Genomic DNA, 134355 nt, shown 5'->3' with positions numbered 1-134355 from the left:
TGTGTGTGTATAAGAACAATTAAAGAAAAACAGACCACGAATTTGAAGGAGGGCAAGGTGGGAGAGATCCATGGGAAACGTTAGGAGGGAGGAAAGGAAAAGAGGGAAATGATTTTTAATTTTAAAAAAAAAAGACAACATTGGCCAACTCATACATTACCCTAGACATCCTTGATTTGTTTCTTATATCTTGAAGCAAGCATCTTCATCAAGATTTCTGTTTACTGAGAGAATTTCATTCTTTTAATCGGAACCCTCCATCTATGTGAAGGTGTGGAACCACGTTGACATACCCATTTTGCATATGACATCAGTCCCAGCCAGGCGGTGGTGGCGCATGCCTTTAATCCCAGCACTCGGGAGGCAGAGGCAGGCGGATCTCTGTGAGTTTGAGGACAGCCTGGTCTACAAGAGCTACTTTCCGGACAGGCTCCAAAGCTACAGAGAAGCCCTGTCCCCACCAAAAAAATAAAAAAGACACATCAGTTTTAGGGAAGGTACTCAAGGCAGCTTATGGAGTTAGTTATTATGGAGTACAAACAGATTTGAAACAATTAGTTTCTTCTGTCCTGTTTACTCTATGTAATCAAAACTTAAGTAAAATTATTCGAAGATATAATTTCCTGCAGGAAATACTTGACATTTATTTTTATGAGTGATAGCAATTTGACAGACACAGATGGCTGACTAGAAAATTTACTACAAACGAAATTGAATTCATTCACTATAAACCAGATTGCATAACGCTATTCAAAGTGTTACATGTCACTTGGAAATAAAACTAATTACTTTTTATAAATTAGTCTTCTGGCCTATTTCTTTAGAATCGAGATTAAACAAAGATATTTGTTCTGAGTTAGATATATCTGAGCTTGAAACTTGTCTATCTGGGCTTTGGTACATACTTTGATAACACTTTTAAATCCAACTGCATTTTAAAATAAGGTTATAAACTTTAAGAACAATTATTTTAGAGGAACATGCATTACCATCATGCCAGACTCAGTGTTTGAATGCACACTCCCTGACATGTCTAGTTATTTAAAGGATTTTTCATATTACCTAATATTTTCATTTCTGTAGCACTTCCATTTTACCCCTGTGAAGGTAAAGATAAAAATTTCTTTCAGATCATTATAAAGTGTCTTTGTTGGGTGCATAGCATGCTGAGAGTCGGCTGTGGTCTGGTCAAACGGGCTTTGGGATGACTACAGTGCAGTCAGTGGTCCAGAGGCTGCACAAGTGTGGCCAGAATTCCAGGGCACATCAGTGGAAAGGGAGATGGCCCGGGAGGTGTCGGTGTGGTTGTTGGGTTTAGCAGCCAGCAGAGGCAAGGGCAGAGCCCATTCTTCAAGGGGCAGTGCATGGCTAACTGCCAAGCTGAAGCTGATTTGGGAAGGAGAAGGCTCAAGTGGATCCAAATGGCGAGAGGATGGGCAGAGAGGTGTCTGCTCATGGAGCAGAAGACACTGAGCATCTGGGAACTTAGCTAAGTCCCAAACCCTTATGTTTTCCTCATAATTTGGGATTGCCCTCTGTATGGTATGAATATGTTTTACTACCATTGGTTATTAAAGAAACTGTTTCATCCAATTGCTTAGTAGAGTAAAGCCAGGTGGGAAATCTGAACAGAGATGTAGAAAGAAAATAGGCAGAGTCAGGGAGACACCATGTAGTTGCTGAAGGAAAAAAGCTGCCAGCCACCAACCTCCAGCAGCCAGCCAGAACCTTACCGGCAAGCACAGCCTTATGGCGATACACAGTATAATAGAAATGGGTTAATTTAAGATGTAAGAGTTAGCTAGAAAAATATGCCTAAGCTATTGGACAGACAGTGCAGTAATTAATATAGTTTCTGTGTTATTATTCAGGTCTGGGTGGCTGAGAAATGAATGAAGAGTCTTTGCCTATACCCATCTAGTAGGAAGAACAGCAACCAGAATGCACCTAGGAGAGTATTTATGGGTGCACATCCAGAGATTTAGGGTAATGAGCTAGAAAAATAGGCAATCAAAATGAACTAAGGCTGACATTCAGTCTCCTTTTCCCATGACCTTTCACCAACTTAGCCCAGGTACCTTCATATTTTTCCTTCATGATATAAAGATTTTGCTATTTATTGCAATGATTAGCTAAAATGTCCTGGGCTTGTCTACCCATATGCAGCCTGTTCTCAAGGCCCCCACTTCTAGATCATGCTAAGCCAGTGGCCAGAAGCAGACGTCTCAGCTGGCAACTAAAGTTACTTGGCTTTGAGAAGTTCCTTTCCTTAGGAACTGAAGGCAGCTAGAAAGCCAACAGATCACTAGGGCTAGTCAGTGACACCAAGGCAGGCTAAGACAATGGCTTTGAGACACACAGAACTGAACTTAGAAAAGATGGGAGGTCAGGGATGACAGGGTATGCAGGACTCGGCTCAGTGGGTGACATCTGCTCCCTTGGGCTGAAATCCCGACCCCAGGCTTCTGCTACTCCTCCCCACATGTAACTGCCTTGTGGCAAATACTCATTGTAACAAAATGGTCCACAATAATCCATGTATTAACTAAAAATTATCTTTATGTTGTGATAGAAATGTTTTATTTCAGTCTGTGTGTATGTGAGCTGCTCGCTATGTCCTTGACCACCTGATTCTCTTCCCTCAGCGTCCTTCTAGCCAGTGAGCTTATTTGAAGCATGTGCCACCACAGCCATCTCCCGCCAAGTTTCTCCCTGTCCTCCTGGACCCACATCTCTACTGCTGGACTTGCACCGCCACACTTAGTTTAGGTGGTGGGGATCAAACCACCTCACATCTGCAGGCGAGAATTCCACTCAGCCACGTCTCCAGCCTACTCAGGCTTCCTCTGAGAGCTGGCTCTGAACCTAGTTTTCTCCTTTAGTGGGGTGCGCTATGGGCTCCAAAGGCATGTCCCCCTCCGTTTCTGTGGCTAGGCGCCTCTGCTCCTTGGCGAAGCATGAACATGTGTGTACTGTATACACACTGGAGACTCGGCTCTGGCCCCACTTCTTACCACCGTCACCTATGCTTTCTGCCCTCTGGATGTCTAAGCTGAGCGTTGTGATCCATTAATCCCTACTACCTAACAAATCACTTATATATCCCCTACTCCCTTCTCTCTCTGGAGAAAGTATTTAACCAAACTTTATACATCGGCCTGGAACATAAAGTGTCTAATAGTAAAGCATTGCTGAAATTAAGAAAGTTTTTCTTCTTCATGAAGAGCAACACACAGAGAAGTCTTTACTTTGAAGACATCTTTCTCCCACTTCTCCTCATCCCTGCAACAGGCCAGGCCAGTGGGCATTTAAGCACTGTTCTCTGGAGGGCTAGTCCTTCCCCGGCAGGCCGGCTTCTCTACTGTGCCGCTGTATTATCCATCTCAGACGTCACAACGCTCCGCAATTACTTATTTCCTGAGACTGACCCCTTCAGTCTGTGGAGATTGAGGACAGACTATGAGTTGTAATAAGGCCTCCCTTTGGGGGTTCTTTTATGAGAATGCAAGGAAAATTAATTTCAATTAAGTGCATGCAAGACACACTGTTTGGTAAACAGCGGGTCAGCAGCTGCTATTGTTACCGTTGTTAATGAAGCCTATGGTCTTACAGAGGGCTTTTCCTTGAGAATCTCTACAGGTATAAGTATGCTATCCAGAGAACACAAGGGATGACACTGAGGATTTGGAGGAAAAGAATGAGTTCATCTCCTGACACCGGCTTAGGTGCTCATAGAGAAAGTCAAGCACAAAGCTGGTACTGCCCTTGACTTAAAAGGCTCATGTGTGGGAGCATGCATGTGCGTGTACACACACACACACACACACACACACACACACACACACACACACGGGGCTGGGGATATAAGAGCACGCGCACATATGAGCACCTGTCAGTTAAGGCTCAGCACAGGTTACTCATTCATTAAGTAACCCATCCACTCACAATACCCACATACAGACAGACACTGACTCATCATGCTCAAAGACCCTGCTGCCAAACACCTTAGTACTTTCTGTGTGGCTTTACGGTCTCGTGCGAATCAATCGACAGGGTTCACAGGGCTGCGATCAATTCTGAATTCACTACTCAAAGACCCAAGCTGACCAGGCTGCTCTCTAGACATCTTAGACCTTAGCCTTTCTTGACCATGACACAGGACAACGAGAAGCTGAAGAGCAACCTGCTTTCTGTTTCCATCAGAGAGAAGGTCACAGCGGCCACATAGCATGGGACGTCTCTGCCTTACTTATGTCCCTGTCTCTTAGGTGGCTCCCCGTGTCCACCATCCTCTCTTCCTTCAGGTTCTACCCTGGCAACCTCACTTGTGAAAAGTGATCTATGCATCTTCTTACAAGAGACTGTGAACCCCAAAAGTGACATTTCAAAATGGTCGGAATCCTGCTGTGTCTGGCTTAGTCTAGGCTCGAATTACAGGAAACTGCTCACATCTCTGACTGGTCAGGCCCTGCAAAGTGTGGGACACTGAACACTATGGAAACCAGGTTGCAGCAGGAGGTAGAGCCTGTGACTCAGCAGGTGGCACTTCTCTTCATGGTGGGAGCACCAAATGCTGAAAGGACACCAGGCAAACATACACGGCAAATGAAGGCACGCACAGCCTTGGCTCCTGTGCAGCCAGCCTTTAGGTCAGCCAAGGGTGAGCAGGAAATGCAAGAGGAGCTGAGTCAAGGAGGGAAAGGAGAGGAAAACACACAACTGCAGTGTTTACTATTAATCCAGAGCCAGGACGTTTATTTACAGAGTTCCCAAATCAGAAGTAGCAAATAATTATATATCAAGCTCGGTAGGAAGACAAAACATTATTTCACGACTGCCACTACGTGTTTCTTCCTCTCTGACACAACTGGCACAGATCCAGGCTTGCTATGTTTACGACGATTCATTTCCCTAGAAATAAACAAAACATATAAAATATGAGCAAGTACATAAAAAAAATCATCTCAGCCAACGGAAACAAATTTAAATCATAAAGCATTTTCTTTCGCTAGTAAGACCACTAGAAAAAAAAGAATTTCCCAATGAGAATAAGGTGAAAAGTTAAATTCAACTTTTCTTATTTAATTGCTTTGTATTTGATGAATCATCAGTGTCTAAGGCTATACCTCCCTGAATGTACCTGATCTTTTCTGATCTTGGAAGCTAAGCAGGGTCAGGACCGGATAGTACTTGGAAGGGAGATCACCTGGGAATACATGGTGCTGTAGGCTTTAAAGCCAGGTGTGCTGGCGATGCCTTTAATCCCAGCACTCAGGAGGCAGAGACAGGCTGATCTCTGAGTTTAAGGCCAGTCTGGTCTAGAGAGTGAGGTCCAGAACTGCCAGGCCACCACACTGAGACTGCCGCCAAAACAAACAAACAAACAAACAAACAAGCGAGATGACAACAAACAGAAACAAAACTCTCAGCTTCCTCTACTAAGTTTAAACGGTAACACAGTTAGTTACTAAGATACATTAACATTATTAAACCCCAACATGTACCCAGGAGCAAAGCAACATAACCTATGCAGTTTAGTAAAGCAACAGTAACTTATGCAGTTTAGTAAACCAACCCCAGCAGCTCTAAGAACTTCCACACTGCATTTCTCCATGGGCTCCATGAGTGTATCCATAGGAGAGAGTGGTGTGGGGTGGGGGGATTTCTGCTTTGGATTCAAATGCTAGCTTTCCCTGCTGCTCAGGTTGAGAAAGGAGGACCACTTGAGCCCAGGAGCTGAAGACCAGCTTAGGAATCACCGTAAGTCCCTCACCTCAAGAAACAGACATGAGATCTCGGATATTATGATAAAACACATTCAAATGTTTTAAAGAAATGATTGCTAAATATGAGTTTTTAAAATTCTTTGCGGTCCAGGCTGGCTTTTATCTCATGGTCCCCAGTACTAGGATTATAGGTATTGGAATTTATTTAGCAAATAGATAGGATAGCATTTCATAATTACAGCTACATTAGAACTGATTTTTAAAAGCATTTTGTGTCTGTAATATTAGTACTGGAGAGGCAGAGAGAGGAGGATCCCTGGGGCTCACTGGCCAACTGGTCCAGCAAATAGGTGATTTCCAGGACCAGTGAGACTGTTTCACAACAGTAAGATGATACAGGGGGACACTTGCTGTGGGCTTCTGGGCACAGGGATTCACATACATGTGCACGTTTGCTCACACATATGCAGGCACGCGTACACTCACACACACACACAAGAGAGAGATTTCATAAATGGACAGATCATGAATCTGTGCTCCATCCTTACACAGGAGCTATGCTAACTAACGCTCTCTGTACTGTTCCAATGTTACAACACCCGCTGCCAAAACAAGCACAGCACACCAGTTTATCATAAAATAGCTCCTCCCTCTCTTCCATCCATGCTACTCACTCTGTAGCTGGACTACTCCAACTGAGAAGTGTGTTCTTATTATGGTAATTCACTTTCTTCACTGGTACTTTAAACATATTCTTAGATGATATTTCCCCAGAGAGTTGTTCAAAAAATGTCTATTGTACATTAGTATATAGACCACTCCTTTATAAGAAAGTGTGCGTTTGACTATGGGGATGAGGTAGCCCAGGGGGAGGGCAGTTAAAAGTGCTGAGGTTAGAGGCAAATGTCCAAACACATACTTTCGGCGACGGGATTCCCTCATGATGCGTTGCTCCTGGATCTGGCTGTAGATGGATTTCGGCAGATGTCGATGGCGAGCAATGCGTTTCACATGCGGATGATATTGAAACTTTTCCTTTAACTTCTGGTTATAATCATTCGCTGCTTTTTCTCGCGATGAAAGCTGAAACAAAGTGCATTTTAGTATCTTCAATTCTTTAGATTTCTTGGGTATAAAAATCTAGGGAGGCTGGGCGATGGTGGCGCACGCCTTTAATCCCAGCACTCGGGAGGCAGAGGCAGGCGGATCACTGTGAGTTCGAGACCAGCCTGGTCTACAGAGCTAGTTCCAGGACAGGCTCCAAAGCCACAGAGAAACCCTGTCTCGAAAAACCAAAAAAAAAAAAAAAAAAAAAAAAAAAAAAAAAAAAATCTAGGGAGCACCCCTTTCTCCTCCCCAAATTCAGCTTTTACAACACAGAGCAAAATGGCCAGTGAGCTTGCAGGCCTGTGTGAGCCGTGCAGCTCTGAAACCGCACACCAACAATGTAAACACAACATCACTGAAGGGCAGGGCTGTGGGGCCCGCAGAGCTGGAGCCCACCAGGTATAGAGCACAGAAAAGGCATCCATTGCAATCAGTCGCCTTAGGTTTTGGTAAAAACGTAACTACACAAAAAGAAAAAAGTATTTGGTCCCGTAATAGGTTTTGTTTAACAATGCTAAGAATAAAGCAAACACACTAGAACACTTAATAATGAATGAATACTGAGACACAGTGAAACACCTAATGATAACTGAATTTAAAATAGAATTACCTTCCATTATTGCTGAGTTGCCTGGATTTTACTACCAGGGCTAAGCAGAAAACACTTCAAACCTAACATTCCCCTTTTAGTACTTGTCTCTCAGAAACAAGCTGTACATTCTACAGAGGGAGGTGGAACGTTAGAAAATATAAACAACAACAACAAAACCCAAGTCAACCATTATCTTACAACCCAGATGCAGCTGCATTTTCATGGACTCTGGATCTTTGGCAATGGTGATCTCTCAGGGATGTGGAGCTCAGTCCCACTGCCGTGACAGCAGCAGCGTCTTCCTAACCCTGCACTCCAAGTCTCCACATCTCTCTCCCACCAAAGAAAACAAAGAACCAGGAGAGCATGAGTGCGATCAATCTGAATTCATAAAACCTTCCGATAACTGGCAGTGGTGGCACATACCTTTAATCCTAGCACCCAGGACGCAGTGCCAGGTAGATCTCTGAGTTTGAGGCCAGCCTGGTCTATAGTGTAAATTCCAGTACAGCCAGGGTTACACAGAGAAAGACTGTCTCGAAAAACCAAAACCAAAATAAAACCAAAACAAACCCACAAAAAAGAAAACAAAGCCTCTGAAAGCGCACTTGTTGTGGACACCTACAGCTGGTGCCAGGAAGGCTAAAGTCTACATGGGGTCGTCCTCCACTGCTCCCAGCTTAGTTGAGACCAAGTCTGTCTCTGAACCTGGACCTAGCCAATTCAACCAGCTGGTCCTCCAGTCTGGACAGGGAGCCGCAGGGAGCCTCCTCATCCTTAGTCCACTGTCAGGGAGTACTGGCCTGTTGCTATCTATGTCTGGTATGTTCTATGGATAAACTCAGGTCCCCCAAAAGAGCCCTCTGCTCAGCCTTGCAGGAAAAGTCAGTAAACCTTTTGTTTGCTTTGGTGCTGACTTTTGGTTAATCTGATCAATCAGGTACTTCAAAAAGCTTTTACAAAATGACATTCGGTAACACTGAAAGCTGGTCTGAGCTTACCACGCCCAGCTTCTCCGAGGCGTTAGCCTTCCAGAGGCGGATGTTCATCTCGTCAGAGCCACACATGATGTACTTGCTGTCAGAGGTCCACTTCACACAGATAACGTGCTGCATTCTCTTTGTGTGATACACTTCCCTGCAGAAGAGGAAATTTTAAAACAGATTTCTTTAACCACTGTCTACCAGGGACCAGAAAACCATTTTTGTGTCCTGAGAAAGTATAAAAGGAAAATTCAGTTTCATTTTATTGAACTTTACTAATAAGGTTCTATTCTAAACACTTAGGAATTAAAATTAAAAATGGATCACCTGACATGCAATAATAGAAATAAATATAAACACACTTAGTAAAACTGTATACAAAATTGTTGAAAGTATAAGAAACAAAATTTAATTTTAATTTAGGGATAACTTTGGAAGCTTCCTCCACTCCCACTTTCAAGACAGGGTTTCCCTGTTTAGTTCTGTAGACCAGAGATCAGCCTGCCTCTGCCCCACAAGTGCTTGGGTTGAGGGGGTGAGTGTGCTTCCACACCTGGCTAGACATGGCTTATTCTTAATAAATACTGACGCATCCCCAATTTAATTCAGGTCAACAGCCACCACCCCCAATGACATTTTCCTGGGAAATAAAATTAATGCAGTGGCCTCAAAGAGTACATCCCAGCACGCTGAAGCCAGCTCTGCTTTTTGCTTGAGCACTGTCTTAAAAACCTAACTGAAGTGAGAGTTTATTTACATGTGTGAAAACAGGGAGGGCTGCAGAAGTGTCTGAGAGGCTGAGGTAAGAATCATCTCAACAGCAGGGCGAGTCAGAACTTGGGATGCTGGGAAGCAGGCTGGGGGAGTTCACAGGAGGTGCTATATGGGGAGTGTGAAGAAGGGCATTTCAGAGAGAGGAAAAGGGTCAGAGAAATTAAGACGAGCTGTCTTAGTTCCAAATACAGAAAAACAAGTCAAAATGCAGATGGCATAATAGAAAGGTAACAAGTCTAACAAATTATCCACAGTAAAATAAACCAGACAACCACATCAGATAAAACCCACTTACAGACCGTATCTCTAGATGCACTTATGCACTAGCCTTGTTCACTGTCTCTCTCTCTCACACACACATACACACACGCGCACCAGGAACCATCAAAAACAACTTGCTCGTGTGACTCAGTCAAAGCTCCGGCAGGCACTGAAGCAACTCAAGGTCCTTCTCAGTGGTGAACTATGTAATCCCTAGCCCCTTGTTTACAACATGCTGAGTGTACTAAGTTCACTAAACATTATAGTAGGAGACATTTTTAAAGACAAAATAGTCTAAGCCCACTTTCTCTTGTGAATGCTGCTGATTTTGCTTGCTGGCCTAGTGAACTGTGAACCGACTTGCACTGCTGGAGCCCACACTGTGGAAACACTGAACAGAGCCCTGCACAGGCACAGCATGGCAGGTGCACAGCATGCACATGCACAACAAATAAACCGTATTTCTAACAATTAAAGCACACTCGAGAGCCAGCATGATCTATATACCCACCCCAAATTTACTCGATGGGTTACAGAGATAGATCGCTTGTCTGGCATGCATGAAGTCATAGGTTTGCTTTCCAGCACCGCATAAAACCAGACATGGTGGTACATGCCTGTAAGCTCAGCACATGGGAGGCAGGATCAGGAGTTCAATGTCATCTTTGGATATACAGCAATTTACAGTCAGCCTGGAATATAAGAGACTTTTTTTTTTTCTTTTTTAAGAGACAGGGTTTCTTTGTGTAGCCCTGGTTGTCTTGAAATTCGCTCCATAGACTAGGCTGGCCTTGAACTCAGAGATCTGCCCACCTCTGCTTCCCAAGTGCTGGCATTAAAGATGTGTGCTACCACCCAGCACAAGAGACTTTTAAAACAAGACAAAACTAACCCTCAAAGCTAAATAGTGAACTCCAACCATTTTAATGTCTTTCAAGATCAAACGCTTTTAAAATAAAATAAAAGCATTCAAAGTGTTCTGTAAGCTTGGTCACACATGCTCTGTAATGACAGAAAGGAAGAACAGACCATGGAGGATGAACTGGAACTAGCTCTCAAGCATGTTTGGATAAACAGGAAGAAGAACACTACTGAATGTTCAAATGACACCAGGACAAAATCCCCCAGCAATGGAGTGTAAGAATTTCCATCTATGACTGTTATCACCTGAGCTTCCTAGATATACCTCAACTATTCCACTTTCTATTCTCTGACTCATTCCATCCATTCTTTGCTTACACACCATATTAGCACAATCCCGCTACCTTTAGAAAGCTAGATGCCCAAAATGATGGAGTTTTTGATTTTTCATACTTTTACAAGTGTAAGACTCTTGTAGGAAACTTCAAACTTCACAGGAATGTGGGGGAATGCCACGGTCATTACAAAAGCCACCAGCAGCAGAGGACAGAAGTGTGCAGTGAAAACTGAAGCTCTGAGAATACTCATTAGTATGCACCTGACTCAAGCCCAGAAGCCATCACAATCGTCTGCTGGTAAGGAGTAAGACGCGGTATCAATGCAGCTTCCTCACACGAGAGCGGAGAAAGAAGTAACAACAGTGAGAACTTTAGACACGCAGAGTGGCTAGGACCAAAAAGGTGGAGTTCTTCGCTCTCAGGATGGCTGTATGGAAGGTCTCTTAGCGGCATAAACTCCACACCCGCTACACCCTGCTTGTTGTCTAGTACTGACTGTCTCACTGGAAAGAGGGTGAGTCAGAAAATGGACCAGTTGTACCTTTGAAAACAAACATCATTCTTCCAGAAGGTACAGGAGCCTTCCATGCTACAGAAGACAAGCTAGTTTATTCCAAATATTCCTTACTACGCACAACGACGGTGTGGTATCTCCCCTTCCTTCCCTTCATCACCAGCTAGACACATCACTACAGCTTTCTCCAGGAATCCTGTGCTGTGGGAAAACGCTCATACACTGTAAAGATCTATCACTCATATTGGTTTAATAAAACGCTGATCGGCCAGTAGCCAGGCAGGCAATATAGGCAGGACAACAAGACTAGGAGAATTCTGGGAAGAGGAAAGACAGAGACGCAGTCACCAGTCAGACACAGAGGAAGTAAGGTAAGAATGCCTCGTTGAGAAAAGATACTAAGCCGTGTGACTAAACAAGAATTATGGGTTAAGTTCTAGAGCCAGTTAATAATAACCTAATAGGCCAAACAATTTGTCATTAATATAAGCCTCAGTGTGTTTCTTTGGGACTGAACAGCTGCGGGTTCAGGGAGGGTAAAAACTTCTGTCTACAATCCTAGGTCACTCAATCAAGAAAGGGAAAACACACACACACACACACACACACACACACACACGTATGTGCATTTATATATTCATCTAAATTATTTTCTTTTTATATTTTAAGAGGCATTTATGAGCAATCATATATCTCTGACTGACTATCCCAACCTGTCAACAGTCTTTATCTGTCCCACTGTGATTTTGTAGGACAGCCTGTGCGGTTAGTTTTGTCAATCTGACAAGCAAGAGTCACCTGGGAAGAGGAACTTTAAATGCCTCCATCAGATGAAGCTATAGGTAGATCTACAGGGCATTTTCTTGATTAATGACTGATGTGTGACAGCCCATCCCTGGAGAAAGGAGTTCTAGTGGTTAAAAAAAAAAAAAAAAGTGTTTGCCTCTAGGCTCCTGCTTTGAGTTCCTGCCCTGACTCCTGATAGGGAATCTCTGTAAACCAATTATCTTTAAGAGATGGGACCAAGTTAGGGTGTGGCTTTGTGCCCTCTCTCTGTGTGGTTCCCTCACAGCACAGCTGAGCTTGGACTTCTTGTTTCTGTTTCGTGAGTTTGCCTCTTATAATAAATAAAAATGTAACTGTTTTATCTTTTAGCTAGCCTGGTTATTTCTCAACTTGAGATAATTCAACAGACTCCCCTTCATTGACAGACTGACTAGGATGTATAAATCAGATACTCTTTCCTCCCCAAGTTGCTTTTGGTCATGGTGCTTTGCCTCAGCAATAGAAAGCAAACCAAAATAGCCTGGAACTTACAATCTTCCTGCTTCTACCTCCTGAGGAGCACCAAGCTTAGTGTCCTAAGTTTTATGGGATCAATTGCTTCAGTTTCCCTTGGTTTATGTGGTACTTACAGGAGAGCGTCTCTAAGAACAGAGAGTGTGCATGCAGTTTGTAAACCGCAGCACACAAGCCTGGCTCTAAGGAGTGACGGTCTAGGCAGAACTCATGGGTTCAGCACTTGCATGAGGGCCTTGTAACATCCCCAGCATCACCAAGTCAGCCAGTGAAGTAAAAATTAAAGTACAAAATTTCCCTGACGACTCTGAAAATGCCACAATTCTCTATCAACTGTCTCAACATAAAAATGCACGGATGTATAAAGAGCGCACTGAATCACATATAAGTGGTAAAGTTAAGCTGTAGGAAACAACTCAGACTAAGTGTGCTCATAGGCTGAGATACCCAGTGGATCAGCGTAGCATCTCCCACCTCCCAGCTCAGGTGAAGTGACCAAGTTAATGCCATCTTGTCCCCACCGCATTTTATGTCTGCCTACTCTACTTCTCCGCCTTCCATCCCCCTCAACAGCCACAGCTGCCTTGGCAACGCTTTGGGGATTGTCCGTGAACCTAACCATGGTCTAGACATATTACACAAAATATTTGGTATTTGTGCAACCTTAAACATAAAACTACAATAAATCAGAAATAATTGTCGTGTAATGTCTGGAATGCACTGCTGAGGCTTGCAAAAGAAAAGATGTTACCATACGGTAAGATAACACCGCCCCAGTGGCATTCCCCTGAGCACGGTCGTAAATTGGGATTTTGTCTTTTAAAATGATGTACCCTGAGCTTGGTCACCAAGAGACATTTCAGAAGCACAAGCTGCTCTTGGTCTAGCCATTAATAAAATGTCTCAGAACTTTTCATCGGATTAATCAACCAACTCTTGATTGTTGGTAACTACCTTGTGTGGACCACTTCATAGGTTCTGACTAACCTAGAAAGGAGGAGAATGAGCTCAATATCTAAACCGCTTTTCCTGCACATTTTTGCCTGGTAGAGTAAGTTGGATTTGAATGTGTAAAAAACAATACCAGGAGTATTATTCATTGCTTTTAAAACTACTTTCAGAAAAAGAAAGTATCTGAGTTCTTAACCATCAAATTCAACTTTTAATAGGCTTATTGGAAATAATCTCCTACTCAATAAAACAAACCACCTGATTTGATCCGACACAATTCAGTGGAGTGACACTCCATGTCACAATCCCCAAGCCCTATTATATACACACCAACAGCCACCTTCTAAGAAAAACAAAGGGTTACCAGGACTAAACAGACCATGCCAGTCACATACCTGCTCCGGCTCCTCTCCACAGGGAAGATTCGGATAGACTTATCGAAGCTGGCAGACACAAACTCTTTCCCAGTGGGGGAGTAGTCCACGTCAAGTACTGCAGAGACGTGTTCCATGTGCACCTGAACAGGTGTGTCCAGGGCACGCATATCAAAAGTATACAAGCTGTAAAACATCATTAAATGTTTCATTCAAATTTCTACAAAGAAGCCATATGTAGTATTAAAAGAACATTAGCTAAATAAGGACCCCCCCCCCTTATTAAGCAGTCCGATTCTGAATACAGTTAAGGCAGGTAAGACACAGAGAAAAACACCAGTAATTCTGCTTTGGAACATCATCACACAAAATAGAAAATAGCAATGTGACAGCTCCATGAGTAAGGGTGTACCGTCAGACTAGTGACCTGAGCGCAGTCCTCAGGACCCACGTGGTGCCCTCTGACCCCCACATGTGCATTACGGGTTGTGCCCGTGGATGCGCACACTCACAAATGTGGAAGGGCCAGAGAGCAGCACCCTCTGTGAGGACAGGAGTTCACATTCTGGAACAGGGCCCTCACTGATCCTGATTAAGCTGGCAATTCCCAAACTAGGATAAAATCATTCTCTTTCCTTAACCCCGCAATCTATGGCCATTTGTTAGTTGTCTGGACTAGGATAATGATAGAACACAACACATGCAGGCAAGCATTTACAAAAACTCATAATATTCTTATCAAAAGACAAGCCACTCTGGGTAGGGTGCTTAGGGCTTCATGCCTGTAGCCTCACCAACCAAGAGACTGAAACAGGAGCAAGTTCTAGGCCAACCTGAGCCCATCTCAGGAAAGATCAAAACAAACAGCCCAAAGCACTACTCCTTCTAAGAGCTTCCAACAACCCCTAGGCTTGAGCCAGGGTCTCTCTGATTTGGAGCTTTAATTTCTGACTTGACAGCTACAACACACTGTCCGCCTGACACGTGATTCCCAACACTTCTTTCCTTAAAACACATAGCTTTTCTACAAATTGTTTCAACATTCTGTGGAGAAAAAAAAATGCAAATCTGTTCAAATTCCAAGCACATCAATCCTTCTGGACAGGATTGCCTATGGTCATTCTTGAGGAGCATCTACTCTACACCCTTCTTCCTACAGACAGCAAGACCCACTTCCTACAGTAACAGCTGGATGCTTTAGATCTGAATCTTTAGATCTGACACAGAGCAGAGGCCCCACAACAGACCCTTCTGTCTGAGCGAGGCTCTCATGCAGCCCTTCAGCCACGCGGCCAAATTTTCTCCATAGCAGATAACCCTGAACTCCTCTCCTCATCCTTCTTGCCTCAGTTTCCCCAGTGCTAGGATTACAGGCATACACCATCATACTCACCAAGAGTATTTTAAAAATAAGGACAATTATGAAAAACTAGCAGTCATTTCTTATAAGCGATATGTCTTGTTTTAGGAACTGTATGTAATTCTTTCCAAGGCAAGAAGTGAGAAATTCCAAGAAGGCTCTGAAAAAAGATTATTTTGGCGAAGAGCTAGTTCACAACGTACTTTAGATCTCAGCAAAGAGGTCACTGCGCTGCAGCATGACTCTTGTCTTTTGTTGTCTTTAATTGCACAGCACTCTTTCATTTCAAAGCATCTATTACAGGAAGAAAGGCCTCAATGTGGCTGGTACTGCTAATGGCGCCACTGCACTTCTCAATACAGTAATCGTACAAGAGAACTTCAGGCAGTGCCACTGAAGAACCTGTAGTTCCAAGTACGAGCTGATACTGCTGCCGTTTAGTCTCTAATCTATACAAAGACTTTTTACTTATGTGCATGTGCATGTGTGTGAACTTCCTTGTCTGTGTGTGCACTACGTATGTGCAGGGGCCTTCAGAAGCCAGAAGAGGGCGTCAGACACCTGGAACCAGACTTACAGGTGGCTGTGAGCTGCCCAATGTGGGTGCTGGCATCAGAACATGGGTCCTCTGCAAGAGTAATGAAAACTCTAACTGTTGAGCCATCTCTCCAGCCTCTGGTGGACAGATTTAAAATACAGAAAATCTAAAGTTCAAATCCACCAAGTTTGTATCTTCTCAAAAAGTTGTTAAAAATGTACTTAAAGCCAGGCAGGGGTTCACACGTTTAATCCCAGCACTCAGGAGACAGAGGCAGATCTCTGAGTTCAAGGCCAGCCTGGTCTACAGAGTAAGTTCCAGGATAATCATGGATACACAGAGAAACCCTATCTTAAAAAAACCAAAGAAAGAAAGAAAAAAGTCCTTTAAAATAATAATAAAATGCATTAAAAATAAAAATAAAGTAAGACTGATCTATACTTTTCACTGGATTAGGCTCTCTGGCTAAGACACCTGACCTGACTTGACTGAACAAACGCCGAGGCGATGGATAAGACAGCCAATGGGCAATGTCCAACAGGAGTAAAGCATCACATAAGGATCTAAATCTCACAGAGGTCAAAGCAAGTCTGCTAGGTCAGCTTTTCAGGCACAGAAAATATATGCAACTACTAAGCTAAAAATTGAAACGATCACTTTCTTTACTAATGACAGCGGACAGTTTAACTACAAGAGCTACAGCTGCCTGAGGAGTCAGAAACACCTGTAAAACACCTGTAATGTACGGACCAAGCATTACTTGTTCATGTTTGTTCTGAAACGATGTCTTCCTATAGAACCCAAGCTGGCTTTGAACATACCATGTAACCCTGGTAGCCTCACACTCAATCCTCCTGCCTCAACCTCCGGAATGCTAGGAACACAGACTTGCGACATCAAACCTGCTGGTCCAGTCATCACTTAAATGGCCTACAGCAGGGATCATATAGTTTCCTGTGCTTGGTCAGGGCTGTACTGTAACTCCCCAGCATGGGCATCACAACGGACCAGGAGACAGCAAACAATCACAGCCACAGGCATGAGACAGGATTTACCCAAAGATGCCAGCTTACTGTTTTTTGTCTAAGTTATTCTAAAATCCGAGAGAATTTTTTTTCCTAAAAACTTCTCCAATTTGGGAAATTATTTTCAGCCTAACAAAGGCAGCTTCCAAATTCACTGACGAAAGCGCCCTCAGCAGGTGAGACGTGCGTGTTGACAAGGCCATGCAGCGAGTAGGTGAGTTTCTAGGAGAGAGACACTTACTTATAATCTTCATTTGCTGCAGTAAAATGGAAAGCTTCCATAGGGTTCCAGCAGATTGTATTTGTTCTCATATCCAAGATAACCTGAGAAAGGATCACCCACCACCACAAATTAACATATAGGAAATAATACATCTACTTTCTTTTGGTCTGATTGGAGCAAGTCCTTTAGTATGCACAGTGCACAATTCAGAGCATGGTGAATGAAATCCATGACTATTCCTGAGAACAGAGCGGTAACTATAGTTAACACCTAGCCCCTGAACTTCAAATGACTTTTTTTAAAAATATTTATTTATTTATTTATTTATTTACTTACTTACTTATTTATTATGTATACAATATTCTGCCTGTGTGTATGCCTGAAGGCCAGAAGAGGGCACCAGACCTCTTTACAGATGGTTGTGAGCCACCATGTGGCTGCTGGGAATTGAACTCAGGACCTTTGGAAGAGCAGGCAATGCTCTTAAGCACTGAGCCATCTCTCCAGCTCCCTTCAAATGACTTTTAAAACAAATGAACGCAATGCAAGCTGGGCCGAGATTGTGAGTGCACCAGATGACAGACTACAGTTACTTTCTTCCATTCACAGCGAATGGACCTACACTAAAGCAGGCTATGTATGCAGATGTGTGTACTTGTCAAAGACTACTATTCAGTAAACTAGAACTTCATGTCAGCTTTTTAAAAAGTATGTCTTTTTTCTATAAATATACAGCAAGGTACTGGTTAATACCATCAAAGTTCATGTATCACAGGATAAATAACTAATTTTCACTTTTAATGAATAATGAATATGCTAATCTCATTCTTTCTACTTTTAATATTTCTGAATCTATCAACATATTACAAAATGTTTTTTTTTTTTTCTTATTCTTTTGCTAGAGTCTCATTGAGCCTAAGCTGGCCTGGAACTCAGTGTCAGGATGACCTTGAATTCCCGGTCCTCCTCCTTCACCTAGCAAGTGCTAGGACTGCAAACCTGGAACACCACATCTAACTGACAAAAGGAATTCTGTATGTGAACTGTGCCATACACTCATGGCGCATGAATGACATCTAGCCCTTCTTGTGCCCTGACAATACTACAATGCTTGATGTCAACTCTTCTTAAAATGGTAGTCCACTTCATGTACAAACAACATTCCTCTCTTGACAGTTGACAAACGATGTACTAACTTTGATATCTAAGTCCTGAAATGACCATGGCGAATGAAGACTAGGAAAACCCCCTCATCAGCACGACAGTGCTTGTCTAACCAAGAGTCGGACTAGCGTCAGCATGTAATTAAAACAGCTGCCTATACGGATGAGTGCTAAAACCGTTTTGAATAAAATAATGGCTATGCCGCATGATAATCAAGCTCCCCTCAAATTAGTACATATTAAGTAATGCAATGAAACATCTTTCATTTTAAAAACTTCAATTTAGCAAGGACTAATGAAACGCCTAAGGTGTACTGGCATTACTGAAGTCACAAAGAGACAGAGTCTAAAATCAATGGAGAGCTGGATGTCATTACCATCGTCACTTGATATACAGAATGCCTTAACAACTGTATAACACACAGACAAGACCAGAACTCACCTTCTTCAGAGGCGTGGCTTGCCGCATATCATACAATACTATATTCCTATCAGAAGCACAACTTCCCAGGATAAATGTCTAAAAATAATGGCAACAATCATCAATTAAAAGCCAGGCTTGGAAGCAAAAGATGTCTATTTAAAACAAAAATTATTTATCTTTAATATTTATATCCCATTTTATGAGGGTTTAATAAATCACCATAATCTCAGCTAAGACAAGTATTTTCATGTTTAAATCTCCATACATGTATTTTAGGTAGTGGCAATAACAATATGCCCTGTTTCTAGCAGAACGTATTTTACTTATTTGCTCTCCAATGTAAGATTTAGTTACTGCTTTTGACTGCTATAAATAAGACTTCAGGAAATATTTTCAGACATTAAACTCTTTTTTTGAATTGTTTCCTTAACATAAAATTTCTGGAGTGGTATTAGTGAATCAAAAATGTTAATGATTTTATGACATTTAAGGTTACTTATTTTTCAAAAGTGATGCTAATATCACTGTCATGTGAGAATGTACTTTTTATTACAACTATGACAATATTTTCTAAACACTCAAATTTTTTGCTTTATTAGAAGTAAACATTTCCTTTTGTTTGTGGCTGCTGCATAAATACGCTCTGTCCTTTATGGGACTGAGTGTGTGCACCATGTGCTTGTGTGTGTGTGGTTTATGCATGCATGCGAGTAAAGGTGCACGTGGAGATCAGAGGTCAATGTTGGGTGTCTTTCTCCTGCTCTCTGTCCTATGCTCTGTCACAGGACATCTTCCACAGCCACCATTCAGCTCCAGTGGCTGGTCGGCACATCCTGGGATCCGCCTATCTCTGCGCTCCATAGCACTGGGTTGCAGACATGCACTAGCGTGCCCAGGTCTTACATGAATGCTGGAGATGCAAGCCCAGGTCCTCATTATTGCTCAGCACACGTTATACTCCCTGAGCTATCTCCTGAGCCATGTGTGTCCATCTGTCCTCCTTCCCTCCTTCCACAGGAGTCTTTAGCTCACTATGTTGTCCAGGATGGCATCAAGCTTGTGACCCTCCGGTCTTGGTTTCCAGGCATGCACCGCCACATGACTTATGACACTTATGACAGGCCTTGGTGTTGAGTGAAAATGGGCTACCGTCCAGTAGAGGCCTGATTCCACTTGTGCATATGCGGTGTGTGCATAGGAGGGTGGGCTCGCCTGTGCCTGGAAGCCAACTGTGCTGCTCTATCCTTCACGTTCTTTGTTGGGCGCATGCGTGTACTCTTCACAGGTGTGGACGCTGGGAAACAGCCTTACAGGAGTGAGTTCTCTCCTCCTGCCACATGGGTTCCAGGAATTAACTCAGGCTTCAGGCTGGTGGTCCGTGGGCAAGTATGTACTGAGCCATCTCCCCCATCTTCTCAGCCCTTCAAAAATCTTCGAGAATTCGTTTATGTGAATAACTGTTTTGCCTGCATGTATGTCTATGCACCACATGCATGCCTGGTGCCTGTAGATGCAGAATAGAGTGATGGGTTCCTTGGAACTGGAATTACAGATGGCTGTGAGACACCCATGTGGATGCCGGGCACCAAATCTAGGTCTCCTACAAGAACAGCAAGTACTCTTAACCACTGAGTCATCTCTTCAGCTCCTCTATCCCTTTTATTTTCTAAGACAGTCTTTCACTGTCTTTGAAGCTCACCATGTTGGCTAGAACTAACCTGTGAATCCCTGGGATTCCTGTCTCCACGCTTTAACATAGGTTCTAGGCATGCTGCTATGCTCAGGATCCCTGTCTCTGCACCCTAACATAGGCTACAGACACACCACATGCTCAGCTTCTACATGGGTGCTGTGGATCCAAGTTCAGTCCCCTTGCTTATACAGCAGGCCTGCTTCCCACGAAGTCATCCCTCAGCCCCTGATCCCACTCCTTGTAACACTCTTCCTTAGTCGTGGCTCCAGATACCATAGCTCTTGGCTTCTGTCTAACACCACTTCCTGTCGCAAGCAGAGCAGTTCCTACCATGTGCACAGAGTTTAATGAAATAGAAACGAAGGGTAAAGGCATGATCTGGGTCCCTCTCTTTTCAAAAGCCTGTCTCAATGGTTGCTTCTGAGATCTCTGTTAGCTCTTAACCTCTTAACTTTTAGTAGCTTTTCATTATGTTACCTTTGAGTAAGACCAGGGCCAATTTCTAAAACAAAGACTTTGAAATGAACATAACAAAAAGTTCCACCCGGACTGAATATAAACTTTCACACTACAAAATGTGACAATCTTCAGTATTATCTTCTGACTTTACCAGAATTTTGGGCTTCAATATTTTAACAGAAAATTAATTATTAATGAATAAAGGAAATAACTACTCTGTTTGTTCACAGCAATTGGCCCCACCCTCTCCATTAGCTTTAATACAGGGTAAGAGACACGCACATCATTTGCTTTTATCACTAAGTCAATTCATAAGATAAAAAAGCCAATGGACAAATAGAGCTATTAAATAGGCAAGTTTGAAAAACATGGTCGATAGGTCATGACCAGTAATTATGATTTCACAACTGGCCATTAGCTCTTCTGATATGTTCATCAAAATAGGAAAGCATAATATTTGTATGCCCTGTCAAAAACTAGCAATCACTGTCTGTGTTTCCTGCTGTGTGTCAGTAAGACAACCAAAGAGAAAGGGAAGGGAGATGCAGGAGGCACTCAGAACACATGGCTCTGACAAAACAAGACTAGGGATCAGTGAACCTTCTCCATAAGCCAGGAAGAAGGTATTTTAGGCTTCACAGGCATGTGATTCCCAGAGCAATGACTCTAATTTTTCACTATGGTAAAAAAGTGGCTGCAGACAGTAGAGTAAGAGGTCTGCTTGTGTTCTAGTGAGACATTGTATCAGGCAGTGGATACGCTGCAACCCCTGCTCTGGGCCTGTGGGCAGCCTCATTCAGAAGTGTGAATCCAGGCACATTCTGGAGGCAGGGTAGCCGTGTCTGCTGGCCTCTTGGCAATCCGTCTAGCACAAGCTTACACTGTGCTGCAGCACACCATGTCCCAGCACACCGCATGTACAGTTATACTCCGCTACTCTGGCCTAGCCGTCCCTCCCTCTCTTACCACACTGGCTCTGAGAGAGTCTGAAATCTGCATTCCAGGATTTCCTCTCACAAATTTACAAGGTAGCTTCCTAGTAACACTGAAAGAAAGGGCGTCTTGACTGAGTCTTCTGGACAATGAGGTCATTTATTGTTATGCATTCAGAAAAGATCAGGAAAAGGTCTGGAATACAACGGCCCCATTATGCTCCAGGCCAATCTCTCTTCCCAAGTTCACAAATAGATAGTATGCAAGGCCGACCTCACATCTGCACTTAGACCAAGAAGGAATTAGGAATAAACTCACATTTCAGAGCATAGACGACCTGAAAGTACTAACCATGCAGTCCAGGAGTGGCCATGCATATTACTGTGAGCCATGGGCACCCTGTGACTTACAGACACGGACCAGCATGCTCAGTGCTCACTCTCGTGACCGCAGGAGGACAAAGGAAAAGGAGCATCTTCCTCAAAGTACAACGGTACAGATGGAACAGTGTGGGGAGCATGGGAAGGAGAGCTAATGAGAGGCCTGGGAAAAAGGGTCGCAAGTTCAAGACCAGTCTGTGATACCCAAGGGCTTCAAAAACAAAAGCATAAAGAGGCAAGTATTTATTTGGATTCTACTCTGAGGTCAGCTGAGAGTTCACAGAACCCAAATATAACCTGGAAAACTTATCAAATGCCAGAAAACCATTCAAATGTAGAAAATGCTTCCTGAACAGGGCTCAGATTTCATGTTAATCAATAAGCAGAACTTATTTTTTAAAGGAACATTACCTCAATGGGGTTAAATTTAACACTGCATATACTGTCAAATCCCCAGTTCATTGAGCACACAGGGCTGGTTCTTTGTTCGTCCCAAATGTCCACTTGCTGTCCACAGGTGGCGAAGACGGGGTCTTTCCAGTGATGGTCAATGCCGGTGTACACTGTCTTTGGAAGCCAAGGGTGTTAGACACGTGCGCCTCACTAAGACTTTAGACCAGCATACTTTAGAAATCCTTGCTACAAAGAACTTCTTTCCTGTTCTCCCACAACCCTTTACCACGCACTGTGAACCGAGCTTCCTCCATTTGGGGAGTTACAGGTTGGCACATCCAGGATGTAACAGGCAAACTTCACTCTGGAAGAGCCACCTTAACAGTCATGCCATCTCCCCTTTGGGCAAATGTAAAGAAATTTCTTTGAAGTCCTTCATTAAAGGGCAAAAGGTGCCAGATGGCAGGGGTGGCAGTGGACACTTTTAATCCCAGCACTCAGGAGGCAGAGGCAGGAAGATCTCTTTGAGAACAAGGTCACAGCTTGGTCAAAGACCTAATTCCAGGACAGCCAGGGCTGTGATGTGGGAGTGATTTCTTATTAATAAAGAAACTGCCTTAGCCCATTTGATAGGCCCACCCTTAGGTGGGTGGAGGAAACAGAACAGGATGCTGGGAGAAAGAAGCTGAGTCAGGGAGTCGCCATGATTCTCCCACTCCAGAAAGTCGCAGGTTAAGATCTTCTCTGGTAAGCCACCTCGTGGGCTACACAGATTATTAGAAATGGGTTAGATTAATATGTAAGAGCTAGCCAGTAAGAGGCTACAGATAACGGGCCAGGCAGTGTTTAAAAGAATACAGTTTCCGTGTAATTATTTCGGGCATAAGCTAGCCATGCGGGCGGCCGGGTGCCGGGGACGCAGCCCTGCCGCTCCTATCACTACAGGGCTGTTGCAGAGAAACCCTGTCTTGAAAAACAAAAAACAAAACAAAACAAAAAGAATATTCTGAACTTGTTGAAACCAGAAGCTGTACCTAAATATACACTAATGCGTAATAGTAAAATAAAGCAGCAATTTTTAAAATGCACATATTTAAAGATTAAACTGAGCTTCAGAATTTTGTATTCTTCATACAGAATGTCAGCATTACAAACATGTGTAAGCCAAATGTGGTAAATCGCACATAGGCTGTCCCTGAACCCATGAGACTTGGAGAACAATTTCTGAGAAGTTTAAGATTATATGAGAAGCACAAAACCAGACAGGAGCCAAGCTATTATTCTCCTAACATTTATCTTACACAGTTCTCCCAGGGCTTCCATAATACTGCATTGCAGCCCCTGCATGACTTGTAGTGTCTAGCATGGATGGAACAAGCTAAAGAGAAATCAAATTCTAAATTCTACTACACTGAGCACCAAACAACTATTTATATTCTTTTTGTTTGTTTGTTTGTTTGGTTTTTTTTTTGTTTTTTGTTTTTTGAGACAGGGTTTCTCTGTAGCTTTGGAGCCTGTCCTGGAACTAGCTCTTGTAGACCAGGCTGGTCTTGAACTCACAGAGATCCACCTGCCTCTGCCTCCCAAGTGCTTGGATTAAAGGCGTGTGCCACCACCTGGCTAGTTATTCATATTCTTAAGTTTCAAAAAATTTTAATTATATAGAATGTAACTTTTACACACTGCTGTAGTAAGCCAATGATTAGATATAAACTCTCTCAGTTGTTACATGAGTTTTCCTTTTGTAATTATAAAAAAGGCAAGGGATTTCAACAGGCTAAGCCCCAATGTGTCTTTGTACCTTTCCTAGTATGGTCTGCAGTGGCTCCTCTTCTTCTCCACAGCCCGGCCCATCCATTTTCCACTGCTTCACAGTTTTGTCATCACCAACCTAGACACAGTTATCTTACAATGACTTTAAACAGCAACAGTTGTAAACACATGTATCAAATTATAAGTATCTCATTCAAAACAGTAACACATACCATTCTTTCATTTTTACATTTATTTTCTACTACTTTATCATAACAAAGATTTGTAATATATTATAAAATATATAAAGTACATCAAATCAAAAACAAAACAGTATGAGTTAAGCAAAATGCTAAGAATAGATCAAAATTAGGTCATATAAGAATGGTATTTCAAATCAAGGAAAAAATATAATAAAATGGTTCTGGAATATAAGATTTGGTGTAGGAGGTCCTTCTGTATTTGTGTTGCTTTCATTGGTTAATGAATAAAGAAACTGCTTTGGCCTAATAGGGCAGAACTTAGGTAAGCAGAGAAGACAGAGCTGAATGCTGGGAGGAAGAAAGGTGAAGTAGGAGAGAGCCGCCAGAGTCAGACATGTTGAATCTTTCCCGGTAAGCCACTGCCACATGGCAATACATAGATTAATAAGTCAAGGTGTAAGAGTTAGTCAATAAGATGTTAGAACTAATGGACCAAGCAGTGATTTAATTAATACAATTTGTGTGGTTATTTTGGGGCTAAGCTAGCTGGGTGGCCGGGACAAACAAGCGGGCCCTCCCTTGCAACAAAGATTAATAGTTTAGAAAGTCTTGAGCCTGGCACGGTGACACACACACCTACAATACCGATAGTCAGGTGGTAGGGGTGGAAGTGGATTTTCAGTACCTATATCAGGCTCACAACTGCCTCTAACTCCATAAAACAGGGAAACATATCGCACACTTTCTGGCTGGGATATACCACTTTATCAGTTCAGGTATCAGAGGAGAGCCATCAGGAAGTGCAGACGTCTCACTGCCAGCAGCTCCAGCTTGCCACCCTTCTACCATATATAGTCTATTCACTGTGTCACACAGCTCGACCTGCTCTGCGGCTACTATGTTTTCCTACTTAAAGTGACTTTAAGTGCCACTCCCCTGACACCTTTATATTTTACATTTCCTCATACTGATGTAACACTACAATCTCACTCACTAGTTCTACACAGATGGTGCCAAGGTTAGCTGTGACTTTTCTTAAGGCCCAGAACAAAGGACAGTCAATTTCACTCAAATAACCTGCTGGTCCAGTTCATCACACTGGAGCCTTCTCCTCCTCTAACCCTGCTGGCACTGGCTGACGTCTCCTTTTTTATGCGGGACCGGCTATTTTCTGATGTCCCTCTCAGTCATCTGACAGACTCAAGCCTCCAAACTAATACTCAATCTGAACACCATTTCTCACAGGCTTTATTCACCAGGTAGGCCCTCTATGGTGGTATATCATTTGTTTTAATAAATAAAGTTTGGGGGCTGGAGAGATGGCTCAGAGGTTAAGAGCACTGACTGCTCTTCCAGAGGACGTGAGTTCAATTCCCAGCTCACAGCCATCTATTCTGGTGTCCTCTTCTGGCATGCAAGCACACACGGAAGGAATGTTATATACATAATAAATAAATCTCGAATAAATAAATAAATAAATAAAGTTTGCTTGAAGATTAGAAAGCAAAGCAGTCTGACTAGTCAGCCGACAAGTCAGGGAGTGGTGGCACACACCCTTAATCCCCCAGGATTCTGGAGACAGAGGTGGACCTCTGAGAGCTCAAGACCACCCTGGGCTACAGGAGACTGAATCTGCCTAAAAGAGAAACAGAGCTCACACAAAGGTGATCCCAGCACTTGGAACAATTTAATCCCAGCACAGTAGCGATGGGGCTGGGAGGAGAGAGGAACATAAAGAGGGAAGAGACAGGGACTCAGTGCTCCAGAGTTTGAGGATTCCTGGAGACATTTCGGTCTGAGGTAGAGGTGAGTGCCAGTGGCTGGCTGTAGTATCACCACCAGCTGAGCCTTCACTGCTTTTAAAGCAATCATCTCAAGCACAGCAGGGAACCACTGTCCACCTGCTACAGAACATGGCGAACGTCAACTAATATCTACACACCAACATTCACAGCATTACTCGTAATAGCAAAGAGGTGGAAACAAACTAAAAGTTTGTTTCTAAACTAAAAAAATGAGTGGGTTAAAAATGGTATATATGCGTCACTGTTAATATTATGTCCCCTCAGGAAAGGATTCTAGTGTGTGCTAGCTACATCACAGGTAACCGTGACTTCCGTGACTTCAAGCTATAAGCGAGGAAAGGTTAGGCAATTGCACACACAAAGACTGATTCTACTTATGTGGAACATCTAGACCAGTTAAATTCAGAGACAGAAAGCAGAAGCTGTCACTAGGCCGCGAGGAGAGCACGGCACTGTCATTCAGGGAACAGAGTGTTAGTGTGTAAGCTAAGCTGTGGGGGGGGGGCAACAATGGCGGCAGCACGGTGGTATGAACGCACGGAATGAAATTGGACACTCGAAAATGGCTGAAACAGCAAATAGTCTTAGCACAGAATATCTTCCATAGTAAGTCACACAATCATTCTCGCCTCAATTCCCACTAACTCCACTTCTATGTGTTCAGGATAATAGTACAATGGTGTTAGGTACTTGTTTGTAAAAAGGCAAAAGCCAGTACGTACGGGTAAGGCTGGACTACTTAAAGAAGAGTGGGGCTTGTCAAGGTTTAATGCGCTCTTCTGTACTAAGGAGCTCCAAAGGTCCTTGGGACGAAGTAATGAACCTGGAAATAACTTGTGCAATCACATCTCTCCTGGGCATGCTGGGAAGACTACTGAGCAACAGCTTACTCACAGTAAAAAAGGAAGTCCCACAAAAGCGAGCGCATATCCCTCGCACAAAGCCTTCATGTGCTTGTATCGTTCGGACACATTTTCGTCTAGTCAGGTTCCAAATTTTAACCTATGAGAAAACATCAAACATTTCAGTGAACTCTAAATATAAAATATTCTAGAAACCCCACACTGAAAAGGATATGAGTCACTCTTCTGGGCTCTAAAACCAAAATCCTTCGGATGAAAATAATGTACTGCATATGGATAAATGTGTCAACAGTCAGATAACTCAACTGTCAAATCCTCTGTTGATTCTAAAGTGTTTCAGTCTTTTTTCCCTTACCAGATGGGAAATGAAGTGTTCACTCATCAATAACAACTTCTGTGGAAATTCAAATGCCCTCATTATAAACATGGTAAGTTTATGGACTGTCAAGTTGAACCTCACACCACTGAAGTGATATCATTGTAAGATCAGATTAAAAAAAACCTACTAAATATTGTTTCAGAGTTTAGGCTTAAGACTTAAACTAAAGTGAAACCAGAGTCCCCGCATAAAAGGTTTGTGAGAGCATGTGTCAGTTTAAGCAGCAGACTTAAGGTGGACTTGCCTCTCCATCACATGCCCCAGAAAGGACAGTCGTCAGGCTCTTCGGATGCTTTGCCAGGCAATTGACTCCATCACGGTGACCATCCAGGGACGCAAGGAATGGCTTTGCAAACACTCGTTCCAACTTGGTAGCATTTAAAGCTCTTACATATTCTCGTGGAACTTCAAAAGGATGTAAGGTTGGATCATAGTTCCTTGGAACTGGAATAAGAATAATCTCTCTTAATAAAATAATTCACATTTACTAGTTCCTGTGAAAAGCCCCAGCTAATCATGTAAGCTGTTGCTCACTGAGCCTTTAATTAGGGACACTGTTTTCTGTTTAGCACTATGAAAGACACAAAAGCACACCTGCCACCTCCAAACCTTTTCAGAACGATGGGAAAACCATGGCATATACAGCCTTGCACACACACAGCTTTCCTTCTGTGCATCCTACCATATCCAACTGGGTTGTGACCCTTTACTGGTGGGGATCTAACACACTGTTCATTTGTACTCCTTTTTATGCCAGCACAGTATCTGGAACAAAGCCAAGATCTACGACGAACTAAAATCTATATTGCTTGTGCTAGCTGCTCCATGGTACTGGACACCGCACTGACACACAACACTGTGATTTCTAACTATACTACTATTCTAACAGCTACTACTTGTCAAGCACTTTGTACATTTGTTTACCTTGAAAAGCACTGGCGTAAGAGTTCACTACTGCAAATACCTCATCTTAACTCACGTCTTCTCCCCGGTACCCTACAGTATCTATCGCTCTACCACTCTCTTCCACTCTACAGTTTCCCATTGTAAAACTGAGCACAGAGATGCTAAGCAACCTGCCTATAAGCCATGTTCTTAACCAACCTGCCAAACAAACTGCCTCACTCTAAGTCCGTGTCTAATCAAATTCAACATTTGTAAGAGTGTATACATTTTCCCTATGACTTGACCCTGCTATCTTTGCTTTTTGACTAACGGTATAGCATATCCAACATGCAATAAAGCTCAAATCTTGGTCATTCCTGAGTTCCATCTTTCAGTCTCCACTCCCAAAATTCAAACACTCATCCTCTTGGAAACAGTCATTCTTCCCTTTCCTGTATGTCCACTTAAGAGCTGGCCCTGATCACCTTATACCCAGACTACTATAATATCACCTTGACCTGATTTGGCAGCAAAACTGTTACCAGATCAATCAAGCACATGTCATTCCCATAAATATAATTTTTAAAGGCCAGCTGCAGTAGTTGTCAGGCCTTTAGACTTCTCATTGTAACACAGTTTTTGAGTCAGTTTGTTTAATATGAGCATCGTTACCATGTCCTGCTTTCATTAAAATTTGCTTCCAATTAAGCCTCCTGAGAGAAAAATTCGAGGCCTCCAAATGTGGTTTCAACGGAGAAGACTCACTGACTTCCACACGGTGTCATGTTAATGGGATGCAATCAGACCATAACCGGGCACTTGCTAGCACATTCTCCCCGTGATACATGTGACTGCGGTCACTATGAACCTCCCACAAACGGTGCTGGACAAAGTGAGGACGGACTTCACAAGCAGACCCAAAGGGAAGATGTGTAGGGTTGGCGATACTCATTTAGGGATATTTACTGTTATTTCTGAAGTATGTTTCAAAATGTTCTACCTTCTCTGATTCGTACAACTAACTGATATCTAATAGTTAAAAAGAAGGTCTATCACGCTGTTTTCAAGTATTTTTATGTAGACAAAATCCATCATTATAAACAAGTTCAGTATAAGAATTTTTAAGTACTGAAAACATTTCCAAACATATATTTTCAAAAGAATCTCTGAACAGCACAATTTTAAAAAGCAAAGTCCTTGCTTATCACTCGGAAAAGCTGAACATGTGCTGCACACCTTTAAACCAGCGCTCCAGAGGCAGAAGCAGGGGGTGTCTAGAGTTCGAGGCCAGTATGGTCTACTATGGTACGTGTGGAGAATTCCAGGCTAGCCAGGGTTAAAGACCCTGGCTCAAAATCAAATAAACAACAGGGGAAAAAGGACTTGGAGCAGATTATAGGCTTTATTTTCTTTTAAAAGGCAATACTTAATTCATAGTTTCTTCCAAGAACCTTGCCATAATAAAGTCAAAGTACTTCTGCGAGAACAAACATTTTTAAAGTCTTTCCCTTCGCCCTACAAGTCATTGTACGCCATGATAAACAGAAACTATAATAACTGCAATATTCCAACGGTAGAGCTATCCTCCCACGTCAACTCTGCTCCTCTCAGGACCCTCAGCATAAGACAGGAATGAGAGTATAAATTCATTACAATTACAGAAATGAAAATTAAGGACCTTGTTTGTTTGTAAACGGGGTCTCACTATGTAGCCCTGGCTGGTCTGGAACTCACTTGGTAGACCAGGCTAGCCTGAAACTCACAGAAATCTGTCTGCCTCTGCCACTGTTTGTTTTTTGAGACAGGGTTTCACTGTGCAGCCCCAGCTGTCCTGGAAACTCACTCTTCAGGCTGGCCTTGAACTCACAGAGCTCCACCCGCCTCTGAGTGCTGAGATTAAAGGCGTTTCTTTCCACCGTGCCTAGTGTTTGCCTCTGTCTCTTGAGTTCTGGAATTAAAGGCTTGAACCATCAAGCCTGGCTCAGCTTAAGACAGGAAATACACACTGATGTTCTAATTGTTTGCCCCACAGTGTAACAGGTGCACTAAGTGCCAACGTTTAGGGCACAGAATTAAGTCCCTTTCTGCTCTTGTAAAACTTGGTCTCAGTCTCTCACCAGCTTCCGGGAGTTCAGCTCCAACAAGTTTATTCGCTGCCATTTAAAGCTACTTCACGCTTTCCTTCTGTACATCTCTGCCATCAAGACTTAGCTTTCATCTCAATCCACGCAGACCTCACACACCACAGTCTCTTGCTAAGCCTTCTAAATCACAACCACGGCATCCACCTCCAACTTCATTCATCCAATCAAGGACAGACACTATCCTAACACAGCCCCAGGTGTACATCATAAGTACAGAACACCACAGTTTAAAATGCCCATAAAAACCACATATATACGTGTAAGGTGCTCTTACACATGAACCAGCCACATCAGAATTAAGTATATATTAAAAATAAAGGTTCACCAGTACTTACCCCAGTTTTTAAACACCGCATAAAATTTACAAGGAAACAACACTAAATAAAAATAAGCTACAACAACTGCATTTCTTTTTTTACATTTACAGCACTCCAAAAATCCTATTTTTCCATTTTGCTATTAACATTTGCATTCTAAAACAAAAAGAGGAAGACACTGAAAAAATGTTAATGACATAAATGGCTGTACCTCCTAGAATAAGATTCAGTGCCCAGGCTCTCACCCACTCATTCACTCCTTCAGCTATTTCTGTGACTCACTTAGCACAGTGCACACGGCAACATGACAGGAAAGCCTGTTAATCAAAACACAACCATGAGACCACGTGATAAGCGCTGACAGAAATCTACAAATCTGTACTGGAAACACAGGAGAGGGTACTGAAATGCAGGACGGCACATTCGGGGGATGAGTATGTAGAGACGATGGTCGAGAGAAAGTTTCCCACAGGTACAGCTGGAACAGACAAGCCAAAACGCACCGATACTGGCAAGGTTAACACAAGCTGCTTACCAGCAACACCCTGGCGGGTCAAAGTGGTGAAGGAAGAACCAGGGATGTCTGAAGACTAAAGATAATATCGAATCCACGTGACAACCTACTCCACATTTAAGAAACAGTGTCCTGTGAACTTACTTGGGTGCAGAGACCATACACCACATCTTAGCAAAACTCACAAATACACACACACACACAGACTATACCATATCTTAGCAAAGCTCACACTCACACACACACACACACACAGGCCATATACAATATCTTAGCAAAGCTCACATATATACATATATATATATATACACACACACACACAGAGACCATATACCACATCTTAGCAAAGCTAACATACACACACACAGACCATGTAACACATCTTAGCAAAGCTCGTACACAAAGACCATATACCACATCTTAGCAATGCTCATACACACAGAGACCATATACCACATCTTAGCAAAGCTGACATATACACACACAGAACATATACCACATCTTAGCAAAGCTGACATATACACACACAGAACATATACCACATCTTAGCAAAGCTGACACATACACACAGATCATATACCACACCTTAGCAAAGCTTACACATACACACACAGATCATATACCACATCTTAGCAAAGCTCACATATACACAGAGAAACCATATACCACATCTTAGCAATGCTCATACACACAGAGACGATATACCACATCTTAGCAAAGCTCACACACACCATATATATATATACATATATACAGAGACCATATACCACACCTTGGCAAAGCTTACACATACACACACAGATCATATACCACATCTTAGCAAAGCTCTCACACACACACACCAACGATGGTAACCTCTAGTAACCAAGAGAGAATGTTCCAGCTCCCTCTTCTATCACGTACTCTCATTCCCTCTAAAGGCATGATACTTCTGTCCTTTGCCTAGTTATAGCTACTACTCTCTTCAGTTAGAACGGTCTGTTCATACAAGAGCAGTCTCCTGTCATTTAGGTTACCAAGAACTAATTCATAAAGGGTCGGCATGCTAACGGGGTACAGACCAGCAAAGATAAGTAAAAGTCACCAACTTCATTTTAACCATTCTTTCCTCAAACTCTCAAGCAGTTATGCGAAAACTGACTTCTTTTTTCCTTCCCTTCTCCAGAAGTAGATAATCCGAAATAGTAAAGTGCCCAAAGCAGCAACTAAGTTTTTAAAAGTCTTGAACTCTGAACTCACGAGTTTGACTCAAACTCCACTTTCCAACAGCTACCAATCTGAACACGGAGCGACACAAGCTGAAAACAGAAAGCATTCTTCCCGTTACTCTAGACGGAACAACTTCCCACTAGCGGAAAATGCTCAAAAAGGACGTGAAGAGATGTGGTCCAAAGAGGACAGCCCTGTGTGGACAGAGCCGCCTAGCACGAAAGCTGCCCAGACGCTGGCAGCCCGGGAAGGCGCGCCTTCCTCGGCTTCAGCTCGTCTCACCTCTTTGTATGTCCAGCTTGGTTTCGCGGACATAGTTGTCCGGGTTCCGGCTCAGCATCTTCACCTTCATCTTGGCGGCTCTGGGTCTCGGGGCCCCACGAGCCTCTAGCCGGGTTCGGGTTCCGCCGGCCTCCTGGCAGACACGCGACTTCCGCCTTCCGTGGGCCTCTTCCTGTCACGTGGCTTCGCCGCTTAGCAGCGGGTTGGCTGCCCTGGACCCCGCGGCGTTCCGTAGTCGCTCAGTTCGAGGCTGGAGGCGGTCCTTCAGCGGTCGCTCGCGTGACGTCAAAGGGTGGGCGGGCGCAGGCAGCTGTGGGCGTGGCCGAGGGGGCTCGGCTCGGCTCGAGCTCGGGTCTCGCCGCCGGTCTCGCCCGCGTGTGTCCCGGGCTCCGGTCCTGAAGTGGGCTCGCGTCCTGCCTTCCTGGCCCCGGGCCTCCGCGACTGTCGCCACGGTGGCGGCCACTACATCTCGTCCCACGTCGGCGGCGCTCGGCGCCGTCGTTCCTGCGAACCCCGAGCCCATGACAGGCCAGGGCCAGTCGGCGGCCGCCGGGTCCGCGGCGTGGAGCACGGTGTTCCGCCACGTCCGGTACGAGAACCTGGTGGCTGGCGTGAGCGGCGGGGTCTTGTCCAACCTGGCGCTGCACCCGCTGGACCTGGTGAAGATCCGCTTCGCTGGTAAGAGCCGGCCCAACGCCCCGGGAGGCCTCCTTCGCTGTCAGCCCCAGCGAGCCACTAAACACCCAGAGGAGACGTCGGTCTCCCCAGCCTTCGTACTGCAAGGAGCGCCCCGAAGATGATGCCGTGTACCCGCGTTACCCGGAGCTAGAGTCTAGGCAGGGAGGCCTGGCCTTCCCTGAGTCCCGTTACCCTAAGGGATAGGGAAAGTGCGTGAAGTTTGAGAGGAGAGAGAGTGTCGCTTTGACCATCATGCGTCATTCACTCTTCGGGGTAGTTTGAAGTCTTTGGGCAGCCACGTGTTTGGTTGTGTAAAGTCAATCGAAAGTGCAGGTCCTTGAGCTGAGCATAGTCCTCCCGAAGAGTAAGCACTGGGTTTGGGATAAAAATATTCTTGAAGGTGTCTTTATTTGGAGTGTTTATAGTATGCATTATCCAGTAAAAGGAAGAGGGGCTGCTCCACTCCAGATAATGGTATTCAACTGTGAGTTAAGCGTATGGAAATCATCACGGCATTTTATGAATTAACGCCAAGCTGAATTCCAAAGGTGATCTTTGGTAACTATTTAGAAACGATTTTCTGTTAGTTTAATTATTACAGGCCAAATTCTCCCTGGAAAAATCAAATCTTTAGAAATGGCTTTAGTATAATATTCTAATCTTATTCAATTTACTTGATGTATGCGTGTCTGCTTCAAAAAACGGTATCCAAGCTACGGAAGTATTTCAGCAGTTTCTTGCTGCTGTCAGGGAAGTTAAAAATCTAATTAGCCTAAGTTATAAAGTTATAAATTCTACACACCATAAAATGAAGAGCGGAGTAGAATAAATCCAAATGCAAAATAAGAGTACAAATAGGACCATATTTAAAGAAAATCGGGGCTGGAGAGATGGCTTAGCATTCCCGCAGGGCCCATGCAGGATTCCCAGCACCCACCCTGAGCAGGTGGCTCATAACTGCCCGCAGCTCCAGCTCCAGGGCACTCCAACTCCTCTGGCCTCTGCTAGCACCTGCACTCACTTGCAGTACCCGCACAGGGACACATACAGGTAATTTAAAATAATAAAGGTAAATAGTTAAAAACGGAACACAGCTGACTCACATGTAAAGGTTCCGTAGCTGTTGAAGGTCTCAACAGGATTACTATTTTAGCAGCCAGAGAGGAGACAAGAGGACATTCTATGGCGGAAAATAGGTGCTCCTTGTACAGTGTATCCTAGATACCACAGAGACATGTAGTTCCATGGAGTTTGATATGCATCTGTAAATAATTGTAATAAATACAACCATTGACAGGTAGCTTTCATTGAACATTTACTAGGAATTTATTATGCCTTTCTCCAGATGATGGAAGGAGTTGAGTGAGTCGCCCAGGTCACAGATTGCAAATACCAATCTGAGATTCGAATTCAGCAAGTTCACTCTAACGCTGTCCTGCCCTTAACTACCCTCCAAAATAACTCTGAATCCCTCCTTACAGTGGCTTCTTGAGGTCTGGGGCTTGGTGTCAGTCTCGTGCAGCCTCCTGAGAACAGAGAGGAGCTGAGATTTTTATTTTGGAATAGAGCTGACCACGCTGCTGATTAGAAAGTGCTACGTAGAGGACCAGGCTCGGGGAAAGGGAGTGCTTGGTAACCGAGAAGGTCCTTTATCGGAAGTGAGAAGAGCGTTGGACACTTGCAGAGCAGATAAGGCGGTTGGTGATAGAATAAGGAGTTGAGATTAGATAGTAACCCCCAGTCCAAGTCCTTCCCACACCAAAGCAGGCCTGCTTAGTAACACCTGCAGCTCCAGTGGTGACAGAGACGTTTCGGAAGATGAACGTGGAAGTTGAGCCATCCACGCACGGGTTTCTGGTGCTGTGGTAAACACCATGACCAAAAGCACCTGGGGAGGAAAGAGTTACTCTTGCAGCCTTATAGTTCATGATCCAGGAAGTCAGGGCATAATTCAAGGCTTTAACCTGGAGGAGGAGCTGATGCAGAGGCTCTGGAGGGGAGCTGCTTACTGGTTGTTTCTCATGGCTTGTCAGCCTGCTTTCTCATTCAGCTCAAGAGGACCTGCGACAGGAATGCAGGGAAGGTGGCATCCCCACCTCCACTGTTACCAAGAAAATGTCCTACAGAGTTGTCTACAGGTGCTCTAATGAAGGCTTTTCTCATTGAGGGTTCTCTTTCCAAATAACTAGCGGTGTCAGGTTGACATAAAACTAACCAGTGCACTCATCAACAGGCATTAGTACTGAATACTTCCTGGAGTTTGTGGTTTCTTGTCATTAAGCCCACTTAATAAAATTACAGTCTAGCAATGAGGAGCACTGCTGTGAAACCAAACAATTCACTGACTCTGGGGCCAACTGGAGCTCCCGTTGTCCGCAGTGTTAAAAGGGCAGAAGTGTTACGTAAGGAAGGTGAAGGACTAGTTGAGTTTCACGTGGGAAGAGCGCTCCAGCTGTGAGTTGGTCCTAAGGTCAGGCAGGCATGGGTTGAGTGGAAGTCACAGAGATGCAGAATTTGGCCTGGCAAGGTGGTGGCACTCTTCAGTGAAATTCACAGTGTCACAGTGGCTGGGACATGCTGGTTGAAAGGGGGAGAAATGGATGAGCCCAGTGGAGGATGCTTAGCTGGGCACCCGCAAGTGTTGAGCTCAATGCCAGTATCACAAAAAAAGAGTAGAATTTAGTCATCCATGTAAAACTAGTTACGAAATTTATTAATGAAGAGAAACAGGTTCTTCAGTTGTGACCAAGAAGAGGAGGGGTAAAACTAAGGGACAGCACCTGAAACAGTTTGTACTGAGGTGGTAGGATTGCAGTTTTTAAAGCCAGTGTGCTTACTGACAGTCTTCAGGAATGATTCTAACATGAATGTCTTTTGTCTCAGCTCCTGTCGTATACCAACTCTTTTCTTCAGTTCTGTCTTCTGTCTTTCAGTGTTACCACTGAGATCACTGCTTTTATGGAATTTCTCCAGTCATTTAGACTAAAACTCGCTGTCTGTAAAGCAACTTCTGTTTGACATTAGGGAGATCCTCATTCAGGTCTTCATCTTGATCATCTCTTGTTTTCTCTGCCTTCAAATTCATTCTACTTCAGGGCACCACCATCTTTTTTTTTTAACACATTGTATATAATGAAATTATTTACTTTGCTAGTAGGGTAACTATTATGTTTTTTTCTTTTGTTTGTTTGTTTGGTTTGATTTAGTTTGGTATTTCAAGATAGATTTGGTTTCTCTGTATAACAGTCTTGGCTGTCCTGGAACTCTCTGGCCATAAGCTCAGAGATCAGCCTTCCTCTGCCCTCCCAGTGCTGGGATTAAAGGCCTGTGCCACCATGCCCATCACGGAAAGCCCCGTTCTCAATGACAGCACCTGAAGCCGGCCTTCCAGGGGATGAAGATTAAAAGGCTACCCACAAGCCAAGGAGAGGTTCTCACTAGAAGCCAATCCCACCAGCACCTTGTCCTGGACTTCCAGCCCCCAGGCCCCCAAGGGAACAAGCTCTGTGATGCTTGCTGTTCTGTCTGCTAGCGGTGTTTTGTTGCAGCTCACCTAACTACAAAATAAATAAGTAAATAAATAAATAGATTAATTTTTAAAAAGTTTGGGCTATGATCTCAAGGCATTATCTTTCTCAAATCTGTGTCCAATTATGTGTAAAATAATCACATACTTGTTTGGAGAAACACTATTGCTTTCTCGTTTCCTTTCCTAATTAAAAAAAAGTAAACAAAATAGATGATATTATGCCCTCTTTAAAAAGGAGAGCGCTGAAGCCCAGAGTGGGTGTGACCATGTAGCTAACAAAGGAAACTGGATACCCACCCAGGTTCATACATAGCCCGGTGCGCTTTACTCTCAACTCAGTGTGACATTGGCAGGTTAGTGGTGAAAGAACCTGACTCTTCGCCTTTGCTTGGCTCTCGTAAACAGTAATGGTTCTTCCTTGCCAGGCCCTGTCCCAGCAGGTGAGAGACAGCAAAATTGGGCATGCTTACATGTAAAAGGCAATAGTTAGTGTGAGCTTTTTGAAAGGTACTTTTGCTGTGTATTTTTAAATTTACATTTACACACTTTGACCCTTATGAGTTCCCCTTCTAATGGCCGATGATAAAGAAGTAATAAGAATCCATACAAATTGCTTTACAGAATATCCTTTAGAGAATCCAGAGAATCTCAGCCTTGAGATTGAGAGGCAGGCAGATCTCTGAGTTCGAGGCCAGCCTGATCTGCAGGGCCAGTTCCAGGACTACACAGAGAAACCCTGTCTCGGATGAGCAGCTCAGCAGAAGGAACAGGGTGGGCACATGAAAGAGGTGAGAGAGAAGGATGGCATAGAAGCAGTATGATGACATACATGTAAAACTGCTGGGATGAAGCCCGTTCTCTACATGCTAAACCTAAAGCATTGATGTGAACGATGAGAAAGGATGCACACATCAGAGAGGAGAGCAGGTGCAGAAAGGGTAGAACGGCCGTGAGATGGACAGCAGTCACGTTTTACCAATCTCTTATTTGGGGAAATCTGATAGCAAGGGGAAATACTTGTACTCTGGAGAACAAAGGACCTTGCAAAACTCCATAAAATAAAATTGTTACTTGTATTCTAGATTTTTATAATATGGAACGTGGTTTTAAAATTTGGTATCATTTGCATGATGTGGAATGTTCTCTGTTATTGAAAATACTTAATATCCTACTTCCAGGATTAAGCGACTTTTTTTTTTTTTTTGGTTTTTCAAGACAGGGTTTCTCTNTTTTTTTTTTTTTTTTTTTGGTTTTTCAAGACAGGGTTTCTCTGTAGCTTTGGTGCCTGTCCCAGAACTAGCTCTTGTAGACCAGGCTGGCCTCGAACTCACAGAGATCCATCTCTGCCTCCCGAGTGCTGGGATTAAAAGCGTGCGCCATCACCACCCAGCATTAAGCGACTTCTTAAAACAATTGTATACTGCATTGTTCCATATTGTTTTCCTACAGCTTGCACACAGTCCTGTTAAGCATCCCTCATCCCCCCCCTCAACTATCCTATTTAATGTATTTTTCATTTCCTACAGAAGCAGAATAAACATTAATGCCAAATTTAGCCAGGCATAGTGGCGCTCTACACTTAAATACTACTGCTGCTTAAAGCCAGACGGTGGCATTTTCTGAGATGTGGGCAGGTCTGGGAGAGTTTTATGTAGAATAGAAAGAAAAAAGGGCCTTTCAGTTTTTTTTTTAAGATTGTTTAATTAAAAGGAAACAAGAGGGGTGGTGACTGGTCCCCAAGAGGACTGTAGCGAGCAGAGCTGCGGGGACCCAGGATAAGAACAGTCTGGGAAAGGATGAGGAAACTAGTTCAGTTTTAGAAAACAACGTTCAAGGGAAATACTTTGGTCTTTTCTGTTCTGACTGTATATGTGGTGGTAAAGAGGGAACTCCAGCCGTAGGCTGTCCTGTCTCCGGACCCCTTCCCTGCTCCCCTCAGATCTTGCTGGCTTTCTTGATAGGATTGAATCTGCTGACTAGTTTGATTTGTTTAGTAGTATTTTTATTTTATGTGTATGTACCGTTTGAGTGCCTGGTGCCCACAGAGTTCACAAGAGACTGTCATCTCCCCTGGAACTGAGTTAGAGGTGGTTGTGAGCTACCATTGGGTGCTGAGAATCACACCCAGGTCCTCTACAAGAACAACAAGTACTCCAAACCACTGAGCAATCTCTCTATCCCCTGAGTAATATTTGCAAACATTTGAGTTCATAATCTTGAGTATCTGTGACAAACATACAAGTTTTTTGGGGTTATCTAAAGGCTACTTCCTGAAATCCTAGCGGCTTCAGTATGCTCTGGCTGGATCTGGAAGTTTACTTTGGTAAGCTGATAGATGTACTAATTTAAAATACTAACTATCCCAGAAAAAATTTCCTCTGCCTGAGATTGTTCCCGTGAACCTATTTCCTTCTCAGATCTGATCATGTGCTGTCTATGATCCACAGGGCCAGCACCTCTTCTCACCTGTGTATTCTTCCCTGCAGTGAGCGACGGCCTGGAAGTCAGACCAAAATATAAAGGGATTTTTCATTGCTTGACTACCATTTGGAAAGCAGAAGGACTGCGCGGACTTTACCAAGGAGCCACCCCCAATGTGTGGGGTGCAGGTCTATCCTGGGGACTCTACTTCTTCTTGTGAGTAGATGGGGGGGGGGGAGGACTTTTACATTAAAAGGAATCTCTGCTTTAATGTTTTCTGCTTGTTACCATTTTTCACATGTGTGGCTGATGAGTCATTTAATCTTTTAATTTGAAAGGGTTGGAAGGCAAAGTATTTGCTGTTATTTCCTTCCTGCCAGCTGTTATCCGAGACATTTAACCTGGGGCAGGGCTGCTGACAGGAAGATGGTGCCAGGGTGAGTTGGGAAAACATCCTCACAGAAGCTCTTGCTTTGGGCCAGTGGTGGCGCACACCTTTAGTCCCAGCACTCGGGAGGCAGAGGCAGGCGGATCTCTGAGGTCCAGGCCAGCCTGGTCTACAAAGCAAGTTCCAGGACAGCCAGGGCTATGCAGAGAAACCCTGTAAAAGAAAGAAAAGAGGGAGGGAGGGAGGGAGGGAGGGAGGGAGGGAGGGAGGGAGGGAGGGAGGGAGGGAAAAAGCAAAAAGAAAGCATTGCTTTGAAATGTATTCAGGAAAGTTGAAGTGGGCATTAAAGAGCCTTTTGTTTCGTTAAAGCCACTGGGAAGCCTGCTAACTCTGTAATTTACATTGACACTGTACAGCTTCTTCGGGAGTTGTGTGGTGCTGGGAGCATACAATACTCTGGTCCTTAAATTCAGTCCTTTAAGTAAACTATTTTCTTCATGTGTAAGAGATCAGTTCCAGAATGTTCCCCAAGGACTGAAGTACCATGACATGGTTGCATATTTATCCTCAGCGAGGACCCCACAGTGTTTGAGATGGCATAGGGAAGTGATGTGGCACCCAGGTAAGTATAAAGCAGGAGGAATAGGCCTGGGAGGACCTGTAACACGGGTCACAGAGATCCCTGGTGGGACGGTGACTCAATGGCCAGATTCCTTTGAGATATCCTGACCTGCCTGTAGTCTTCATAGCTCATGTACCTGTCAGCTTCTGCCACTGTTTGGGATAGTTCCCATTGCGCAGGTCCAGCCACCGCACTGAGTGTAAAGGAGCATGATCACAAAGCATCATGACCTCGCTGAGGAGCGTGTGCTGCTGTGAGCATCTGGCCTGGCCCCTGTTTCTCAGCCACTCTTGTATTGCTCTGGAGAGGCAGCTCTTGTGCAAGAAGGCATTTACTCTGTACCGCTCAAATGTGTAATGTATATATATTTATACACACACATATATATATACATATATACATAAATATATTTATTGCTAGGTGTATTTGTTTATGGCAGGGTATTATACTCTACTATGAGCCATTTCTGACATATCTATCCTGAAATAAGGTCTTCATTTGTGGTTGCATTATGTGTTGACCTTTTTTTTTTGGAGGTCAGGCTTTAAAATGGACGTTTGCTTTATGACTCGTCTTCAGATTAAACTGCTTGTGTTTACTCTTGTTAGTTACAATGCCATCAAATCATATAAGACGGAGGGAAGAGCTGAACAGCTGACACCAGTAGAATACCTCATCTCTGCTGCTGAAGCTGGTAAGGCAATGGATGACATCATCTTCCAAACTTAATTCCTTAGTTGGGGGCGGGGAGTTTGAGTGTACTGTCTGAAGAGCTCTCTCTGTGGCCCAGGTTGGGCTAGTGACCTTTTGCTCCAGGCTTGATTTTTTTAAGCCTTCCCCACTAAACATTAGAGGCTTAAATGTGTTTATCTAATCTTAGAAAGTTAGGAGTTCCCCAGACAAACATGGTTTGGGTGGGGCCAGAGAGGTGGCTTAACACCTGACGAGCATTGGCTGCTCTTCACAGGACCAAGAGTAGATTTCCAGCACCCACACGGTGGCTGAGCCATCTGTAATTGCAGTTCCAGGGCTTCAACACCATCTTCTGACCTTTGAGAGTGCTAGACACACACGGTGCACATATATACGTGCAAGAATGACACCTGTATACATAAAATTTTTTGAAAATTATTCTCAAGAGATGATTTGGATATAGTGTTTTCAAATGATGTAACCTAGGAGCTTTATTCTCTCACTGCTGTGTGTGGGCCATCAAGGACAGACAGACAGAGTGTTCAAAAAGCCAATTTCATCCTTTGCATACCTTGGTTTCTTCATGCCTACTGAGTATTTTTTTTTTTAAAAAAGCAAGAACCATCTGCATTTGAATACTTAGCCACATTCAGTGACTTGTGTCATGATAGAATTTGGTATTTTTTTACCAAAAAAAAAAAAAATGTTCTTGGGACACTTAACAAACAAATTTAACCAGATGTACTTTTTAGCAGGGCAGGAGGTTTTTGTTTTGTTTTCTTTTGATAGACTCATATAACAAATGCCCAAGCTGACCTTGAAATGATCTTCCTGACTCCACCCCCCAGCTGCCAGAGTGCCACCATGCCTGTCACCAGATGAAATGTTTAGCAAAGTGATCACTTCTGAAAAGTTTATAAAATGTGCCTTATCAGACTGTAATGAGGGGAGGGACACAGTGAGGACCTTTGAAAGGGTTTGAAGAAGATTGTGGTGATCTTGGGACTTGCCCGTGCCTGTGCAGCTTGTGGAGCCACCTTCCTAAACCACAGCTCCTCCCTTTTATGTTCATCTCTAAAGGTCTAGTCTCTACCCTAGGCTCCATTGTTTAGGAGTCTGGATAACTTTGCCCTTTCCTTACAGGGAAACTGTATAACATTTTGTCTTTTAATCTACCTCTCACTGACCACAGGAGGAACTTTTTTGACCACCAAAAGCGAAGTTTTCCTTTGGACTCTTGGGTGGTGTCTCAGAGACCACCACTCTCCCAGATGCAGAAATAAGATTTCATGTCTTGTTCTCTGAGAACATGCTCAATTGATTGGAATTTCATTGCCCTCATTTTCTTAATTAAATTTAATGACCTACTTATATCCCAGTGGTTTTGTTGTTGTTTTGTTTTATTTTTGTTTTTAAGACAAGGATTCACTATGTAGCCTGGCTGTCCTGGAACTCACCATTTAAACTAGGCTGTCCTTCTAACTCAGAGATCTGCCTGCCTCTGCCTCCTGAATTCTGGAATTAAAGGTGTGTGTGCCACCACACCTAGCTTTATCTCAGTTCTTGATCAGCTGGGACTTCTTTATGTTATGTGCACACTGTTGAGAAGAATGTTATTTTCTAATGAACTATTCTTAGTTTGGATTAAGTGAAACGGTACCTATATGGTAATTAATCTTTCAATATTATTTTAGGAGCCATGACTCTCTGCATCACAAACCCATTATGGGTGACGAAAACTCGCCTCATGTTACAGTACGGTGGTGTTGTTAACCCCTCACAGAGACAGTATACAGGGATGTTTGATGCACTCGTGAAAATATATAAATATGAAGGTGTGCGTGGATTGTACAAGGTAACAAATTATCATGAATGTACATTGAGTAACTGGAAATTGCAATTAATACTGGCTTTGTTTTCTTTTTGTTTTGTTTTTGAGACAAAGTCTTGCCATATAGCCCAGTCTGGCCTTCAGCTCTCAACCTTCCTATCTAAGACTATAGAATACGGAGATTATAGACAGGGGTCACCATACCGGCTTCTTTTTATTGTTCTATACATCAACTCTTTTTCTTTTCTGAATGCCCTATATTTGGTCCTAAAAAGAATCCAAATTTTTGCAAGAAATAATTGAGTGAAGTGGAAATTTTGTTTATGGTATTGAAATTGTACCTTAAGCTATGCATCCTCTGACTTTATGACTTTGATGTGGGAATGGTCTAAAACTTGGTCAGGTGTCCTTTTAGTGAGATCACCTTTCTTGCTGTAGCCCTGGGATGCTGTCTAACAGTTTGTGGAGAAGAGATCAGTGAGTCTTAATGGATCTTATTTTTACTTACTGGAAATATAGCATGACTTTAACAACCAAAAGAAAAATTCATCCCCTTGCCTGCCCCCCCCCCCGCCCAGTCTGAATGTAGTAGATATATTTTTTGTTTTGGTTTTTGGAGACAAGGTTTCTCTGTGTAGCCCCAGCTGTCCTGGAACTTGCTCTTGAACTCACAGAGATCCGCCTGTCTCTCACCGCCCAGTGAATGTAGTATATTCCAAATTTCTTTTTAGTTGCAACAAAATCTGTTTCCAATTTTGTACCTTCCTTCTCTTGCCTTAATTTCTCTTCATGGCAGCTCCTTTTGTCTCACTGTGGGCACAGTGTGTGAGAGAAGCCATTACAGAGGGGGGAGCTTGCAGGGCTTGCAGTTTCAGGTGTGTCCGTGATGGTGGTGGCGGGTAGAGCAGAGAGGACACGCTGGTGCTCCACTGGGTTCTCCTTTTCCGCCTACACTAGTTCCAGGTCTCCAGCTCCGGTGTGTGCACACCTTCACTGCACACACACCCTGCCTCCCCCCAGTCATGCGAACAGCGAAGATTAACCGCCACAGCCCTTAGACTGAAGTAAAAGTCTTCAGTTTTACTTTATTTTTTAGGAATTATGTAATAGCTTTAAATCACTTGGTCTTAACGTGAGGTTATGGATTGCTTACTGATCTCTAGGCGATTTTGTTTGGAATTGTGTTATTCGGGTCTGTATTTTCTTTCTTCACTTCTTATCCTTTTCTCCTAGAAGATCAATGTGCAGTCCTTTGAAATATTAGTTTTATTTAATTTGTCTTTTGCTAAATTTAACCCCTATTGAAACTCCAATTCTTGATCCTGTGGATCTTTTTCATGTTTGTAAGTATAGTCCTCCAGAAAAACAGCCCATGAGAAAAGGAGAAGGCAGAACTGGTCTTTTTTTTTTTTAATCATCTGGGTTTTTTTCCTGTGTGAATTTGTGTTTTGCCTGCATGTATATGTGTGTGAGTGTGCCGGGTCCCCTAGAATGGAGTTACAAACACTGTGAGCTGCCATGTGGATGCTGGGAATTGAACCCAGGTCCCCTAGAAGAGCAGTCAGTGCTCTCAACAACTGAGTCATCTCTCCAGCCCTACAGTATTACTCTTAATACCATATATTAAAATGCCATTTATGTAAAGCATAGGTGAATTTGCATAAAATAATATGAAAATACTTTAAGTATATCTTTCATTGAAAGCTGTTTGATTTTTTCTTCTTTATCCTTCCCTTTAGGGATTTGTCCCCGGGCTGTTTGGAACATCTCACGGCGCCCTTCAGTTTATGGCCTATGAGTGGCTGAAGTTGAAGCACAACAAACACACCAACAGACTGCCCGAAGCCCAGCTGGTAGGGGCATCCTTCTCTTTCCTGGGCACTAAGTAGGTAGAAGATTTCTAAGTGTGCTTGCTTTGGCACTATTGCTATCATAATAAATACTCGGTCACTAATTTATCTAACAGCTAAATATTTTATAAGCTAATGGTACAAATGTTTACTAGAACCCAATATTAAATGGACCTTGTGTTAGAGGGAACAGTATTTTTTTTAATTTATTTAAACGGGTTTTTGTGTGTGATTTTGCTTGTAAAGAAAACCTATTTGTGTTCTCACTTTAGAGCACAGCAGAATATATCTCCATTGCTGCACTGTCCAAAATCTTTGCTGTAGCAGCAACGTACCCATATCAAGTTGTGCGGGCCCGTCTCCAGGACCAGCATGTGTCCTACGGTGGTGTGATGGATGTGATCATAAAGACGTGGAGGTGAGAGCATGCCTAGACTGTCCAGTCTGTTCATAGAGATGGGGCGAGAGCGTGCCTAGACTGTCCACTCCGTACGTAGAGATGAGGTCAGAGCATGCCTAGTCTGTCCACTCCGTACGTAGAGATGAGGTCAGAGCGTGCCTAGACTTTGCACTGTATTCAAGATTTTTAGGACTGTCCAGTTTGCTGTGGAAAAGACACGGTTGGCTGTGCCTACACTCCCATTTTCTGTAAATCACTATACACTGTGTCACTCACGCCTTTCTCTGTTTGTTAAATGAAACTGCTTGGGCTCACAGAGTTGTTATAAAAACAATGAAACAGATGTCAGTGCTTTTAAAACTTATCAGCAGAATTTAAGTCACAAAATACTTGATTGACATTGGATATAAAAAGTCAGAAAGCTAGTTAAATTTGTTTGACAAGGCCTATATCTGCTGCTGGCCCTTTAACTTTTACCAGTACTTGTCCCTGTAAGTAGAAGAGATAATGCATGAAAATAATTAAATGATTACAGGCCAACTTTCCTTGCATTTCCCTTTAATCACAAAAGACCTGAAGAAACTGCCTTTGCACTGAGTTCACGTTGAGACACACTGTCTGATACCTGCACGTTACGAGGCCTTGCTCTGATGTTGTGTCACTGAGATCAGTTAGAGATGGGAGACACACTGTCTAGTCGAGGCCAGCTTCCGAGACTTCAGACTTATCAGTCTCCTGCCTCAGCCTCCCTCCCGGGTACTAGGATTATAGGCCCGAACCACCACTCCTGACTGCCATGGGAAGCAGTCAAGGGCCTGCCTTAGACCTGCCAAACCTTTGCACCGCATCTTGTAAACCATGTGAGTGACTCACCAGACAGACAGCACCGTCCGTTCTCTGAGGCGTCCTTCCCCTCTTCCTCCATCAGTTTAGAAGTTATGTGAATGACACGTGAACCATATTCCCTCAGGGCATTGTGTGCATGGCTTGTCCACACCCACTCCGAGTAGGTGAGGCTTGTCTGCTCTTTGTGTGCCCGTGTTAATGACGTGTTGCTGGCTTGTGTCTCTTCCTCCTTTAGGAAAGAAGGCATCAGAGGATTTTACAAAGGCATTGCCCCCAATTTGATTCGAGTGACTCCAGCCTGCTGTATCACCTTTGTGGTTTATGAAAATGTCTCACACCTTTTGTGTGATCTTAGAGAAAAGAAAGTAAGCTAAAAGAAGATCCAGTAAACCTGCTTGAGGCTGCAGCAAACACAAACCTCAGAGTATCGCAGCAGCTCAGCTCATACTCAGCATCTGTCTGTACGGGAAGTCAGAGGCCTGAAAATCTCCATGTTTTCTGCTCTGTGCTCCTCCCAATGTGGGAGCTTGGCTGCCTCTGCCCACAGTGGCCGCCTTGAGCCTGTGAGAATGCGCCAGACCCTCCCTTTCCTTGTTCGCGTGCAAGCTGTTCCGCGACTTTTGTAAATAATTGGATGAATGTTGATGTTTCTGAACTCTCGCCTGGATTGGCTTTAAAACTGACCCATGTGCAATAGCAAGGAGCTGGCCTCTTACGAGACTGTATTTCAAGGGACTTACCCAAACCCAGCCCATTTTGAATGGAGGTGTTTTGTTCTGAGAAGTATCTCGCACCTTTTGCTGCCCCATTGTTAATTATTTATAATGTGATTCTGGATCCCAGCCTTGGTTTTTGTCCATAAACAATATGTGGTCAGAGTGTAAAGAGTCTGGACTCGGATCCGGTGAAACCTCTGTGTAGCGTGTGTGGTCACAAACCACTCATCAGAAATGCTGGGTCATCTCAGAGGGGCGGTTGCTGTGAGTTTGTGGGAACTGAGTAGATGCAAGCATTCCTTTTGTCCTCAGCTTTTAGACTTAGGGATCCATATCCCAAATAAATGATCTCTCTACATTGGTTGCTCAGATTCAGATTGAAGTACAAATTACGTTCATGGCCATTATTGATTTGATTTCTGTGTCGTCATAGATCTCCAGGTGTAAAGGCCTACCCCAAGAGGATGCTGAAATAATACTAATTTTTCTCATAAACAACTGTCAGTGTATTAACATCTATTTTCTTGGTAAATAAAACATTATGATCAAAGCTATATTTAAAGGATTCTTTAAAAATAAGCCTATTTTTGTATTTGGAAATGGCATTGTTTTTAAAATAAAAATGAAAAGATAATTTATATTTACAAATAATTGTGTTTACTATAATATTTTTAGCTTTTTTACTGTGTTTATTCAGCAGCAATGGTGCCTTTTTAAATTGTGACACACTTTAACAGGAAGCAGGTTTTCTAAATTCCTGGCATGTAACACTTTGAGAGATTCAGGGACAATGAATGAATCAGTATTCCCAAGAATTCTTGGAAATTTCAAAATTACTGTTTTATACACAGTCCTAACCATATGTACACTTCCTTTGGATAGCTCACATTCTTGTTTAAAGAATAAAATACACCAAGTTTAATATTTTACAAAGAACTATAGCCTACAGGAATATTTAAACGGTGAAAAATATAATTTTAAATTCAAATCTCCCAACTAAGGAAGCTAGAATTTTGTTTTTGTTTGTTTGTTTTTGGTTTTCAAGACAGTTCTTGTCCTCTGAGAGCACGTAAGCTTGCGTAATAAATGATTGGCAGCAGGTAGGCTAATACAGGGCTCTGTAAGAGCTAGTCATTCAGCAGCAACATGGAGGTACCTCTGTCAGGAGTACTGGGTACTGATGACACAGTAAGCAAGGCAGTTGGATTCATGTGGGCAAGGAATGCTTTAAAACAAACTCAACAGAGTGACGTTGCCATCACAGGAAGGAGTGTGAGGAACAGGAGGCCCTGGAGCAGGAACTGAGTCGACTAGAGGGGAACAAATTGAAGTAGACACCATTGCACAGCTGGAGAGCCAGACAGGCTTCCAGTTTTGCCTTTCTGGTTCTCTGTTTCTCCTTTCTCCTTGAAAGTGCCTTTACCTGTAAAGTGGTGTTAGATCAGCCCTGTGATTCCCACGGGGGAGGCACTTAGTGACCTGGAGGAGGGAGAGTGCTCACACACACCTTCAGTCCCAGCACCCAGAAATCTGAGTTTGAGGCTAACCTGATCTACAGAGCGAGGAATAGATAATACAACCTTAACCTGCCACTACAGAGCATATGAGGGGTGGCTTGGACCACAGGGTGTCCAGCCAGCCCAGAGTGTCCTTAACCCTGAACATAGTTCAGCAGGATGAAAGTTGATGCCACTGATAACTCTGTATTATAGGATTATAGACCCTGAAGATACATTGCAGGCAGCTGAGGGAGTGCAGCTCTTTCTTGGAGTTCAGCAGGTAAAGGTAAAGAACTATAGTTTGAAACATAACAGACTAGGAGAAGGTGAATGTTGGGGAGGTTGGCAAAGGGAAAACCAGAGCTTGATGCGGGGGGGGGGGGGGGGGCTTTTCAAGATAAAGGCACAGCTTAACCCACAAGCCAGTAGTTGAGATGTGTGTACCAGAGAATGGGACCCATTGATGGCTGCCTTGCCTTGTGAAAGGCTATTCTACTTGAGAATATACTTTCAGGACCTGATCATTTCAGTTTTGTACCTTTGTTTCCACCATATCAAAAAATGCCAACCAAAGAGTATGAGCTCAAGAGTCGTCAGTTTTTCTTGGGTTCTCTCTCTCCTCTTCTCTCTCCTCTCTCTCCTCTCCCCTCTCCCCTCTCTCCTCTCCTCTCCTCTCCTCTCCTCTCCTCTCCTCTCCTCTCCTCTCCTCTCCTCTCCCCCCCTCTCTCTCTCTCTCTCTCTCTCTCTCTCTCTCTCTCTCTCTCTCAATATTTCTATTCTCTCTCTTGGTTTTTCAAGAGGTTACACAGGGTTTCTCTGTGTAACAGTCCTGGCTGTCCTGGAACTCATTCTAGACCAGGCTGGCCTCGAACCCACTGAGATACATCTGCCTCTGCCTCCCAAGTGCTGGGATTATATGCATGTGCCATCACTATCTGGCTGAATATTTCTATTTTAAATGGAAAATAAAATCCTGAAGATAAAAATATTTATTCACTTTGTCAGCAAAGTCAAGCACTTACAAAATGGCATGGAAGTAAATGATTTGCTTGACCTTTGTGCTGTGTTCTGAAAGCATTAGGTAACATGTAGGAACTAGGCAAGGTCTTGGGTTACTTCAAGTCTTATATTTCTGAGGGATTAAACAGAAAGCAGATGGTGGGTGCCTGTAATGAATGCACACCTATTATTAGCTTCCATTTCCCTTCCTGCTTGCAGCAACCAGAATTTCTTATGGGAACCTACGGTCTCCCTGCACTCAGCTGTGTGGCTTAGGTGCACCAGCCTTCCGTGAGTTGGAGCTGGGCCCTGATCTGCAGAGCCTGTCTGCATGCACATTGATGATTAGAGTCATGATATCTGTGTGGACATCGATGTTTATAGTCATAATATCTGCGTGCACATACAGGATTATAGTCATGATATCTGCATGCACATCAATGATTAGAGTCATATCTGTGTGCACATCAATATTATAGTCATGATATCTACATGCACATCGATATAGTCATGATATCTGCGTGCACATCAGTATTTATAGTCATGAATGGCAGGTAAAACAGTCCCGTTAAAGTGGCTGAAAAAAATGTTATTCTTAGTGTCCTAGCAAAGATTCTCTTCCTTCTGCTTCAGTCATGACAGTGAATGTAACTCAGTTCTCAGGAAATCCAATGTAAAATCCTGATTGGACAAAAATCACTGTCCAAAATGGAGTCAGCATCAAGATCATAATACGAAATTCAAAAAACAACCCGTATTCTAAGTCACAATTACACGGGATTCTTAACATGTTCCCGTGCAGTTCTCATCTAAGCGAGCAATAAATTTATTTAAAAATGTGTCCATTTGGCTCTTCAATTACTGTAGCTTAAACTTTCTAGGTAATAAAGAATCCGATGTTGACACTAAATCCCGTCGCTTTCCAACTGAATGCCATGGTGAGTTCAAACGTCTCTGAATATTCTTAAGACGTTTATGAAGATTATCCACCTGGGGACCTCAGTGTAATGACTTTTCTCCAAAATCACTGTAGTGGCCGAGGAAAGCTGGCCCTACCCACAGTGTGCTTGTCCTTATTCCTAAGAGGATGCACATGGGCAGGCTCTGGCAAGAGACACAAACGTCTTCACAGAGATCCATCCACGTGTCCGTGGGACAACCTTCCCTGCTTGCGTCCTTTATCAGCTGTCTGGAAGTGATACAGCTCCATGCTTCTGACCATCCTTCACCTGGAGCTTGAGGCCGCTGCTTCAGGCTGCGCACAGTAGGAGGCCTTTGCCTCCACCCACCTTTCAGGGTTCTTATCAGCATATCTGCTGTGGGTCAATATGCAGGCTTACCTGTTAACCAGGTTCATTTGTTTTTTTTTTTCTATCACTTGTTAAGTGAACATTCCAGAAGTCCATAGCATAAACTGTGGGGACAGCACAGCAGGAGGAGACCATAGCATGGACTCTGGGGACAGCACAGCAGGGTTTGTCACAGCATGGACTCTGGGGACAGCACGCAGGGTTTGTCACAGCATGGACTCTGGGGACAGCACGCAGGGTTTGTCACAGCATGGACTCTGGGGACAGCACCGCAGGGTTTGTCTCCAAGCCCTCTGAGCCACCTGCTCATGCATCTTATTTGTGCCTCTGGACTTCCTGTGGGGGGTCCCTGCAGGTGTCATAAGGGAAGCGAACCCCGCAAGAGATAAGAATGAAAACCCAGTGCAGATTGACTTTGTCAACCTGGACCAGACTTCGGGGAGTCCAATGACAGGTGTTTTTTTTTTTTTTCCTAAAGTATCTAAGCCCAGTACACTTTGAAAAGTTTCCCGGTGTACAAAGAAGCATAATGACATTGAAACTCAACACAGGGTACATGTCACCTCCAAGAAAGTGTATTCTAGAGATGGGCTACCAGTACTAGCTTAAGGACCTAAAGGTCTGTCCTGGTCTCCATCGTATAGATAGCACAGAGGTGATTTGGGCGGTTAGCCACCTCCAGTCCTGGCTGTGAGCGCTTGTTCTGACCTGGCCCAGCAGATGTCACAGATCACCAGGCCATTCATCACTTTTAATTCTTTCTGGATGGGAGAACAGGTTTTTCGTCTTTCCCATTAAAAAGAAATCCTGCTGCTTAACGTTCCTGGTTTCTCCGGAGATCTGTGGGCAAAATGATGTTCGTGCTCTGCCCCAGCAGCTCCCGTGCTCCGTCTCTTAACCTTTCTGTGATTGCTTTCCCACAGACAGCTGGCCCGAGAGACGTCCACACTGACGCCGTAGTGGGAAACTCATCCCACTTGGGTCACCTGACTATAGTAAGCCAGACACTCCTTTAGAAAATAGCCGTCTTCAAGCCGGGCGGTAGTGGTATGTAACATGAGGGGCCTGCTTTGTTTGGGGTTTCTGTGCTACCCAGTTCCCACAGCCATTAGGTCCCAAAGAAAGTACACAGAAATCTATATTAATGATAAAACTGATTGGCCCATTAGCACAGGCTTCGTATTAGCTCTTATAACTTATATAGCCCATTATTCTTATCTATGTTAGCCACATGGCTCAGTACCTTTTTCAGCGAGGCAGGTCACATCCTGCTTCTTCTTCAGTGATCTGGGCAGGACTGGGGAGGAATGGGCTTCCTCCTTCCCAGCATTCTCCTGTTCTCATTGCCCCACCTTTACTTCCTGTCTGGTTGTCCCACCTATACTTCCTGCCTGGCCAATCAGCATTTATTTAAAACATGGTTGACAGAATACAGACAATTCTCCCGCACAAGTGGTGCACACCTTTAATCACAGCACTTGGGAGGCAGAGACAGGTGAATCTCTGTGAGTTCAAGGCCAGCCTGGTCTACAAAGAGAGTTCCAGAACAGACTCCAAAGCTACAGAGAAACCCTGTATTCCCGCCCCCCAAAATAAATAAAAATTGTTTTCCTTCAAACCCTATATATCCTGTCTTTGATTCTCTCACTCATGTTTGCTAAAATTGCCAGTGAACATCTCTGTTTGCCACAAACACTCACAGCTACTGGATCTGCTGGACCAAAAGTACCAGATGGAGTGTTGCTTCTGTTGCTGCCTGAATTTGCTTCAGAGCCATCAGGCCTGGTTCTTCAAAACTGGCAGCTGTAGGAGTGACTGTATACTTGGGTTAAAGTATCCCATTCAAATGTTACATATGTCTTTAAAACCCAAGAATAGCTCCAAGTGGTGGGTTGCTAAGTTTTTTTTAATTGATTTTTATTGAGCTCTACATTTTTCTCTGCTCCCCTCCCTGCCTCTCCCCTACCTCCTTCAACCCTCTCCCAAGGTCCCCATGCTCCCAATTTACTCAGGAGATCTTGTCTTTTTCTACTACCCATGTAGATTAGATCTATGTAAGTCTCTCTTAGTGTCCTCATTGTTGTCTAAGTTCTCTGGGATTGTGGTTTGTAGGCTGGTTTTCTTTGTATTATGTTTAAAAACCACCTATGAGTGAGTACATGTGATAATTGACTTTCTGTGTCTGGGTTACCTCACTTAAAATAGTGTTTTCTAGCTCCATCCATTTTCCTACAAAATTCAAGATGTTATTTTTTCTGCCATGTAGTACTCCATTGTATAAATATGCCACATTTTCCTTATCCATTCTTCGGTCGAAGGACATTTAGGTAATTTCAGGTTCTGGCTATGACAAACAAAACTGCTATGAACATAACTGAGCACATGTCCTTTTGGCACAATTGAGCATCCTTTGTATATATACCCCAAAGTGGTATTACTAATAGGGTCTTGAGGAAGGTTGTTTCCTAATTTTCTGAGAAATCATCACACTGACATCCAAAGGGGCTGGACCAGCTTGCATTCCCACCTGCAATGCAGAAGGGTTCCCTTTTCCCTACAACCTCTCCAGCATAAATTGTCATCAGTGTTTTTGGTCTTGGCCATTCTTACAGGTGTAAGATGGAATCTCAGAGTTGTTGATTTGCATTTCTCTGATGACTAAGGATGTTGAACATTTCCTTAAGTGTGAGAGACATTTCAGCCATTTTAGATTCCTCTGTTGAGAGTTCTCTGTTTAGGTCTGTACTCCATTTTTTTTATTGGATTATGTGTTCTTTTGGTGGCCAATTTCTTGAGTTCTTTGTATATTTTAGAGATCAGACTTCTATCTGATGTGGGGTTAGTGAAGATCTTTTCCCATTCTGTAGGCTGTCGTTTTGTCTTGTTGACTGTGTCCTTTGCTTTACAGAAGCTTTTCAGTTTCAGGAGGTTCCATTTATTAATTGTTTCTCTCAGTGTCTGTGCTGCTGGGGTTATATTTAGGAAGTGGTCTCCTGTGCCAATGCATTCAAGTGTATTTCCCAGCTAAGTTGTTTTCTTAATGATGGCAAGAATGTCTTTCCAACAACCCAGGTGTCTTTCCCTCTTGGAGAATACATGAAGGGACCTGCATTGGCCCAAGATGTCCCAAGACCCAGCACAAAAGAAATGGATTTGTCCTAAAAGGACAAAGGACAGGTAATAAAAGACAAAGGCAGGGGACAGAGGATGAGGGAGAAGGGGAGGGGAGCAAGGGAGAGGGGAAAGGGATGTTTGACCCAGAGGGACAAAGAACTGCCTCTGGATGAAGAGGAGACAGATGTGGCCCATCGGCAAATGGTGGTGTATAAATGCAAAGGGGGAAACCCCGTACTAGGGTAAGGTGTTTCATTGTAATTGGGCATGTTCATTGGGTGAGTCAAAGGGGGATTTTGATTGCTGAACTTCAACATTTTGATAACTGGACCTTGGCAGTCAGCCTCAGGTGGAGGAAGTGGCCAAATAAGAGAATGGATCACAGTGGCTAGCTTTAGGGGTGTGATCTAATGGTTTTTATCAAGGCAGAGGAAATGTGGGAGAAGGCAAGGCCTGCCAGAGCCATGCCTACCATACTCAGACCGGCTAGAGCTCCTTCAGTACATACCAACCTAACCCACAGTAATAACCTGTTGGGAATTCCAGTGAAGCTGGGGGCTCCCGTCTTGGTGGGAGTTAGTTATCTCCCTCTCTGGCTCACACGAGTCTGTGAACACTTTTATTTTGTGTATTTCCAGGAGCTCTTATAAATGAGGGAGGCGAGCGTCTGGGCTGTGGTAGCAGTGACAGGTCAGTCACCCGTGGTGGAAGGAAAGAGTCCAGATGTTCGGTGGTGCACTGTGACATCAATGGAGGTGAAGCAGAGATGCCTGCTGCTGTACCACGGCACTGGTTAGAAGCCTTGTCAACATCTGTGCGGTATTTCATACTGCTCACCATCCCTTCTTTCGTTAAACTGCCATTGGCTTGATCATATGCTCGGCTTTGGATTCCTGCTTTTCTAGCCACTCAATTTCCTCAGTTTGGAATTTTCTAACTTACATTTGTCTGTTTCCTTTTTTTTTGTAATATGATCTCATTTTCACATTCCTTGTTTTTCCTTTTCCTTCTCAGACAGTCCAGGCTGGCCTTGAACGAGTGGACTGGCTGGTTTTAGGACAACTTGCACAAGCTAGAGTCATCAGTGAGGAAGGAGCCTCAGGTGAGAAAACGCCTCAGAAGTATCAGTCCGTAGGAAAGCCTGTAGGGCATTTTCTTTGCTTTGTATATTTTCTTATTCATTCATTTATTTATTTATTTATTTATTTATTTATTTATTTATTTTACCATATTCTTTCTGCGTGTATGCCTGCAGGCCAGAAGAGGGCGACAGACCTCATTACAGATGGTTGTGAGCCACCATGTGGTTGCTGGGAATTGAACTCAGGACCTTTGGAAGAGCAGGCAATGCTCTTAACCACTGAGCCATCTCTCCAGCCCCTGCTTTGTATATTTTCTTCTTTCTTTTTTTTTCTTCATTTTTGTTTTTCTTTGTTTTTCAAGACGTGGTTTCTCTGTAGCTTTGGAGCCTGTCCTGGAACTAGCTCTTGTAGACCAGGCTAGCCTCAAACTCACAGAGATCCCCCTGCCTCTGCCTCCCGAGTGCTGGGATTAAAGGTGTGCGCCCTCACCGCCTGGCACTAGTAGCTGCTTTTAAAACGTGTGTAATACATAACATAAAGTTCTCATTTTGCCTGCTTGATATGTATGGCTTGGTGGCATTTAATGTATTCAGGGTTATGTAGCCATCGCCACAATCATTCCAGAATGTTTTTATCACCAGAGAACAAAATCCTACCCGTGCTGAATAGCCATGCTCTTCCAGCAAACGCTAACCTGCTGGTGCAGCCTCGGTCTGGCTTCTCACACTTAGTACAACGGTTTTAGGTTCATCCACATTGTAAGCGTTGTGTCAATACTTGGTTCTTTTTATGGCTGGATAACGTTACATTATCGTCATATACTTCTGTTTGTTCATCTTTGTCCTGAGTTGATATATCTATCTTTTATCCCCGTCTTTTCACCAATAAATAGTTATAGCTGCATGCTAAGTTGAATCCGGGTTTGACTGCTGCTAAAACTATTTCTTAGGTGGTGCTATATGACTTTCTTATGGGGTACTTAGTCTTGTCTCTCTTTTGGGGGATGTTATGAGCCATGAATCTGCACTAAAAATCCCTTAATTCATAAATGGCTGAAAAGGGTGATTGTCTAATGCTAGCATTCTTTATTCTCTTGTTAACTATGAATATGCAATGATAATAAAATAAAGAAACCGTGTGTGTATATATACATATATATACTTTTTAAATATATGACTTTGTGTAATTGTATCATATTTATTTATTTACTTATTTTGTGTGTGTGCATGTTCGTATTTGTGTAGAAGCACACCTGTGCCATGGTAAGTGCATAGAGATCAAAGGACAACTTTCGGTAGTTGTACTGCACACAAACCTTCCACTGTATAGACCTTGGGATTGACCGTGCCATTAGGCTTGGTGACAAACACCTTTACTCACTAGGCCACCTCATTGGACTACATATACTTTAAAAAAAAAAGTAATTCCTTCATTCATAACTGATTTGGTTATTCAGAGACATAATTCATATAAAGAAAAAAGAACAAGTGTTTGGTTCTAATTTCCAGTTTTGAATACAAGTTGATTTGTTGGCATCTCACAATTTCCACAACGAATTTTTATTATATCGTCTTGGTTGATATTTTTCAAACTATTGCAATCATTGTTTTTATTGATGCTCATGCATCCTTGCCATTAGGAAGCAATTCAAGTTGATTCCTTGGGTCCTTTTATATTATCTTTCACAGTTGCCTTGTTTCCCAAGTAAGGCGTTCTGGGATCCTATTGTGAATTTCCTGCCCAAGAGCTAAAGTCACTCATATCCTACAGGACCTTCCCATTGTAGCTATCCCAGTCTGAGCAGCACTGAGCTGGCCATTGTTCCTAGGTCTTCTTAGTAAATTTAACCTGAGTTCTTGCTGAGCCTTCCAACTCAAGCCCAGAACTTCATCTCCCTCACACTGACCCTGACTTGGTGAACGCCCTCTGATCACCTTGATTCAAAGCAATTACTTCCACCTTGAACTCTACAACCTCCTTCAAGAACCTCACTTGTGTGTGTGTCTTATCCTTTCTGCCGATTGGTAAGTAGTTTGAGGCTAGAGCCATTCGTTTTTACTTTTTGATACAGTAAGATAAAATTCCTAAAATACTGTTATAATCCTGACATATAAACACCCTTGTCTTCTTCATATCCCTCAAGATACAGAACCATATTATACATATGCTACAATTTCAGTCGTTAAATGAATACTTAAAGTTTAGATTTATGTTCAACTTCTCATATAGTAAGTACTAAAAACTCAACTTCAGTGGCAAAATCTTCAGTTTAAAAATATTAAAGTTGCCAGGCATGGTTCACACTTAGAAAGTATTGGCAGGCAGATCTCTGAGTTCAAGGCCAGCCTGAGCTACAGTGCGACTTTCTGGACAGCCAGAGCTACACAAAACAAAAACAAACAAACAGAAGAAGAATATTAAAGCTGTTTGAAACATTTTACTTAACAGATACAAAATAATTGTAAACATTTACAGCTCGTACAATGACATAACCTCTATGTGTTTTAAAAAGTTGACAGCAGGAAATAAGAAATACTAAAGATCACAGTGACATTCCAACATAAAGCTTCAAAGAACAGAATTATGAAAGAAGTGCTGAGAGAAAATCCTGAGCCCAGCCTCGGTTGAAGTAAAACGGACACTGCTAAGTTTTAAAACGTGAGACCACACTTCGGTCTGTAAACATATTTAACTTCGCAGTTTCATTCAGCTGGGTGCATAAAGTGATTTCTCCAACGTCATCTAAATGAACCCTTCAAAGGTTTGGTTTTAAAAATAAAAGAGGTAGGGAGCGGAAGCTCCGGAGGATTTATTTTGGCAGCTCTTCGATAATGATTCGAGACACCGAGTTCCATCCAGTAGAAGCATCTCCTTTAGGGTAGTCAGAGCAGGTGCCGACCCAGATGGCCACGTCCACCAGCCCAGCACCTATGCCTTCACACAGTCCTTCCACTGCAAACAGAGCCATCACTACTCTTTAGAACAAAAGCAAAACCATTCCTTCCGCACTACTGTAGAACATCAGATTATAATCCTGCTTGATGGGAAGCTAACTGAAGATTCTAGTACCTGACAGGGATTTCGTAATAAAGGTCTCTTTTTCTTAAGAAGTTGGCACGTAAATATTTTTGAAGGCAGGTACATTATTACTATGCTATTTCCTCAGTGGGCAGTGTTCTCAAACCAGAATGTGCTTTGTTATAGACAGAGATGGTTTAAAATCGAAGAACAATTTACCAAGTCATACAGGAAGCCTGCAGTTTCAACTGTCAAGACTTCCTAACTTTGGAAGAGACCTGAACCAGAGCCCAAATCAAGATACACAGGTCTTTTTAAAGAAAGCCCTTTCCAGCACTGATCCGTAGAGCTGATGATATGCAAATCAAGGATAGGACTTTTATGCGGTTGAAAGAAATCCTAGCTTAATCTTATGCCAGTGATTCAATGTGTGAATCTATTTTATGCATTCTTTTTTTCAAAAATTTATACATATGTATATATGTATATCTATCAATCACCTGTCTATTATCTATCTATTCATCCATCCATCAATTATATCTCTATCATCTGTATATCATCTATCTATCTATCTATCTATCTATCTATCTATCTATCTATCTATCTATCTATCTATCACCTGTCTGTCTGTCTGCCTGCCTGCCTGTCTGTCATCTTCATCAATAGGTGTGTCTATGTAGGTGTGGATACACCTGTGCCACAGTGCCCATATGGAGATCAGAGGACCACTTATCACAGGAGTCGGTCCTCTCCTTCTATCATGTGGTTCCCAGGGATCTAACTCTGGCCATCAGTCTCAGGGATAAGCACCTTCTACGGCTAAACCATCTCACCGACCTTTAACAGGATTCCTGTAATTAAAAAGAAACCCCGCTTTTTGTTCTGTTCTGTTTTGATGCTGTATCCTCCCGTGTCCTCTGGGATCTCACCCGCGGACATACATCTTGCAGGCCACCTTACCAAAGTTCTTTGCTCACAGCTGAAAAAGATTTCATGGTTGGTCACTAAAGTAAGCAGAGAGACATGCTTCCTTGGATGTCTGTGTGAAGTGAGAAAGAAACCTGGGGTTGGCAGACTCCTACAGACAGTGAATGGTGTCATGGAAGCCTTGCAGTGGCTGTGCAGCTTGCCTGTGGGCTGAGATGAATGTGCTCACGTGCCTGTCAGATTCCAGGGAGGTCAGTGCAGTCCAGCTGAGCCCCCTTAAGGCCTAGAAACGTGCCCACTTAACCCTGTGGCCAAAGAACTCCAGACAGGTGTGGGCTTAGTATCAGTCTCACAGTGAGTCAAGTGGTTAAATGCTGACTTTAACAAATCAAACCCCCCTTAGCTCGATCTTCCTGGAGGAGTGTCACCCTGGCAGGCATTTTCCAAGCTTCCCCGGTGGTCCTGCTGTGTAGCCATGGCTGAGAACCAGAGCCACCGCTGGACAGAATCACTGCCTGTGTTTGTCATTTCTAACTTGTCATTGACTTTCAGCTTTGGGACACATCGCCACAAACAGGGTTTTTTGGTGTTTTTATTTTGGTTTTAAGACACGGGTGTTGGCGACCGCTAGTGGAAATCAGACCACCCCGCAGGCAGATCCGAGGCACGCTCTGCCGCTGTCATACATACCTGAAGAAGTACGGTGGATATTGATTGTTGAATTTAATTCAGGGCTTCCTTGATCCAGATAGATGATGGCTTCAATGGGAAGAGGTCCTGAACACTCGGCTCCATTAAACGTGAAATACCAGCGCTGGCAGCACGCGTTTCTGCACTTGAGCCGAAGTGAGCCGCTGAACAGGACTCGCAGAGCGCTGTTGGACCGCATCTTCGTGAACGTGCACTCCTGAACAGCAGAAAACCAGCTGGACGCGTTCCATCAACTCAAAAGATACTGGGACCATCAAGTTACAGAGGCTAACCCAGAGCAACGGCAACAGTCTGGAATTTGGGGGAGGTCCATAAGACTCCACTGACCAACAGCTCAAAAAGAGGTATCTGGGATTGGGCTTTTTATTTGATAGTCTATGATGTCTAGGCCATTTGTGCTCCTTTACATTTTAAAACGTAAACTGTCTCTGAGGAGCAAGATCCCTGCCCAAGGATAGCCAGTTCCTACAATGCTGGATTGTACCGACTACAGGCGATAACAAGTCTCCTGTTTTCACTTCTCAGAACAAGTTTGTTTGACCCATCTGCACCCTTCTGAGTTTGATCACTTGTGGGCGGAGTTTCACAGGCTTAAGGTACCACAGGATGTATGCTTGCCCCTGATTGGACCTGACAGGAAATACAATGGATTATGGGTTTTCCTTCTTAATCCCTTGCAAACCTATATTTGGGGCCATTTCCCAGAAACCTGGCTTTGGACCTGGCTGGAGCCCATTCGGCTTTATACTATGGTAGTGGCCTCATTCTCAATCGCTGGGACTAACACTGTCTTCCACTTTTAGGCCTGAAGCTACAGTAGGATGTGTGAGACTAAATTTAAATTTATGTAATGGTAGGATTAGAATGTTGGTTATTGTCTAACCTGAAAAATACTATGCTTTCTTTTTGCATTTGCTTTAAGTAAATACTTTTATGAAATTAACTGAAATGTTATCAAACTCTTCATTAATTTTAAGTAAAAAAAAATCACAAATTGTTGTCCCGCATCTTTTTATTTAAAGTTCTTAAAAAAAAAAAAAAAAAAAAAAGACACTGACTTACAAAACTCCTACATTTTGCTTCAACTTTAATATAATTTGAACTTTGCTTACCACAATTTTCCCAAGATCGATGCCGTAATTCAGAGAACTCCAAGAACACTGCTTGTAGTTTGGGGTCCAGGACTCCTCAAAACTTTCCCGTAGGCACTCCCCCTTTTCTCCTTTGAACCCATCCCGACCTGGAATTCCGGGTGTCCCAGGGACGCCATTGGCCCCAGGGTTCCCGTCGCGACCAGGAACTCCGGCTGGTCCCTGTAAGCACACTCCATTGTACTGCAGTACAAGGAGAAGGGGAAAGCTACAGTAAATCAGATGCGAAGTCAGTATGGGGTGCAGGGATGTAGTTCAGCGGCAGAGCTCTTGCCCAGCATGCACAAGGCTCAAGGTTTGATACCCAGTGTTGGGAGCATAGCCTCCAGCCCCTGGCATCCATCCCAGTCCCCTAGCCTGGGAGTTGCATTGCTCTGGACTCCAACTCCCAGCCTGCCAGGTCCTGACCCCTCCCTGGGGCGGGGGAGGGGATCAGGACCATGCCCACAAGGTATTTAAATGGGCTCCCAAGGAGAAACGTGTGGTTTGGGGTTCGCATGGGCTCCCTGCTGTCCTGTCTCTCTGCCATGCGCTAGGCCACCCGAGAGTGTCATTCTTAATAAGACGATGGGCATTTTGATTTGGTTTGATTTGACCTAATTGGACTTCTTGTGCGGGCGGAGCTGCCTTTTCTTATTTTTTACTTAACACCCAGTGCGAAATAAGTAAACAAGGAAATACATTCATGACGGTGTAAATAAGCAATATAGAAGGTTCTGGTGATCACAACTACATTTATTTTGAATCTGTCAAGAGCCCCTTTAAAGCACCTTGTCCATGTTCTGACTCTGGAGTTACTCTGGAGAACTCATGTTAAGGTTATCTAGAAGACATCACTTCTTTATATGTTTTTACTGCACACTTACACAAATCGGAAACATATTTTCATGTCTTTTTCTATTTATGATTATAAATAATTTTAACTAGCTGTCTTCCAAGGTACACATCCTTGATTTTTTTTCTTTTTTCTTTTTAATTTTTTGAGACAGGGTTTCTCTATAGCTTTGGAGCCTGTCCTAGAACTAGCTCTTGTAGACCAGATTGACCTCAAACTCACAGAGATCCGCCTGCCTCTGCCTCCCTAGTGCTGGGATTAAAGGCGTGCTCTTTTTTTAATTTAAATTTTGTTCTTACTATTTTATGAGTATGGTAGCATGCCTGGCTTGTGCCTGCTAGAGGAGGGATCAGAGCTCTTGGAACTGGAATGACAGGCAGTTGTGATCTGTCATGTGAGTGCTGGGAATTGAATGTGGGTCCCCGGAAAAGCAGCCAGTGCTTTTCAACAGCTGAGCCATCTCTCCAGCCCCCAATAGTCTATGTTTGTTCCTTATAATTCCACATTTTATCAAGCATTTATACTCCATAAATGCACTTTTATATTATTATACTTTTTTTTCCTTTCAAGACACATTCAGATATCAGCATTCAGACATTATGCTGGCCTGTCACCTGTCGGGATGCACTTGCCAGCACTCAGGTGGTACTCAGATCTGCTCAGGGCCCGACAAAGTCATCAGTTACATGGTCACCTCGCTACAGCTAAGTCCCCTTTAAAAGGCAGGGCCTGCCCACCTCCTCTCTCTGTGTCTCATCTCTCTGTTTTCCTCTTGCAGGCACAGGCCAGTTTTTAAATTATAACAAGGCATAGTTTTTCTGTGTAGCCCTGGCTGTCCTGGAACTCGCTCTGTAGACCAGTCTGGCCCAGAGCCGCCTGCCTCTACCTCCTGAGTGTTGGGATTAAAGGTGTGCACCACCACTGTCTTGTTATCATACATTTTTTTAAAAACATAATTCTTTGTTGATCCTTTGGAAATTTCACATCAAGCACCCTGATTCCACTCACCTCCCAGCCCCTCCACATCCACTCCTCACCCTTGCAGCATCAAAACAAAACAAACATACATACAAAAAGTTTTAATACTCAGTTTTTGGGTGCTTAATTCTGTTTTTTGTTATAAATATTTTCCCCTTCTCCTCTCCTATAAATATTGATATAATGAAAATACTTATCCATATAGACTTGTTCTGCTTTTGAGTGACTTCCTTAAGATTAATAAAACCTTAGCAGTCAATAATTATCTTTTTTTAAAAAAATTATTTTTATTTTATGTGCATTGGTGTTTTATCTGCATGTATGTCTGTGTGAAGGTGTCAGATCCCATGGAACTGGAGTTACAGAGAGTTGTGAGCTGCCATGTGGGTGCTAGGATTGAACCTGGGTTGTTTGGAAGAGCAGCCAGTGCTCTTAACCGCTGAGCCATTTCTCCAGGCCAGCCCTGGCTGTCCTGGAACTCACTCATTGACCAGGCTGGCCTCGAACTCACAGAGATCTGCCTGCCTCTGCCTCCTGGGTGCTGGGATTGAAGGCGTGTGCCACCACCACCTGGCTAATAATTATTTTGTATTGCATTATCTCTAAGTTGGATACCCTTTCATCCGTTTCTCCTATTTTGATGTAAAGAAGGCTGTACTAGGATAACACTTTTCCAGCCCTTTCTGTCCCCATAAATAGCAGTCTGTGGCCCGGTTTCATGTGACTACCTGTCCTCAACAGACAGGTAATAGTCAACCAAACCATCTGTAAGAGCTAGATTTCTCTGTTTTGTTGTTCGTTTTGTATCTGTTGTAAAATTTAAATGCATACATTCTAGAACTATTTTCTTTTTATTTTAATACTAGCCTCACTCATTTCTAGATATGTGAGACCAGGCCATTTACCCAGCATTCCAATGCCTGGGGATAAAGTGGGGATAATCAAGCATTCTTGTCTTAAAGTTAGTGGTTGGTAGTACACCACTGTAATCCCTGTACTCGGGAGGCAGAGGCAGGAGGAGCCAGAGCTCAGGATTCTCCCAACAGAGCAAATTTGAGATGAGCCTGGGATACATGAGACTGCTCCTACACACACAGACACACACACACACACACACACAGACACACACACACGGGGGGGGGGTGGAGCACGTAATGGGGCTTGAACATAGATTCTCATGCATCTTAGGCAAGCGGTCAACCACTGACCTACAACAGCGATACTTGAGTTTCCTTCGTCCAGTTCCCGTGCCTACCCTCAAATTAGTTCCCACGGAAACAAGGGTGCCATTAATTAGACCTTTCAAATGCAATGCATTCCAAATAAATTCTTACTTTAACGTTACCCTAGTAAATTTCTCTAGTATATTTCAGATTTTTAAACTCCTCTCAGGCAAGATGTTACGTAGAGTGAACTTTGTCTTTTCCCAATTTAAAACCCCAGTCCCAATAGGTATTTAGAGTCCCCTGTGAACGTCAGTCAACAGTGAAAGGAAGTTCCCTCCCGCTCCCCGTTTCTTATATTGGCCGCCAGGGGGCAGAACTTCGTGGCGCGTGAAAGGGAGGCTTTGACAGCGCCTGTACAAAGAAGTTATTTTATACATGCTGTTGAAGCCTTCCTAATGACTGTGTGGACTTTTTCTGTCACCAAGACCAAATCCAATCTACAGGATGCACCTGAGGCCGGCTGCACAGTACGCTTTGCCAAGTTGGGTTAGAGTTGTGGGGAACCACAGGTACTGTAAAATCCTTAGAGCGGGGAATGTTAGCTTTAAGGGGAAAGGTGCTTTTTTCTGTATCTTAACTACACATTCATAGCAGGCAAACTGCACATGAGCCACGCTCATGTGGCACAATTTTTAAAAACAATTTAGGTACTTAAAATAGAACTGGAGCCCCAACACAGTGTGCTTTTGTGGGACAAAATTATATATCATAGCAGGAAACAACAAAAACAAACAAAACGCTCCACCGCCTTGTGAAGCTGCAGAGATTCCCCCTTAACTCCCCAAGCGCTTTTGAATGTCGTTTAGAATTAGTCGTCAGGGAACTTGCTTTATTAGCTTAGCCTAGAATGTCAGTTTAAGAAAGTCAAATCTTTTTNAATCTTGACCAAATTCCTGGATTTTGATAAATGTAACAGTTCTTACTCATTTTAAGAAAACACACTAGAATAATGATCTCCAACTCCCAGCAGGAATTAAAAAAAAAAAAAAAAAAAAAAAAAAAAAAAAAACACCAAAAGCCCAGTCTTCTCACGTATTGCAATGCCTGACAACCATATAGATTGGCTCAAGGCCTGGAGTTTATGATGTGCCAAGGACTACAGATCTGTCGCTGGCTTGCTCTTGCATGGGGCAGAAAACTGGGTTTGTTGACTTTCAGAGTTAGAGGGAAAGGCTTTATAAAGCAAACAGGCTTTCCCACAGGTTAGTCCCTCAGAAAGAGCTTGGGACGTCTGCTTTCCCTGTAGCTTGATCGCAATTGCAGTGTTCCTGTCTAGCAGCCACAGGCTGAAACTGGACTGCGCTTCTGCTTTAAACAGGACAGGCGAAAGGGGTCCTTGGAAGGGCTCTCACGGGCACCCTTCATTCCCCCCCCCCCGTACCATTCCTGGCCCGAGCTCAAGACCGTCGAGGAGTAAATTGCCGTTCATAACTCCCCAGGAAGATGACCCGAAGTGACTCATAATCTTCAAGTTACAAAGAGCTGAACACATGTTTTGTGGGGGTTGTCTCTCCTCCAGGCAGACGTGGCCACCAGTCCCAACAAAGGACACGTTGCACAGCCTTGGCCCAGGCCCAGGCGATCAGCTGGCCTAGGGTCTTTCTCTGGCCTGCTTTTGAAATCAGCCAAGTAGCTCAATTTACTCCAGTTGCAACCACCACCTTCCCCACTTCTCTCAAGCGTGGCCTCTCCTGAGGCCAGAAATTCCTGGGCGCCTACAGAGTCTTGGGACATCTCACCTAACCCACGTCGCATCTGATAATCTCTCATTATGGTCTCCCCCACTGGAGTTTCAAGACTCCACTTCAGGCATGTCCCAGATCCTTCCCCACCCACAGACTCAGACAAGGCTGGAGACTCCACTTAAGACTTAACGGGCTGTCCTACGCTCACCCCTACGGTCAGCACCACCAACAGCCGTTTTGATGGCCTCCCAGGGCGTGCGCGGCTGAGTCCTCTCCAGCACTAGGTCAGGACCCACTCTCAGACTCACCAGGTCTACCACCTCCCTCTGTCGGATCTGCGCTTTTTGCTTCACCTTGGGGTTCTCGGAGGCGCTGGACTCGGAGGGCAACTGCAGCAGCAGCAGCAGCACCAGGAAGAGGCCTAGCAGCAGCTGCGGGGAGGCGGTGCGTTCTTGGGGGTGCATGGTGTGCGGTGGCTGCTAAGCGCCGAGCAGGAGGTAGGGCGGTCGCCGGAGCCCGGCTATGGTCGGTTGTCTTGCCCAGCTCGGCAGCCCGCAGCATCAATGCTCCTTTCACTGAGCACCGCCCTCCCTTCTACCCTCCCGCCCTCTGGACACCCGAAGCTTGCATACTGCAATAGGCCAGGGTCCCGGGCTCGAGCCCGCCCCTCCTCTGCAGCTCCGCCCGCCCGGACCCTCGCTGCCCAGTGACTGTGGTCCAGAACCACAGATGAGGGGAATCAAGACAGCACGTGTCTTAAATCTGGTCCAGGAGTCTAGACGGCAAGTGTCTTAAATCTGGGCCAGGAATCACCTTTGGGTTCTTTTATTTCTAACAAAGCTTTGGCAGATAGATAGATAGATAGATAGATAGATAGATAGATAGATAGATAGATAGATAGATAGATAGATAGATAGATAGATAGATAGATAGATAGAGAGGGGGGAGGGGGGGGGAGGGGGAGGGAGGGAAGGAGGGAGACAGACATTTATTTGGGGGGCATTAGCCTCTAAGAGTCCTATGACCCAAATGATTTTTAATGTGTGTGCAAGAGGTATCCTGGTCTAAAAGCCAAGGTGCAAAGCTTGTCAAGGCCTCTTGGCAATCCTGTGGGGGACGATGCTGCCTGTCTTCTCCATTCCTAAGTGAAGAACTGAGGCTCTTGGACTAGGACCAGCATTCAGTGGTTTCACTTTCCAGGGGAGCAGCCCTCGGTGCCAGGGAGAAGGTAGGCCACCTGCAGATCTTCACCTGTCCCTCAAATCCTCCATGTCTAATCCCTAGCTTCAACCCCACCCCCAACCCCCAGCTCTGAAGCCCAGCGCCTGCAGCTGCCTCTTACAGATCTTTCCCTCCAAAACTCCTTATCCCAGCTCTTGCCTTGCCTACTACTCCCCCCCTCTCCCCAGCTCCAGCAGGCGCTCCCTGGGAACCCACAGGCCCCTCCTGCCAGAGAAACAAGGAAGCTAACTGCTGATCTCACCTCTCCTTTCATTCCTCCAAGTCCAATCCCCAGTCTCATGCTTGGCTCTGTAGCAGTCCTTTTACTGTGACCCTCTTCGCTCTCTGCTCCCGAGGCAAGGTCCTGATAGAACTCTCTGCTTTCCTCCCTCTTGTTAAGCCCCTCCGCCACTCCAGACGCTAAGGCTAAGTGTCAGCTTCCAATACCCAGAAGCATATTTTACCTGGAACCCCCAGAGCCCACACCTGTCAGGACTTCCGAAGATTTTCCTACAGGCAGCACACAACTGCCACATTCTCCTAAGAACCAGAGAAAACAAACAAAAGCAACAGCAACAACAACAATAAAAACAAGGAACAAAACACCCATCCACAAAGACAATACCAGATACCAGCATCTAGAATTACAATCTTCCCGATTCCAGATGTCTAGATGACAGCGTAAAAACAATAGCAGCCAGGGCAATTACTTCTCCACTTGAGCTAAGCAACCCTACCGCAGCAGACTGTAAATATTCCAACATAGCTGAAGCACAGGTGGAAGACTTCAGAACAACCTCTATGCATTTGATAGAGGTCCGTAAAAATGAAATGAATAAAATCATCCAAGACTTGTAAGTGGAAATAGAATCAATAAAGAAAACCCAAACTGAGGAAAATCTGGAAATGAGAAATATAGAAACTTGAACAGCAACCACGGAGGCAAGTGTCACCCAACAGAATACAAGAGATGGAAGGGAGAATCTCAGGCACTGAAGACACGGTGGAAGAAATGGATACATAAATCAAAGAAGATGTTAAATCTAAAAAAAACTCCTGCACCCCCCCAAAAAAACCCCAGGAAATCTGGGACACCATGAAAAGACCAAATCTAAGAATATTAGGAATAGAGGAAAGAGTAGAAACACAGGTCAAAGGCACAGAAAATATTTTCAGCAAAATGATAGAAGAAAGTTTTCCTAACCTAAAAGAAGACACCTAACAACGTTTAAGAAGAGTACAAAACACCAAACAGACTGAACCAAAAAACAAAGTCCCCTTGACACAAAATAATCAAAACATTAAACGTACAGAACAGAGAAAGAATATTGAAAACCGCAAAAGGAAAAGACCAAGTAGCATCTAAAGGCAAAGCTATTAGAATTACACTTAACTTCTCAATGGAGACCCTAAAACCAGAAGGGCCTGGACAGATGTCCTGCAGACTCTAAGAACCCCAAATGTCAGCCATGACTACCACACCCAGCAAAACTTTCACCATAAATGGCATTCCATGATAAAACCAAATTCAAGCAATATATATTTACAAATCTAGCTCTCCACAAGGGGCTAGAAGGTAAACTCTCACCTAAAAAGGTTAACTACATCCAGGAAAGCACAGAAAAAAAATAATCTCAGACCAGCAAAGTCCAAAAGAAAAAAAAAGGAAGCTTTCAAACAGCACCACCACCATCATCAACAACAAAATGACATGGTTCAACAATCATTGGCCACTGAAATCCTTCAACGTCATCTCGATTCCCTGATAAACATACACAGACTAACAGAATGGGTGTGAAAACAGAATCCATCCTCCTGCTGCATCCAAGAAACACACCTTATCATTAAGGATAAACATCACATCAGGGTAAAGAGTTAGAAAAGATATCCCAAGCAAATGGACCTAAGAAACTAACTGGTAGCTGGGCAATGGTGGCTCATGCCTTTAATCCCAGCACTCGGGAGGCAGAGGCAGGCGGATCTCTGTGAGTTCGAGACCAGCCTGGTCTACAGAGCTAGTTCCAGGACAGGCTCCAAAGCCACAGAGAAACCCTGTCTTGAAAAACAAACAAAAAACAAAAACAAAACAAACAAACAAAAAAAGAAACAAACTGGTATTGTCATTTTAGTATCTGACAAAATAGGCTTCAAATCAAAACTAATCAGAAGAGATAGTGAAGGACATATTCATCAAAGGAAAAAATTCACCAAGAGGACATTGCAATTCTTAGCATCCATGCATCAAACCCAAGGCACTTAAGTTTGTAAAAGAAACACTTGTAGAGCTTAATTTACATATTAACACTCACACACTGACTGTGGAAGACTTTTAATAGCCCACTCCCATCAATGGGCAGGTCAACCAAACAGAGAAATGTTGGAGCTAACCAAAGTTATAAACCCAATGAGCCTAACAGATATTTATAGAACATTTTATCCAAACATAAAAGAATATACCTTCTTATATACCTCATGGAACTTTCCTCGAAACTGACCACACACTTAGACACAAAGAGAGTCTCAGCAAATAGAAAAAATTGAAACAACTTCCTGCATCCACTATGGATTAGAGCTGGATATCAACAACAGCAGAAACCTTACAAACTCATGGGACCCAAACAGTTCTCTACAGAATGAAAAATGGTTCAAGGCAGAAATTAACAAAGAAATTAAAGACTTCCTAGAGTTGAGGGAAAATACATAACATATCCAAACTTATGAGACACATTGAAAGCAGTGTTAAGAGGAAAATTCATAGCACTAAGTGCCTACATTAAAAAAAAATTAGAGGTCTTATACTAGCAACTTAACAGCACACCTGAAAGCTCTAGAACATAAAAAGAAATCATACCCAAAAGGAGTAGTTAGCAAGAAATAATCAACTGAGGTCTGAAATCAATAAAGCATAAGGAGAACAATTAAAAAGTCAATGAAACAAAGAGTTGTTTTTCTGAGAAATTCAGTAAGATTGACAAACCCTTACCCAGATTAACTAAAAGGCAGAGAGAGAGAGAGAGAGAGAATATCCAAATGAACAAAATCAGAAACCTAAAGGGGGGCATAACAACAGACACCGAGGAAATCCAGAGAATCATACTGACATACTTTTTTAAAAATGTACTCAAAAAATTACCAAAACTGGAAATTCTAAAATGAATAGATAATTTTCTTGATAAGTATCACTTACCAAAGTTAAATCAAGATCTGACAGGCAATTTAAACAGACCTACCACCACTAGTGAAATAGAAGCAGTCATTAAAAGTCACCCAATCAAAAAAAGCCTAGGGCCAAATGGTTTTAGTACAGAATTCTGCCAGACTTTCAAAGAAGAGTTAATGCCAATCATCTTTAAATTATTCCAAAAAATAGAAACAGAGGGGATATTGCTCAATTTATTGTATGAGGCCACAGTTGTCTTGATCCATAAAGATACAAAAAAAGGAAAAAGAATTACAAATTGACTTTTCTTCGGAACACAGATGCAAAAGTACTCAATAAAATACTTGCGAACTGAATCCAAGAGCACAGCAAAAAGGTCATCCACCATGATCAAGAAGGCTTCATCCCCAAAACGTAGGGATGATTCAACATTCATAAGTTGATAAATGTATTCCACCATATAAACAGACTGAAAGACAAAAATCACAAGATCATCTCATTGGATGCAGAAAAGGCCTTTGACAGAATCCAACACTCCTTCATAAAAGTCCAGGAAAGATTAGTGATATAAGGGACATACCTCAACATAATAAAGACAGTTTACAGCGAGCCCACAGTAAATACCAAAATACATGGAATGAAACTCAAGTTCCACTAAATCAGGAACAAGACAAGGCTGTACACACTCTCTGTGTTTGTTTAAAATAGAACTTCAAGTTTTACCTAGAGCAGTAAGACAACTGAAGGTGATCAAAGAAATACAAATTATAAAGGAAGAAGTCAAATTATCTTTATTTGCAGATGATATGATACTGTACAAAAGTGACCTGAAAAATTCCTCCACGAAACTCTTACAGCTGGTAAACTCCTTCAGCAAAGTAGCTGGCTACAAAACCAACTCACATTTATGTTATGGCTTCCAGTTTGGTGTTTTTATGGAATTCCTAGGTGTGGGAACAAGTGGGTCTCTGATTCTTGTACCTTCCCTTGGGCTCTTTTCCTTCTTTTGCTTTGTCTTGTCCAACTTTGATGTGATAGTTTTTGTTTTATCTTATTATACTTTATTTTGTTGTATTTATATGAATGAATGAATGAATGAATGACCACCTAGCCACTAGGGTAAAGGTTAACTGACCTGTCCCTTTTGCCTGCTGGGACTCCATATACTTGGACTCCATAGGTGTTTTTGTGTGTGTGCTTTTATTTACTTAGTTTGGGGAGGTTTTGTTTGTTTATTGGGTGGTGTTTTATTTATTTTTCTTGCTTTTGGGGGGGTTTGTTCTCCTTTCAGGTTTGTGTTTATTTTTTGAGAATGAACCTAAAGTCAAGTGAGTAGAAATGGGAGTGGATCTGGAAGGACTTGGGGGAGGGGAAGAATATGATCCAAATATATTTAAATTTAAAATAATAAAAACAATACAATTATATAATTAATGAAAAGTTCCATCCATCTGTCCATTGTCCATGCTGGGGAAAAAAATCCCCCCCCACAGATGAAGTTAGCTGCCAGGTAGGGTCAGTTAAGAGCAGGACTCCTTCAGAACATCAATGGTGGAATGAAGGCCTTGACACACCTGATCAGTATTGGATTCCCCACTATCGGGTTCCTCTGTCCATGCAATAAGTCAGAACAGGCTGAATTAATAAGTCCAGATTTAATAAACAGAGCCAAGCAATTCCTAGCGACTCTTGGAAAGGCAGGAGAGAAATCACCTGCTGGTCTGGCGACCAGGTCTTAAATACCCTGCGGGGAGTTGAACACTGGGCCTTACTGTGTTGGACCCTCTGTCTCTGAGCCGTAGTGCCAGTCCCTTAGTCCCCTGGGTTTATAAGAAGTGCTGGGGCACTTTATAAAAACAAAACAAAACAAAAAAAAACTCACTATACTTTTGACTTTTCCTTGATAGGAATTTTGCACCTGAGAAGATCTGGTCCGACAAATTTGTAAATGTAGCTTAAAACATGTAGACTAATTTATTCAACCTGGTTTCTATTTATATCTGAGTTTTAGGACAATTAAATCCTGTAAATAGTTGAGCCAGTTGAACCCAAGGCTTCTATGTTGACCTTAATAGCATAAGAGAAACTTAATTCTTTGGTTTTAAATATCTAAGGACTAATGCTCTATGAAAGCCTGGCTTAAACCTTCACTGCTATGAAGGGAAAATAAGAATATTTAAGCAGTTAATAACTGGAAGGAGCTGAAGACTATTTCTCCCCATGCATAGATAGCACCCATTCTCAAACAAACAGGAACACTCTACGGATTAGGGAGGGAAGTGAGTGGGTTAGAATTATTTAGTGCAGTTTATCTGTAATGCAAGTTCTAATACAATCCCACTGAACCAACGAATTGCAGTATTAAATTTTTAAGATCACCTAATTCAATGCATGTACTTATGACTTCAATGCATAATTGAGAGCAACTTATGTCAGTGGTTGTAATTTTAGTATATTTAACCTTTATCCACATTTCCACAGCCACAGAACAGGGCAATTATAGTACACAGAACTTATATATGGACTAGAAGGGAAAAACTATGTAGATTCTGGCCAAATTCTGATCTAACCACTTAATGAGCAAGCTACCTAAAATCCATTTGAAGTCCACTTTTGGCAAATGAATGTCATGATCGTATGTCTTCATAGGACTGCATGAGGAGATTAAGATGTGTTACATTCGTTTATGCTGTGGAGTATTGATGGAGGAAGGTTATTGGTTAATTATAATAAACCAACTGCTTGGCCTCATAGCTTAGAACATAGATGGGAGGAGGAAACAGAATAGAATTCTGGGCGGAAGGGGAAGTGAGGTCAGACTCTGCTCTGCTCCAGCAGAGCTGTCTGTCGGGTCTCTCCGGGAGCAGAGCAGAGTCTGACCTCACTTCCTCTTCCGCCCAGAATTCTATTCTGTTTCCTCCTCCCATCTATGTTCTAAGCTATGAGGCCAAGCAGTTGGTTTATTATAATTAACCAATAACCTTCCTCCATCAGAGTATTTATTTAATGATGCGAAGACTTGTGTTTGATTAAATAAAATTAACCTGGGGTCAGGAGGGTCAGCAACTAGTTGACAGGAAGTGGTGGGAGGAGCCATGTGTAGCTAGGGTTCTTAAGTGGGGGGTCTAACAGAAGGACACCCTGTTTTGTGGGAGAGGAGAGCTAAGAGAGGTTAGCTACTTGCTATTCAGCCTCTCTGAGCGATCGGAATTTCACCTCAGCCTTTGAGTCCTGAGTTCTGCAGAGGGATAGAGATCTAGAGCAAGTTTCCTTCAGCAGCAGCGAGAGTGCATGGAGCCAAACCACCACTGGTAGCTGTGGAGCTGCAACCGCAGTTGCGTAAGGGGCAGCTACCGAACTGAATGAAAAACAGCAAGAGAATGCTGCCTCAACACAATATCCAACTCTAAAAGAGAACTCATAACTATTCATTTTAATTATTTTTATAAGTCAGAGTTCCACATTGTTCCACATTAAAAAAAAAAAAAAAGGACGTCAAACACAGGCTGGCACCTAATCTTTGCATTAGTTGGCCAAGCTTAGCTGAAGCCTGAGAACCAGTCCTGGAAGGAGGAGCTGAACTCTGTCATAGGGCCCGCTTTAAGCTTCTGCGCTGTGGTGGCTTCCCTTCCGTCAATTTCTAGATTGCCAGTCAGTTTGACCTACCCATGGGCTCACCTCAGAGACGGCTAGCATCCTTACAGCCCACAAATGGCGAGGACTCTTAGAGAATACTAGTTGATGGAAAATTATAGAATCTAAATTATTGGTGAAAGATGACCCGAAGTCCCTGGCCTGCAATTATGGCGAGCATATTCTGCATCCATCCCTTTTTTTATTTCTAGATGTTTATACAACTGGGACCTGGCATCTGCTGCAGGGCTTCGGGTAAGCAGTGCGCGACCTGCAAGAAGCGCATTTCATTGGCTCTGTGTGCGACACGCTTTCAACTTGGGGAGCCTTTCACTTCCCGTCAAATTTTCTTCCTTTTTATTAAGTTACCCGAAGCTGTGCCCAGTTTTCCCCCCCTTCATTATGGTCCATGTTTTTTCAATCAGCGTCTTCCGGACAGACTCTTTATTGTAAGAATCCTCAGAAAATAATTCACCATGGAGATCTGGGTTGAAAGTGGTCAAGATTAAAGGCATTTCTGGGCAGCTCGGATGACTCTGCAGCCTGCGTGTCTCTCAAGGCACAAAGAGCTGTCTGTTTTGAGATAAAAGGAAACCAAAGTAAGCAGGAGTTTTGGAATTACATCCCTAAACATTTAGCTTTACAAAATATAGCCCGTTCTCCCACCTCCCTACCGTAAACTGATGGTTCTCGTGGCTGTCAGTTTAGCTGCAGTTTCTTGCTATTCTTCCTTCAACTCCACAAGCTTGATGCATGGATTTGCTTTATCGATATGAAGTCGAGACACCCCGAAATAACAACCTCCCAAGACCTCACAATATTGGTTGCTCTCACCTTGCAAGGTATTTAGCGACAGAGCAAATTGAATAGAGATGCGCCTCTCCAAAAACTAATATAGAATGCTAAAAAGTGACATAATGGGAGTTGGTGGTGAGAAAAAGGAAGACCAAGAGGTTTATATATAAAACAATAAATGCATGACTACCTAGATGACAACAACCAATCATAACAAAATAGACTCTTGCCAACTATAACAATAACTATATTGCTGTATGACTAACTACTGTATAGAAAAAGAAGTCTTGACAACTTTCCTTCCTACGTGCCTTGCAATAGTTTGAAAATAACCTCTTAGCAATATTATTAGATATTATAATTGGGTGGCATTATCAAAATCATCAGAGAAACCTTGCTGCCTCTTCCTTCTAATTCTCAATTAAATTAGTAATTCATAAGTTTGTGGGCACTGTTGACCCCCTCGTTTCTTTATCGATGCTACAGAAAGCATGATCTGAAGTGTGTAAGTATCCCAGCTCTAGAAGAGACGTTAATTCAGTGCCCAAGCTGCATGCTCCGAAGCCAGAGAGAGATGAGGAGGGGGAATGTGGGGGGGGGGATGAGGAGGTGAGCTCGTGGGCTTTGGGGCGAATTGATGTTACTGAAATCCTGGTGTTATTGTTCTACACCTTCTGTGGCCTTGCCTTTGTCTTTTAACCACAGCACCTTCCTAGCTGGTCCCAAACATGGACTGACTGACCTTTTCAAGACTGATACAATTCTTCCCAGAATCCTCTAGGTAGACATTCTCACTCTCTCATTGGTCAAGACTGTTTCCCATGTTTGTTGCTGAAACAAGTCACCGAGCAAATAAATTTCCAGGGACATAGCTGATTATATTCATAATCAGGTTCTTCTAGCAAAAGGGCCCCTCTTTGGTAGTTAGAGTGCCTGCCACAGAACGCAGTCTTACTGCGACGGGTGGGTGAATGTCTTATCAATCCCTGCTTCCTGTAATCAGATAGGTAATTTGGTTTGCTGATCTCCCCATTAATTTCCATCTAGGTGCCTTGTGGAAATGGGAGACCTTTAGGGGGCAGGCTTAGGATAAAGTACCGGGGCCACTAGATACAAGTCCAAAGAGCCACCAGGTCCCTTCACCCATGTCAGTCCTCAACACCGACCTCTTCTTGTATCGGTGCTTTCCAGTTGTGTTCCTAAGGGAGCTGATTTCTGCTTGTAATGGAGGGTTCCACAGATCTTTCTGGGTGAATGCTTTATGCAAAGTGCCCCCAAACCAGCACAAATGTCCTTGTTCACTGGGCGTCATGTCTGTAAAATGTTTGTTCCCTTTGGAGATGAGTCTCGATAGAATACGCTGCTTCTCCTTTGGGAGTGACATTTGAGGGACCCATTGACTGAAAAGTCGTGAGTTCGTCTGGACAATGTCACCGACAGGCTGCATTTCCCGGTCAGTCTCTTCTCCGTAGTGTTTTGTTACCTCCTGATGGTTCTCCGGACCGTTTAGGCAGTCTCACAGGCTGATGTCCTTCTCCACACTCCCCACAGTCTTCAAGTTCCTGGGGTGTTAGTCCCTTGGTAGGAAGTCCATTATTAGACTTTCAATTTCCAAATTGCTGTTGCTGATTCCTTTCCTGCCTCTAGGACTACAAACATGAACACACATGAGCTCCATGGCTGTTCGTTTCCACAGGGATCTCTTTGTATTTTTGCATCAAAATCTAAATCTGATCCTTTGATGAATCTCTCCAAAGACAGTCATCCTCTGGTCTTCACGTCTGAAGGGGGCAGGTCACGACTGCACCCTCTTCTGCTCTGCTGTAATAATTCAACACGCGGTGACAGTGAGCTGGGTGAGCCACCTGAAAGCTCAAGAATTCTCAAGAATGCCTTAGCGGTTTATCTAATGTTCACAAAATGACCTGCATGTGTGTGGGTACAGAAAATTTGGGTTTTAATTGTCACCAAAAGAGTTTTGTGATACTCTGACAGAATGCCACAACTGACCTTTTTGTGCCTATTTTTTTTTAATTGCCGTATCTATTGTCCCCAAACACTGCACATCACGGGGTCTGATGGATAGTCTTAGAATATTCTGATAGACGTTGACTGTCTTTCATGTGACAGGTCTTCTGTATTGGGGTATAAGCATCACATCCAAGGAACTGATTATTGAACTGATTAATAAGCTTCAAGCAACAATAATAGAAACTCAGGGCTGGGGAGATGACTCAGCTGCCATGAACGCAGACGAGGATCTGAGTTCAGATCCCCTGCACCAATTTTAAAAAGCCAGGCACAGTAGTGTGTGTCTGCAACACAGAGTTGCAGGGAGGTGGGGCGGTGAGACTGGCTGGATCCCTGGAGTTTACGGCCAGTCAACCTAGCGGAATCAGTGAGCTCCGGGTTTAGTGAGAGACCTTGTTTCAAAAAGAGAGAATGGTGGAGGAAGGCACCTCCGGCCTCCACATGCGCTTACACACATGCACACACAGACACACACAGAGAGATGAACTCAATACAACTTAAAACAATAAGATAATTTATTTCCTCTTATTAAAAGGAGTTCCGACGGAGCACAGATCTAGAGTTAGGTAAGTAACCCCGTGACTCAGGGCTTTTGTTTCTCCATGTTTTTGCTGTCCTCAGGGTTGCAGTTTCCTCTTCACGCTGCCATCTTCCCTCGGTAACTTTTGGTCCAGATGTTTCTACGCAGATGCAGCAGCACTCGGAGGAAGAAGGTGACGACTTCTGGCCTTACCTCCTTGAGAGGAAGGGAATCCTCCCAAAAAAGGACACCTCTCTGTTTCCCCCTCGGTGGCCATAACCCTGCCATGCATCTAACCAAACACAATGAGCCAGTGACTATGACAACCACGTGGACTAAGGCCAATCAAGAAGCAACTTGTGGGACCCCTGCCCCACCCAGAAGAGAACTGCCTGAGACTGGGATTCTGCAATGAGCAGGAGTGGAGGGATGGATGCTGTTCAACGACAAAACCTCTGAGAACACAGATGTGTTAATATAACTGTTTTTTCTGTCAGAACTTTGGACAAGGCTTAGGGAGAAGACATCTACCTGGAGATTGGACAGAAAGGTGGGTGCTAGACACAGAACACCACCTTCTGACCCTAACCACCACTCACCTCATTCCAGGCCGCTTATTCTCAGTGTCCACAGTTGTCTCTGTTTCTCTCACTTGGCAGAATGTTTCTGATGGGCCAACCAATCATCACAAGTCAGGAACCCTGAGTAAAATCCATAACTTGGTTGTCTTTTATCGGGGGTCACATCCTGTGAACATTCGTATTTTGAAGTGAACCTCCTAACCCTAACCCTAAGTATCAGCTCCTTTCTAGGGGTTGGATTGGGCCACAGGAGCCCCAAGAACTCCAAGGTCCTAGCGCTGTGGCTCTGTGATACTCAAGGATAAGGATATGTTAAGACCATCTAGCGGTGTGCCCGTGACCAGCTTTCTCCTCCTCTGACTGATGGAGGGACTCCAGACACAGTGGAGTTCCTGGGGACCCCCAAGCAGTTTCTGTGACTGATGGAGGGACTCCAGACACAATGGAGTTCCCGGGGACCTCCAAGCGGTTTTCCTTCTTTTACGGTTTGTCACCAGAACTCCTTTTGTTCTGAGACCGTCAGACATTCCACCAGACACGAGAATGCAAGTCACACCATGGGCTGCCCCAAAACCTTTTCTGCCCGCCTGCCTTCGAGAGACTTGGAACAGAGGCGACTGAGGGAGAGAGGGACGTTCCTCTCACGTCTGAGCCTAACAGGGTGTATTATTAGCCAATTCTTGGCATTGAGGTTAGAAATCAGGTCCAGTATCTCTAATTCAATCCCAATTTTCTTTTGGAGTTCTAATCATTTTAGACCTTAGCACATCCAGAACTATGATCTAAACACTCAATTCCTCAGTCTATTTAACTCATGTGGCTATGAGTCACTGTTAATAGGTTCAACAGATATTCTGGTTTCCAAGCTGCATATCCAAAGACGGGGTTTTAATTATTTTTCTTAGTGATTTGCTCATGTCTGCATACCAAGAGTCAGGCTTGGCTGACCAAAGGCATCTTGAAATATTTAACTTAAAATTCGGCCTAGGACTGAGATACTGAGACATGCCAAGTCTAAGCTTTCTATCTGGAGACACGGGTCATTTTTCTAAGCTAAGTTTTAAACCAAGCTATAGTAGGAGGAAAGGATCAGCTACAGCAGTCATACATTTTCTATGTTAGCCTCCATATGCAGAATGAATAAATAAAATTTGTGTGCCATATTCCAGAAAGAACTATGCTGTGTCTTCTGAAAAATGGGAGAGGAGGAGGAAAGGAAATTTTATCTAGTGAATGATTCTAGAATGGCGGTAAAATACAGAGTATCATTAGGCCAGTTGTCTTCACACACATCTAGATATATATACACATACATGTGCAATGTGCCTTTGCTAAACTTACATATATGTAGTCACAGTAAACGTAAAGTGTTGCTCCCTGGACTGCTCACACAACATTGCCGTCTATAAACATACTTCAGTTTGTTTGTCCCTGGAGGCGTTAATACTGAAGTACGTACATTTCTGTTCATTCTTTATAAAACTGCAATTCTTTATGTATTCTCAATCTCTCACATATACAAATTCAGTTTTTGCTTCACTGTATACTTGTTGAGTGGAGGCCACATGCATGCAGTCTCCTGAGCATTTTGTGAACATTTAGGCTCTGTCTGGCCTTAAAAACCTAGGAGATCCCTCATCTCATGATAATCACCTTTGGGGAGCCAGGTGTCTAGCTCAAAAAGCAATCATGTAGCATGCTTGAAGCCCCGAGTTCCACCTCTAGCACCTGGACTACAGCAACAACAAGATCAAAACACCTTTGGACCATATGATGTCTGGAAAACTTACCCATGAGAAGGATGGAAGGTCCTAGCTCTCTTCAGAGGCATCTGGCTAGGAATTAGGTACTGTAAGATACTATTAAGAATACTAATGTTTAGCCAGGCAGTGGTGGCACACACCTTTAATCCCAGTACTAAAAAAGCAGAGGCAGGCATTAAATCTCTGTGTGTTGAAGGTCAGTCTGGTCTACAGAGCGAGTTCCAGGACAAGCTTCAAAGCTACAGAGAAACCCTGTCTTGAAAAACCAAAACCAAAACCAAACCAAAACAAAAGAATGCTAATATTTTAGCCAGGCGGTGGTGTTGTGCACCTTTAATCCCAGTACTAGAAGGCAGAGGCAGGCATGGTGTGGGAATTCCTTCTGTATATGTGTTGCTTTTATTGGTTAATAAATAAAGAAGCTGGCTTGGCCTGTGACGGGGCAGAGCAGAGCTAGGCAGGAAAACTAATCTGAACGCTGGGAAAAAGAAGGGGTGGAATCTTGAGACACCATGCAACTGCCAGAGGGGAAAGACACAAGCTGTCAGCTGGAACCTTGCTGGTAGGCCACAAACCTCCTGGTAAAACATAAAATAATAGAAATGGGTTAACCAAAGATATAAGAGCTAGCTATCAATAGCTTAAGTCATTGGCCAATCAGTGATTTAAATAATATAGTTTCTGTGTGATTATGTCGGGGCTGAGCAGCCGGGAACAAGCAATCAGCCTCCACCAACACAGGCAGAGCTCTGCGAGTTCATGTTCAGCCTGGTCTACATAGTGAGCTCTGGTCAGCTAGGGCTACATAGTAAGAAACTGTTTCAAAACAACAGCAACAAGAAGAATGTTGATGTTTAAATATACCACATTTTCATGATCCATTGTTAGTTGATAGATATCGAGGCTGTTTCCATTTCCTAGCTATTGGGAATAGGGAGGCAGTGAACATGGATGAACAGGTATCTCTATGCATACACTCGAGGAGAAAAGTAATCCTCAGTCTTCCCCAGCCGTGGGCTCTGCAAGCTACGATAATGACAGGCCTGGCGAGACACACCCGTAACTGCGGTAGCAACACAAGCATCACTTTCTGCTTGGATTAAGTCCCATCCCAAGATAAAGCCCATACCCAGCACCACTGTCAGTCCAAGACCCTGTTACCAGGTAGGTCCTGGGATCTAGGCAAGAAACTATTACTATTATTCTTCTAATGGCCATAGTGCTAAGCTGACCTCTGACGGCTTGTGGTCACACTCCTGGATTAATGCATCTATGAACTTTCATTCGAGAAGATTCTGTTCCCAGCAGATAATGACTAGAGACCCATAACTGGCTGATGTCGAGAGAATAAAAGGCCGTAGACTGTTCAGCCTTAACTAGACCATATGTAGATCGCATCCTTTCTCCCACAGCTCAGGCTTCATCCACAAGAGAGAGAAGACAGAAGAGGCAGAGGCAGTGGATGACTGCGGGGACCAGCATCTTCCGGACTCCACAGGTCAGTTTCACGGATGAACTCATAGCGGCTCTGACAGCATGTGTGGGATCTGTGCAGCCTCAACCAGCCCAGCTCCAGCGTGGAGATGGGACCTGGGCAGGAGGCTCCCACCTCTAGTCACGGGACTACTGGAAATTGGCAGCTGCGAGGAGGGGGAGAGTCAGGTGTTGTTGTTTTGTTTTATGAGAGTGTTGCTCTGGTAGGTCAACCATGTGCCAGTGGAAGGCCACACACACAAGAACATACAGGCAGCACAAACTGGACTTAATGAACATTTAAAGAAAAGACACAAGGTTGGCTGGATATGGAAGAGGAGGATCTGGGAGAAGATGGAGGACCAAAACCAAATATGATAAAAACACACTGCATGAAATCCTCAAAGAACTATTTTTGTGTGTGTGTGAGAAAAAAGAACGCTACTATTACCAGTAAGTCTAGAGAATGAGGATGTACCAGCTGGTGTCGTGTTTGTCTTGCTTGCATGGTTCCTAGGTTCAGTCCCCAGCACTATAAGACAGAACATGGCCGCACATGTCTGTCCCCTCAGCACTGTGGAGGACAAGGATGGAAGATCAAAAATTCAAGGTCAACCTCAGCTACAAGGCAAGATCAAAGCAAGTCTGGGATACACAAGACCCTGTTTCAAGTGATATTAATAATAGGTCTATATCAGGAACCTCTTTAATGTTTAGTAGGCTAAGCTGTTGGAGATCCCAGCAGTTTGACAGAACAACCTAGCAGGCCCTTCTCTTACATCTGCTGTTCCTGGTTGCCCTGAGGAGGAGATGTTACCCAAGCAGGAACTCCACTCCTGGCTGCAACAAACAATACAGCCATCGCTGTTTCTGAATGCACAAACTTCCGCTTCAAGAGAGCCTGCCCTAGCTACAGTGTTGCAGTCTACATTAGCAGAGAACCTCCTATCGGTTGAACCTCCCTCCCAGGAGTCCAGCCTGTGACAGCTACTGAAGACCCTGCCCTTACCTGCCCTTGAGCTCAGAAAGACAGCTCCAGTAAAAAGTGTGCAACTGCAGGCTTGTGACTTGCAAACTTGGAAGTAGGCATGTGCAGCACACAACACCAGTCTGCGCTCTATGCGCTACCTACCATACAGCTCGCGAGCTTCAGGGAAGGGGCTGGAGGTTGAAACACACAAACACACACAGACAGAGAGACAGAGACATGGACCTCTAGTCACTGGTGAGAAACCCTTTCTTCAATAGCGCCACAGAGGCTTATATTACCCAACGCAGTCAGGCGGGCCAACAGGTGAAAACCTTATCCTCTGATCCTCAAGGCCAAGGCAACACGTGCTCGTGAAGCAGAGCTGGTAAACAACTTTGACACAGCTTTCAGTAACCCAAATCAGAAGGAAAGTAAAGATCTCTAGCAGGGAAGAGCAGCTGGAGGCCAGGACTCCAAATGGTCCTAACAGGCATGTGGCAGGCTGGATTGTAATCCCAGAAGTAGCGTGTCACACCCGTCTTCTGGCTAGATAGACAGACTGCTTGCCCCTCTTCTGGGGCTAGTCTGGGAGACTGCTCACCTTCACACTGACACCTGCTCCCACGCCCACATCTTGCCAAGTGTTTTAGCATTAGGCCCCATACAGGCTTCTACTTTGCCAATTCATAGTCATTATTGGGAGTTGAGTGGGCTGAGACGATTGCATTTTGATTTGATTCTGAGTGGACAAAGTCATGGGCTTTCAGTCCTAGGGTGGGAGTAGCAACAAGGGGGTACCTGGAGAGCTCCTAAAGGGCAGGAGCCTCAGTAGCCACAGCTCAGGGCTGTAACACCCAATAGGAGGCCAAGAGCCTCAGTACCCAAGGCTCTAAGTGTAAGCAATGAGCCTCTGACTTGAGCACCCAAAGCAATAAGCCCCTGGCTTTGAAAGCTTGCAGCCAAAAGTCTCCAGTTCCCAGGGCTTAGAGCTAAAACCTTCTGGATTTGGGAGGCCAGCTTGTGAGCTGCTGGGACTGTCAGGGCAGCCTCTCTGCCCGTCTGTGATTCCATCCAGATCAAAAAGAACTTCAGCCAGGCACGTGAGACACCCAGAGTCTGAGGGCCAGAGACCAAGAGGGAGTGATGCCTGTCAGTTGAGGAAACGCAGGCCTGCCGTTTTGTTCTTTCTGTTTGCCCAAAGCCTGCCGAGGGGGACAGCTTTAGACACACCATGCTGTCCTTTTCCCAGACTGCCTGTCCCAGCTGTGGGAGTGGGTAAGAGCTGCAACGTGCCAGCAAGGGCTTGCCAGTGACCGGCTTTGACAGAGCAAGGCATTTCAAGTGAAGCAATTGGAAGTGCACAAACCACTGGGTCCACGGTTTTCCCAGCTACAGTGTGGCGCGTGGCATCTATTCAGACAAAGGAATTCCTGGAATCCCTAGGATCGATCCCTAAGGAGATCAGTCCACAAACTAGCTAATACTTTGGGGGAAATTACAGCGAGACCATTACAGTGTTTTATTTTCTTCTGAGTTTAGGAAAAATATTTCTAATTCACTGCTGATTTCATGCTTCTTAACCCTGACTGGAGAAATGGCTCGGTGGTTAAGAGCACTGGTTGCTCTTCCAGAGGACCTTGGCTCAATTCCTAGCACCCACATGGCAGCTCACAACTGTCTGTAACTCCAGTTCCAGGGGATCTGACACTTTCACACCAATGCACATGAAATAAATTATAAATATAAAACATCATAGTCTGAGCTGGCCGTGCCCGCACTGACCTGTAATCCCAGCACTGGAAAGGCAGAGGCAGGAGGATTGCCACAGGTTGAGGTCAGCCAGGTCTACCTAGTGAGATTCTATCTAAAAACAAACAAATATAAAAACAGCAAAAGATTTAAAGAAATATGACATAAATAATAGTATGTGATGATCTGCTTACTTTATATATATGTGTGTGAGGAGTTAGCAGAATCTTTGCACAAGTACGTTGAAATTCGGCATATGTGAAAGATGTGTAGGAAACATATAGAGCATGCGCACATTTAAAGTGTACGTTTGCAGAATAATTTATTTGGAAAACTTTGGTTTGTTTCGAGACAGTAGTTCCCTGTGTAACCTTCTCTGTCTTGGAACTCAACTCTCTAGATCAGGCTGGCCTTGAACTCAGAGCTCGACTATCTCTGCCTCTGTCTCCTCAGTGCTGGGATTAAAGACGTGCATCACCATCGCATGTCTTTTAAAACTTTTTAAAAGGACATTTTAATCAAAACTCTAAGTAGGGTCATCCTTACCTCCTTTTGTGGCAGAAAATTAGAAAGATTTCCATCAAAGTTTTTCTTGTCTATTTTTCTTCTGGGGATGGAAAATAGAAACCTCAGGTTTGGCTCCACACCTAACCCATCTCTTTCCATTTGCGCTGAGAGGTTACCACCACACATTCCAATTCTTTGGCAGCCGCCCCAGCAGGCCTCCCTCCTCCAGGCAAGGATTGCCATGAACTTCACTTCCCACCGCCCGCTGACTCTGGGCTCGAGCTGTTTGGACATTTCAGCTTAGCCGTTTAAGCTTCCCTCGTTCTCTGGATGGACACATTGCCATTGTGAGTTCACGGCAGCCGGACTCCTCTGCAAGTGACACTGTGGCTGCTGTGAGGCCTTTGCCTCCTGGAGTCAAACTCTCGGACTTGGACCGTGGGCAGCGAGCTATTGCAGAGCCTGCTTCCCAAGCAGAGAGGCAGCAGCCGGTCTCCGTGTGGTTATTAGAAATTACATCTTTCGTCTCCCGGTGGGTGTGTGCACTCACTGTTGCCTTGGCGATGCCGTGTTTTCCAGAGGCAGCTTGTGGACACACCCGCTGGTGGCACATTTCTGGGTGGAACTGAGGCAGCAGGAAAACTGACTTTAGTGATGGCTGGACATTCCAGACTGGTTTTACCTGGAAAGCTTAAGTGAGATTTCTTCAAAAAAAAAAAATCTAGGCTTGCGAGAGAATGGGGGAGAAAGAGCAGGAGTCATGCAGAGCCCAGCAGCCAGACATACAGAAGGAAAGAAAGGTAAATAAGTCCAGAGGCAAAACATGAATGAAGAGAAACAGGTTAATATAAATTTAAATATCTAGCCAGGAACAAGCCTAAACTAAGGCCAAACATTAACACCTGACAATAAGTCTCTGTGTCATGATTTGGGAACTGGTTGGTGGCCCAAAAGACCTGGCACAAGACACTGACAAACGCAACTGTCCTCATTGTCCTCGGTTAAAAAGAAGCTCCTGGTTGATTAGCTACGCCATCATTAATCCGAAAAATTACACTACTTCCTGTGTCAGTACTTAAATATCTCGTCACACAATACAATCCTTTATACAAAGAAAATTTTATTGATGAAAAGATCACACAAAAAAGTTCTTGTGTACAAAGTTTGCAAATGTGGAAAAGTTAACATTTACAACATTTTCCATACAGTACATGACAATTTTAATTTAAACTTTATCAGATGATCAAACGGCCCAAAAGCATCCAAGAAAATGCTGCTCATGAAATAATACTTAATGAGAAACAAAATTAAAGAAATTCCTTGGTGTTTTCAAGTGTGTTGTTCAAACTCCATCTGCTCATGCAGGGTTACACCCCTTCTGTTTCCTACTGCTGTTAGCACGCTTTCTTTTGCATGTTTTGTTGCAGATATGAATTTTGCCTGGCATCTGAAAAAGATACAATGCAAAGTGACTGTATTAATCTAAAAAACTTAAGTTTTAAAGAAGGGTGAAAACTAATGTGGTGGCTGAAGCCTTTAGTCCTAGCACCTGGGAGGCAGAGGGAGCGACATTTTGTTAGTTCAAGGCCAGCCTGGTCTACATACTCAGTTCCAGGACAGGGTTTACATAGTAAGACCCTGTCTCAAAAAAAATATATATAATAAAATAAAAGTTATGAGCAACTATAAATATCCATAATTCAATCTTGAGTGGTCACAAAACCTTAAAAAATAAAAAAGGAACTCAGCAGTTTGGTGTAATTTATAAAACTAACATTTCACCTGCTAATTGAAGATGCAGAAGGTAGGAGGCAAGGCAATCAAGGAGGGACACTGTCTGCACAGGCATCTCCTTTCAAAGACCTGGGAAACCTTCAAATGCCAACACTTATAAAATTCACACAAGAATGCTGTTTTACAGGTTTCTGAAAAATTCAGTGTAACAGCTACCATAGTATCAAAGTGTTATCAAAATATTAGAATAACAGCATAAAAATATTTGAACCGATTTTTCAGGATTTTCAAAAAATTTCAAATACATAAGTATTTTCAAATATATTTACATATAAAAGGTTCAATGATGAGTTTTAAATACTTCAGTAAAGAAAAATCCTGGTTTTATGTCAAAAAAATGAAACAGCATAACATCTTAAAAATACTTTAATAAAAGAATCTTCACAAATAGAAGGAAGATTCCTCTAATGCCCTCCCCACCCCCTACAGTTCAAAAATATTATTAACCTGAATGTTTCCGCTTTTCCAGCTATAAATGCATTGTGTTATTCTTGAAATCTGCACCTCCCACCCCCAGTATAACAGTAGACAAAAAGCCAGCAGTGGCGGCGCATGCCTTTAATCCCAGCACTCAGGAGGCAGAGGCAGGCAGATCTTTGAGTCTGAAGCCAGCCTGGTCTACAGAGTGAGTTCCAGGAAAGTCAGGGCTACAGAGAGAAACCCTGTCTCAAAACAACAAACAAACAACTGGACAGTAGACAAAGCTAGTTTAGGTGCAAAGAAGAATGTAACCTTGATTTTCTTTCTGCAGTGCTGGGAGATGAGCCCAGGTCCTCAAGTACCGGGGTGAGGGCTCTAGCACTCTGTTTAGTCTCCCCTGCGGTGGTTTTGTAAAAGAGACAATGCATTGGATAAAATGTTTCTTCAAGTGTCTGAATGAGCAGCTGTACCCTGCTCTTTTCTAACTCCGGAGGCTGAGCGGACGAGCAGAGAGGCCGAGCCTTTGAGGCTGCTCGCCTCTGAAGAACTGGGGACCTGCCAACTGTTGCACTTCACCGGGCCAGTCTCAGTGACATCGTTCTTTGGGCTTACCCTAGAAAAGAAGAGAGTTGAGATGCGCACATACAGAGGCACAAAGGATGCCAACCATCTCTCTAGCTGCTGCTCCTTTACCCGCAAGCAGCTCTGGCTCTATCAGAAGACAATCCCCTAAAGCTCTTGGGTAGCACTTCAAATCACAAATGATTTTCTCAGATACAACCTTCGCTGACTTCAGAGACTTCACCTAGTACTGTCCTGTATGGCCTGGCCTGGGATCTCGCAGGGAACACTTTCTCGGGCAGATTCCTGCTCCCAGCGTTCTGATCCCCCAGCATTGTTAAAACACAGTTTTAGGAATACAAAGACCAGCAAGACCTCAGCTCACACCCAGGGGAGGGTAAAGAATCTGGCTAGTTACAGCCAGGAATATGGAAGCATTATGGGAACACAAAGTATATTCAGCCCTGTCTGAAAGGGCATAGGTAGAACAACCTTGAGTTTGCTATAGTCGGCTATCAACATTCTAGGCAGGGGGGATCCCCAAAAACACAACCAGCCCTGTACTTCGGTTACTTTTGACCATTGGGGAAAATCCACCATATCTTTTCATGTTTGGAAACTAAAAACATTTTATAATCATCTTTGTATAAAAATCACCTTAGATACAGAATGATACAATGTGTTCTGTTTCCTTTACATGCTTCTTTCTTGCTACTTTTATAACTCAGGCTGGCCTTGAACCTGTGTTGTATGTAACCTGGGTTGGCCTGAAATTCATGACCCTCACAACCCCATCTCCGCAGGCTGGGATTACAAGCACGGATCACCATGCTCGGCTATGATGTCTGATGGGAGTCTGGCCTGAATTTCAGATACACTTTAAACACTTACCTAACTGTCAATTAACTCTTAGCAATGATAAGAAATGAACATCACTTTCCAACTCAAACATAATATATTAAGACTTCTTAAAACTCAAAACTAAACTATCAAGTAGCACATCTACTGGCTGAAACCGAACTTCCTTGAATTAAAAGTATTGGTATCTTATCATAAAATGCTTTCATTCTGGATGCAATATGTGCCAAAAAAAATGAATAATGCTGTATTTCAAATGACGACAATCAGACAACAGTCGGTTAGCCTCACCTCCCTTCACTCGGAGCCCCTTCTGACACAACGCTTTTTTCCTTCACACTGCCGGCTCGGCCTTTCCTGTCACTCTGTTCCACAGGGAGCTTGGAGCTGGATGCCGCCAGGGAGGCAGGTTCTCCACAGTCCTGTTCCTTCGCTCTGGGCGTGTTCGCTCTGTCTGCCCTCGCCTCTTTCACGGATGCTTCCGGGGAGGTCTGGATTTCTGTGGACGTTTCCTGTCCTAAGTAGTCATGGTCAGCGATGGCCATGGCAGAGGTGCCGTGGTCTGCCGTCCCTCCTGTGCTGGTTCCCATGGACTTGGAAATGACCTTCAGCTTGTGCGTCCCTGGTTTGCCGTGCTTCTTCTTGTGTTTCACCTTAGAGTTGTGCTTCAGGAAGAACTCACAAGACTCTTGCAGCACTCGCCGGCTCTCGCTGATGGGGCTGCGGGGAGACCCAGGGGAGAAAGCGCTCAGTCCATTGTAAGGGTTACAGACAAACTCTCCTCAGTTAGGAGTTCTATATGGTCTGTAGCTTTTACAAAAGCGGGATTCCTAGATCATGATCTATTGTGCAAACACCTTCTTTGCTTTTGCTAACAGAAGCAGCATACTAGTGAGAGATTAAGACAGTCAGAAATCAAAGGCTGAAGGCAAAGGAAATACAAATCAGCCATGGCACTGACTGTGTCTGCGTCACACAGAGATATGCTAAATACAGGGGTAAGCCAGAGAAAGAGGACACAGTATAACCTATGACCTCTGCTTTCTAACGTGAACGTTGACAGGTTACAGTGCAGTGAGTGTGGGTGCTGTGGTACAGCGGTCTTGTTGCCTGTATTGATCTGTCACGTGTACTGGTTTAGTAAAATGCTTACTGGTCAGTAGCCAGGCAGGAAGTATAGGCAGGGCAACCAGAAGAGAATTCTGGGAAGAGGGAAGGTTTGGTCTGCAGTCGTCACCCAGACACAGAGGAAGCAAGATGAGAACACTTCACTGATAAAAGGTACCAAGCCAATTATGGGCTAATTTAAGATGTAGGAATTAATTAGTAAGAAGCCTGAGCTAGACCTCTGTGTATTTCTTTGGGACTGAAGAGCTGTGGGACCGGGCAGGACAGAAGCCTCTGTCAACATATAGGTACATAAATGTGAGACACAACACGGATAACAAAGGAAATAATAAAGTGCTTGCCTAAATGTAATTTCCAGCCTTCAAAACTTATTAGTGAAAAAGCATATAGTTCTGAATTAAAATATTTTGGAGGCAGGGTCTTGCTATCCAAGTGAACCTCGAATTTGCTTGCCTCTGGCCATCAGGCTACAGGTAGCCCCACCCTACCCCCCCACCCCCTGCCCAGCTATAGTTATGAAATCTGTACCACAAAGAGTTCAATAATTAAATCAGTAGGAAATAAAAAAAATCTATAGCACATGATAAACAATACATATAAAGAATCAAAATTAATTATTTACTCCTAAGTATACAATGATATTACAGAACATCCCATTAGTTTGAATTGTTATCATTTTTAGGTAAAAACATCGGCATTTTGTTCTGTTTCCTTTAAAACGACCTTAAGGCAATTAGTCTGCGCTTACTCTCGCTTGCGGTTTCGTCTAAAGAACCCAGCCCATTCCGTGCAGGTCTTTTTGCTCCCAACCCAGAAGACTGCAGAGATGCCAACAATGAGTGTCATCAGATACTTTATCATGAACAGAGCCAGTTCTGGCCGGGCTTTCGGGTTTGCCTACAAAAACAAAATAATAACATGAAGAAAGTCTACATTGTCAAGGTAAAATGTGAGCAGATTACACACCTTCAGTCTGTTTCACTGCAAAAAGTTTGAAATAAATAATATGAGAAACAATGTTTTAAGTTCAACACATCTTTATGGCGTTCTGAACAAGGAACTTTTAAGTATATCAAAATATGGCTCTCAACAGAGGAAAATACTTATGAGTCTCAGGATCTTGGTGTGACCTCTTGACCTTTTCCTCTCCTATTGGTAGAGGGGCCTCTCATAATTATTAAAATATTTGTCTGCAAGTATTTACCTATTTTCCTTCACTATAATCTATGTTTAGAATGTATTAGGGGCTGGAGGGATGGCTCGGCCATTGAGAGCTCTTGCGGCTCGGTCCCGGCACCACATGGCGCATCACAACCATCCACATTTCTGTACCAGGGCCCTCTCTTGTCCTTCATGGCACCAGGCACACATGTGGTACACACACATACATGCACGCAAAACACTCATATGCATAAAAAGAAAAAATTAACAGACAATCAAACTCATATTTCCTAGCTTTCTGCATCAATGCACATGATAATAAAATTTGTTTAGTTATCACAGACCAAATATTATGATGTGAAAATGTAGAAATATCATAAAAAGTAAAATCACGCTTTTCTTTATACAAACATTTTCAAATACTATCCTAAGTGTTCAAGTGTTACACAGATTGCTTTTTTTGCTTATTAATTTGCCCAGAGCCCCACCCACATCCACACAGGCAGAACTTTGCTTTGCAAGGCTTGTTCTTTGAGGGCTACTCACCCAGCCCCTATCTACACACATCTAGGTCACCCCCCACCCAGTCCCAACTGCACAGAATGTGGCAGCGCCCACCCTTGTGTTATCCCAAGTGAGTCTTCAGGAGAAGCAAGAGGGAGAGCGGGAGGGAGGGGAACGAAGGTCCAGGGCCTTACATGCTCAGCAAGTCCCCCGCCACCAGTCTACATCCCCAGACACGCCAAAGCTATCTGAGACCAATGAAGTTACTGGAGAGAGTCTTACTGCATTGCCCAGGCTGCCTTCAGACTCAACAGTTCTTCTGCCTCAACCTCCCAAGCACACAGGCACACTGCACACTGCCAAAATTTGCCTTTTAAAAACCCCCAAATTTTTATTTAACAATTCAACTGAAATGCTTTCAGAAATTATATATTTTCAGGAATTTACAATTTTTTATTTTAAAAACAGCTCCTTATACTAATCATAAGCATCAGAGACACAAGAAACATTTTCAACTGTGCGTTTTTCTCAGTTAAGAATGACAGGATGGGCTGGGCAAAAATCAAATTCTATTTTTGGAACCATACACTGCGCAAAAGGTTAAACCCAAACATAGCATTTTCCTACTTATAGAGGAGGTGAAAAAAAATAAAAGCAAACAAACCTCTCCAATTCAGTAGAATTTACTTTTCCTTTTAATCCCTCTGATGAGGCCTATTCTTCATAATTGTTAATCTGCTTTTATAATCCAATTTAATTGTTTTCGATTTAATGCTTAACATAACTGCAGGAGACTTGCTGTATTATAACTGTAACTAGAGTTAACGCTTGAGGAATGAACTCTGAGTACGTCACCCAGCCTGACTGGTGACCAGGGGATGGCCCCCTACGTCTGTTATGTCTTCTCAAGCCGAAGTCACATTTCCTGACCGTGACTAACAAAAGTGCAAACAGTGACATCACCCAAATGACAGCTCCTACCTGATAAGGACACGGGATGCGGTACTGGCGGCAATGGTCGGAGAACCAAGTTATCTCCCAGGTGATCCTGTTCACGAGCTCATAGACGTAGCAACCAAGAAGAGTCACCAAGGGCACGAGATACAGGCCACTGAAGACTCCAATTCGAATCATGAATTTCTTGAGTTTCTCTTGGTTTCGGCCGTCGTGCTGTATGACTTGTCGGACATGATTCAAGGAAATGATGCCGGCTAGGAGGAGAGACAGCCCCACAAACACACAGAGGCACAGGGGCAAGAGGACGAAGTACCGAGAGGCATCCAGATCATACAGGCCGACGAAGCAAACGCCGCTAATATTGTCCCCCTCGACTTTGTTCATTGCGAGCAACATGACAGTCAGAAAACCAGGCATGCCCCAGGCCACCGCGTGGAACCACACTGCTTTCTGCTCGATGGCCTCACAGCTCCACTTTCTCCCCGCAGCTAAGAACCAAGTAATGGTGAGAATTACCCACCACACCGTGCCGGCCATTGTGAAAAAATACAGAAACATAAAGACCACGCTGCAAGCCTTGTTCTTCGACCCCAGAACAACCGTGTCCCCGAGCTCCAGCTTCTCATCCGCCTTGTTACAGGCTGTGCTATTGCCCAGCAAAAACCCCACAAAGTACATGAGAGAAACGATGCTGTAACAGACGGAGTAGTAGATGATCGGTCTCTCGGGGTATCGGAACCGCCGGACGTCAATTAGAAACGTGAGGAAGGTGAACAAAGTCGCACAAAGACAGAAGATCGAGACGATTCCTATGAAGCTCTTGGCGAAGTCCAGCTCGTCATTTTTAAAATACATGTTGGGGCAGGGAGGGGCACACTGGTCAATCCCCAGGAACTTATAGCCTTGTTCTCCCGAAGCCTTAAGATGCTTTGGACACCAGAAGCCAATGTCTCTCGGGACTTGTTCTGTTTTCCTCTGAGGACCAGCGAGCTCTGTGTGCAGATGGGGAGTCACGGGAGCAGCGTCGTCACAGCGTGGCAGCCTGTAAAGACCACAGAGACTCAGGGTGTGAGGTCAGCATGGAATGACATTCCCATTAATTCTCTGAGAACTTCGGGCAAGGAATGCACTCTGATCAGTTCACGCCTCTTCCCCAAGCCCTCTCAGGTCTACTCCACTTTCTCCTGTGCTTTCCCAGTATAAACCACAACCCTGCTGTGCTCACAGCTGACGGGAGATGGCAAGGCTGAGAGATTATCTTTAGCATTGGGTAGAATTTTAAACATCAACTAAAAACTGGTTGTTCATGAAGCCTCAGCTCACATAAATGCATCACAAGAAGACAGGAAGCCATAAAAATCTATTTCCTTAGAAGATAATTAAGTCGCGTCATAATTTTAAATATTTTCTGCTTTTAAGACAGACTATTTAAAAGGGTGTACAGTTTACTTAATTCGGTAATTCCCAGACAAAATACTGGCTTGCCTAACTATGGCATATGAAATATAAATTCCAAGGAAATCAGCCACTCTTCATTTCCAGGTGCATGGGACTGAGTGTGAACCTCTGCACACGCGGGGCTGAGTGTGAACCTCTGCACACGCGGGGCTGAGTGTGAACCTCTGCACACGCGGGGCTGAGTGTGAGCCTCTGCACACGCGGGGCTGAGTGTGAGCCTCTGCACACGCGGGACTGAGTGTGAGCCTCTGCACACGCGGGACAAGTGCTCTTTTCACTGAGCCCTGCCCCCACCCTATGTTCTTTCTCTAATGCTCACAGCGATGCTGACTAATCACGTGACCAAGGGGATAAAACTAGGGTGGCTGTGAGAGGTGACAGATGGAGCTTACAGTCTCAGAAGGACAAGGCAGTCATCAGGACAGTCTGAGGACCAGCTTGCTCACATCACCAACCTGACTGGCTGTTTGCTGGAGCAACACGCAGCTAACTCTCTTCTGTGCAGAACTGTACCACTGAGCTGAATTTGGGTGTACTGGTGTTATTTTGAAGGGTCTATGTGGTTAAAAAACAATGAGAATGCATTCAAAATAGAGCAGGCTAAGATAAAAATAGAGAATAAGAGGCTGGAGAGATGGCTCGGTGGTTAAGAACACTGGCTGCTCTTCTAGAGGACTTTTGGGAGGGTGTGTGTGGTGGCACACACCTTGATTCAGGAGTCAGAGGCAGGATGATCTCTGTGAGCTAGAGACCAGTCTGGTTCACAGAGTGAGTTCAAGGTCAGCTAGGATTACACAGTGAGACTCTGTCTCAAAACAAAGACAGGGAGATAGAAATAAATTCCTCCAAAATAAATGCTCACAATCTTTCAACTTTATTAAAAAATGTACCATCATTTAGTTCTGCTTATTATCTTTTGAAATAAAGCAATAAAACAACCCAGTCATCTGGGTGGTGGGAGCACCTGCTGATGGATTACAAAAGGAAAGTACATTTTCTTAAAAAAATTTCATGTTTCTGTATGTGTGTGCGCATGTGAACACAGGTGCGTGTGAAGGTGAGAGGGGCTGGGTCCTCCAGAAGCTTGAATTACAAGCAGCTGTGAGCCACCTAATATGGGTGCTGGGAACCAAACTCCAGTCCTTTGCAAGAGCAACACAAGCCAGCTTTCCAGCCACAAAGTGTGTTTTCTTGAAAATGGGACAGGTACACAGTTAGGGAGTGTGGCTATGGAAGACTGAAAATGAGGGAAAGAAAGAGGGCAAGAGAAATAAGATCCCAAGACTTTCCCACGGTGTGCTGGAGAGTCTGTGCTATGGGGAAAGATAGGCAGGAGAGTGCGGGGAGGAGGTGCAGTTGGGAGAAGAGACGATGACCACTGGCAACACGGTCCTGGCATAAAAAGTGTGCCTGGACCCTGACAGGCTGGGAGCTGTGCCTCCAAGAACTAGGGTGCTTTTCCCACCCATCCTAAAGCAAAGGCACTTGGAAGGGCAGAGGCCTCGTCCTGGGGACCCAGAGCCTAAAGTGCGCCATTCCTCCTGTGTCCCACAGTCGAACAGAAGCTGCCTGAGCGGATGTTAAAGCTTCCAGCAGGCTCGGACTCGGGCTGCAATCAGAAATTCGCTCTGCTGATTTCTCCTGATTTGGACGAGCAAGGAACTCAGGACCGCGAGGGGTGCACCCACACACTGAGACAATGGGGATGTTCTATCGGGAACTCACCAAGGCCAGCTGGCCTAGGTNCTCTCTTCTGTGCAGAACTGTACCACTGAGCTGAATTTGGGTGTACTGGTGTTATTTTGAAGGGTCTATGTGGTTAAAAAACAATGAGAATGCATTGTGGGGAAGTGACAGAAATCTTTAATAAATAAATAAATGAAGGAAGGAAGGAAGGAAGAAAGGAAGAAAGAAAGAAAGGAAGGAAGGAAGGAAGAAAGAAAGAAAGAAAGAAAGAAATTCGCTGCTTTTGTGTTTGCAAGATAAGATGCCATAAAACCCTGAAGACCATTTTTACATCTATGAAGAAATGAGAATATTTCTAGTGATCAATCAATAGTTTAAAAAGAGAAGTTCATCTCTGCTCTATACTAGTGAGATATGTATGGTTTGATGTTGGGTTTACACAATTTTATAAAAGAGATGGAGATTCCACTTCCCAATGTGACCTATCAGGTATTCCCAAACATAAATTTGATTTGATATAAGAAAACAATGTTTCTCAACAAAATCCGACTTTATAGATTAAAACTCTAAGAAGAGGAGGAAATGTCAGCATTGATACCAGCTGCTGTTTCTGTGAGTCACGACCTCCATGCTCTGAAGCTGCACCAGCAACCCCAGAGAAAGCAAGCATCTTTCCCACAGGCACTACCTCTGAGAACACCTAGAATTTACTTATTTCATCCTCCTGCCACTAAGATTTAAGATCCAGGGCAACAAGAATTCTTCTCTGCATATCTTTAGCGCATAGGTCAGGGGGCATATAGGAAAAAGGCTGTGAAGATCACGTGAAGGGTGTTCTGTTTTCTCTCCTCTCGACCGTTCTGTGGATAGCTCGTTAAACTCTGGCTTCTGAACTTTCTTCTCTCCAGTGGTAACCCCCACTCCAGCTACCTTTAGTTATGGCGACCTGGGAACCGGCCATTTCCCGTAATCAACCCTGGTACCCTGCCTCTGCTCTGTAAGTGCTCATCTGACAGCGTGTTTTCAGGAACTGTCTATACCGCCTTTTCAAACCTCCCTGGGATGTCCTGCTTTCTTTAGCTTTTCCCCCTCAGTCCTCATCCATTCAGACAGTCACCGGCTAACTAATGTTGAAGTAATACCCTTCACTGTTCCTTCATCTTACTCTTCCCTTTTATTATTTATTCTATGTGCTTGAGTGTTTTGTCTCTCTATCTCTATGTGGATGCCTGGTGCCCTCAAAGGCTAGGAGAGGGCTTCAGATACCCTGGAACAGGACAATAAGTTGTGAACTGTCATGTGGGTGCTCAAGAATCAAACCCAGGTCATCTACAAGAACAACAAGTGCTCCTAAGCCATCCCTCCAGCCCCTCACGCTACCCTTTCTCATCTTTGCACTGTATCCATCTGATAAAACTCCAACCACAGATAAACTTAAATATCTGCTTCCCAGGTGACAGGCCCATGCACCCACCACTGCTGCAGAATGTTTTGAGGGACCAGAGCATGCACTAACTCAGGGTAATCCACATTTCCTAAAGCTCTACAATTTGCTCGCTCTTTCACTAGCTCCACCTGTCTGTCGCTTCTCAAAGTTATAACCCAAACCCACCTCCCCGGCTCAACAGGATCCAGGCACCAGCTACTTCCCAACAGACACTAGCAGGTTCCTGCCTTCTCTAAGAGCCTTGGTAACCACACAGCCCTACCATCCTAGGCCATCCTGACTCCGTCCCATCATTACAAAGGAGGTGCCTCTATCACATTTGTGCTTGGGATCCTGCCTCCTCCTTGGAAGACTTCCATTGACTGTTTCTTCTACCTTGTATGTGCCTGCTTTCCCTCGATCCTGGAAGCTCTTTAGTAGTCCATATTGCTCCTTTATCTTTGTACTAAATCTGTCCAATAAAGCCCTAACCACAGATAAACTCTGTTTATTTTCTCTGTGCTTTCCGATTCTCACCACTTATCCCATTAGAGGAAATCTCCTGGGCTTCCTTCTGGCTGCCACACCCTCTTCCTCTGTTTCAACACCCATTTTCCTGAAGGTTGTTCATGTGTCTGATTTCTCTCCCACTCCCTCCTTGTCCTCAGCCCCGTGTCTGTCCTTTGTTCCCACTGCTCCAGTAAGAGGGGAGACTCCTCCACAGTGGCTGAACCTGGTGCCGCCTCATCCTCAGATTCCTCTCTCCTTTCTGGACATGCATTTTGCACTTTTCTTATTAGTTCAGTTGTTACCAAATGACTGACATCTTGCCAAAAAAAACTGTATGTAAAGGGCTAAACTCTCAGAGGCAGCTGAGGTGAACTCCCAAGGAGAGCTTTCCAACAGCCCTCATTAGACCACAGTGAGAGAGCTCTACACAGAAGCCACTCCTACCCCAACACACCTGGCGAGCCCCTGCTCTCGGCAGAAGACCTGCTAGGGACCTGGAAGGGCCTGACTGCTGTTTCTCTCTCCCCCTCTGTCCCCTCAGCACTACAACTACACTGGCTTGTGTTTGTTTTATTTGCTTTTTGAGCCAGGGTCTCACATCATAGCCTTGAACTCTGGATCCGCCTGGCACAGCCTTCTGATCACTAAGAGGACAGGCAAGTGGCTCCACGCTCAGCTTCTCACAGGCATGTATAACAAGTTGCTCCTATTGTCTAGAATGTTCTTCCCGTCTCATCCCCTAAGCAGCTCAGCCTTATCCTTCATGCTTGAGGTCCACTCCTAAAGCACGGTCAGCTCCTTCTTGACCACTCCCCAGCCCCAGTTTAGGCGAGAGGCAGCAGGGTTCTCATGCAATCATGCCCGCCCCTTCGCTGCGTCTCTCACGGGCATCAGCGCACTCCCTGGCACAATTACTTGATTATCACCTGCCCCTTCTTCCTCACTGTAAGTTCCCTGAGAGCAAGAACTAAGTCTGCTTATTGCTAACCAGTAGGTCAACTGTGCTCACCACTACGGTGCCCGCCTCTTGAGTGTGCAGCAATGATTCAACTAATGTTAGCGATAGCATGGACAGCTAACAATCCCAAAACTCCATCAGTATCCAGTATTTGTAGTTTTCATTTCAGTGAAGAACAAAACTCACCTGTTACATTCAAGTTCTTCCGGCCACCGGATCCCAAAAGTGTCAATTAAGCTTTTGCAATCAGAATACACCTTCTCACATAGTTTACGGCACGGAGGAACCACATGGATTTGCTCTGTGCACGTTGGTACGAAAGCTTGGCAAAGGAATAGTTCAACATTGGGTGAGCATTCCAGGTTCGCGACAGGCAGAAAGTGCTATTAAAAGACAGAAAGACACAGTTAGAAAAACGTTCATCACGGATGTATTTGGATATACTTTTCCACGGAGCCTCTAAACGAGTCTTTAACCCTTTCTTTCAGGGAGATTAATTCTTGAGTTAGTAACTTTCTTGTCCGTGAGATTTATGTGTGAGTCCTTCACATAAGATGGTAATTATCATTTTATAGGTTAGACCTCTTTTTTTTTTTTTAGAAAACACACTTTGTCATTGTTCATCCATCCTCTGCACAGGCATTTGTCACCCAATTATAGTATACAGGTGACGTCACAGGGCAGCAGACACTGTGTTAGGCTCTGGGGACACAGCAGTGAGTATAACAGAAGTCCTTCCTCGTTTCATTTGATCCTAGTGGTGAAGGCAAACATTATGAAACAAACATCACATAACAACTTCTTAGATTTAGATCAGGACAAGCTGCAGTGGGGGGGGGTGGAAGGAGACAGATGTAGGTAGAGGGTGCCTCTCCAGGTGACAGGCGACAGGTGAGCAGGCTCTCACTAGGTCAGAAATCACGACTGTGGCAGAAGTGATAGGAACAGAATGGGAAACCACTTGCAGCAGCCGCCACTCTGAGTTGAGCCCAACAGTGAATTCCAAGCCTTTTTTCTGTTTATGTCACCAACCAACACAGTTCCTCTTTCTGAACATCTTCCTTTTGTCTTACAGGACACTGATGTTTTGGATCCCTATCCACTTCACCATCCGCTCCTCTTTTGATCGTCTATTTGTTGATTATTAATAAAGAAACGCTCTACAGCTCAGATCCTGCGCCTCCTGCTCCCGGGAAACCCACCAGCACCGCCTCTCTGTGCTCTCCAGATGTGAACATCTGCTTCCCGACAGCTCCATTTGGCTGTCGCCAACCACCTCACACTCAGCCCCGCTGTGTCCAAACCACCCCAAATGTCCCATCTCACGACGCCCAAGCTGCTCAGGCCAAGAATCTTGAAAATAATGAAAGAACTCATTCTTTACTGTTTTTCCTGCATTTTATATCCAGCCTGTCAACAAATCCTACAATTCTTCCTTCAAACTATACTTCAAATTCATCCACTTCCCATTATTACCTGGCTGGAGTCACTGTATTCCTCCTAGTCCACTGCAAAGACCCTTATGGGTCTCACCATATCCTGCGCTTGCTAATATCACACCCATATCAATCCATAGCCCCACAAATGTGATTCCTAAGATCTAAGTTTGTCCTTGCTCAAGGACGCCAACAGAGCCTCTACCGTGAGAGCCGTTACTGTGCGCTCTGGCCTCAACCCCTGGCCCTGGCTCCACTTGCTCTCCTCTGCTTACCCTCATTCCATGGTGCTTCTGTCTCATATCTTTACACGCTGCCACAGCTGTGACTTTAGACCTCACTAGAGCCTGCTCACCTGTCACCTGTTACCTGTCACCTGGAGAGGCACCTTCTACCTACGCACCCTCTCCTTACACCCCCTACTGTAGCTTGTCCTAACCTATACCTAAGAAGTTATGTGATTTGTTTCATGACATTGCCTTTACCACTAGGATTAAATTAAAAGGACCTCTGTCCCACTCACTGCTGTGTCCCCAGGGCCTAGCGTAGTGTCTGCTGCCCTATGACGTCACCTGTAAACTATAACTGGGTGACTGAATGTCTGTGCAGAGGATGGATGAACCATGACAAACCATGCCTTAGACAAAGCATTAGGCCAGCAAAGAGAAGAACGCAACTGTGTCCAAAGGAGGACATAGGCAAAGGATTAAATTCTAAATATTTGATAATATATTAGGTGCTAGAAGGTAATAAAGAAATACTTCTAAAATTCAGATGGAAAGTCCCTTTCAACACAAAATTCTATATCTAGCCAAATATTTAGGTTAGGGTAAAATAATGACATTTTTGGCCCTGGAAGGAATTTTAAAAATTAACTTTCAAACGGAAAATTACAGTATATAGAGAAACTTCCTCCTGTGGCAGGTGGGAACAAATACAGAGACCTACAACCAGACATTAATCAGAGAGTAAGGCCTTGGAACAGTCAGCCCTAAGAGGAATGTCTGCATCAAATTTCTCTTGTCAGGGATCAGGGACCCCCTCAGAAAAGGAGGCTAAAAGAGTGTGCCAGTCAGAGGGGTGACCAAGGGGTCCTCGGCAGCACAGCCACGGGCCTAGTGCTCGAAGCAATCAGAGCCTAGGAAGACAGAAGAGTGAAGGAAAGGGCCCAGGGAAGGGGAGCAGGGCACTGGAATAAGCAGAGTGTAGGGGCTGGGGATGTGGCTCAGCAGGCTGAGTGCTTGCCTAGCATGTGTAGGGTCCCACACCGTTAACCCAGGCACGGTGACTTGTAAACGCACCGCTCAAGAAGGGGAGGGAGACTGACCAGAAGTTCAAGATCATCCTTGGCTACGGTGAGTTTGAAGCCAGTTTGGGCTCCACGAAGCTCTGTCTCAAAAGTAAAACTCCAAGAAGAAATGAAAAGAAACACCCACACTAAACAGGTTGTTCAATGCTCAGAGCACCTTGGGAAATCGATGCGGGGTGCCTGACAAGGCGACTCAGACCTTTGAAAGAGTCAGGAACTGGGGAAGTGCAAAACGCTAAAGAAATACAATATGCTTCTTGACACAGCAGAATCCGATACTGAATATCCCAGCAATGCTAACACTGATACGGATTTGGTTAAACACCGTCACTAGGATGTAGGAAAGTAAAAGCAGTGGAATAAGAGAACTGGACTCTCACCTACACACAGGGACTGCTTTGAGTTCTGAGGAGACAGTCAACAGATGATGGAGAAAACACGCAAGGGTTTAAAGCAGCCGCTCTGAGGAGCAGGGCTGGGGAGGCAGAGAAGCAGAGGCAAGGACCTGCTGCTTTTCTGCTGAAGGCCTTTTGGTATTGAGGGTTTCCCCCAGCTTTACTCAGGTGATCATACATGATGAATATATATGAAGTGTGCAATTAGGTAAGTTTTGAAACCATTACTATAATCAAGGTGACTATAATCTAGCACCCCCTTGTAATCCTTCCCTCCCTTCCACTTTCCCCCCACCTCATCCACTCAGCAAAACATCCCTGGCAACCACTTCTGTAACTTTATATAGGTGGAACCATACAGTATGTTTTCTCTTTTTGTTGTCGTTGTTGTTGTTTAGCTTCATCATCACAGGTTTCAATGGTTTATTTATTTATTTTAGTTATGTGTGCCTGTGTGAGATTATGTGCTCCATGTGTGTATGCAGGTGTCAAGAGGCCAGAGGGCATCTGAGTCTAGTCACAAGTAGCTGTGAGCCATCTGCTGTGGGTACCAGAAACCCCACTCCTGGTCCTCTGCAAAGGCGGGAAGTGTTCTCAACTGCTGAGCCAGCTCTCCAGCCCAAGGTGGTTACTTTGAGAAGCATCCATGTTGTTCTGTGGAGCAATCATTCACGCCTTCTAACTGCTGAATAGTTTCCCATTGTATTGCTACACCGTTCATCCAGCTGCTGATGGGACAGTGGCCACGGGGTATTTCAGTGTAGAGTAACTGCTACCTAGCAGTTAAACACCTGCCAGAGATGCAAGGAAGCTAACTGCAGCTCTTCACCTCTCCTTCTATTCCTCCAAGTCCAATCCCCAGTCTCCTCCCTAGCTCTTTAGCAAACATTCGACTATGGCCTCCCTCACTTTCTGCCCCATACCCAGTGGGCTAACTAAGCAGATCCTGGTGGAACACACTGCTTTCCTCCTCCTGTGAGGTACCTCCACCACCCCCAACCCCTCCACATTCCTAAGACTCAGGTCCCTGCTGTGGGACAATGGTCTTTTATCCTGCCACTTGTATTTTAATAAAACGCTGATTGGCCAGTAGCCAGGCAGGAAGTATACGTGACCAAGCAAGAATTAGGGGCCGAGGCGATGAGAACAGGAGAATTCTGGGAAGAGGAAACGGTCACTGTGCAGCCATCACCCAGACATAGAGGAAGCAAGAGGAGAATGCTTCTCTGAAAAAGGTACCAAGCCACGTGGTTAACACAGACAAGAATTATGGGCTAATATATATTATAAGAGTTATAAGAAGCCTGAGCTAATAGGCCAACCAGTCTATGATTAATGTAGACCTCTGTGTTTCTTTGGGACTGAACAGCTGCAGGACCTGGTGGGACAGAAACCTCTGTCAACAGGTCCCAATACCCAGAAATACATTTTACCTGGAACCCCCAGTGCCCACACCTATCAGGACCCCAGATTTTCATACAGGCAACACACAGACACCACACACTCTTAAGAACAAGAGAGGAAAATGAAACCAAAGAACAAAACACCCACCCAACAAATACAAAATACCAGCACCTAGATACAATCTTTCCAACCCCATATGTCTAGATGCCAGGGTAAAAACACAGTCAATAACAGCCAGGCAATTACGTCTCCACTAGAGCCCAGCAATCGTACCACAGAGGGCCCTGAATATTTCAACACAGCTGAAGTATAGGTGAAAGACTTTAAAATAGCCTTTATGAATATGATAGGGTTCCTTAAGTGTCTGACAGCCAGATTCTTCAGTAGAAGGAATGCAAGGGTACAGTACTGCATCTAACAGAGAAACTGCTTTTCATTGCCAACACTTAAGATCTGATGTCCAGTCCAATGGCAAGATGAACATCACACATGTACTTCCGCTCTGCAGATTTCTTCAGGACAAGTGCAGCAAGGTGTGGGATACTGAGCAGCTTCTGGCTTCTCAGCCTCTCCAGCCTCCCGTTAGCCATGGTTGGAGCACCCAGTATGCCATATGAAAGCCAACCTAATGAATCTACTTTTAGTACATATTTATTCTATGGGTTCTATTCCTCTAGAGAGCCCTGACACAGTTTGCCTACTATAGCAACATTGACATTTATATACAGAAAAGAGACTAGATCAGACACTGAAAACTGAAACTGTCTGAAGGCCAGACTCACCAGTTAAGGTGTGCGAGACAGGGGGATGGCTAACAGCAGCTGCCACCTAGATCCCGCAGACCTTTCCTTGGAGATGTGAGCACAGAATCGTCAGACATCAATTTTGGCACTGACAAAAAAGAGAACCTCAATTTTTAGGTAAGAAATCCCCCAAATCTTGGGTCCTGGCACTTTAATTGATACATTTGAAGCACTGGGCAGGAGGAAGGACACGTGTCCTCGGGTCAGATCCAACAGAAGCCACCAACTTTCAAGTTGATGCGGACTAAGAAGATGCAGGACTTAGTCTTGGGGCCTCAGAGGAACTTTGAGTTCTCAAAACATCTGTGTAAACCTCGTCTAGCCAATAAACAGTTAAGTGGGAAGTACAAGAAAGCCTGCCACGCTGAACAAACAAAGGCACAGCTGCTCTGGCCGGGGAGGAAACCCTGCCTGCTGAGAGGCTTCTCTAGGTTTCCTTCCACAGTGACCTCACGGCACCTCGACATCACAGACCCACAACCACAGAGCTGGGCCAAGGCTTCAGATCACAAGGAGAGTGTGCCAATTTCTTACTGCAAGTTATTTTGGAAATTCCAAATCTATGCTGGACTCACTGTTACTGTTAGCTGAACCTCATCTGTGGATTGCAAGTCTTATACATCTATAAATTCTTATTATAATATTACAAATCGTATAACTATCAAAACTGACAACAAACTTTTTTAGACACCACAATAACCCTGAGGAACAACATTGCAGATAAGGGGTCAGGCTCTGAGAGGTTAAGTAACCTTGTGTAGTGACAGTTGTCGGCAACGGGAGACTCTAGCCCATGTGACCCCAGAGTCTCTCCTGAGACTCTTTACCCTAGGTCTTGCTGAAAATCTCTCTCTCTCCAGCCACAAGACAAGCAAACCTTCCCCAATCCAACAAGGACTGAGGGGATGTGTCAGGGGACTGGAAACCTACAACAACAGAAACAAGTCACACATCAAAGCCCTCAAGCTGTGTCTATCATCCCAAACAAGGCGCAGACTCTCGAATGTGCACAGGTAACTCTGGAGCTAATAACTTAGAATCACGCACTACTTCAAACAATGGGTCAGCCTGCTACTGGACTCAGCATGAAAGTCACTTGAAAACACGGACAGGATGAGAGTCTCTTCCCAATCTTTTGAAGTAAAAGTCTTGTTAGGAATCAATGTTTTCCCACAGAATGGTTCATGCTCCATATCTGGAAACCAAACCTTTAGATGCAAAGACTAAAAACCTGGCCTGTGATATTCCTTATGTCCTTCAGTTTTATACTCTGAATTCCACGGAATAATTATGGGTATTTGCACAGGGAGTGCCATACAAACTTCGGAGGAAACAAATGCTCAAATGCTTCGATTTGTTTTTTTCTACTTGGTGAACTATCTTGACCCTCTAGCGAGCCTATGTCTTCGTGAGCTAACTCGTGTACTTTTCATTTTTCTATTGTAGTCTCAAAGAAGGTCACACAAACAAAAAGTATCAACAACGCTTTTGAGGGTCTAGCATTTAACAATGATTAGAATAGCTCAGATGGGCGGTGGTGGTGCATGCTTTTAACCCCAGCACTTGGGAGGCAGAGTAAGGTGGATCTCTGTAAGTTCAAGGCTAGCCTGGTCTACAGAGAGAGATTCAGGACAGCCAAGCGCTACACAGAGAAATCCTGTCTTGAAAACAAAATAAATAAAAAAATAAGTAGTCCTGTGAATTAAAGTTTTAACCCTCAGAGAAATGAAAAGTAGGTTCCTTCAAGGGTCAATCCTTGGCTGAAACCCTAGACAGAATGGCTACTGTTAGTACCAGAAACCAGGGAGGAGAGGGCAAGTGACAAGGGAATTTCACACCTCTATTCTGTTATGAAAAAATATAAATAAAACCAGCTACAATAGAATAAATGGATATGAGAACAAGAATAGGGGACTATTTTATATGATCTTCTAATGGACAGGATATACTGCCAGTACTATAAATCTTACTAAAATAAAAAAAAATTAGCTGCCTGTGTCATCTTACAAGATAATTTTTTGTGTCTGAGTCTCAGGGTATTCTCAGAGAGAAATGAGAGAAGATTCCCAGATGACCTCTAAGGACATTCATGATAGCTCAAGAGTCTATGTAGAGCAACAGAGACATGTGTGGCAACGCTAAACTCCAACACAGCACAGCGCTCCTTTGGTAGGCAACCGCGTGAACACTCACTGTCCATCTCTTCAGCAGTTCGACTTCGGGAATCTCAAAGTAGGGGAGATGCTAGAGAAGCTGAGGAGGGGACAAGGGGCGCTCTGACAACAAACTCACAGGCCTGGCCCTCTAGATGCCTTAGGTGTATGGCTGTTGGGAAGAGACTGGGCAGAAGAGAAATGTAAATAGATTAGGTAATATGGCTGCAGTGAGACCAACTGTTGCCAAAGGTCTGGCATGGCTGCCCAAGATCTGAATCTAATTGGCCAGTCTCATCATGGAGTCTACAAGCTATTCAAGCTCCCTTCATTGTACCCCCCATCTCCGACCCAAACCAACCAAAAAGACTAACTAGCATGGAAATTCCACAAAGACTGGATTGTAAATGATCTCGGTAAATGGAACAACTTCTAGAATTGAGTCTCTGGCCTACCTGGAGACCAGAAGCAGTTAGCATCCTATTACCATTCAGAAATGAAAATCTGGCAACATACGATACATAGATGTCAGACTGAATTAGTCTGGCAATCTCTTGGATCCTGAGCACACCTGGGAAAGATCCATCCAATGAAGGAAGACAACAGGAGGTCACCTGCACAGCTGCCACCAGAGAACTCAAAACCAGCATGAAGACCACAAAGATGGCGCTGTGAAGCAAAGGTTCCAAGAGCACCGGTTAGCGAACGGGATGACTAGCGCCCTCATTTTCTGACTCGTACGGAGTAAAACACGAGATTTTGTTTTGTTTGTTTGCTTTTCGAGACAGGATTTCTCTGTAGCTTCAGGAGCCTGTCTTAGAACTTGCTCCCAGGTTGGCCTTGAACTCACAAGTGCTTGAACTCCCCCAAGTGCTAGGATTAAAGGCGTGCGCCACCACTGCTCTGCTAAAACACGAGATTTAAAAAGGACTGAGAGCCCAAGAAGCTGAAAAGCAAAGACACAGTTTGATGCTGCAGGCTGTCAAGTTCTACCAGTTTGATGCTTTTCTTTCCCACAGACCATATCTGACAGTGCTTAGGAAGCAGTGGAACCCAGCATCCTGATGACGATGATGAAGTGTGACAAGGTCAGAGTGCTGTTTCATGTGTTTTGAAGCTAGGTCTTTCTTCTTGGGAAGTGTTACTTTGTAAGAAGAAAGTAAATCGCCTTTTTTTTTTTTTTCTTTTCTTTCCTTTTTTTTTTTTTTTTTTTTTTTTTTTTTTTTTTTTTGGGGTTTCTCTGTAGCTTTGGAGCCTATTCTGGAACTCCCCTTGTAGACCAGGCTGGCCTCGAACTCACAGAGATCTGCCTGCCTCTGCCTCCCAAGTGCTGGGATTAAAGGCATGCGCCATCACTGCCTGGCTCTCCCATCACTCTTAAATGCTTCAATCAAGAGTTCTACTCTGATTGTTCTTCAGGCTGATGAGGGTGGGGGACTCAATTGGGGGAGGGAAATGGGAGGCAGTGGCTGGGAGGAGGCAGAAATCTTTAATAAATAAATAAAAAAAAGAGTTCTACTCTGGCATAAACTGTAAGGGTCAAATCAAAGTCTGAAAACACAAAGCTAAAACTAGTTGCAAGACAATGTTGAGATTTTCTTCTGTGCAACCAGAGAAAGATGGAAAAAAGAAACACAATTTTATATACCAATATGTGTTATGGAATATTAACTGAAGATGTGTTACATTTGTTTATGCTGTGGAACACTTGTTTAATGATGCAAAGATGTTATATTCTTTTATGTTGCATTTGTTTAACTCTCTGAAGCTGTGTTATCTTGCCTGTCTAAAACACCTGACTGGTTTGATAAAGAACTGAATGGCCAATAGCAAGGCAGGAGAAAGGATAGTCGGGGTTGGCAGACAGAGAGAATAAAGGAGGAGAAGATCAAGGAAGGAGAAAAGGAAGAGGAGGATACAATGGGACCAGCCACTCAACTACACAGCCAGCCACAGAGTAAGAAGTAAAAAAAAAACGTAGAGAATAGAGAAAGATAAAAGCCCAGAGGCAAAAGGTAGACAGAAGAGAAACTGCCAGAAGCAAGCCAAGCTAAGGCTGGGCATTCCTAAGAAAGAATCAGACAGGCAGGCGGATCTCTGTGAGTTTGAGACCAGCCTGGTCTACAAGAGCTAGTTCCAGGACAGGCTCCAAAACCACAGAGAAACCCTGTCTCGAAAAACCAAAAAAAAAAAAAAAAAAAAAAAAAAAAAAAAAAAGAAAGAAAGAATAAGACACTGTGTGATTTATGTGGGAGCTGGGTGGCTCCCCAACAATAACTCCAACAATAACTATGGGTTTGTTTCTCAGAGAATCTGGAGTTGGTGCGCCAGCTTCAGAAACAGGTTTTTGGAGGCCAGACAGTAAATGGGCTTTGGACTAAGTCAGTCCACTGTCACCTATAAAATCTCTATGTATATGCCTTAAATAGTTTTATCTAGCAAAAGTACGCTCACCATCTTGGTTTTCTACAAACATTATCATGGGGAAAAGAGCCACACAAGGTAGTAAGAACTTTTCTGTATCATGGTAGAAAATTTTTAAAAAATTTAATGTAGAGAAATAGATTCTCTACATTAAATAGAAATCTCAGATTCTCTGAGATTAGTGACATCATCAAAACCAGTAATTCCCACGCCTTGCCCATTTTAACATCCCAGTGAAACTAGATGTGTTCTTAGTCTTAAGCAACCCTACGCGCATGGTGAAGGTTCTTTTTCAGATGTAGTTTCCTTACTGCGACAAATCTGTGTGGCCATGCAACTGCATGCAGCTCTAACCTGGCCAGTGCTTGTTAGCACACACAGAAGGGCCAGGGGTGCATCCAGGCGAACTCACCTTAGAAAAGGATTCTCAAAGAGTAGTCCGTAGATCAGCAGCTAAAGCAGCTCTCAGATCTACTGATTTGGGAACTGGGGTTGGGACCAGAGATCTATTTGGCAACCCTTCAGATGAGAACCACACTGCCTTAAGTCAGCTCTTCAGCTCTGCATCTTAATTTCCCTGCCAGAGACCCAGAACCACATCGCCGTTTCACAGATGTCAGACTTACACTCATTACACTGAGGCCAGAGACCTATGTTTCATATCCATGGTAAGGCATACGAGGAAATAAATTTATTCTACTGAATTAAAGGGACTTTCCCCCTTGGGAAAAACACTAGTCCTAACAGTGAGCAAAACAATGGGGATATCTAGAGAATCTAAATAACATCTAGATCACCAACCTAAGTCACTTCTCCTGAACTGGGAGCTATCGAACCCACCTACTCGTGACGTCAGGCGTACCCACCCAATAGCATTCAAGTGGCTAAGCATATCTTAAAGACATGGAGTGGCACCATAAGCGGATTGTTATTGTTTAAGTTCTTAGAATTTCTACTTCTGCCCTATTGCTGATGGACTGGGGTGTAGCTCACGTTTGGACAGCTTGCCTGGCACTCCCAGGGCCCTGCATTCAAGACCAGCACAACAGAACCAACAGCAGCAGCCGCAGTGCTAATGGCCTTGTGGAGTTCCCTTTGACTAAATGACACAGGAGGAACAATAACAGCCTGGTTTATACAAGCTGGCCCAGCCAAGAGTCATATCATGGCAACTTTATTCAGAGAGAGCCCTAAGTAGATAGAATTTTAACTATTATATCTTACCCATATTATACGCTGAAAGGCAGTCTGAAATAAAAAGTTACACTATAGAATATGACTCATAACCAGGTAGGGATATTGTAAAAAGAAAATTTGTTTTAAATTCTCTGTGTGTGTGAGAAAGAGAGAGAGACAGAGACAGAGACAGAGACAGAGATAGAGACAAAGAGACTGACCATGGCATACATGTAGAGGTAGAGGACAACTTTTGAGTTTGTTTTCTACCATGTGGGTCCCAGGGATGCACCTCAGATCAGACTTCAGGGCAGGCACCTGTACTTGCTGAGCCCTCTTGCTGGCCCCACGCGGTTATTTTAAAGAGGAAGATGGGAGAACTTGAGATTGGAAATCTGGAAAAGTATGTGAGCACATTTTTTTTTTTCCAGAACGAGCCTATAATGTCCAGTGATTTGGTTGTGTGTGAACGCAAGCCAAAAGGTTTCAATGCTGAGGAAGCTCTTAACCATGTAGACTAAATATCCACTCTGTGGAGTCAATCATGTTTTTTGTTTTGTTTTTGTTTTTTTTTTCTTGTTTTTCCAAGATTCGATTGTTAAGGCTCCAGAACAAAGGGGTCATGGTGGCAGGAAGAAATATCTAAATTCAATGATATGACTTCCCCTTGGGGTGACCTGGCTATTGCTGAGGGGTCAGGACACCCAAAGCAGGGCAGCAAACAGTCCGGAGTCCTTAATACATCAGCACATCCAGATGAACTGTGCAGCCATGTAAGTCGGCATCTGCCCTCGGTGAAAGTCTAAGTTCTCTTAAGTAGACTCCTACGTCAGGGTCTTGGGTGTAGTTTATTTCCTTTGAGCTTGGGCTCTAATTTCCATCTGCCTGTTAAGTATGCGAGCTGCCCCGAGCTGCCCCGAGCTGCCCTGAGCTGCCCCGAGCTGCCCACTGCTACTCTGGTCAACCCCTTTCCTGCCTGACCGGTCCAGACGCCCTACCTTAAGGAGAAAACAGAAACCCAAAGAGGCTCCTTTTACAGAGTGCAAAGAACCAAAAAGCACAAAAAGAAATAAAGCAACGATAAGAGCAAAATAATATTAACATACTTCTAATAACAATAAAATAGTTCTAAATGTGCATTCTGTAAACAAAATAAGGCATTTGCTTAATGAGGTGCTGTGGGCTAAAGGCAATCTAAGAATACGAACCTTTGCTGAAAACTATAATGAAATAGTAAGACAACTCCGTTGCTCCTGGAGCACCTGTGGGATAGCTACAGCCATTTTACACAGTGCACCCTAACAACCATGTAGCTGGGTCACACGAAACATCTGCTCTCCTTCGAGACTTGCGTGTAAGAATGAAGAGAGGTGGTAAATGATAGCAGGACGGAGTTCCCGGGATTCCTCCAAAAGTGCGCACGCAAGCACGCACACACGCGCGCCCGTGCGCGCGCGCGCGCGCGTGCGCGCGCGCGCACACACACACACACACACACACACAAAGCAAGTGTCTAAAAAAGTCACTCTACAACAGAAACACTTTTTCTTAGAATCTGTAGATTCTGTGTCTGACCATTCCTTTTATTTTTAATTGAATATTAACACTTTAATAGTACATACTAGCAGGTAGAAAAGTTGTTTTTTTTTTTTTTATGGCTTACTTCCTTTACACCGTTTAAAAGCAAAATGGCCACTTGCTAGTCTAAACACACACATGACTCTGCTTCAGCCTGGACCTCAACAAAGAATAATACAATATTCCTGTTTCCATTTTCCCTAGAGCAACCTCAGTCCTAGGGAATGAAATCATTCTCTCACAGGATGTCAGCCTCATAAGCTCTGAAACGATGCTCTAGACAGAAAACAAAGGAAACATAATGGAAAAGCAGCCGCCATTTGTTTTCCCACCAGGGAGAGTTCACTTGCACAACATCCTCTTATTACAAAGCCAAGCTATCAACCAGAGCCACACTTAACTCTTTGTAACACAAAAGACCTTAGGATTAGGTAATAAAAAGAGGGAATCTCTTATTTTAAAATCCTTTTGACCTGTGATAAATTTTTCTAGAAATTCATATAGAGTGAGGTATGGCGGTCCACACTTTCAATACCAGCACTCCAGAGGCAGAGGTGGGTGGATCTCTATGAGCTAGAGGCTAGCCTGGTCTACATAGCAAGCTCTAAGCCAGACAAAGTCATGTAGTGAGAAGTTGTCTCAAAAACAACAACAAGCCGGGCGGTGGTGGCGCACGCCTTTAATCCCAGCACTCGGGAGGCAGAGGCAGGCGGATCTCTGTGAGCTCGAGGCCAGCCTGGTCTATAAGAGCTAGTTCCAGGACAGGAACTAAAAGCTACGGAGAAACCCTGTCTCGAAAATCAAAGACAAAACAAAACAAAAACAACAACAACAACAACAAAACTCGTACGGTAGAGGAGAGTGGAGCTGGAGAAATAGCGCAGTAGTAAAGTGTTTGCTGGCTCTTGCAGAGGACCCATTTCCGATAGCTTATCACTGCCTGTTATTCCAGCTCCGGGGATCTGTGCCTTCTTCTGGTCTCTGCAGGCACCTGCACTCACATTCAGTGCTTTCACACAAGCATATGCACATACACACAGTTCAAAATGATAATTAAAACATTTAAACTCACACTTGGAGTCTGGCGGGACGGCCTAAGGGGTGTCTTAGATATTTTTTTATTGCTGTGATAAAAACACCATGACCAAGACAACTTACAGAAGAAAGAGTTTGGGGCGTATGGTTTCAAAGGGTTAGAGTCCATGACCATCACGGTGGGAGCATGGTGGCAGGCAGGCATAGTGCTGGAGCAGTAACTGAGCTCACATGTTGATCCACAAACAGGAGGAGAGAGAGAGATAGAGATAGAGATAGAGAGAGAGAGAGAGAGAGAGAGAGAGAGAGAGAGAGACTGAGAAAGGTGTCAGTTTTCTGAACCCTCAAAGCCCACCCACAGTGACACGCCTCCTCCAAGTGAGGCTGTCCCTCCTAATCCTTCCCAAATAGTTTCACCAACTGGGGACAAAGTAGTCACACGTTGTGAAAGCCTAGGGGGGGCCTTTCTCTTTCACACAAACAGTAAGAGCTGCAAGTATGGAAATCTAATGTCGGGTTCCCAGCACCCACATAAGAAGCTGAGCATGGCTGTGCATGCCTGTGACCCCAGCAACACGGGCAGAGACAGGTAAGTCCCAAAGACTTGCTGGCCAGATAGCCTAGCCCAAGCAGTGAGATTCCAGTTCAGTGAGAGATCACATCTCAAGACAATACAGCATAAAGCAACGGAGAAAGGCACCCACATATTCCTCTGTCTGACCTCTCTGTGCCCTACCACACACAAATAAATAATTCATGTGGAAAGTAAATAAGAAACAGCCTGGGTAACATACTATTAAGAATGCATAATAATGTTTATTTATCCCATGATATTCTGTTTGTAAAGCAAGGGCTAGCAAGGTACAGCTCGCAGGCCTGCCTACTGCCCACTTTTGCGGACACACGGAAGTTTTACCAAACACAGCCATACTTACTTGTTCACAGACTGTCCATAGCAGCTTTCCTGCTCAAATTGCAAAGGTGGATAGCTGTGCCAGAGCCTGCCGGTCTACAAAACCCCATATATGTGGCCCTTCATGGGAAAGGTTTAACTAGTGGGTCTTAAACTTTAACAAATCATAACACTGGACGAGCCTGTTAAACAGCCATGCGGTCTTCAGAGATCTGGGTTTCTAAGGTGCTCAGAAGCAGCTGTCTATGAACTAAACTTTGAGAGCCAGTGTTCTATCTTATCTCATCACAGATTAACAATGTCCCATAATTACCTAAACTCAGTACAAGAGACTAGCTAGCAGAAAACGGAAAGGGAGTCATCAAAGGAGAGAAGAGTTGACTAGATGGCGCCGTGGGGGAAGGCACTCGCCTGACAACCTGAGTCAGATCCCCAGAACTCAGTGGAAAGAGAAAGCCCATCTCCACACACATTTTCTGACATCCACACTGGCACTGTGCATGGCACATCTGTACACACACACGCACACACAACACTGTACAGATACACACATATAATAATAATACATTTTTAAATGAGAGAAATGGGATAGATCTTGGCTCCCATGGAATTCTTGGTAGCTAAGAGAGTACATTTGAGGCAGGCATGGCGGGGAGTGCCTATAATTCCAGCATTCAGGACATGGAGGTAGGAGGATCACGAGCTCAAAACCAGCCCGGGTTAGATAGCCAGTTCTAGGCCAGTCTGGAAAACACTAGAAGACCCTGTTCATTAAAAAAGAAAAGACATCCTTTCCAACTGGCAGACTTCTCACCCCTGCTCTGGGGAAGAAGGGGGAGGAAGGTTTTAAGTTTGAGGCCTAGCTGGCCTCCAGAGATTGTTCAAGACCAGACTGGGCAGCTAAGCAAGATCCTGTCTCAAAAGAAAAAGTCTTTGTAAGAAGACAAGAGAAGAGCAAAGGAACAGGTGGCTGCCATGACAGCCACGAAATTCTTCAGTCCGTATCTTACAGCTAATTCACTGGACGTGTAACACGACACCTGGACAGTGCCAAACCAGGAGCGTGCGGTGCGTGAAGACACAGGAAGACACTGGAAACGTCAGCACACAAATAAGAGGAAAACCCTTCTAGAGGGGTCCAGACAAAAAAACTACCTGGGGAAGAAACTAGGTAAGTAAAAAAAAACAACTTTTTAAGATATAAAACAAACACTTGTCTTAAAAAAAAAAAAAAAAACCTACATGTGGCAGAAACCAGTTACTGTTTTTAAGAAAGCCTTTCCCACAGCCGAGTGCGTCCTTCTGACCTCCCGCTGCCATCCTCGTGAAGGAACTGGGGGTAAATGTTAGGAATTTACAAGGTCACTGCCAGCATTCAGACTTAAAATGCACGTAGCTACTACCCAGAGAGGAAGCCAGATTAAAACAGGTACTTGAAGAACACTCCCTGGAAAATGAGCTATAACGTAGCATCATGGGAGAAAGCAAGAAGGAACGCAGTAATTAGCGCCTGCTGGTGTTCCCACACATACTTAGGGTCCTGATTGATCAATGGAAGTCTCCCAGGATCCTTTGTTGAGAGTTCAAAAGAACACCTTAAGGGAGTGGAGGATGTGGCTGAGTGGGAGACCCGGCTGCCTTGGAGAGGCTGTGTTCAATCCTCAGTGCCCCTCATCTGATAAAGGGAAGGAGACTTTGCATTGGTTTGGGAAACTACTGAAACTACAACATTGTAACTTGTGACTCTCTTAAAGTTGCATCTTAGTATCCAACACTGTCCTGCCCAGACCGGGAGTCCAGAATGAGGTGGTCAGACAGCTATTCAAGGAGACAATGGAAGACCGTCAAAGCTGCAAGATCAAACCGAGCCAGTTTTAAAAGTTCTAGCCAGATTCTGTTTCTAGGGGTTTCGTCTCTTGGAGACAGCTTGACTTTAGGAAAAGCTTTACTGCTTTCAGCTTTTCTAGAGAAAGATTACAAAACAACACACTTGTCTCTTCTTTCCTTCACGAAACTTATCAACCTACCAGATCTGTGTGGCAGGGCAGGTTCCTGTCTCTACAGGTAGCTCTTTCTTCCCACACCTCCCTCAGACATTAGCCTATCTCTAAACCAGAAACAGGTAGGTAACCGAGGCACCTGGGGCAATCTTTAGTGTCACCCCGCTCTTCACCCCACAAGCGGGGTTTCTTCTCACAAGTAACTTACAGAAAGAACACATACTTAAATGTCATGCCTGAGAAAAAGTCACTTTTCTGGTAAACATTGTCCTTAATGCCGAAACGTTCCAGTAATCTATTGGCTTTGGAAAAACTAAACCAAATGATAATTATTTTAAAAAATAACATGCACGTTTCTTTAACTTTAGCTCAACCATTGAAAGAATTCAGAATTCACCATTTCAGAGAAGCAACCATCCAAAACTCAGGAAAGCGAAATGTTTCGGTCATCTGCAATCACCATTCATTATGAACTAACCCTTCTTCTAAACAAATTAATGTGCATGAAACATGGCGGGGAGGGTGGTGGAACTAAATTTTCAAAAGTAATTTTAAAAACATGATTGGTAAAACAGAACAAAACCACTATATTTAAAGATTAAAAAGTGATAATTAAAAAAACTACGTATAAACTAATTTATATGACTGACCTCCATCTCCACAGCAGCAGCCCCCTGGTCGTAGTGACCCATCAGGTTGGGGAAGAAGGTCATGTTGTAAGCCATTTTCATACATCTGGGGACCGTGATGGGCTCGCAGGTGAAGAGGCTGTGTCCTCTTACCAAGGGTAGGAAAAGGCCCAGCAACAGAAATGGGGTCATTTCCATTTTCTTCAGACTTCCGATTTTACCGCATGGCTAGGGTTAACCTCAAACCCCTCTCATCATCAGAAGATTCTCATTCAGAGATGAAAAAACGTTCAAACGCCTCATTCCATTATTTTCACCCTTTTGCGGGAAGCTGTTTCCTGAAAAAATGAGTCCTGGGTCAGCCGCTGTAAAAAAACAAACCCAAAGTGTGTTATCAGCCACATCTGTCGATCAAGTCACATCCAACTTCATTCTAGGTAACTGAGATGGGGGGAAATGCTGTAAAGTTCCACCCTAGAGATGCGTTTCCATCTGCCTCGGCGTGGAATGTATCATTTTGCTAAAGAAGCTTCCACTCTGGAGAGCGGCTGATGGAAGGTTTGGGAAGAAACGCTGGGCCAACGTGGGGTGAGCAGGTTGGAGGTGAGGAAAGGGCTGGAAGGGAGGTGTGGAGGCGTGCAGCCCAGGGTCCCTCAGTAATCTTGGTAATCTCGCTATTGGGGGGAAAGCAGTCCCAGTGGGATTCCCTGAGACCCAGAGTTCTTTAACTTTAGCACTCGCTCCCACGGCAGTCTTCTGCGGATATGCTTTTCCTGTTTTCCCAAAAGGCCGCTCTGTCTGGCCGGGTTGACCGAGGTCCCCAGGGAAGAGCGGGCCAGCCTGGTGAGTCTACAATGGTGTTAATCTCCCTCTTCCCTTCGGTGCGCTCACCCGTGCCCTCTCCGACCCGCGTCCTACCCAGCGCAAACCTTCCATCCGCAGCTCCTGGCACCGGTGTGGGGGGGGGGCTCCCCTGAACTCCCGGTGCCCCGCGCCTGGGCACCTGTCCCCGGCCTGCAGCCGAGCCGCGGCGTCCCGGGGCCTGTGGGGACCCCGGAGTCAGACGCACCTGCGGCGCCCGCCCCGTCGGGTCGGCCGGGTCGCCTCACCTCGGGCGGCTCTCGGTCCGTGTTCGCCGGCTCGCCCGGCCGGGAAGGGGTGCGCTGGGGTGGGGTACGGCGGGGTGGGGGGCAGCGTCCGGGCCTCCACCGCCTCCGGGGCCTCGGGGGGAGCGAGAGCTGGGCGATCCCGCGAGACTGCGTGCGCCGCCAGGTCGACCGGGCAGGTTGGGGCTCGCGGCAGCGGCGGGCGGCTGTGGGACCGGCCCTGCGCCCCGCCCCGCCCGCCCCGCCCCTCTCACCCCCGCCGCCGCCGAGCGGGCGAGCCCTCCGCCTGCCAGGCCCACGTCGAGCTGCCCGGCGGACCCAGCCTAGGACTCACCGACAGCCCGCCCCCCTCAATCCGGAACCCACTTCCCGAGCGTGGATCTGCTCCGTGGTGACTTCGGAGTTGGCCCGCGTGTAGCTTTCCGGGGACTTGCCTAAAAAAACGTCCATTAACTCGGGCGCTCTGGCCACCCCCTCGACGGCAGGTGCGGGTGGAACTCCAACTCCTGCTGGTTCTGCAGCTTTCCTGCCTGAAAAGCCCCACAGATTGAGCTTTAGTGGTTTGTACACCAGCCCTGCCACCGTGAAGAAGTTAAATTACCTAAAAGGGGCGTGAGAGTGCTTAGAGCCCTCGCTATAGAAACAGCATAAGTGGGAACAACGATGGGTACTTTTTTTTACTCTGGTATAAAGCACAAACGAACTTGCTGAAACGTTTTGACAAATGCGAAGTGACTTTGTTGTTGTTCCTAATGGGGAGAGAACCCAAGGCTCCGTGCCTACTAGCAAAAGCATGCCTACTATGGGACACTCCATTTCCAGCCTGTAAACTAACCTGAGACCGCTGTTAGCCGAATCCACTGTGCTGTAGAAAAATGACACATGTCATTACCTGGGATAAACAGCACCACTGAATATCCAGAAGAGAGTTGAGATCTGCAAAACATTAAAATGGAGATGAATTTGTAGAGGAGAATTCTGTTCCAGCTTTATCCAAAGTTTAGGACAAGCAGGGCATGGTGGCGCTCTCCTCTAAGCCCAGCACTCCGGATGGCAGAGGTGGGCCGAGCTCCGAGTTCCTGGACAGCCAGGCTATACAAAGAAACCCTGCTTTGAAACAAAACAAAACAGAAACAAAATCAAAAGCATAGAACAAGTGTAAATGCCGAGGTAGTGTTAAAGAAAATTTAATATTATCTCAATTACTCTTAATATCATTCAAACTCAGACAGTTTATGTACTGCAGAATGGTTTTCTATGTAGGACGTTCCAATATGGAGAATTAGCCTTCTACATGGGAGGAATATTGCTCACAAAATTTCTAAGTTTCTGTATAGAAGGAATATTTCTCAGTTGGGTGAAGTGTCATGGGCCTGGAATTCCGGAACTCAGAAGCCGGAGACTGAAGGATCTCAAATTCCATGCCAGCCTAGGTTACAGAGCAACCTGAAGGTCACGCTGGGATATATCGTGAGCCCCTGATCAAACTACAGAAGAAAAATTTTTTTCTGTAGCTCCCTTACTCTTACAAGCTTTGTGAACATATCTATGGTCAGGCTAGAATACCTGAACCAGGTAGTGGCATTTTAATGTGATATACTTGAAATCCATAAACATATACCACGTGATTTAGAGGGGAAACGCCATGAGGTTTGTTTTTTTTTTTTAACAGAAGTGCAGTCTATTTTTATCCTTAATTGCATTTAATTATATAGAGAGTAGTGATGAACTAAAATGATTTGGGGACATTAGAGGGTGGATGTGGAACATTCAGGCAATTATCTGTATCATCCGTGTCTTTCAATATAAAAAGCTTACTTCAGTGGCAAAAGATTAAGAACACAAGCTTGAAAGTTCAGGGTTGCTGGCTTCAAAGCTTAGCTCTGGGACCTGCCAACTGTGTGACCCCTGACAGTGCTCAGCCCCTCCGCCTACGTATCACCATCTATATATAATACACAGATTTCTTTTTCTGACAGCGATGGTTGTGCTTGTCTTTTCTTTCTTGGTTTCTTCATGTTTCTCTCGTCTAAAGCTGGGGATGTGGTCACTGAAAACTGAAGCAGACTTTCCCTTTTAATTTGAAGCCAGTTTTGCAAGGTAGATGGTTTTCCCTCTTAGCATGTAAAATCTTCCAGCCCACTTGTCTGTCTGCACTGCTTCTCTGATCTGTTCTTCTCTGGTGAACTTCCCCCCCCCATCCCATCTGTAGCAGGAATTTTGAAGAATATTCTGCCTTCAGCAGTTGTCTTCCTTTGTGTTCTGCTCATCCAATTTGGACAGCATTCTGTCAACAGTCCAGACAAGGAGAGTTTCTTTGCCCAGTGGCTAACTTTGTCACAAATGAAAACAAACTCTGTAGTCAGATTTTTCTTTGGACCACCAGCTCAAAAATAATGATATGGAGGCTTATTAGTAATTATGAAAGCTCAGCCTTAGTTTAGGCTTCTCCTACTAGCTATTTTAACTTGAATTAACCCATTTATTTTAATCTACTTTCTGTCCCATGGGTCATTACCACATCTCTCCATACTGCCCACGCTGCTTCCTCCATGTCTGGCTGGCAACTCAGCCTTCTTCCTCCCAGAGTTCTCTCTGCTGGGAAGTCCTGCCTATACCTCCTGCCTAGCTATTGGCTGTTCAAATCACACCATCACATTTTACACAGTATACAAATATCCCACAACAAAACTCCATATGGAGGTTCTTTGATACCCAACATTCTTTTTTGAAGTAGATTGATGGCTGCCAAGAGCAGACATGTCTCACTGCCATGAAAAATCTTAGGTTATTAAAGTATTTTAAATGTCGTATTCTGTAGGTCTCAGAAGTGTTTGAAGACTACCTAGATATCTAAACTATATCTCTATTTAGCCTTGAAAACATACCTAACATGACTACAAGTTTGATTGTTATAGATGACTAACTACTAACCTGTACTTCATTATCCTAAATAGTTTGTAATAATAACTTTCAAGGACTAGAAATTTACATTGCATTGGTAAATGAGCTACATAGGTACTATACTATACCTTAAACAAGAATAGAAACATATATATGTTTATATATATGCATATATATATTATGACAAAAGATTAAGCCTGACATCATTGCTGCCTAGCATTGATCTTGGAAATTCTCAGTCATGTGGCTTTAAATAATTTTTTCTGTTTTTTTTTTTTTTTTAATTTTTGTCCTTCTGCTACTCCCATCAATGATAGTTTTTAGCCTAGCCAGTGTTGGATATTGTGTTTCATTGCTTTTCTGTTTGGGAGTTTACAAGTTCTTATTGATTTATCTTGAGCTCAGAGCATCTCTCTTCAAAAATCTCCAATCTACTAGTATTGATGAACCTATCATAGGAATTCTTTATTTTGATTACAGTGGTTCCCTTTAAAAAGATCCATTTATTTTTATTTTGTTTTGCCCGCATGTATGTGCATGTACCTTGAGCATGCCTGGTACCCACAAGGGCAAGAAGAGGGTGTCTGATCCCCTGCAACTGGAGTTACAGGCAGTTATGCGTCATCATGTGGATGCTGGGAACTGAACCTAGGTCCTCTGCAAGAGCAGTAAGTGCCCTTAACTGTTGAGCCAACTCTAGGACCTACAGTGTTTTTTAATATCCAGGAATTTTTAATTCATTCTTCCTTAAAATTTCTTTTTCTTATATTTTCCCACTCATTTTTGTGTATTTCCTAGTTTTGGGTACAGCCCTTAGTGTATTTACTGTAGCTATTTTAAGTTGCTAGTCTAAGAATTTCACTCTCACTGCTGTGTCTGAAATTTGTTCTGGGGTTTCTTTTGTCTCTGACTGGCTTTGTAGTATGCCTCCTGATTTTTGCTAAAAGCTGAACATGATCCACTTGGCCCTAGTGGGGAAACGATGGGGCCTTTTTAACATGGTGTCCTATGTGCAGGGGGCGGGGGAGCTGTTGCAGGGACCTCGGATTCCTTCTAGCCTTTGTGATCTGGAGACTCTCAGCTGGGAATTCACAGGAACAGTCTTAAGTTTTCAATCTCCTTTGAAAGACCAGGTGGCTAGAAGCAGTGAGGTTGAATGCTTGACCTCCTCCAGTTGGCGTGGGCTCCCAGTAGTTTAGGTTCCAGTAAAGTAGTTTCTCCTGAGAGCAGGTTTTCGTAAGAAAAACAGCGCCCAGCATTGTGTCTGTTCACCTTCTATGGTGCGGCGGTACTCGAGATAAGCACCTTGTGAGGGGAAAAACTTATTTTGGCTCATGGTTTCTGTCTGTGGTCACTTGTCCCTGTCGCTTTGGATCGTGTGGCCAGGCAGTCATGGCTGGAAAGCATAGCACTTGCAAGTTTCCCTTCCCTTCTGAAATTCTCTCCCAACTCCATCCTCTCTTAAGCCTTGAAAGCTCTTTCCACGACTCAGGTCCCTGCAAGTGAGATTTGTGAGTTTTGCATTGACTTAAGGGTGTCTGTGAACATGACCTAGAGAATAGTTTGCTTTAAAATGAACTTCCACATGAAATGTATTGCCTGTGGCTTTCTGCTCTACAATCTAAGTGAGGCAGTGTTTGCAGCACGGCGGTTCACCTTGGTTTAATCTGTATAGCTGGCCATTTAATCTAAATATCTATATAGACATGATATGCCTTCACATCTGCCTCCGGTGTGACTGGAAAAGTAAACTTTCGGGGCACTAGTAACATGACACGGTGGGACAGAGCCACATATTTTAATGACAGTCTGATGCATGGGATTGCCTCTCTGGAGCTCTGGTATTGCCATTTGCAAATAAAGAGATTTATATAATGCTGAAGCTAAACGGGCTCAGCCCTGTTGCTGCTTTGACTCACTTTTGGTTTCTATGCGTTTACTTGCTGGGTTTTGTTTCCAGTGGCTCACCACCTGCCATCTGGGCATCTTTAATATTTAATATCTATATTTTTATTTTTATTTATCAAAGCAGTCACATTAAGTCAAATAGTAGAAGTAGTATTTTTTCCTCCAGCTAGTCTCTAATATCTAGGGCTTCTTGCCACAAGCTTAGTGATTTATATATTAACTGTGTTCCTTTGATGTGAAAACCTAATTTTATACCTGATTGCATTTCATGGGCTACTACTGACTCTGTGTGGTTTTAAAAACTGTCCTTAAAAATAGATGGAAGAAATCCTTAGATTATAAGAATTAATACTGTTAAAATGTTTATGCCAGCCAAAGTGATCTAGATTTAATGCTATCCATATCAAAATCGAGTGGGCTTTTTTTTTTTTTACAGAAACCAAAAAATTTGTATGGTACCACACAAGACCCTGCATATATTGGACCCTTCTTTATCTGAACCAGATATAAAAATGAACTTGAAATGAATGAGACTTAAATGTAAGACCCGAGACTGTAAAACTCCAGAAAACCCTTGACATTAGTCTCAACAATGAGTTTTAGATACAGACAACAAATGCAAATAAACGGGAGAGATTTTATTTCAAAGTTACAGCTGATAAATATCATTATTTTAGTTTATTTTCTGTTGGTGGTGCACATGCATGCAGAACGCCCATGCGCATAAAAAATAAATGAATCTTAAGAAAGAAAATAATTCCTAAAACTCCAAAAATAAGACTAGCTTCTTGCTTTTTGGGGTGTTCCATGGTTAATTTAAAGGAAAAGGGGGAGTTAGGAGGTCCCTATTGGGGCCTTTATAAAGTATAGGGAGAAGGAGTTCATATAGGGGTGTCCTAAAACAGCAGATCGTGGGTGAAAGCAAAAGGAAGTGGTCCCTGGAGGAATCATCAGCCCCCCCCCCCCCGCATCATGGCTGGGGTGGAGTGGTGGAGGGGGTTCTCATGGCTCTGCCTTCAGCCAATAATTACGGAGCCCTAGTGTATTATATATGGAAAGGCACTGTGTCTAGGTGCTAAGATGTGACTACACACACACACACACACACACACACACACACACACACACAGGCAGAAGAATGAGTGGTATTTCCTAATTGCATAGGAAAACTAGACAGGCGGAGACATTTCTAAAGAAGCATATGTCTTGATCATGTTTCACCCAGCTTGTCAAATGAAATTCTCACTCAAGAAATCTTACAGCACATAGCTATACGCTGTTGGACTGGGCAGAAAATATTGAAGGACACATTTCTTGGCTTTTCTCCTGGTTGGACTGGTTTAACTATAGCTGAAGTGTTGGCAGCTATATTCAGCAAGAAAAATAGGAATCTGAGACATTCTCTAACTACCATGAGCTCTGGAGAAGCTGTATTTCAGGGAGAAAACCCAAATTACCTTGGTCTTATGCACGACTATTAGGGCTGCCTTGATCAATTTGCCCGGTATCTGGTTCCCTGCGAAAGCATTTCACAAAAGCCCGTCTCGTGTTTTTCTGAACTTGATTTGCATACATTCCATTTCTGGGGAGGATGGAAACTCTCATGTTGGGGAGCTGACTCCTCTGGGAAAGAAGCATTCTTTCTACTTGATTCCTTGCATTTGGTAAGGAGCCATGTGGTGGCTTGAATGATAACGGCCCCCCTGTTTGAAGGTTTGGTCCCCAGCTTGTCCCCCATGGTGGAACTGTTCAGGAAGGATTAGAAAGTGTGTCACTGGATGGGGGAGGTGGCTTTGAGGTTTGGAAAGACTCATGCCATTGCTAGTCTCTCCCTGCCTCCGAATATCAGATCATTATGTGAACTGTCAGCTGTTCCTGCCGCCGTGACTTTGATTCACCATCATGGACTCTAAACCTCTGAAAATATAAGCCCAGTTAGCATTTTCTCCTACAAGTTGTTTTGGTCACGGTGGTCTATCCTGTGTAGTGTCACACTTTGTATAAGTGGCCCTTGTGGTTTAGCATATCTGGGATGGAATCCTGGCTCAGCCATTTGCTGATTCCTATTTGAGTCTCAATTTATAAAAACCTACAAAATAAAGGCTATAATCATTCATAGCTTTGGTGTGAAAATTATATTGGAGAAGGTACGTAAGCCCTTTCACAATGCCTGCCATTTAGAGAGTTCCCGACTTTCCACCAGGTGGAAACTGGGCTTTATGGGCTGCACTTTCATTAAGTACAGCTTGCCTTTTGATAAGACTCAGCAAGGAGCTTAGGCCAAGCTGCTGCTGCTCTTGGAGTCTTTACCACAACGTGCAAGGAAAGAGGCAAAGTCGGTGTCCTCAGCTCACCTTACATCGTAACAGGTTGTGGTTTGTGTTCTCCCTGATGTTCCAGTATCCCTCCATCAGAAGTGGAATGTGGGTGTCCTGTGGAAAGTCCACGGAAACAGAGACTCCGAGCTTATGCATTGTTCATTAATATAAGCTCTCCAAGAATGTGCCAAGTCCCTCTGACTTTGGTGATCTAGTATGACTATTGGAAAGTTGAGTTTGGGGGAAATCCTCTCCTCTGTCTGCATGCTACGCCAGAATCTCGTGTGGTCTTGCAGAGCACAGGACTCACAGGAGCCGTGACTGAGAAGACACCTAGGTACCATGATTTAGGCAGCTGATTTCCTTCTGCTTGCTTGAATAGTGTTCAGAGGTAGAAAAGAAGATCCGAGAAAGCTGGGACTGGAGAGATGATGGCTCGGCTGTTAAGGCCCCTTCCAGAGAACCTGGGTTCAGTTGCCAGGGTCACAACCATCTGTAATTCTAGGGTATCCGATGCCCTCCTACAACCTCCACAAGCAGCAGGAAAGAACATGGTGCATAGATTTATATGCAAACAAAACACTCATGCACATAAAATAAGGTAAATTAAAATCTAAAAATTTTAAAATTGTTTGAAAAGAAAAAGAAAAAATGATCAGAGAAAATTATTCAATTATTCACTTCTGCCTTCTAAATGCACTGGGGTGTCTTTGAAAAAAAAATGGAGTCCCAGCCAGGTGTGGTGGGGAACTAGCTCTTGTGGACCAGCCTGGCCTCAAACTCACGGAGATCTGCCTGCTTCTGCCTCCCAGGTGCTGGGATTAAAGGCGTGCACCACCATCAGGCAATTGAACTACTTTCAGTCTTAACACTTAGAAGGCAGAGGCAAGCAGATCTCTGTGAGTTTGAGGCCAGCCTGGTTTCCAAAGTGAGTTCCAGGACATCCAAGACTATTACACAAAGAAACACTATCAGGAAAAAGGGAGTTTTGGCAAATGATTGCACTAAAGATCACCTCACAAACAAAATGAATGAAGCTGTTGGTCCTGGGATTTTTGTTTTTGGTTTAAGCTGAATAGAAGAGCTCCCATCAGTGTTGGCTAAGTTTCCATGGGAAAAACATATGACCTTGTCTGGCTCCGGTAAAGGACCGTGTGCCTCTGGTCATGTCAACACATATTCACAGCAGCCGGTGGAGCTGAGCGCAGGCGAATCTTGCTATTGTTGGATGAATCAGAGCCCAACATTCCTTTTATATTTACCCTCACAGGTTATCTACAAAAAAAATGTTACACATTTAATAATATAGTTGAGCAATGAAAACACAGTTTTCTTTCCCTGGTGTGAGAACCCTCTCATTCCTAGGTGTGTCTCACTAACAGCGTGAACCGTGGTCAGGCTCGCCTTGAACACAGTTACAAGCATGGATCTGTCTTGTGAAATTTCTAAGATTTCCTCTGGGAGATTCTTCTTTAAGCAACTGCCAACATGGAGGCCTCGTCCATATTGTTTGTGTGAGAGATAAGTCTCCAGAGCACAGTCTGTGAGTGCAGAGGAGACTGTGGGAGAGATGGCTAGGTTTGGCACAAACGTTATGTTTCCTAAGAAGTTAAGTCTCTATACTATATTAGAGCCGCACTACAAACACATCTGCAAAACTTCTGGCATCTCTTATCAGCAGCTTGGTAAGGAAGACATAAACGTAAACATACAATGCAATGTGTTTTGACTGAAACCTCTTAGCATGTCATAATAGTGTCATCAAAAAACCCAAAACAGTGCTGGGAGCCAAAGAACAAGCAGTAAGAGAACTTCTGTTCCTGTACCAGGTTCAACGAACATATGACGTCACCCTGAACTTTCCACGGCGTATGATAATGAGGTGAACTTTCTATAACATTATGGCCATAACACTATGTTAATGAATAGTAAAGCTATAATACATATTATAAGAATAAAAGAGACTTAAGTTGACTGCTAGCCAAAGAGACAAAGAATAATATAAAAAGGAAAAACAAACAGATATCAGTACATCACAGATTTAAAAGCGAAAGAAGCACTTGGAGACAGATTTGACCAGCTTTCTGCAATACCACTCCTCCCCCCCTGAGACCAAAGTTCTGGAAATAATTATTTTGATGACTGAAGGGTCCAAGAATAAGAATATAAAAATGTAGATTCCAGAAATAGAAATGTAGAAATAAATATAAAGTTGTAAGCCTAGGAGAATGAGACTAGATTGTCAAAAAATCAGGCGGTGGTGGTGCACGCCTTTATCCCATTACTCAGGAGGCAGAGGCAGGCGGATCTCTGTGAGTTCGAGGCCAGCCTGGTCTACAAGAGCTAGTTCCAGGACAGGCACCAAAGCTACAGAGAAACCTTGTCTCAAAAACAACAACCACCACAAAAGCAAAAACAAACAAAAAAAGGATTAACTATTAACAACGGGTTATTTTGCTTTACAACCCATAGCTCTATTTACAAGGCCAAAGCATCTCTCTGCACACTGAGAGCTAGCCTACAGATATGAGCTGAGCCAAATGTTAGGAAATAGATCTATGTCCTCTGGGTTATGCATTATCCTTGCTATGTGAAACTGGCAGCATCAAAGGAGAGCACAGGGCGTCAGTAAACACCATCTGGAAGTACCAAGGAAGGCAATAGATTAAGTACAAACTCCAGTTTAACTGAAAAACTCTGTTGATGGAGATTGTAAAGTTAGGCAATCTGTACCTGAGTTTTACCTAGAGAGTGTAAAAATTCCTTTGTTCAGACCTAATACTTGGTGCTCCTACTATAAAAAAAAAGTGGGTTCAGAAACCGACCCCTGCCACAGCCTAACAAAATCCATCTCTGGTAGTGGGCTCAGCTAGTTGATAAACTTTTTGTGTCCCATGGAGATTTTTTATTTTTTTTATTTTTTTCCTGTTTTTCTGGTTTCTGGAATAAAGTTTGCTCCTGGTTTATTAGGCTTTGGGTGTCTGTCCCCATCTTTGCGCACCCCACCCGGATCCAACAGTGATGACGGTAATGAACATTTACTGGGCATCCACCTGAGCCAGGCATTGTTGAGTGGCTTCATCTTTCCATTTAGGTCTGACAATGGCTCTGTAAGCCTATGAGACGGGCTCGACTTTCTGTTTGTTTTACCTTGGGTACCCACCATGTGACAGGAACTAGAATTCACTCTGTAACCTGGTCTCCAGCTTAACCCCCTCACCCCTGCCATGACAGCCTATCAGGACCTGGGATTGCAAGAAAGCAACAGCATGCACAATTACATCATTCTATTTTAATTGATGGCTTCCAGAAATAGAGAATCATGTCCCTGATTGCACGGGTAGTGAGTGACAGACGAGGGTAGCTTCCTGAGTGACTCTTGTCCACCGGTCACTCGCCTTAGTCAAATCCAGCCATCTACATCTGGGGCATATCACAGGTGCTGGATGTGCTGGATCTGTGTAGTCCAGCCTGGTACCCACCAGCCACGCCCAGCTGTTCCAGCTACACTAACTTAGAAAAAGATCAGTCCCTCCGTCACGTCACGCCAGGTTCATTTCAAACACGGCACCACCCCCGTGTGACTGGCGGCTACTGAACCACCTCACACAGTTTTAAAGACATTTGCATCACTGCAGAATGTTCTGCTGCGAAGAATTCTAGACCCAGAGACCATTTCCTGTAGATAAACTTCCAGGTGACATCGGAGCACGTCAGGAGGTAAGAGGAGCCCTGCTCTTTCTCTGGCAACTGGAGACAACTACGGACTAAGTGTCCTTTGGTGATTGAAGGGTGACAGAGACACAGCTGCTGGTGGGCAGTGGGTGGCAGGAACAAAGAGTAGCAGAGATGAATGCCCGATGGGCCTGAGGCATCGCTTTGTTCTCTAGCCTTAGAGAGCCAGCAGATTCCCAGTTACTAATCCTGAATATCTCACTGTCCTGGTTGTGTGTGTGTGTGTGTGTGTGTGTGTGTGTGTGTGTGTCTCCTAGCCCTTCCAGAAGCACTGTAGCTATTCTTCCTGGTGAATCCTCTATTTGAAACACTATACAGGTACCAGGATTGAACTCAAGATGTCCGACTTGGTGGCATGCCTTTGCCCACTGGGCCATCTCAATAGCCCTGTGTCTTTAAGGTCAGGACAAATCACCTTAAGAGGCTTGTAAGTCGCCTTTATTGCCTTTAAGTTTATGCTGTCGATTTAAATCAGGAGCACTCAGGTACCGTCCTCAGCTGCCACAGTTGGGAACTTCTTCTACTCCATGTTCTCAGCCCCTCCCCTGCACCTTCGGAATGAGAAAGCTGGAATGGGACGCGGCAACCTATATTTTAAGAAGCCCTTCAGGCGATTTGGAAGCACACTTAAAGTCTGAGAACCACTGGTAACTTTCACACACCTGTACATCCACAGCAACATTCCATAGACTGGATCCACAAATCTCAGTCGCATAACATGCAGGATTGCGCTGTTGCGGGATTAATGAACCCACTGGGGTGGATCTTCTAGGCGCTGAGACAGTTCATCTCACTGGCCCGATCTGATTCTTCAGCGGGGACAGCAGGTCTAGGCTTTAGGATCGTTAAATTTGTTTTCGGGGAATTCACATTTTATGTTGAAATTTATGGTCCGTTGAAGAGACAGAAGACTACCCTGATTTGAGTCTGGCCCAGCAATTCGTCAGGGCTGTGTGAGACAGAGACATTTCACAGGACTGAAGAGAGCTTGCTTTTCTCGAGTCCTGCCTCTACTTGCTGGTGGCTGCGTTCCCTGAATTGGATCTTTTCTTAGCAATTCTCTCTTCCCCTGTCTGCAAAAGTGGTAGATTTCAGTACTTTTTGGAGAAGGTCATCACCCTCTGAGTTTAAGAAGTATCTCACCTTAGTTCCCCTCTGGAGTTTTTGTTTATTCCAGTGTACTAACTACATTTAGGAGATCTACCGGCGCGCAAGCCCCGACAGGCTGGTTAGCTGGTCACACCTCCTCACATGCCTGCTTTTTGACACAGGGCTGACATACAACTCAAGATCCTCTTTGAATGAATGAGTGAATGAGCGAATGAATGAATGAGTGAGCGAGCAAACACTGTAGTTCACGAAGCCCCAAATGTGTACACGGCAGAATCGAATCTGGTAAACGCATCCCAGGAACATTGCCCACGTGAACTTAAGTGTTCAGAGAATGAATGCAGTATAGTGTATCCTTCTTCTTGTCATGCGTTTCATCCCGGCTTCATCAGTTTTTCAGGAACTTCCAGCAGATGGCACCAATAAATACTGCCTTGGCACTGAATTGGAAACTGGTTGGTGATTTTTTTTCAACATGAACTTAAGTGTCGATCTGAACACACCTTCCTTGGTTCAGCTAGTAATAATGACTGGTATTCATTGTCACTTTCCCATTTACTAAGGGCTTTTAAATCCCTCCCTCGGTTCTGCCTCAGATTCTGTCAGCTCCACGAAGCTTTTATGCACTTTGGACCTCTGCTGGCATGCCGTGTGGTCACAACAGCAGTATAATTTATGTTGATGACAGTATTTTTTATATTAGTAATAACACCGGTCTTTCAAAGACCAAATTCTCCAGATAATTTAGGCATGATCCTTCGTGTAAAGACAGAGCAGAGCACCGATACTTTTATTAGCTCTTTCTCTCTCTTACTAAACGGTCCTGATTCTCCCTGTTTGCATGTTGTTCTGTAGATTCAGAGCCATTACACAGGCACAGCATCCTCTGATCTTGGAACAATCTGAAGATGTGTACATGTTATGCTATTGATAAGGAGAAAGTTGTTCTCTTCCGTTCCACTCCTCCTCCCTGCTCCTTGACCTCATCACTGCCTTCTTCAGGGTAGCTGGTTCGAGGCTTACTCTTTTTTGTTTAAAGTTGCGTGTATAGGTGTTCACCTGCATGTATGTATGTGTAACACCTGGGTGCTGGTGCCAGTAGGAGACAGGAGAAGGCATCAGATCCCCCAGAACTGGAATTATAGATGTTGGTGAGTCACCGTGTGGGTACTAGGAATTGAACCTGGGTCTTCTGAAAGAGCAGCGGATGCTCTTAACCCCTAGAACTGCTTTTTAAACAACACTTGCAGACACATTTCTTGGTCTGGACTGAATTTGGAAATTGCAGCAGATAGGTCTGGCTCATGTAGGTAAGTCTTGAGTGCCTGAAACTGAGTTCAACAACAGAAACTGATCAGGTTTCAGGGCTAGAACTGGGGCTTGCCGGGAGATTTCACGTGCCTCACTAGGTTAGACAGAGACCTCAAAGTGACCTGGCACTGTGAGTAGACGCAAACACTAAACTTGCCGTGGGCTAGGAACGCAGCTCAGATGGCAGAGGGCTTGGTAAGAACCGGACTAGGTAGACATTCATAGAACTCTTCGGCCTAAGCCCAACCATCAGCAAACCAGGGTTGGCTGACTACCAGGGAAACACTCTCATAGACTTCCCGCTAGGTTGACTAGTGATGAGGCCATTGCGATGTGGAGTTCAAAACTCCTTACGGTTGATTCAAGCAAACGAAAGTCCTGTGGTAACAATGCGAGGGGCAACACCGAACACCTGCTGCATTTTGTTTTTTCTGAAGGACTCTCCTGAGTCATTCGTGCTTCCTTCTCAACTTTTCCTTGTGTAAGTTTTTCTCCTGACAGGATTGCACTAGTGAGCACACTCCATGCATTTCTTTAGACCCTGAAAAGGCCCTACTGTGTTGAAAGCTTCGAGAAAAGGTCCTACTGTGTTGGAAGACTGGAGACAGATAGGAGTGAAGAGACAAGCAATCCTGTGCCCAAACACACTTTTTTTTCTTATTCCCAACACATGGTGGCTTGTGTGTAAAAATCCTTCCAATAAATACATGGTATTTTTGCATGGCAAGTGTAGCCAGAGGAAACCAGATGTGAACACTGCCAAGTGTAACATTTTAATCCCTGGTATACAGCCTTATGGATGAGAAATTTTACTCCAGATAAGAACACAAATTTTGAAAAGAAAGTAGAAGGCTTGAGTAGATTTCTTGGTTTTATAAGACTAAGATTGTTTGGCAGGGGGCACATGGCGCATGCCCCCGTGCACACGTGGAGGTCAAAGGCTCCTTGGAAGAAGCAGCTCTCCTTTTCTCCTGTGTGGGTTCTGGGAATTGAACTCAGGCCATCAGCCTTACCAGCAGGCCCGAGATTGGGAACCTTACAGAACAGTTATCATGTTTACACCAAAGGGACAGTGGCAATTATTACAACCCAGCACAGAATATTGATGCTGGGTTTTGTTTATAATTAACAAACAATTACACACTTATGGCACCTAAAAAATTAGGAGACATAAGTGGCCCATAGCAAGCTAATTTGATCAGGGACTAACACTAGTTCCTTACACATGCTAATCCAATTTCACAAGATTAATTGTTGAGTTAACAGCAGAAGCTGTTTTGCAATTCCTTTTATCATTTATTAAAAAATAAAACTCAGGGATAAATATTAGGTAGTAAACCCAAGAGATCCACAGGACAACGGAAACACGATCCTGACCCTCTACATTTCCTGGATGGAAAAGGCCGGGTAACCCCTCAGCTCCTCTTCCTGTTCCTTGTGTCCTTCCATTTCCCCTTGAGCCCACCAGGAAACTCTTTGGTCTGTCCTGAAGCTGGATGTGGACTCAGCTCTCCCTAAATGAGATCGGCTCTATTATTGATCTCGGAGCAACCAACCTGAACAGATCTCCCCCAACAGAGCTGTCTATGGCGACACTTCATGGTTTGTTTTTCCCCCCTTTCCTTCCTTGGTTTTGCAAATCTGTGACCTTGTAGTGGACGACTTCTCCCGCTCTGTCTTAATGATGAACGAATTTCTTTAGTCTTAAATCAAAATTCAAAAGCAGTGGCTTTGAAGTTGATTCTTTGATATGTGAGAGAGTTGGTAGATCACCGTTTTCTGGACTGTGTATAGATTTCTCAGCATGCCAGGATCTGTGCCTCTGGTCTTCATATGGCTCAGGAGAGTTCACTGCGTCTAGCTGAGCTCACGCCCGTGATTCTCTTAGGTAAGACAGCTTGTACTGGGTCGGGGGTGGGGATCCTGAGAACACAAAACCGTCACCATGCACTTGAAGCTTGTAGCTTTCCATCTGTGAGAAGAACACATTTGCTTTCATTAGGGGTGGGGTTAGGGAAGCTCATTGCTCTGATCAGAGGGGGATGAGGTCAGGGCTCTGCCACCTGCAGCAACTCCTCAAGAATGTATTGATAGTTGTGAACTGCTGAGGTGTGTGGGGCGTCTTTGCCCAGACATGCCTTGCCCTCGCAGGAAGCCTCTGCCTGGCCTTCCTTTCCTCAGCATGTCCTGACATCTTTCCCTCTGCTCTTCTTCTTCTCAAAGTTTGCGGTGCAGTTCCCTGTCGACAAGTTCATCAGATTCCAGAGAAAAAGATGGTTTTCCTTGCTTTGGCAGAAAGATATTTAATAATATGTGAGCATTTGAAAGCTTAAGCTCTTGAGACTGGAAAGACTGCTCTGCAGGTAGAGCACTGACTGCTCCTCCAGAGGGACCCAGGTTTGTTCCCAGCACCCATACGGTGGCTACAATCATCTGCGACTTCAGTTCCCGGGGATCTAACACACTTTTCTGCCTCTTCTGGTAACAGTCATACATGTGGTGCATAGGCATACCTGCAATGAACACACACACACACACACACACACACACACACACAGAGAGAGAGAGAGAGAGAGAGAGAGAGAGAGAGAGAGAGAGAGAGAAATGAATGAAAAGTAAGACCTCACAAATCCTAGAAGAGTTGGAGGGGTTCTTCCAGCAAGAAGCCCACCATCAGATGAGGGTCCTAAACCTTGTAGTCTGCCATGAACGCCCCAAGCTAGAAACATAGATGAACACATTTGTGTCTGTCCACAATGTCAGATTTTATTGAATAACAATAAATTCACATCTGAGACAATAGGAAATAAAAAAAGAGTGGGGGTGGGGTGGGGTATGGGGAAGGCGTGTCCTTTCCAACAGTTCCAGTCACAGGCCGCCACTCCAGAAATCCTGACTTCACTTTACTTGCCAGATTGTAGTCAAGTCATAGAACATCAGGATATCCAGGAACTCGTGACACACAGCTGACATAGGATCCATGTGCTGTTAGCAGAGTAGAAAAGGAGAATACATGTATGGCATAAAATACCCAGCAGGCTCGGTTATGCCTTTAAAAGAACCCAAATGTCAAAGCTGACACCACAAATCTAAATTTCCCGTGCAAAGCAAGTTCTTGCCCTGGTGAGATAAACAGGCTTTGGACTAAGTTTGGAAAAAGGAGGGGCAGGAAGAAGGAAGGCAGGGCACGGATGCTACAGGTCTTCAGGCAGATTGCTGTACTCAGATTTATCACCAGATCCTCGAGAAAGGAAATAGAAACCTCAGACATGATGTGGGCTGTCCTTCTATATACGTGTTGCTTTTATTGGATAATGAATAAAGTTGTTTCGACAAATGGCTTAGCATAGTCAAGCCAGGCAGGAAATCCAAACAGATATAGAGAAAGAGTAGGCGGAGTCAGGGAGATGCCATGTAGCTGCCAAAAGAGAAAGATGCCCCTGAACCTTACCAGTAGGCCACAGCCTTGTGGTGATACAAATAATAGAAATAGGTTAATTTAAGATGTAAGAGTTAGTTAATAAGAAGCCTGAGCTAAGAGACCAAAGAGTGTTGTAGTTAATATAGTTTTTGTGTGGTTATTTGGGTCTGGGCATCTAGGAACGAATGAGCAGTAACCATTTACACAGACATACTGAAGGAACCCCAATGGAGAGAAGCCCCCTGTTCTCTACTAACTATCCAGGAAGTGATAAGCCTCATAACACTTCCTCAGACCTACCTGGTCAGGTCACAGAATAGACCCAGCTTTTCTGCTAGGCAGAACCCAAACCAGCACACACTCCCTCAAGCCTAATACTAGCGTGGAAGAGCACCAAAGGGCCCCGAGCCTTTCCTTATCCATTGGGGTGGGCCTCGAAGGTCATTGGGAGAGGTTGAGATTCAGGGTGACCTTCTTGGACAGATTTCCAGAGACCAGATGGAGCACTCAGATGTCCCAGAACATCCCTGCCGGGATGATGAACAGCTTCAGAGAGGCCAGCAGGGACAGGTCCTTCCCCCACCAGTACTGTGGCTCTATTATCATTAGCCTTGGGTTACAGGGGACAGAGGTAGAGTGGAAGCCCTGCACAGAAGAGGAAATTTACAAACCACTGCTTTGCACAAAATGAAGTATCAGAGAAGAACAGAGCCTGGTCTCAACAAGGTCCAGAACCGCAAACCAAAATGAGATGCTTTTCTTTACAAACTGACCTCCTTCAAGTATTTATGGCTTTTCTTATTTCTCCTCCTCCTCTTCCTGGGTTTCACTATAGGCCAGCCTTAGCTCATACCTGAACCTATAGTCCTCAGCTTCCCATAAGTACCAACAGACACAACCCCAAATTCTACTTCCTAAGGAAGGGGTAGTCCTTCAAACTTGGTTAAGTAAATTAAATTTCCCAAGAGTGGGGTCAAGCACAGGGCATGCCTTTATTTCTTGCAAGTCTATGGGTGATTTTATTACTGCTTTTGATAGACATGGATCTAGCTTGCAATCTAGAGAGATAAATCCCTAAAGAAATTCAGCGAAGGCATTTATATTCTATCTACAAGGGTGTCCTCCTCTGTTTGAAGATCCCCCCTTACCTCTCTTTTGATGCCCACAAGCTATAATTTTATATTTATAGTATTGATTTTTAAAGATGGTTCTTTGGTACCAAAGATAATCCCCTGATAACATGGGGGACACATGACCTATGTTTTCCACGTCAGGCTTGATTTGTTTTATTCAACTCCACAAATAATATAATACCACTCACAAGAAGATAAAGAATAACTCAAATAATAATTTAAAACTCCAAATAAAACTTAAATACAAAGAAAAATTAGAACAAGGAGAAGCCAAAAAAAAGCAAATGCATGAGAGAGAGGAACATGAGCTGACATTGTTTCCCGTTAGGGAGGCACAATGAGTCACAGAACCAGAAGGGAAGCGGCCCACTTCCTCGGGAGGGGCGCATTTCGTCCTCACACCAAATTCTCAAAGGCATTCCGTAATTTAAAGCCTCAAAGGGTCTCTGAGTTACCAAATGGACAAAATTGTTCGTGAGTCGCTTTGACTTTAAACAAATCTGAGGAAACAATACTTGAAATTCAGTGAGCAGTTGCTTAAGTTGGTATTTCTCTTAAAAAATATTAATAGAAATGTCCTTCTTAGCAATGCGCTCTGTTTTCAAAAGAGGTTGGGAACCACTGAACTGACCACCATCAGGAAAGTTTCCTGGAGAAGATCCTGAAAATGTTGAGTCCACATTGGTCCTTGAGATCACCTTAATCTTGAGGGCTAAGTGAAATGGTGAAGGTGGAGTGTTCCTACAGTGCCCAGCACTGACTATGGCTCAGAGGAATGCTCCCACGGGGCCCAGCACTGGCTATAGCTCAGGGGAGTGCTCCCACAGTGCCCAGTACTGACTATAGCTCAGGGGAGTGCTCCCACAGTGCCCAGCACTGACTATAGCTCAGGGGAGTGCTCCCACAGTGCCCAGCACTAGCTATAGCTCAGGGGATAGTGTTTGTGTGCTTATATAGTGTTGGGTTCAATGTGATAGAATCTAGCATTTTGAATACTTCTAAGGGTTAAAGCTGTGCAGTCTTCAGCCGGTGGTGAGTAAATTGTTCCTTTCTCTGTGGGGCTTTGGAGACTGGCATATCCAACAGTGTGATGCTGC

General features: G+C 44.1%; 4 protein-coding genes across 9 annotated transcripts; 1 reads left to right on the top strand and 3 right to left on the bottom strand.

Annotated features, from left to right (window-relative positions):
• Positions 1-4727: 4727 nt before the first annotated feature.
• On the bottom strand, positions 4728-32921 carry Dcaf13 (DDB1 and CUL4 associated factor 13). The gene is made up of 11 exons (XM_050161651.1): positions 32725-32921; positions 27618-27817; positions 27026-27133; positions 24173-24262; positions 22390-22545; positions 18532-18609; positions 16945-17027; positions 13802-13966; positions 8427-8562; positions 6646-6809; positions 4728-4911 (listed from the first exon to the last, which is right to left on the bottom strand). Exons 1-11 carry the CDS (start codon positions 32792-32794, stop codon positions 4824-4826), a joined length of 1338 nt encoding a protein of 445 aa, XP_050017608.1. The 5' UTR covers positions 32795-32921; the 3' UTR covers positions 4728-4823.
• Positions 32922-33067: 146 nt separating this feature from the next.
• On the top strand, positions 33068-47349 carry Slc25a32 (solute carrier family 25 member 32). The gene is made up of 7 exons (XM_050161662.1): positions 33068-33402; positions 39418-39568; positions 40971-41056; positions 42750-42910; positions 44626-44739; positions 45009-45154; positions 46218-47349. Exons 1-7 carry the CDS (start codon positions 33246-33248, stop codon positions 46354-46356), a joined length of 954 nt encoding a protein of 317 aa, XP_050017619.1. The 5' UTR covers positions 33068-33245; the 3' UTR covers positions 46357-47349.
• Positions 47350-57125: 9776 nt separating this feature from the next.
• Cthrc1 (collagen triple helix repeat containing 1) lies at positions 57126-65824 on the bottom strand. 2 transcript variants are annotated; one of them, XM_050162245.1, is made up of 4 exons: positions 65587-65824; positions 60471-60692; positions 59338-59554; positions 57126-57654 (listed from the first exon to the last, which is right to left on the bottom strand). In XM_050162245.1, the coding sequence occupies exons 1-4, from the start codon at positions 65695-65697 to the stop codon at positions 57512-57514; spliced, it is 693 nt and encodes a 230-aa protein (XP_050018202.1). In that variant the 5' UTR covers positions 65698-65824; the 3' UTR covers positions 57126-57511. The 2 variants fall into 2 exon arrangements, with proteins under 2 accessions (XP_050018202.1, XP_050018197.1); XM_050162240.1 differs by having other exon boundaries at positions 65542-65823.
• An 18921-nt stretch (positions 65825-84745) lies between these two features.
• Fzd6 (frizzled class receptor 6) lies at positions 84746-115634 on the bottom strand. 5 transcript variants are annotated; one of them, XM_050163042.1, is made up of 7 exons: positions 115204-115634; positions 114334-114677; positions 97244-97440; positions 91044-92061; positions 89146-89294; positions 87561-87989; positions 84746-86463 (listed from the first exon to the last, which is right to left on the bottom strand). In XM_050163042.1, the coding sequence occupies exons 2-7, from the start codon at positions 114508-114510 to the stop codon at positions 86295-86297; spliced, it is 2139 nt and encodes a 712-aa protein (XP_050018999.1). In that variant the 5' UTR covers positions 114511-114677; positions 115204-115634; the 3' UTR covers positions 84746-86294. The 5 variants fall into 5 exon arrangements, with proteins under 5 accessions (XP_050018999.1, XP_050018990.1, XP_050018981.1 ...); XM_050163033.1 differs by having other exon boundaries at positions 115231-115634; XM_050163024.1 differs by having other exon boundaries at positions 115242-115634.
• Positions 115635-134355: the final 18721 nt, after the last annotated feature.

Source organism: Alexandromys fortis, unplaced genomic scaffold, assembly GCF_014885135.2.
Source record: "Alexandromys fortis isolate MF-2015 unplaced genomic scaffold, M_Fortis_MF-2015_v1.1 scaffold_17, whole genome shotgun sequence".
Classification (NCBI taxonomy): Eukaryota; Metazoa; Chordata; class Mammalia; order Rodentia; family Cricetidae; genus Alexandromys; species Alexandromys fortis.
This window is presented reverse-complemented; position numbering and strand designations above follow the sequence as displayed.

Coding starts and splice junctions, on each gene's coding strand:
- Dcaf13 (XM_050161651.1), bottom strand. CDS start 32,794: ATGAAGGTGAAGATGCTGAGCCGGAACCCGGACAACTATGTCCGCGAA. Junction 13,967..16,944: donor GCAGCAAATGAAGATTATAA/GTAAGTGTCTCT, acceptor GATGTTTTACAG/CTTGTATACTTTTGATATGC. Junction 6,810..8,426: donor CCTCGGAGAAGCTGGGCGTG/GTAAGCTCAGAC, acceptor ACTTTGTTTCAG/CTTTCATCGCGAGAAAAAGC.
- Slc25a32 (XM_050161662.1), top strand. CDS start 33,246: ATGACAGGCCAGGGCCAGTCGGCGGCCGCCGGGTCCGCGGCGTGGAGC. Junction 33,403..39,417: donor GGTGAAGATCCGCTTCGCTG/GTAAGAGCCGGC, acceptor TCTTCCCTGCAG/TGAGCGACGGCCTGGAAGTC. Junction 41,057..42,749: donor CATCTCTGCTGCTGAAGCTG/GTAAGGCAATGG, acceptor ATATTATTTTAG/GAGCCATGACTCTCTGCATC.
- Cthrc1 (XM_050162240.1), bottom strand. CDS start 65,697: ATGCACCCCCAAGAACGCACCGCCTCCCCGCAGCTGCTGCTAGGCCTC. Junction 60,693..65,541: donor AGAGGGAGGTGGTAGACCTG/GTGAGTCTGAGA, acceptor CTTGTACTGCAG/TACAATGGAGTGTGCTTACA. Junction 59,555..60,470: donor TCGATCTTGGGAAAATTGTG/GTAAGCAAAGTT, acceptor TCTGCTGTTCAG/GAGTGCACGTTCACGAAGAT.
- Fzd6 (XM_050163042.1), bottom strand. CDS start 114,510: ATGGAAATGACCCCATTTCTGTTGCTGGGCCTTTTCCTACCCTTGGTA. Junction 87,990..89,145: donor AGACGAAACCGCAAGCGAGA/GTAAGCGCAGAC, acceptor GTCTCCCCGCAG/CCCCATCAGCGAGAGCCGGC. Junction 86,464..87,560: donor GGGGCTCCGAGTGAAGGGAG/GTGAGGCTAACC, acceptor CTTCTTTTCTAG/GGTAAGCCCAAAGAACGATG.